The sequence below is a fragment of the Mauremys reevesii genome, linkage group 12, assembly GCF_016161935.1.
Source record: "Mauremys reevesii isolate NIE-2019 linkage group 12, ASM1616193v1, whole genome shotgun sequence".
Taxonomy (NCBI): Eukaryota; Metazoa; Chordata; order Testudines; family Geoemydidae; genus Mauremys; species Mauremys reevesii.
The window spans coordinates 4418317-4535159 of NC_052634.1; the positions used below are offsets into that span (position 1 = coordinate 4418317).

General features: G+C 45.4%; 1 protein-coding gene and 3 long non-coding RNA genes across 6 annotated transcripts; 1 reads left to right on the forward strand and 3 right to left on the reverse strand.

The window, feature by feature from the left end:
• Window positions 1-3558: 3558 nt before the first annotated feature.
• LOC120375769 lies at window positions 3559-7971 on the reverse strand. The gene is made up of 3 exons (XR_005586767.1): window positions 7906-7971; window positions 6319-6389; window positions 3559-4959 (listed from the first exon to the last, which is right to left on the reverse strand). It is a non-coding gene; the product is annotated as an uncharacterized LOC120375769 (long non-coding RNA).
• Window positions 7972-11132: 3161 nt separating this feature from the next.
• Window positions 11133-76957, forward strand: DRD2 (dopamine receptor D2). 2 transcript variants are annotated; one of them, XM_039496851.1, is made up of 8 exons: window positions 11133-11271; window positions 57258-57570; window positions 69873-69982; window positions 70421-70557; window positions 71989-72179; window positions 73799-73885; window positions 74814-75147; window positions 75927-76957. In XM_039496851.1, the coding sequence occupies exons 2-8, from the start codon at window positions 57289-57291 to the stop codon at window positions 76118-76120; spliced, it is 1335 nt and encodes a 444-aa protein (XP_039352785.1). In that variant the 5' UTR covers window positions 11133-11271; window positions 57258-57288; the 3' UTR covers window positions 76121-76957. The 2 variants fall into 2 exon arrangements, with proteins under 2 accessions (XP_039352785.1, XP_039352786.1); XM_039496852.1 differs by lacking the exon at window positions 11133-11271 and adding an exon at window positions 51799-51875.
• LOC120375858 lies at window positions 18082-42147 on the reverse strand. 2 transcript variants are annotated; one of them, XR_005586842.1, is made up of 5 exons: window positions 41882-42147; window positions 38054-38207; window positions 29738-29836; window positions 29507-29638; window positions 18082-18191 (listed from the first exon to the last, which is right to left on the reverse strand). It is a non-coding gene; the product is annotated as an uncharacterized LOC120375858 (long non-coding RNA). The 2 variants fall into 2 exon arrangements; XR_005586843.1 differs by lacking the exon at window positions 38054-38207.
• Window positions 76958-77878: 921 nt separating the features above from the next.
• On the reverse strand, window positions 77879-114000 carry LOC120375859. Its single transcript, XR_005586844.1, has 3 exons — window positions 113410-114000; window positions 112032-112133; window positions 77879-81084 (listed from the first exon to the last, which is right to left on the reverse strand). It is a non-coding gene; the product is annotated as an uncharacterized LOC120375859 (long non-coding RNA).
• Between the last annotated feature and the right edge of the window lie 2843 nt (window positions 114001-116843).

The following is a 116843-nucleotide window of genomic DNA, read 5'->3' on the forward strand; positions in this document are numbered from 1 at the left end:
TCATCAGAGGGGAAAATCCCTCAACAGTCATGCTGGACAGAGACGCTTTGCCTGGGCTACAGTAAAATGCAATTAAAGGTTAACAGGGACCAGGGAGCAATATTACTTTTGCCAGATTGTATGAGAAACTGGTTATAGTCCAACTAAATCAATGACTTCCTGAGCCCACGGCACATTCCATAATCCACAAAAAACTCCAACACACGTGTAGTTAAGCTCAGTGTCAGCTGCTCTTTGATTCTGCTGAAGTTCAGCGCATCAACTGCTGCAATATTTCAGTATAAGCATAACTCCCACACACCCCAGTTGTTGGCAGGCAGGATTGAACTGGCGGCCTTTGGAGCTTAGTGCATGAGCCTCTACCACATAGGCTAAAACCCAACTGCCTGTTAAGCATGCTCATTTTCTCTCCCTCTTTAAGTAGTCTTGGTGCCACTAGCTGGGCCAGAACACCACACCCAGGACGTGTGTGGGTTACATACTTTCCCGAGCTGAGGAAGCACATCCCAAGCTTCAGAGTCTTCCCAGCTGAAATCCCAGAGGAGTCCCCCCTTGTAACGCCAATGACCAGTCCATGGGATCGAACAGGGGACCTCTGGAGCTTAGTGCAGGAGCCTCTACTACATGAGCTAAAAGCCAAGTGGCGGCTAGCTAAGGCTGTAGAGCAGACTCCTTTTATCTCTTTCTCTCTCTAAGTGGTCTTGGTGCCACTAGATGGGACAGACACCACACCCAGGAGCTGTGTGGGTTACACAGGCAAAACATATCATCATTAGCTTTTGATCCCAGCCCTGCAGTGCCTAGCTCTAGGTTTGAATATCAAGGCATTTTTATTGCAGAATGGGGTTTTTTTGGAAGGGGGGAGGTTTCAATCCTGGAATTACTATGGGATTCACTTTCCCCCTTCCATTCCCCCTCCCTCGGCCCTTTCTAAGAGTCTACCAGCCTAGCTTCCCATGTACCAAGGGCTGGATTGGACGCTCATTAGTTGTGCACAAAGTACTCACACTAAGGTGTGACTTCACCAGAGTCAGGGCCTGAGTCTCATTGAACTCATGACTCTTGCCCTGGTCCAGCAGACCCTTGCCAGAGTGGTGTGAAGGGGCTTTAGCATATCTGAGAATCAGGCCGTCAGTGTTTTTCACGTTGTGTAACAAAATCAAAATTGGGCCCATTTTTTTTTAAAGAAAATTTCATTAAGAAGCAAAAGTATTTCAAGCAAATATCTTGCCCCTTCTGCCTGCACAAACAAAGGTGCAGGTGCTCTGAGTCTATTCTCTGCTGCATGGCACTTGGGGTGTACAAAGCCAACCTTTCGGATAGCCACAGATTTGCTCCATAATGGACTCTGGCCATTTTCTAGCAGGGGACACCTGGCCTACACAGGCCCATGTGACTCAGAAACACACTCATTTTCTAAGCAGTGAGTCTTTTTTAAACATATGCAACATTTCATGCTTTTAGCATTTACTTGATGCAAAACTAACCCTTTCATCAAAACTGCAAATGAAGCGAGCTGTGGGCTAGAAGAAAATTCTGTGAAATCATTTTGAAATGGCCTCTGTTCTAACTCTCCAAGGGTAGCCAGCTCCCCATCCAGGGGGACAGAAGGGGCATCATAAGAGAGCAATACAAGAGTCTTCCCAACATCTCTATCCTCTAGAGCTGGTTGGGAAAAGATTATTTTTTCCTACCAAAAAAAGAAAAATCACTGAAAACGATTCACTTTCTTTTTTAATCAAAAAATTTTGGTCATGCTTCAAAAATCCAGACCTCAAAATGTGGGGCTTTCGTTGACAAAAACTGAAAACAAACAAACAAAAAAAACTCCAACACTTTTCAGGTTTGCAGATTTGTGACAAAAACCCAGAAGTGTTTCTTTAAAAAGCTGTTTAGTGTGAATAATTCCATTTTGTCAAGACAGGCCAGTTGCCATTGAATCTTTAGCCAGGTTTTTTGAATAATAACCAGGGCCAGGAGAAGTAAGAAGTAATGTACAGTGCAGTATGTTAATGCTTTATTGTAACTTTGCCTTAATGAAACGTTTCAAAAAAAAATGTGTCAACTAAAAGTTTTGGACCCATCCTCTGCACTACCAGAGAGGCCTGAGCGTGTTGCCTCTGCAGCTCTCATGGCCCCTTTGGCCTGGGGCGTAAGAGACTCACTGGAGCGAGGTTCTCCTTTATTCAAGTCCGCCATAAGCCTGCGTCCTCCCTGGAAAGGCTCCTTGCCCCTTTCTGGGCTGAATCTGCACCTCCATATCATAGTATATTGGCGAGTAATGTCCCTTTCCCCGATGGTATGTCAGGCTGGGACTCATTTGCAGGAGAAGCTATAAGGGCAACTCTTGCTAACCCTGACTCAAGCCATAATGTGCTGAGAAAACTCAGTCTGTTCAAGGATTTGATGGATTTTGCTGTCTCTTTGATTTAAGAGTCAGTGTGTTCTCTTTTCTGGACCAATTCCTGGCCTCTTAGCCAGCACTGACCCACTGCAGAGCACACTATCTCACCCTGAAAAATGCCTTTTCTATTTTTCTTAACCTCGCTAGCTATCATCAAGTGTTTTGGAAGAGATCCATTTGCTGTAAAATTCTTCTCTCTGCTGCCCATGCCGCTCTGTGGCAGGGCTCTCAGCCCCAGCTTAATAAACTGCAGTCTCATTGTCTGCTTGTGGTAAGGTTTGTTTTTTCTACCCACTTGAGGACTTGTGTGCGGCAGGGGGATGTATCTAGCTGCAGCTGCTGGCATGCCTGTAGGCAGTGTGCATCTCCTCCCCTGCTCCTGTCTAATGTGTGATGAGCTAAGGAGGCTGCACCTTCACAGATGGGGTGAGATCTGCCCAGGGCTGTGAGGATCCCTGCATTTGTCACCACTCCTCTCCCAGTCAGGCATAATCGATATATGTATTTCAACCTCTCTTTCATTGACAAACTCGTATTGAAACTCTGTTTCCTACCTGGGAACCAGAGAACTAAAGCAAATGTCTCTTAAACAGCTATTTGCGACCATTTTTGTTTCTGTTTGAGTATGTTCTGGTAGCAGTCCCCAGCCAGAGGTCCCTGGGGCTTTGAGCGGATGGACTTTTGAAAAACTGAAGGCAGCTATGAGTAATAATGAATGATTATAAGAGTAACAATAGCAGTTGTGTAGTGCTTTTTCATGTTCAAACCCTTTACAGATATTATCTAATTCACTAGTCTTCAAAGAGCCCTGTGCATTAAGATAGGTGTGTTAGCATTGTTACCCTCATGTTACAGAATGGGAAACCATGGCAGAAAGATTAAAATCAGTCTTAGCCAAGTAGCTACTGACTCAGGGTGTTTCAAGTTTGAGATAATGGGGGCCTGCTACTCTAAGGTGCTGAATATCTGCACCTCCCATTTTTTAATCATTTGTCATCTCAAGATGGGCACCGAGAAACTTTTGGCATAAATGACTTGATTAAGGCCACCAGCTGAATCAGTGCCAGAGCTGGGATTAATGGTCAGGCGTCCTTGGCTCTCTGTACTGTGCTCAGACCTCTCTCTGAAGTGTGCTCATTCCTGAAAAGAAAATGTGGCACCAGTGTGTCCTGCCATTGAAAGTATCCTCCCTGCCATGGGGCCATATGCAATAGCAGTGACATTCCATCAAAGGACCTTGCTTGATAGCTCTGCAGGTAGCATAGTGCTCAGTCATGGATTTTGTATTCTTCACACTACCACCTTCTCTTGGTTGTTACGAATTCTGCATGTCCTGCAGACTGAAGCCCTCTGTTTATTGTTATGGTTTAACCCAACCCTCTTTGCAACTGAGGGGCGGGAACCACTGTCCTTCATTTAAGATAGTTGTAAGAAGCCATTAAGCTCCTATATGTAACCAGGTAGTTGAAACAATAGGCGCAACATCCAAAATACGAGCACTTGGCAAGGCTTGTGTAGAAGCTGATCCAAGGGGTTTCCCTGGGGACTGATACAGAAAACATAGGGGCTAGGACATTGGGACAGTTTGTCTGGGTGTCTCTGAGAAAAACAGCAGAAAGGTGAGAAAAGCTTAGCGAGAAGGCAGTGAGGAAGCACCAGACCTTCCCCAGAAGCACTGGGAGTGTGCCCCTGAGAAAAAACAGAGAGAGTGTGCTTTGGAGCAGAGTGCTGGCTGAAAGAGGCTTGCAGCCGTGGGCAAAGAAACCATATCCTGTTGTTTCATTGTGTTCAGGAAAACAGGATTTTGTACATTCTTTGTAAATAAATAGGGTTGCATCAGACTCCTGACTACATCAATTTCTCCTCCAAACAGAAACAACCCACAGGGCCCAGAACTTAGACTAACCACTCAGGTCAAAAAAGGAGCGGGGGGGTAACATTATTATCCTTGGAACAGCAGCACAACTTTCCCAAACCAACGTTCTTGCATGAAATAGGCTTCAAACCTGACCTGGATGGACTATGCGCTCGTTAATTGGGAAGTTCAGTCTCCATGGCGCATTCAGTCCTTGGCTCATGCTGAGTTTGCCAGCAAAGGCATCAATTATTGCCAACTGGGGTTAATTTAGGTGTGAGATTTGAAGACCTAAATAAATGACCCTCTATTAGTAGCACTTAAACTGGTTGCCGTAATGTCTCGTCCCGGTCTGTTTCTCTAATGAAAGGTCATTCTCTTTACCATCGTGGGACATGGTGCGTTGCTGCATTCTCCCCATTATGGGGTTCCATCTGGTTTGTTAAGCTAAGTAGGTCTGAGATTAAACTGCCCCAGAGCATCCTGGCTCTGCTGTTGACATGAACTCATCTGCATTTACAGACAAATCAGTGCAAATAGCAAAGGCTAAACATAGAAATTGGGGAAGCCCAGTGAACAGGGATCTTCCTGCCATCTTCAGTACATAAAACTGTTGTTCTCCTGCTTGGTCTCTTATTCCTCTGGGAACCTCTCTCCATAATCTGCAACATGGTTAGTCTTCTAGGCTTTATTTATTCATCTAGAAATAAATGGAACAAAACAGACATGACCCAAGTGCAAACACCACACAGAAATAATGCTAAGAATCTTTGCCCAATGCTTGTCTTTCCTAAGCATCAAGTGTGTGTGACTGAAGAAAATGTTTCCTGCCTCTCACAGTTTGCTGAACAGTTCCAATGGCCACACAGGACTGCAGCTGCTTAAGCACTAAAGGGAGTTCATTACCGGAGATGCAATGAGTGAGCTTTGTATTAGAGTGAGGGCAACATTATCAAAAGCATCTAAGTGACTTAGAAGCCTAAGGCCCGTTTTCAAAAGTGACTTAGATGCTCAGGAGAATTTTTCAGTTCTCAAAACCAGTTTGGGCAAAAAGTGTCCATTTTTGGTAAAAGTTTTCACTTTTCAAAAACAGAAACTTTCTACCTAAGCCCAAAGGTTTTTAATCAATGATTTATTCTGGTTTTTCAATTGAAAAAAAAAAAAAGGAAAATTTCAACCTAAATGGAAATTTTCCACAAGAAAGCCTTTTTTCATTCAAAAAATTCTTTTGACAAAAAATTATAGATCAGCTCAGCTTTGTAGGGAGCTTAGTTCAGCCAGAAGAACAGGACATTCCCTGGCAAAAGACTCATGTGTTTTCATAATGGGCTAGAACCTCAGCTGGTGTCAATGGAGCAAAACTGATTTATTCCGCCTCAGATTCTGGCCCAGTGTTTCTATATTTCTTTTCTCAGTACTGATGATAGCTGGTACTTCTCACCCCAAAGCCCTTGAAATACGTGGGTCCAATCAATCTATAAGTCCTTATTTAGACAGTGGAAGTTTTGTCTTCAGGACTGACCCCCTAATGCAGTATGTGAGACTCTCTTCAATACACTACCCCATGACCTGCTGCTTCCCTTAATCTGGTAGCTGCAAAAGTTTCCTCAGCCTTTGAGTGGTGCTGGCTATTTGTTTTTTACATAGCTGAGGGATGGAGCCCATTACACAGCAAGAATTAAAGCAGCTCGAGCTTTAGCTCCTTGGGTCTCTCTAGTCAAATATCAAATCAGTTCTCGATTGATCCTTGTAGCTGCTGCTCATGTCTCATGTGGTTGTGTTCTGAATTTCTGCTGGTTTATTCAATGTTTGTTTGGTTGTGTCACTCTTCTAACTAATGCCACACAGGGCAGGCTGGAGCCATGGAGTCCAAGTCAATACATTAAATAGGAATGTGTTTTCAGGCACTTCTGCTCATTGAAGATTTTAATTGTTTAAGCAGGTGGACGCTGCAGGTCTGACTGGACCTACGTTGACCAGATCAGATGGTAAGTAATATAGCTACACAACACCCTTGTGAGACGGTAGGTACTATTAGCCCGTGTTTTACAGAACTCACCCAGTGCCACATAGCAAGTCAGCGGGCAGAGCCTCCACTGCTGACAATGACAAAATCTCTCTGTCTTTCCTCTGAAACAGAAGTGAGATATTAGTAGGAGTCTGGTAATTATACCATTTCTACCAGAATATATGCAGGGCAATCAAGTTCACTGACTTCATGCAGGCTACCTGATGAATAATCCGCTTTCTTCCTGAGTTTATCCACCCTGAAACCAGATCTAGCTCCACACCAGAGGAAAGCATCTTACGTGATGAATTCTAATGTGCTATTGTATTTATTTTTAATAAAGGCTTCACAACTTCCAGCCAACCAGCCCTGCAATAATTACAGTGAATCAGAGCTGGGCATATGCTCCAAAAAAACCCGCACCCTTCCCCCAGAATCCATTCATATTTCTGAACGGATTTGCTTGACCTTTCTCTGTTCACATTCTATGATTAGTTTACTAGTGGGAGCTGGTGGAATGTTGCTTAGGAGGCTGTTCCTGGGTCAGGGTGAGGGGATGTAGTGGGGCAGCAGGGGGGTTGTTGAATCTGGACTGGGCCATGGGCTGCTGGGGTCTGGAGTAGAGAGAGAGGTGGCTGGGTTAAGTGGTGCTGGACTTTTGAGAGGTGGTGAAGGTGCTTCCATCAACTCTTCCCCACACTAGCACAGCACCCTTCCCTGGGGCAGCACCACTTCAAGAGCCTGCGGACCGGCTCCTCTTGCAAGATGCTGAGTGCCTCCTGTGAGCTGCCGAGGCCCCTACACTCCCCTCGTATCCCATGAGAGTTCTGTTCTATTCTGATACCATGCCCATCATCTTAGTATTTGAACACCTTCCAGCCGTACCTTAAGCAATGGGACTAGCACCAATTGCACCAGTCAGATGTTTATTGTGTCATCCATTCCCCAGGAAGAGGGAGAAGTGTGTGCAGTGGAGTATTTTGTTTGGGAATTTTATTTGTGCATGTGTGTGTGCACGCAAAATTAACCAACAGCATCGCTGCAGCACTGAGTACTTGCAGTGAAATGCTAATGAACAGTCTGTAGACAAAGTCAGTCAGACAAACCGTTCAATGAGTAATGGCAAACCACAAATGGATTGAAGAAAATTGGGGTTTTCTGGTGGACAAACCTCATAAAAGGGGCAAAATTCACTCAGTACTTATGTGGGGGGGGGCATTGTGGGGTAGGTACACCCTATCAGCCCTTTAGGGCAGTATGGCATTGCAGCCCCAGTCACTAAGACAGGCCTGGGCTCCAGGGAAGGAAGGTCTAGCCGTCAGAGTCTAAGTAGCAGTCCTTCTTCTCAGGGCAGTAAGGCCCAGTGGCCAGAGTCTATGTAGCAGCCCAATTCATCTCCTTGCCTGCCAGCAGTGTCTGTATCAGGGCAGATGGGGTAGGGGGCCTGCACTCACTCTTCTTCACTGGTCCTAACCCAAGGCCCTAGGGAACCACTACCATGCTGCTCAGTCACCCATTGCTACCGTCCCATTCTGGGTCACCTCATACCCCATCTTCAAATGCAGGACCTCCCTCAGCAATTGCTGCCTAGCCTCTGTTGGCCTTGATGGTTGGCAGGGGTTCAGTAGAGGCACCAACCTGGCTGGCATCAGCATCTGGTGTCTCCAGCAATCCCTCAGCAGCCCACATCTGCTCTCATTGGTGGTCAGCCCAGACTGAGCTGAGCTGCTCCCTCTTATACTGTGGTTCCAGCTGGAGCATGCCCAGCAGGGGTGAGGGGGTGTGGCTTCCTCAGCCCATAGCATGGGGTTAACCCCCTCTAGCCCAGTGTGGGTTAGGTACACCCATTACAGGGGGTTTACAAATAATTCACCCCCATCTGCGGGGTGTATACTGAAATGCCTCATAGCTAGCTCAAGACTAATGAATCTCACTATCAACTCTATAGTACAGCTCCCCAGCTGATATAAATTGGCTTACAGTTTACACCAGGTGAGGATCTATATATTGCTAGTTTGGAAAAGATAGCATGTAGTATCAGCACAGACAAGGGTACATGGAAGCCAACCCTAAGTCTTTCATGGGGTCAACCATTGTTTTAATTTATGCCTTTCCACTGGACAAAATAAAAGTTTTCTTTAATAAGAGTGAAAGACGTAATGACAGCAAACATAAATAAGACCATTAGAGGCAGCTAAAATATACCCCCATTGCCTTATTAAAGCCTATAAATCAACCTGCCTATATTGATTCACATGCAACGCCTTGGCACATAATAAATAATCAATGCTACCCTGGGAGTTTGTCCATACACTGTGCTCCCTCCAGTTGTGAATTACCAAGTGATTGTTTTTCTGGAACTGAGTGTGGTTGCTTTGCTCTGAAATGAGCAGATATACCGCAGATTTGTGAGATTGTTGTAAAGCAGAAGAGGCTACCAAAGGACAAAATATTTCTTGGCCTTATGAGAAGCATAAAGATTCAAATAAATAATCTTGTTCTAAGTGCTGTTCATCTGGGAATTAAATACCTTTATTTTGAGGGAGGGCAAAAGGGTGGTAAAACTTTGAATAAAAATATAATAAGGTTTGACCTTGTTCAAGCAGAAATCAGATTGCTTTAGACATACTGAAATGACAATATATAAAGCCTCCTTTAATGGGCATTGACTAGCAAAATTTTCCTAAGAAAAGGCAACTCATGTAAGTGTTTCTGAGTTTTATGCTGAAGGTGTGGAAGGCTCTGTTATAAATTTGGCTACCTCCGCATTGCATACAATGTATAATTATTTTAGTATAAAATGCACAAAGGGACAATATTTTAACCAAAGGCATAAAAACAAAAGAGTTCAGTTTAATGCAGTCTGTGCCTCAGGCAAGATCTAAATCCTCTCTTTGGCTGGCCACTTTACACAAAGCTGAATAAATACTTTTTAAAAGCCTCATCAAAGAGGTGGGCAATGTCTTCAAAAGCAAGACCCTTTAGTCTTTGAAAATGTAGTTAATGCATATATTAAAGTATTGGAACAAAAGGGTATCCGGGCAGCACTTTTATCCCCCGGTCTTTGCATTTTAACAGAGCATCAAGAGGAAAAGTCTTTGGCTCATTGGAAATAATTCCTCTTAATATTCATAGGATAAAAGGATCTATCTGTCTATCTCCATGAGTATTGTTCTTCCTCTTCATCCAAGAAATTAGCCAGTAATCAGGGCCTAACTAGTTTTTTTTTTCCTGTTAGTAGGAAAAATTGATGAGCGGAGTCAGGTATTTCTTTGGTGCAGACTAACATAGTGCTGTTTCTGTGATCACAGTAGAAACAAACGACAGGAGACTGTCCTTGTTTAGAGATGCGCCTGGGCCTTTTCAGGAAGCACTTTGCTCAAAAGGAGCTCTGCCCCGCGGTTCAACCCAGGGCCATGCTCACAGCTGCTTCCCGCCTTCTCCTTGCTGGCCTGTTCCTTTCACACAGAGACACACCTGGGGCTTGTCCCCACTGCAATGTGAGCTCATGGTGTAACTCCGGTTTTGTCCCTCACCTGGCTCCTCTCCATACACAAAAACCTGTGGCTCTAGTCCAGCGGTGCTTTAAGGTGGAGCTCGGGTGGAGGGCCTGGGAGAGGGGATGAGACTGAAGCTCACATGCTGCCCAAACTTGAGCCCCTAACCCAGGGGGGCTGCAGCAGCGGGAGTGACACTCGCTCCTCCAGGGCCCTGCTTAGCCGTGGCGGCTCTGCCTGGCAGTGGGGTCACGGTGGTGTGCTCACTATCACAGGCGTGCAAGAGACCTCACCAGGTCACCTAGGCCCGTCCCCTGCGCCCAAGGCAGGACTCAGGGCTGAGCCCAGCCATGGCATGCAAAGCCAAGCAGCTGCCACCCGCAACCAGTGGGCTCCTGCACTCCTGCCTTTCCCGGCCTCCTGGGGAGCCGGGAGGACTCTAGCTTGTGCCCAGGCCTTGCCATGCTGCCCTGGGCTCTCGCCAGGCCACGGGGGCACTGCCTGGCTCCCTTCCCTGGGCCGAGGGGCGCTCGGCATTGGCATTGGCCCGGCCACTGGGCAGCTGGCTCTGGGGGCGAGCTCCAGCCACAGGGGCGTGCGCCGCACGGCTCCAGCACGCTGCCTGGCGGCCGGGGGCTAGGGCGAGCCCCGAGCTCGGCTCCGCCTCCCGCCCCGGCTCGCCGCGGAGCTGTCCAGCGCTCAGTGCTGAATCCGCCGCCGGCTCAGCGCAACCCCGCCCCGCTGCCCGGCCAGGCCACCTCCGCCCCGGCCCCGGCCGAGGGCTTGGGAAGTTCAGCCCAGCCCAGCCGGGAGCCTCCGAGCCCGCGGACCCCGGGGCGCTGCCGCCGCTTTGGCCCCCGGGCTCGGAACGAGCCGCCCCCGGCAGCTCAGGCTGCCCCGGCTCCCGCAGTCGCGGCCCCGGCTGGAAGAGGGGCTGCCCCGGGGACCGCACGCAGAGGAAGCCCGGCGCGTGTGAGACCGAGCTCCAAGGGGGGAAACTTTGCTCCTAGCCGCGAAACCCAGGAAAAGTGCAAGAGAGACTATGTAGCAGGTCCTGGAGCCGGGGAGCAGGAGCTGACCCAAATCCCTGGCAGGCCTTTTAGCGTGTGTGCGTGCGGGGGAGAGACAAAGGACTGCTTTATTCCACAGCTGCTCCACGTCCCGGCTGTTGGAAATTACCCCCTCGCTTCAGCCTCTGCACAGCGCTTCACTGAGCCCTGGACAGCGACCGAGCTGCAGACAAATTCTTTGCTCCGAAGTCAGATTCCTCACACACCCCACAGCGTGAAGCTCTGGCAATTGCTACAGCACGGTTCCCACCGGCGATTCCTGGTTTGTTGGGGTTATACTCCGGTGCGTTCAGGGAAAGTGCCAATGACAATGGGAAAGTCTGGCGGAAAGCTCTGAAAAGGGTGGGAGAAGCCACGGCGAAGAGCGGTGCTGTTGTGGATATACAGGACAAGAAGTGTTGCCAGCTCTCTGCTCCAGTGAGTCGTATGGCTTGAAGGTAAGACTTCTTTTATTTCCTCCTCAAATAATATGGATGGTACAGAGGCCATGGGGAGGAGATGGACAGAGGGAGCTAAGGTGTGGATTGGGTTTTTATTTTATTTCTCCAAATTTCAAAACTGCAGTGAAAATGCTCTTCTACAATTTTAATCAACCCCCATCCCCCACAAAAACCTAATTTTTCATGATTCCCCCCACCCCCATTTCAACCAACTCTATAGATAAACCACAGTAAGATGCATTTATTGTTGCCAAAGGAACACACTATTCTCATTAGAAGTGTAATGCTTAATATCTCTCTCACACACATACACAGGAAACAAACCAACAGGGCAAACTCCCAATTAAAACGTTTAGACAGAGGAGAACACACCTAGGGTTCACTCCGTTCCCCTGGATGCACTCAAATCAAGGAATCCAGCGTATTGCTGCTGTCATATCCCAAGGATAAAAATTAAGGTCTTTAAGGAAAAATGTTTTTCCCCCCCCTATGCCACTTAGTATTTTACCTCAAGTCAGAGCTACATCATCCCTTATTTATTTCTCAGCACAATAAATGAGGCAGATCTTTATGATGCATAATCTTTTTTAATGATGGACGGGAATTTGTCATCTTCACCTTTTTCTGAATGAGGTTGGAAGACACAGCTTTAGGGCTATTTCCTTTAAACATTGCCAGTAGTTGTTGTGGACTTGTGGGGAATGAACAAATCTTCACTGTTACATTGATACTTATGTCTCTGCCACTCAGCTATGGGCTTCATCTGACTCCCACTGAAGTCAATGGGAATCTTGACAGTTGGACTGGGCCCTATCAGCCACATTCCTGACAGACCATTTTTGTCCAAGTTGCTGTGTGTAAATGGCTTATACATAGGTGACCCTTGTACACTAAAATTAAATCTCAGTCAGGGTAGTCAAGATGTAAGATAGGGAGCAAAAGTACAAACAGTATGTTAGGACATGGATCATGCTCTGCTGTCCATGCAAATAAAGTTTTAAGTCATTTACAAATAACCAGCTAAGAAATGATACTATCCCTTGCCCACACAGGTTACATGTGAAGTTCACTGCAGAAGACGTTGAATATATTTTTAGCATCTACACATTTGATGCAAGTGTGATTCCTTAATCACACAATGATCTTAACAATGCACAGGCTTATACTAGGAATTTTGATTCTTTCCAAAGTAAATCTTTATGGGTTGCTCCTAGCAATTCAAACTGAGTTGGCTACCTATTGGAGCTACCGCTCTTTCCCTAAAAGAGGAAAGTGCTATAAGCAGTTTGAGTAGCATTAACCAAATCTGATTAGTTTATTTCTGGGGTGTATTCTTTTTCCATTCTGTCTGCTTCATTTCCATGTCTTTAGAAATTCTATCATTGAATCTCCATTCTTCACCTTGCCTGCATCCTAAGAAAAAACTGTTCACCTTAAAGCAAACTTTTCTTAAATTACTCCTGTGTTCATTTGTGAACTAAGTGAATCTCCCTCACATGCACTGTGCATATAGTGAAAGGCATATATGAGCTACAGAGAGTTTTTAATTCTCCAATCAATTACACTGGTGAAAATCAGGCAGAATAACTCTGTTAAAGTCAGTGGAATTACACTGGTCTACGTTTTGGCAGAATCCATCTCATCTGAGTCAATATCTCTTTATATGATCCATATAGATCTCCCTTTCTACTCATAGCTGGGTTAAACCATCTAAGGTTCCTGTGTGATGTATCACAAGATTCCATGACATGTCACACTAAATGCCATATATATATATATATATATATAGCCATGATACCCACTTGCATGATATGCCTGAAGATGGTCTGAAATGTCAGACCATCTTTATGCCCACATGCACTGTGTGTATATGCACAACACGGCTTCAGCATGACATGCCACACTGTTCTATGAAGTATCTCAAAATAATCTGTGTGACCCCTTTACCACCATACGGATTACTACAATATCTTAGCTATTGTTCCATAATGAGGATAACATGTTACCACTTAAACAAAGAACACAGGGGCTTTATACCCAGCAGCTTTTGTGTGTTCAGCTGTTGTTTTAAGACCGTGTATGCTGTTAGAGTTTTTTACACCACTGCTATCTTCTAAAAAGCAGATGATTCTTCTTCAGGCTTCAGCCAGATTCACACGCACCACCACAAAATCAGAGTGAGTCTGGGTTAATATTCAGTACCATTTGTAGGGGGGAGGGTGTCAAGATATACACTGAAGCCAACAGCTCACATTTTATTCATATTAACCTTTAACGCTTATCGTGTAAGTGACACTAAAGGCAGGATTGTGGGACATGGCCTAGATGCCTGTACAGGAGAGCAGTCAGAGGGTATAAGGATCTTTGGCCCCCTTATACACTTACATGGGATACCCAGGTCCAGGCACATATGAATTTGCCAGGTTCCTCTTCTGCTTACTGTCCCCTGGGTGGGACAAGTGGGCAGAGGATGGGTGGAGCCTTGACTCCTGCCTTTTGGTCACTGGCCGGTGTAGCCAAGTCCACACAGAGGAAGATCGTAATCTTCTGCTCCTATAGACCAGTGGTGAACAACTCGTGCCTGGCTGGGACCAAGGAAAATGCAGGAGAGGAGCTGAGGCTGAGAGGGTTGCCACAGTCAATGCCTCCCAGGGCTGCTCCTACAGTAATGCAACTTTGTGCAGGGCTTTGCCAAAAGCCACAATCTAACCCTAAGCAATTCTAGAATTGCTCTCCTTTTATGAGCAGAGGCAGCAAGATTTCCAAGTCTTCTTTCCAAGGTGTTTCTTGGAATCAGTGATTTGTCAACACAAGTGGCTTCTGGAGGTCCAAAAGTCTTGAAACTTCTCTCCTTTACACCAGTGTGAATCAGGAGTGAGCCCATTGAAGTGAATGGAGTTACAGCAGCATAGAATTGGGCCCAGTATCTCCAGTAACTCATTAGAGCAAAGATGAACTTCCACATAGACCCAGCGATCTCACAGAGGCACCGTCACTTACCTCCTCTTCAGTCTTTATACATTAGGAAGGAAGCAGGTAGAATAATTAAACAAAGCCTTTCCATCTTTGCTGTAACATCACACAACCCTAATTCATTTGGCAGTTGGCTTCAGTGGTCATTGTCACGGAGAGTTAGCACAAGAATCATGACTGGAACTCTACCAAATTCACAGCCATGAAAAATGCACCATGGACTGTGAAATCTGGTCTCCCCCCCCGATGAAATCTGGTCTTTTGTGTGCTTTTACCTGTCGTGGAAAAATAACCACATGTTGTGTTTGGATCAGAATCGCCCGAGGCCCCTTTATTTTCGAGCATGCCCATGGGGTACCAGTGAACTGGCAGTCCCCCCAAATACAGATTTTGTAGTAACTTATATAGCAAAAAACCACAATTAGTAATACATAGTTCCTGGTTAACATTGCCATAATTGGAATACATCTTCCATAAAAGGGAAAACAGCACAGCCAGCTTTCCTGTTATTTGTTGTTGCCCTTTGCGGCTGCAAGCTTCCCCTAAAACTAACAGTGGGCACTTATGAATCATAAGCTTTGTGATTATAGATAGTTCTGCTTTTGTACTTTTCCTTCACCCTGCCTTCAAAAATCCCCTCTCTCCAAAAAAAACCCTTCTTCCAGGTAACTTGACTAATGTTCAGGTCTGAACCAAAGTTCAGGGCCGAGTCAATCAAAGTTTAGGCCCTAACAATTTTTCCACTACATACCCTACACTATACAGACTTCACAGGGGAGACCAGTACCAGAGAGTGGCGGCTGCTGAGTGAGGGCCCAGCTGTAAGGGTGGCAATACCATCCTATCCCATCCTTACCTCTGAGCCTCTGCTGGCGGTGGCTCTGCCTTCAGAGCTGGGCTCCCGGCCAGCAGCCGCCACTCTCCAGCTGCCCAGCTCTAAAGACAGAGCCACCGCCAGCAGCAGCGCAGAAATAAGTACCCCCCGACATACACAATAACCCTACGACTCCCCCACGCTCAACTCCTTTATACCAAAATCATGAAATTTACTATTTTAAAAATCCTATAACTGTGAAATTGACCAAAATGGACCGTTAATTTGGTAGGGTCCAAATTATGACTATTGAGCAATTACAAGCTAAATATGCCCTCCCTACTACTCCCCCATTCCAACGGAGTCAGTTTAGTCATTAGTGGTCTCATTCTCCACTGCCCTGCACCTTGTCCAGCCATTTGCACCTGAACCAAGTGTAGCCTCTTTTAAATTTAATTGCCAGTTCTATGTTAAACCACAGTGGGGATTCAGCTCCTGCTATTACAGTTTCAAGCTCAACAGGGTGAAAAACCACCTCCAGTGCTTTTCTCAAATTGAGAGGCTCTGGGACCACTCAAAGACCAAAGACAGTGACCACAATCACAGGTATAAACTCTAGTCTGTACTAACAGGTTTTATTAAGGAAATACACCTCTACCCTGATATAACACGACCCGCTATAACACAAATTCGGATATAACGCAGTAAAGCAGCGCTCCAACGGGGTGGGGCTATGCGCTCCGGCAGATCAAAGCAAGTTCAATATAACACGGTAAGATTTTTTGGCTCCCGAGGACAGTGTTATATCGGGGCAGAGGTGTAATTAAAATGGCAATCACCCATTGGTGTGAAATGCTACCAGATCAGCGTTTTACATTCAGTTTGCATAGGTGTAAATGATGAAATAAGGTGTAGCGCAACAGAAAATCAAACCCTCCATTTTCTCTAATAAAGCAGACATAATAGGGAGGTGTAGCATGTTCTCTCCTCTTTAACTTTCACCTTCCTATGAAAGAAGCTAAGGGACTCACCTCCCTACTCAATTTTAAATATGAAACCTCAAACCTGCCTTTAAAGAGTTTGTAATATTCTGATTTCAGAGGCAGCTTGGAGTGTCGTATCTTTCAATCCCTTTCCATTTAAGAAGGAACCAACACCTTACTCTCAGACGCAGTTATTGTCTTGGATGCCTCAATTTTGATTCTTGAACATTTTAGACATGTGTGGTGGTCATACTGTTGGGGACTTTAACCCCGACAGCGAAATTCGTTGTCTGTTCACAAAGAGACAGTCAACACCAGCAAGGTCCGATCAAAAGCCTTTTATTGATAAGTGCAGTGAGAACCAGGCCCTTTTTACAGCTTAGCATTAGCCTATATAGACAGTTTTATTACGTCATACATCACTCACTTGAGCAAAACCCACCCCCCTTTGTTTAACAACTTAAAACTAGACACTTTTAATATACACACATGCCTAGACTTTATGTCTACAACTTTAGATTATTAATTATCTCTTAACAAACACCCAAAAGTTAGAAATACAGGGGAGTTTTTAAACAAACCTATAACTCAACCAAAAGTTAGAATCTGAACCGTGGGATGCTAGAGTTCCTTATCAGCTCTTCAAACACTGTCCTTAGCACAGCTAATGGTATGCCAGCCATGCAATCCCTGGTTTATCTCAGGCTTGTCTCACGTTTTCCAGGGCTCTGTTAAACAATGCTGCTTTTTCAATACTTTTCCACTCTGGGATTATCCAAAACCTTTGCTAGCCTGATTTCAGTCAGGTTAGCATAACTGTTTTATCTGCTATATTTTCATTCAGGCCTAACAATACCATGAAACCTCATGCTATTGGAAGGAAAATCTTTAATCCTATTGGACAGCTAACAGTCTATTTCAGATAACAACCCAGATGGTCCTTTGGGTGGAGGACCTAGATACACCCAGATATGGATTGATTTATGTCTAAGCTTCCTCAGTCTCTACCACTGGCATCCAAAAGTGTTAATAGGAAACTCTTTACTGTTGCCAACTTGAAATAGTTGGTTCCACAACACAGAGAACATTCAGTTATGGAAAAAGATAAAAAAATACCCAGAAGAGAGACTAGAATATTATGAAGCTACATAGGAGCCTATTTACAAGCTTTGCAGAAAGAGAGACTAACACATGGAAGCCTGATCTCCTTGCTTCCTGGTACAGCATAGCTAACAAAGCACGTTCTTGCTTTATCCTGCACATGCTAATGCTAAATCTACCCTTCTCTCTCACCCATCTCTTCACCTGAGCTACCTTGTTATTTTCAACTTAGTGGATGAACATTGCTTACTTGGGCCCTGATATAGCAAAGCATTTAAGCATGCACATAACATCAAATGCAGGAGTAGTTCTCTGGGCACTAGCCTATAGGTAGATGTGGAATGTGCATTGACCTTGTATTCACCCCTCTGAACAGGGGTGAATTTCAGTCCTTGTGCATTGATTTCTTATTAACAGTGTTGCAAATTCTGCAAGTGATATCTGATTCTCACTTTTTGTGCAACAGACATTTAAACAAATTTAAGAAGACAGGGAGGGGATGCAGTAGATTGGACTCTAAACAAATTCAAGACAGAGTTTGGAGAATTAGGGTCTGCACTGGAGAGATTTGACTGGGGTCTGATTCTCCCCTGCACTGAAACTTACTTGGAAAAGCTTTTAGCATCCACAGTTGTTCTGGCTAATTCTTCAGTAACACACAAATGAGCTTGATTAATTTGACTCTCCAGCATGTCGCTAACTAGATTCTAAAGGGGAAGGCAACTGTTTAAGTCTTATCAAAGGCGTCACTCCTTACGCTGTTACAAAACCAACCAATATTCTATCTAAAATGGTTGCTAATAAGTATTAACTCCTCTTTCAATTGTTCCACATAAGTCATGTTTTCTCTTGCTGTCCCTCATGTGCATATTTTTAGCTTCATTATTTCTTTGAAGATGTGCCTGAGTGATCTGTTACTTATCTGCTTGTACATACCTCCCAATTATCTTTGTGGGTATTTTTCTCTCCATCCCCCTGGAATGGGTTTATTTCTGGTTTACTCTTCTCCGATGCTTTCCATGTGGGTATGTGGGTGGCAGCATGTTCTTTATCAAAGCAGAGAGACATGATTAGTCCATTCAGAAAATGTAAATGCAGCTGTGTGTGTTATGCAGCATTTGGACAAAAAAAAAAATAGATGTAAGCGGCAACAACGCCCGTCAATAATAAGACACAATGTTAAGCCCGATAGGTAGTCCAGAGTAATCATGAATTGAGTCACATTTTAAGGTCCCAGTGGCTTTAAATGAACATGCTGAATCTGTGTAAAACTGTTTCATGACAGCTTATCAAGATGCAGTCCAAAAGTAGCAGAATAAGTGAAATGCATTGTGAGTGTCCGTGCTTTGTAACCAATATTAATTTTGATTCATAGCTCCTTATCTGTTGTGTATGGCTTCATTTATCCCGAATCTCAGTCTCACAATGGTAAATACTGCCGCTTTACAGATTAAAAAAATATTTCCAACATTTGAAAATTGAAAGATGTGTATTTTATTTTACTGCATATTTCAAGAGACTAAATGCTAATACCATGGATGTGTAATTAAAATAAATTATACAGAGAGGTTGAAGTGCATCCGTCAGGTTTACAAAATGGAATTCATAACTAACAACTAAGTAGTGTGAATGTGTTCACATTCCCTTGAATGCTAGAACCGAGATCTAGAATCACTCAAGTCACATTTACTGACTCATATATTACACCAACTAAATTACCATTGTGCATTGATTATTCACCCCAAAAATACTTGGGATTCCTTATGAGAATCAGAATTTATCAATTTAAGATTCTATTCATCTTGGGAACTTATCTGGCCTTTATTACTGCAGTATCTGAGCACCTCAAGCCTTTAAGGTACTTATCATGGTGAAGTACTGTTATTCCTATTGTAAAGATAGGACACTGAGGCACAGAGAGGATAAGGAACTTACCCAAGGAGACACACAAAACCTGTAGTGGAGCAGGGAACTGAAACTAGGTGTCCCATGTCCTAGATTAGTGCCTGACCACTTTCTTTTCTGACATTCTCAGACCTGGATCCCTCATTCCCTATTCAGGGGCCCAAATAAAAGTGACCCAATTTTGAGGAGTAATGAGTTCTCACAAATCTCACTGCTATTAGTGGGAGCTACAGATGTCCTACGCCATTCTGAAATGGGCCACTTTTATTTGGGTGCCTAAATGTGGAGTTAGGACCCTAATTTTAGACATCCATGCTTGAAAACGTTGGCCTATGTAAAATTACTCAAATTATGGTTACATTTAAAGAAATAGTGGTAAGGGCACCATTCCTGTCCCCCATTTAAAACCAGCCGCATGCTGTTAAACAGCAAAAGTCACTTCTTTCCTACGACACAAGCATCCAGCTGAATCATTTGTATTCTACCTGGGGTTAAGGGAGCTTGCAAAATGTGTTTGCAACTCTACAGAAATACTTCTTCAGCTCACAATGACACCAGATGAACGTGTAAGTGCCTTATTTACAGTTTCTGAATTACTTACTGATAGGAATAATTAAAGCTTTTTAATTAGAGAAATCAAAAAGTCAACACCAAAATCCCCACGTTAGGGAAGAGTTCTGCAGACTATGAACCATTAGTAGTATTAAAATTATTATTTTGTTCTATATTTGTAAAGCACCTAGCACCATGGGGTCCTGGTCCAAGACTGAGGTGCCTAGGCCCTATTGCAATGCAAATAATTTATTAAAGGAGCAGTATTTATTTACTGTTGCACAGAGGTAGCACCAGTCAACTATTAAGTACCCATTATCCTAGCTGCTGTGAAAACTTGGAGTAAAAACACTGTCCATGATCCAAATGCTCACAAAATAGTTATAAAGTAGTATTTTAAATTATCTGTTGTGGTAATGCTAGCATGGGGATCGGTGTAACCGGCAAAGATAAAGTTATTTAATGGAAATATTCCCATTGGCTTCACTGAATGTTGGATTAAGCCCTTAGAGATGTGGGGCCAGATCCTCAGCAAGTGTAAATCAGTGTAGTTGCACTGGCTTCAATAAAGACAGGCCCATTTAAACAAGATGAGGATCTGGCCCACGCGTTGTAGGTTTCATTCACATCAGGTATTTTCCCAGCTCTGGCTGGCTCCTAAATGAACTTTTCTTCACTTCACTGTCATGTTCTTTATAATATTGCTTCGTAGTCTATCCTTTATATTTCTCCAATTTCACAAATTGTTTTAAGTTGCTGAGTGTAAAGCAGCCCCCTGAGAGTCGCAATGATTGTTCATTTGGCATGTCTGTTTCCAGCAGAATATGTGCCAATTAAGAGGATTTGACTGTCCTTGTCAAAGACGGAAACATCCCTATGGGGCACATCTGGGATGTGAGATGTTAGAGGAGTCTCTGTTGTTATTTCCAAAGGCAGTTTTGAAACTCTTGATCATAATGTTGTTCATGAAGTGTTGTAACTACTCAGGCTGTTTGAAATTTTCTGTCAAAACATTTTTTCCCATGGAAAACTGGCTTTTAGCTAAATGAAAAATTTCAAGGAAAGTTTCTGCTTCCCTCAAAAAAAAAAGTCATATTTCATTAGAAAACAAACCCCCACAGTCCCTACCCCCAGAAAATTTCAGCCAAACTTTTTGCTCTTTGGCAGTTTTGAGGTGACATTTTTCAGTTTTCATCCCTGGAATAACTAGTTTTCTGGTTTCCAACCGGTTACTAAAAAGTCAAAATTTTTCTGCTGAAGATTTTTGGCTTCTATAAACATTTTCTGCAGGAAAAAGCAAAACATTTTTTAGAATACAACACTTTCCGTTTCCACTTGCAAGAGATATCAGTTGTGGAAAACGCAGCCCATGCCACATGGATGAGTAATCATGAGGGGTGAAAGAGCATTTGCACATGTCGGGCTTTCATTTATCTGTGAATTCCTTATTCTTTGTATCCAGGAGATATTGTTTACATATCTGCAGGCAGCTCTTCCCACTGTCAATTAAGAATCTACACATACAGATGCTAAGAAGAATGTTATTCTCCAGTTGCTTCATTGATTCAAACAAAACTATTGAATGTTACCCACAGCACAATCAATGGACATTGCCAAGCTCCAATCCTGTCCTTGTTACCTTCATTCAATGTAAGAGTGGTAGCTTTAGTAGCTTTTAGGATATCCATCTCTGCAACGGACGTGTCATTGGACAGATGTCCCAAGCTTCATCAGAACAAATATATATATGGAAAGCGCCTGGGGCCAAAACAAATATAGGGGAGTATAACTGATGTGCTCACACAAATCAGTCTGGAGCCTGTGAACCATGGCAGCTGAACAGGATACATGGGAAACTGTGCAACTGTTTGGTTAATCGCATATAAAGACTTTAACCTTTAGGTCAACTAGTTCCAAGTTGCTCCCATCTTGTGTCAGTTTGGTGCTACATATGATATTGTATGGAGACTCACTCCAGTTACTAGTGGGATAAGTATCCACAACTGACCCCATTACTGGAAGTCTCAGCAAAGACACCAAGGGCTGAATAGCCCAGTGGAGTCCATGGAGCTAGGCGGATTTACACCAAACCAGGAATCTGGCTCATTGTCTAAACTTTTGTCAAAAACTTTTTTGCCCTCCTATTGTAACTCTTTGTTTTAACATTTTCCAGACCAAGGAAGCATTGCACTCAAGACAGGAAACCCACCACTAATTTTACAGCGTTAAATTGCTTTACGTAAAGTTAGATCATGAGACAGTTCCTGTGGCTATTAACAGATGCATTTCACTGCAAAAAAACCCAACACACAAATCCTAGGAACTGCCTCATTATGTTTATTTGTCAGGACTGTGAACTCCAACGGGAAAATGCAGGGAGCCAGGAATGTAGTAAGGTGTGTGAAGAGAAACACGTGCTTACCACACTGCTTTAATCTACTCTCTCATCAACTCTCTGAAGGACCATAAAGGTCTCCTGCTTGGAGCTTAGCAGTTCACCAATGTCCCCCCGTGCTTAGGTTTGGGCTTCTATGCTGGAGTCACCCTCAGCAAATAACAAAACGGGCCACGTTTATTCCTCGTTTCTGAGGATGATGAATAAAACAGCCAATGAAGATAGCATGGTCAGGGCATCAGTGGTTCATTTCTGCCTTATTTCCCCAATTACTCATACCCAGCATTCAATAATTAAAAACATTACTGGGTCTTTATGGCATTTAAATCTGAAAGATTATACGCTCCCAAACATAATGGGATGGAAACAGTCATGAATATATAGAGCTCTGTTAATGAGTTTTTGGAATAAAATGGATATGAAATATGTATTATTCCCTTAACTAGAGCCAGTCCCAACTATTAGTTATAAATAATATTCATTATGGTAGCCCCTACTGGAGATCAGGGCCCCATTGTAACACACAGTATGAGACAGTCTGTGCCTTTAAGAGCTTACACTCTAAATAGACCTGACAGACAAAGGAAACAAAGAGGGACAAATTGACTTGTCCCTAGGTCACAGTCAGGATTCGCCCTCCTCGCTCCTGGCTCTCAGTCTACGCCTCTATCTGCTAGGTCATGCTATTGTCTGAGCCCTACTGAGCCGCTCTCTCACCGACAGTGGGTTTACACCAATGTAACTGTACTGAGGCAACTGGAGTAACTTCTGATTTCCACTGCTGGAAGTGGATGGAGAAACAGGGTCTGATGCAATGCCCACGGAAGTCAGTGGAATCTCCGAGCTCTGGCTCAGACCTGATTAATGTAGCCTTTTTGGTGGTTATCAAATCATCCCTGAACTGATCCTATATTTGTAAAACCATTTTGATGATTATGTGATGAAGGTGTTTGATTAATAGTTTTCAGCCTAGGGTTTGTTTACAACTGTTTGCTTCAGACACTCAGCATTCGCTATCCATCTTGTGACGGGTCCTGTGGCACTGTTTCTGCTCCTGAGAGGATGAGTGGAAGTTTTAGAAAAGGAGAACAAATACGGACTAGTGAGCTGTCATGACAAATATTTTGTGCTAGAAATGGTACAGCTTTCAGGATATGTGGACATTTTCAAAAATGCCAGGCAAGGATCTAAATACACACAAATAATATGACCTCAAGTGAACCAAACCAGGTGAGTTTAAAAGTGATCATAAATCATTATTTGTGAAATACTCAACTCACTACCAGTGCTAACTGCAGAGACAGCACAGTTCATGGAGACTTGAATGGGACGACAGGACACCTGAGTCCTGTTCATCACTTTAATGTTGATCTGCTGTTTTGTCCATTTAGACCAGCGGTGCCCAGCCTAATTACACAGGAGGGCCACATAAACCCAACCACACCCTTGTGTGGGCCAAACAGATTCTGTTTCATATGTATTTAGAAATAAACACTATGTACAGTATTGTCTATTTAAAAACAAATAAAGAAAACAGTGCATAAAACGTGCATCAGAATTATAGAAAATGGAGAAAACCAGTAAACGCAACTAAACTAAAATGACGTAGACATGATGACAAAGCACTAATGACTCAGCCATTAGTCTATTGTGTTGAAGCAGGCCGCAGGCCCTATGAAATACTCTGGCGGGCTGTGTATGACCTGTGGGCCCTAAGTTGGGCACCTCTGATTTAGACTGTAAGCTCTTGGGAGCAGGGACTGTCTTTTACGCTTTTACATAGCACCTGGCACAATGAGGTCCCAGGCTAGGAGCCACTGCAATAACTAATTGACAGACATTTCTTACTTCTTTGCATTTGGATTCCAGAAAAATCTGCATAGAGCTTTTTTTTTTTTTTTTAAACTTTAAAACAAAACCTTAGCAGTCCAACAGGGACAGTGTTTATTCACATGGGGTGAAATTCACTTCTGTGGAGAGGATCAGCACAAGGCCTCAGCAGCATTTAAATCTGACTTAAGCCAATTGTTTTTTGCCCCTCTACACAGGGTCAATTTCATCCCAGTGCAGTTAGCTGGGTCTATCGCTACAGTAGCAAGACCCATGACCCAGCCATTACTTCTAAGGGCTCTTCAGCGCTGCGGCAGAACTCCTGCGCTTTGAAGCTGATCTGCTTTGCAAGGCATTGACAAGCCGAACTTTATTTGAACACATATGGCTGGAATAACCTTTCCCATGTCTCAGGGCTTGGTCAGTATTGCTAGCATTAAGTGATTTGCAGTAAGATGAGAAGCAACAGATATTTCAAGGGAACAGGGAGCTAACAGCACTGCTGGGGTGTCTGCCATGGTTCTCAAAACGGGGAGTTCCTACCAGCCTGTAGTTTGTGCAGGGCACCAAGTAGCCCCCAATCACCCCAGCCAGTGCCTGGATTCCCACAGGCCTAAATTCTGTCCATATTTGAGGTCACCCTGCTCTCTCCATGTAGGCAGAAGCATTTCTTGGTAATTATCCTTTTCCAGGAGAACTTGCCCAAACACCCATCTCCTCTGGTTGTTGCTTAATCCCACGAAGCAGAAAGCAAAGCAAATCAAGAGGAAAGAAGCAATTAGTGTGACCGAGATCTCAGATAGTTTGGGATAGGAAAAGAAGCAGATGGCCAAATGGCCAGCAACCAGCTTTGCTGGGACTAGCAGTTAAGGAAGAACAAAAAGGCAAGAGGAGAGGCTGTGGAGTTTGTGTTCCGACCTTAAGAAGTTCAGAAGACAAGAAATGCAAGTATCCGAGAGTGTCACAGCACAGAGAGCTGGGGCCTGAGTGTATTGGACACGTGCCATTAAATACAAGATGCTTCCATGGAGATCTTGTGAGGGGATGCAGAGCCCAGGGCTCGCAGTTTATAGCTGTAGTAATGGCAACAGATTATGGTGCGAGGATGGTTGCCCATCACATGCTCCTGTCACACTGGAAATTTCTCTCCAGTGTGATACAGCCACTGGATCTCAGCACCCCGATGTGAGCCGCAAATGACAGGGCTACAACAGGCCTCGCTGCAAGCCGCTCCTCCTCTCAACGTTTTTCTCTCCGACCAGCAGGAGTTTCTGTTTTCAAAGCTCAGCTCAAAGAAGAGCAGAACCCAAAGGCAAACTGAATCCAAACCTTCTCACGTGCTCAGAAAACCCTATTTGGTTCACTTCTCTCCCGACCCAGGTTCCCAGGTTAGGTGAAAGCAAATACATCCACTAGTCTAGGTTACAAAGCATAACTAGAAATCCCTTACTACTTCCCTCCGCCCCCGTTGCTATTCCACTCTTTCTACAGAGCAGGTCTAGGGCCCCCTTGCTGCGGGATCCAGCAGCCGCAGGGAAATGGACCAATCAGGAGTCTTTCTGAGCTGCAGCATCTGCTCTGCAAAAGTCCTGGACATTGACTCTTATTTGAAAAATCCACCTGGATAGAGGCCCAAAAAAGGCAATGTCCAAGGAGCTAGTCCCCGTCAGCATAGCTCATCCACCTCCCCAGAAGGTGGTAGCTATATTGGTGGGAGAAGCTCTCCCATTGACCTAGCACTGTCTACACAGGGGGCCAGGTTGGTATAACTACGTCGTTCAGGGGTGTGGATTTTTCACACCTCTGAGCAATATAACGATACCGATCTAGGTCTGTAGTGTAGACCTGGCCTTAGTCTGTGATTTAGAAAACATGGCCTTCAGCAACTGATAGCTAATTGTCAACAGCTGGATTTCACCTGTCCTGATTGCAAATGATTGGTGTACGTCTACTGTCTGGGGCAAACAGCGGGCAGTCATCTCTGCTGGTGTGAATGGGTGCAGCTCCCTTCACGTCAATGGATTTCTGCACATTTACACCTGCAGAGAATGTGTTCCACTGTTTTCTGACCTATCGCCCACTAGCAGGGAGGAGGAAGGCATCATTTCCATAAGAGTTGACCCTTCGCCTTCCAGCCTGGCAGGCTGTGTTCCAGCCACAATGTTTGCACTGGCTCTTTATCCATGCTAGAGATGTGCCAGACCTGCAAATGAGAACCACTATTTCCTTTTCTGGCACATACTGGTACCTCTGGTGCAAGCATCAGCTACATGCTGAAATAAGTCCCAAAAGGTCAGAACCTGAGCCAACTTCACCTTAATCATCCATAAAGGATAACTCGTTATTTACATTTATCCCCATAGTAACTGGGATGTCCGAGGGATCTGTGAGCAATAAGTAGCCAATCAGATTACCTGTTTCCACGTATAGGTCCCCCGAATTAAAACAAAACCCAGGAGTCAAGAAATCTAGAAAACTAATAGAAACAAGGCAGAGCAAAGCTGTCTCTAAAGAGGATGTTTCCTAAAGTTCTTCATAAAGTGTCCTATCATCTTTAAGGGAAAAATTAGCTGATGGCCCAAAATAGAGAACGATCATGTCAGATTCTTCTCCAAATCTCCAGTGTCTGGAAAGGCTCTGGAAATCTCACAAGAGCAGGCTTCCTAGTAAGAGCTCCAGGAGAAAAATACACCAAGAACATCCAGTATTTCAGCTTCTAGTACCAACTGGAAGTTGGAAGTGCCAGGATGCAAGGAAAAGGAGAAATACCCCATGGAAGGGCAGTGTATTGTCTGTGGTTTGATTCTGAGCTTTAGACAATGGTTTGAGTCACTGTGTCTGAACAGATGCACTTACAGAGACTGATTGTTGGTCTGTCTCAAGGCTTTTGTCTGGCTGATGGAATGGTTTTTATATACTGCAGGGCCTGTTCCATGGAGAGCCAGAGAGTGGTGCAGGCACCAGGCATCAGTCTGCATGCACATTGCTTCAAGGGGAGCTGCAGTTGCTGCACTGTACAAATAGTTCTCTTCATCAAAAGCCAGTTTAAGTTTTCCAAGTATGGAGTCCTTTACTCAGCACACAGTAGATGGAACAATGCTCACTGGGCGTTTTGCTTGTATTAAGGATTGGACCTATAGCATGTAGTACAAGACAGCTCCATTTCAGGTCTCCGCTCTGCTTAGGTAAAACAGAGTAAAGAACAATATTATGGTGGCTTTTTAGCCTCAGCATTACTCCCATTTGAGTTCCAGGGTTTGTGACAGACCTTTAGGGATAAATCCTGTTCTCATTTTCAGACAGGTCCAATTTCCATCATTCCCCACCCCAGCATCACTGAGAACAGGATTTTGCCCTTAGTGATTAGTGCAAATGGGATTTTTGGAACTACAGAAAATATGTTGCCTCTGTTAACTTCCAGCCCAGATTAAAAAGTGCTGCCCATGTGATCTCGTGCAGATGAGGGAGGGTCACTGTGATGCATCTGGTTACAAAAAGCCTTTGCTCCAAAAGGACAGGTAGTTTTCAGATTCACAAGAGTCTACTTTCCCCATGGAAGTATCAGCCTGAAGCAGTTTGCTCTGTGCTGCCCAGGGGCCTTAGGCAATAGACTGGAATCCTGGAAACAGACTCTGTTGTTAGGTTACGGTCTGCCCAGGTACTGTAATTGGACTTCTGGATCCTAATGAGCTAGACTGAGAGTTGATGCAGTCATCTGGGAGATGGAAGCACTGAATGGGACAGCCACAAGATAGCACAGACACTGCAGAGCTCTCCCTACATCTTAGCTTGGGAGGAGGGGAGGTGTCTTTGCAACCACTTGGAAAAACCCATAGAAAATCAGCAGTTTATAGCAGGGCTCTTCTGCTGTATTTATTTGTGCTACCCTAGCAAGCAGCAGGCGATGGGGAGTGGTTGCGCTGGAGATAAGTTACCACCATGTCACCAACAAAGGGTAGTGGCCCCAGATGGGGAATGAGCAGCGGGAGCTGATGGATTCTAAGGCACAAGAGTCCAAATTTTACACACCCAGTATATGGAATAGGGAGTGCAAGGCTGGCATTTCCAAAGAGCCTAAAACAATGAGGTGCCCAGGTCACCCTGGCAGTCAGTGAGAGTTGGGTGCCTCACTACCTGGGTCTTCTTGGAAAGTCCCATTCTAAAACACTGGCTGGATTAGCCCCCAGATGCTTTTCCTCCCCTGCTATCAACTGGATGTGCCTCCATAAACAGTGGCCCCCAGAACACAGCTGTGAAGTAAGCCCGGGGACTAGTCAGCAGACTGCTACTGACCCAGGAATATTGTGGGTGCGGGGGCCCAAGGGAGGCCAGGGCGGAGGGTAGGAAGCTCTCCGCCTTCTCGATTCACTTTCTTAACGAGGGTTTTGTTGCAGCCTTGATGAGTCACACCGGGGCCAGGCTCTGTGGAATTGTGTGATCTAACATGGCACGTCCTGTCACATTGCATCTCGCAGTAACTCAGCTCTGGGATGCCTCACTGCTTCACAGGCTGCCTCCCTGCTGTAGATTCAGATGGGGAAGATCTCTCCCAGGGTGCAGAATGGAAGGGAGTGCGAGTTAATGGCACCGTACTTTCGCACTGCATTGCATGTGCATTTTCATTCCCCAGCCTCTGCAGTTTGGACGTCACCAGGAAATGGATCCCTGTTGAATTTACACCAGGCTCGGATTGCTAATGCAACACTAAATAATATGGGTCCCAATGGCGAGAGTGATGATATGCCATGTAACATTGCACCCTGCTAATGGCTACTCTCTGTGCCCTGGCCTTCTCCAGCCAGTTGCACTGCAAGCAGTAGGCTATTGAATGCCTGACTGAGATCTAAATAGATATATATTTCTGCTTCCCATGCTAAGGGCCAGATCAAAACACCATTGACTTCAGTGGGAGGAAAGGCAGGCCTGGTATCAGTAATTCTACTGGAGAAGGCCTTCTCTTGTATCTCAGCAGGATGAGAGGGATGCACTGCGGAATGGGTTAGGCTGGTTCCCTCCATGAGATGAATCAAGTGAACAGAGAGGAAGAATATCCCAGTGGTTAGAGCACTAGCCTAGACTCCGGCGGGTAGTATAGACGTACCCTTAGACAGACAGTGCACACTCCAAGCAGGGCCACACCCCGTCCCAGAAGTAATGTCAAGACATTGGTGCACTAGGATAACCAAACAGCTTTGAGGGAAAATTGGGTTTCTGACCAAACTAAATGTTTCTGAAAGAGCGTCCTCCTTCTGCAGAAAATGTCAGTTTTTCCATCCAAAACCTGAACCCCCCCACCCCAAAAAAACCCAAAATGCTTTCATCTTTTGGTTGAAAGCTTCCAAAAGGTCAGTTAAGAAAACGCTGCCAGAGTTCCTCATGAGAACTGCAGTTCAGCTGCCTTTGTCTCTGCTATCATCCACTCCACATCTCCCATGATGCACTATGGCCAGGGATTCCATGACAGGGGCTCAGCAAGAGTTCGAGTTAAGCACCTCTTCTAGAATAAGGATACGTTCCTGAACTGGGGCCCATGGCAGGTCAGATAATTGCTGGTCATTTTAATGGAGAGCTACAAATCAGTAATGCAGGACTGTAGAGGCCGAGAACTGCGTAGGACAAATGAGCCAGATCGTAGCTGGTGAAAAACGACATGTCTATTTACATAACAGGTTTACTCACTCAGTGCTGCCTCTGCATGGACGGATTGATTAGATGACCTCTTGAAGTCCCTTCCAGCCCTACATTTCTATGGTTAGACGAGTAGAACAGGATGAGGGCATTGCAAGTCAGGGTGAAGATGCAGTGGCGGAGCTAAGTGGGAACAATGGTTATCAAAGGACATTAGAAATCAGGGTTGAAGAGCACTGGCAGATCTGCAAGAGGTGAGGGGGGAATCGCACAGCACCTTACCTACTCTATCAGCATTTTTACTCACTCATCTTGAGAGACAAAGCACTGTGTCATGTTATGTTTCCTTTTAGTTTCAAATGCAAGGAGCTAGCAGCCAGCCTAAAAAGCAGACACATAAATCCCAGGTTGATTGACACTCCATACATCAGGCCAGAAAGGATTTATTAAAAGAGGCTTCCCAGCAAACATTAGTCATGTGGGGTTCTGGGCAAAAACCTTCCAAAACATTTTCACACGTACTCACACAAATAAACAACATTAACTTGCTTCACATCCCCCTTGAATTGGCTGCTTTGGCAGATAGTTTTAGAAAATGAGTTTACTGGCAGGAATGTTCACAGAATGATCAGATTTTAAATGAACAACAGATGTTACAAGTGAGAGGCAAATATCTGAACTTATAAATCGGAAGATTCATTTTTTTTATTACGGCAGAACCTAGCGGAGCCAGTCACGGTCAGGACATACTGTGCTGTCTGCTGGACAAACCTAGATGGAAGCTTGAGTCTAAAAGATATACTTATCCAATCAGAGAATAGAAGCAATACTATGTATCCAATCAAAATTAAGCAATATGGCTCAAAATGTTGGGTATCAAATATTTAGAATGAACAATCTACAGACAAGATTTGATAGAAAAAGAAAATGTGGGGGAAGGGGAATTAAAGAAAATCTTTAATTTTTCCCCTCTCACCCCCAGGTGTTTTGATGACATAATTCTTTAAAATTTCAACCAGCTTCACAGTCAGTGAAAAGAGAGGGGGGTTGGGGGGTGGAGGGGGTGGCAAGAATGTCACATTTGAATTAAAAAAAATTCAACAAGACGAGTACATATAAAAAAATTGCAGAAATTATTCAGTGGATAAACTCAAATTAATAAATTCCAGAACTCTTTAAATAGCTCAAGGAGCAGTCAAACCAAACAGGAGGTTAAATTCATTTAATAAATGAATGGCTTAGCTCTGGTCCTGTGGAATCCAGTGCATGGGCAATGTACAATAGTGTTAAGAAACAACTGGATCTTTGGACAACATTGGACATAAGCCCATTGGAACTGCCAGACTGGATCAGAACCAAGGTTCATCTAGACCAGTATCCCATCTTGGACAGTGGCCAGCACCAGATGTTTCAGAGGAAGCTGTAGTAGCTGTGGGATAATCTGCACACCACCCCGCATTAGGCCTCATCCTGGTCTCTAAAGATTAGAGATTGTTTTAAACCCTGAAGCATGAAGTTTAATGTCTGAAGCTGTATCCCCTTGTGGGCCTTCCAGGTGCACTGCTGCAATCCTGGATCTCCCTGCGGGGAAGAAGTCTCTGTCTCTGTCTCACTGGCTAATTGCCCCTTCCGTCCCATCCTCTTCGAAGGAGTGAGATGGTTGGGGGGCCTTAGACACAACGTGTTCTAAAACAGGAAGCAAGCCCAGTGAACTGGGCTGCCCACCGGCCTTCCCCTGGGGTGTCCATGCCCTTTTCTTCCAGCTCAATTCACAAACATCCCTCACTCCCTGGTGTCTAACTGCTCCTCCCCAGTGGCTGCTTTGGTCAGCAGGCCAGTCTCTCCTTAACTCCGCAAGCAAAGCTCCTTTCTGGCAGAGCCAGTTCTCCATTCTTCCCAAAGTGAACCAGGCTGACTCCTTTTATTCCCCCTCCAGGCTTAACATTGGCTGCAGGTATAGGGGGGTGGGGCTAACTGGGCTCATCGATTCTCCTTAACCCCTTCACTGCTGGCATTGCAGCTCAAGCTCTCCAGCCTAGGGAGGGGAAGGGTCAGGTGGACTTGATCCCAAGCTGCACCATCCACATTGCTAGCCTGAGCCCTGCTAGCACAAGCCTGTCTGCCCAGGCCAGGAGGCACAAGTCTGTCCACAATGTAGCCACACCCCTAAAGCCAGCTGGATTTGGGATAGCTGCAGCTAAAGAAGGTTCTTAATCCCCCCTGTGTAATGCTGAAAGAGTGAAGCACCCCTATCCCCACATATTCTTGCAGAGAAAATGAATAGGTGTCTCTCCTCCAGCTGTCAGGCAGGAGCCAAATCTCTGTCTCTTTCTGAAAGGCAGGTGGGTAGAGAGAGTGACATGCTGTTCATTTGAAAGGGAAAATTGCTGGTGGAAGCTATATTGATTAACACCCAAAATTGCGGATTTCATGGATCACCCAGGTGTGGGCTCATAGAAAAGTCACCCCTCTCTGAAGGGGAAAGAGTGACTCACACAGCCGCAGCTGCTGTTCCGAGTCTGCAAGGACTTTCCGTGCACTTCTCAGGTTTCCTCAATGGAAGAGGGTTTTAAAATACATGTTTAGGTGATTTCTGGGTTGGGAGAAGATGTCAGCTTGGAAGTCCTGGAAATTACATGGGGGCAGGGGGAGAATGGTTGTCTTAGATTCTAAGGCCAGAAGGGACTGTTGTGAGCATCTAGTCCAGGGGTAGGCAACCTATGGCACACGTGTGCCAAAGGCGGCATGAGAGCTGCTTTTCAGTGGCACTCACACTGCCCGGGTCCTGGCCACCGGACTGGGGGGTTCTGCATTTTAATGTAATTTTAAATGAAGCTTCTTAAACATTTTTTAAAAATGTATTTACTTTATAATATATAACTAAACTATTGTTACATGTAGACTTATAGAAAGAGACCTTCTAAAAACATTACAATGTATTCCTGGAATGCGAAACCTTAAATTAGAGTGAATAAATGAAGACTTGGCACAGCACTTCTGAAAGGTTGCCGACCCCTGATCTAGTCTGACCTCCTGTACAACACAGGCCAGAGACCTGCCCCAAACTAATTCCTGTTTGAACTAGAGTGGATCTTTTAGAAAAAAATCCAGTCTTGATTTTTAAATTGCCAGTGATGGAGAATCTACCATAACCCCTGGTAAATTGTTCCAATAATTATCCTCACTGTTAAAAATGTACACCTTATTTCCAGACTAACTTCATCTCAATTCAACTTCCAGCCATTGGGTCTTATCTCCCAATTCTGCATGAGTTCTTGAGATTTGAAAATTTTCCCTTTCCCGAAATGGAATGAAAAGTGAAAATCTCAATATTTGGAGGGTGTGGGGAGGAAAAAATCAGGTCAATCAAAGTGTTTTGTTTCAATTATTTGAAAATATTTCATTTTATTGTTGATCTATTTATTTTGATACCTTTAGTGTAAACTAACTAACATTTTGAAACAAAAGTTGTTTCAAGAAGAAAAACAAATTATTTTGTTTAGAAAACATCAAAAACGGATGTTTCAACAACTTCAAAACTTTCAAATAAACATCTGTATTGAGGGTTTTCTTGAACTGTCTTTATGTCAAACAGTTTTGGTTTTGACAAATGGACATTTTCTGACAAAAGAGTCAGATTTCCACCAGCTACCAGAAACCAAAGCACACGGAGCAGGCTCAGCAGCATGGACAGCAGATCCGTAATAAAAAAAGAGCTTCTTATTTGCTGACAATCTAGTCACAAATTGCAATAGCACGAGGTTCTAGTGGTAAAGGCCAAATTTCTACATTTATAGGAAACTGCCACTGAATATCTACTTTCCTTTGTTTCTTCTACAAAGCCTGGTACCTCCCATATAAGGGCTGGGCTGTTCAAAGGCCTACAGGTGTTAGATACCAAATCCCACTGAATTTGACTGGCCACTTTGAAGTCCCAACCTAAATGAATGGCCTAGTCCAGTGCTTGTACTGGTTTTCAATAGCCTGACATCACTGATGAAAGCACAGCAGCACCCTGTGTTCTTAACCCGGTAATGCTATAGTCGTGCTGTGAGTTTTTCCTCCATGTACTTTATCCCATTGTTCCCAGTGGAGGTGGGCACCTGATTTGGGAAGAGAGACCCTACTGATTCCCCCACCCCCCAAAAAAGAAAAACCTACCACTTATTTCCCTCCCCCACAAAAAATGTAACTAAAACTCAAGTGAGAATCTAGGGCCTGGTTAGGAGAAAGGAATCATTGATACCCCTATTCTACAGATATGGAACTGAGGAATCAAGTAACTTGCCCAAGGCTGGGGTTAGTATGTAGGTGTGGGGTGGTGTTGGTGACCTGTGATATGCGAGGTCACACTAGACAAGTGGTTCTCAACCAGGGATACCCAGAGATCTTCCAGGGGGGTGCATCAACTCATCTAGATATTTGCCTTGTTTTACATCAGGCTACAGAAAACACACTAGCAAAGTCAGTACAAACTGAAATTTCATACAGACAATGGCTTGCTTATACTGCTCTGTGTATACGCTGAAATGTAAGTACAATAGCTTATGTTCTAATTTTTACCATACAATTATAAAATAAATTATATGGTAAAAATAAGAACATAAGCAATTTGTCAGTAACAGCGTGCTGGGACACTTTTGTATTTTTATGTCTGATTTTGTAGGCAAGTAGTTTCAAAATGAGGTGTAACTTGGGGGTGTGCAAGACAAATCAGACTCCTGAAAGGGGTCCAGTATCCTGGAAAAGTTGAGAGCCGCTGCTCTGATGATCTGGTGTTTCCCTATAGCCTTGAACTCTGATTCTCTGACTCACCGGGAATTTGTGGCAGAGCCAGGAATTAAACACAGATCCTTCCATCCTCTCCCGCAAGGAGATTCCAGAGAAGAGATTAGCATTGTTCTGTTTCTACTCACACTCTGGTTTTCTGTGCCCTAACCTCTCCCTAATCTGCCATCGGGAAGATATGATTCATGTTACCAAATTAACACAGCGAGCGCTGAACAGTGCAATTATCAAGAAATAAACTGCTGTGAGCAGAAAATATTGTGGCACCGGCAAGAAGAATCATTAAAGGCAGTGACACAAAGGCCCATGAGGCGGGGAGCGGGGGGAATGTTCCACACCGGAACCACGGTGCTAACAGCAGTTCTGAGCACTTACAGGTGTAAGTGCTTGTTGCTTTACAGAACATACCTGGGGAACATGCAGACACTTTCTAGCAAGAATATTCAGTTAGACTCAAGGCACAGCCCAGATGGCGTGCAGCAATATTACTGACCCAGGGGCCAGAGATCTGGACGTTAAAATGTCTTGTTCTTGCGCCTGTGACTGACAAAGGGCCCAAATACTGTGGTGATGGGAACAATATGATAGATTAGATAGCTGCAGGCAGTATACCAAGCAAAGACATGAATAATAAATAGATGTAAGTCGTTAAAAGGGCCTGAGAAAGCAACTTCCTTTAGAGAGGCAGTCAGTGCTTAGAGCTGTTGAAAGTTTACATGCTCCCTGCACTTAAACAAAACAGCTCCTGGATTTTGTGCTCTTTGCTCCCACAGCTACCCTGTGCTTGGTTAGCCACTGGTTTATTTAAGGTCACTATGGAACTGGGGCTAAGCCTGGCTAGTGTTTTACCTGCCAATGCTGAAATATCAAATGCGGAGCCAGATGGGGTGGAATCTCTGCATCTGCGACAGCAGCACTGGTGCGTTAACATGTATCCCAGACTCAGAGGGCCATCCCCTCAGCTGGTGCATTGAAGGAACCTGCCCCCCCAAGCCCTTGTTCTTACAGTTGGTGGCACCCCTGATATCCTCATGGGGGCACCGTACCCGATCCTGACTCAAGGCTGGGTCCTTCCTCCCCTTGATTCCTTCTCCGGTTGACCTCGATTGCTCTCCCTTATCAATGCATTCTCACTCTAGGAAAATAGATGAGAGGAGAGAATCTGGTGGCTTCCCTCCTCTCAGGCTAATGCTGCGCTTCAGGAATTCACAGCATGAATTATTCAAGCAATAAACATGTCTGTCTGTCTGTCTTCTTGGCCCTGCTAGGCACCTGTGGGTTCGGAGGTCAGAGCCCATATGCTGCCCCAGAGTCTCTTCTCCCTTTATATCACGTTTCTTACAATGCTGCTGGAGGAGGAGAAATGAGGGACCTTCCTCTCCAAATGCCCCCAAAATAGTCTCTCTCTCCCAGCTAATGCACGAGTCTGCATTTTCAGAGGTGACCGGCAGCATGATTCAGGGCGGTATTGCGGTGTGTAAGTATTGCTTAGGAATTTACTTCTGCAAGGCAGAAATGCCTTCAAGGTAAATCTATCTTTAAATAGCTTCCCCTAAGAGTCCTGGGAGGCTTGCTGTCATTAACAATGTGGGTGCATCTGGGTGTCAGCAATCCGAGGAAACGTGCCAGCTGGCTAATGCTGCACGGGAGAAGTATCTTAGGAAAGGGAGGCAGGGCTGTTCTGAGAATGCAACTGCAGCCTCTGCTATGGCTTATGTTTGGGTAGGACTCCGTGGAGCCGAGTCACTGAGACAGCCTGCCAACTGAATGTTCCCAGCAAACAGATGTGTCAGAGGCTGGACCCACGGCTGAGTAAGCTGTGAATAATCAACCAGAATCATCACAATGAACTCCGAGAGCAGGCCTGAGTCAGTAACATCTGTATCTAGCATTAGCCGCCTTGCATCCCACGCAGCTGCTGTCTTACTCTATGGGGAAAGGTGGGATTCCAGCAGGTGTACCTCACTCATGTGCTGCCTGTTGGCAAAATGGCAACCAGCCGTGAGAGTTTTGTGGAACTGCCCAATGATTTATGTGAATGTCTTTGGGTTTGGTCCACTCCAATGCACATCCCTCTGCCCACCCCTCAGTCTGCTCCGAGTTCCACCTAGGGACTTAGCCAGTGATTTTCTTTAAAATTTGCAACAGGAGGAAAAGCCTGAGAGTGGGCAGTCTTAAACGTTTGTCATTTTGCCTTTCAAAATGGGAACGAAAAGAGGATAAGCATCCACAAAACCAGGGCCTTGGGGACAGGAACAGCAATGCCTCCTACTAGACTAAAGACAAGTCACAGAGCAGATCCAAGACCGTATTCGGATAAGAGTAAGATACAGATGTGCATTCTTACTAGAGCCTTTGGCTGGATTTCATGCTACCTGTTGCCCAATGAGATAACAGGGGTCAGCCCTCTGTGTGGCTGGGAAAACTCCAGGTATCTGCTTAATGAATGCATCATGACTCAGACTTTCGCTAGCACCTTGCCCGGAAGATGAAATGTTTCGCTGTGAACAATATACATTTAACAGTGAGACAGCAGGCTTGTTTGCCACAAATTTAATTAGAGTTGTAATACTGGCATTGCAAACAGATCCAGTTTTTTTTAACTGGGAAGAGGGATTTGGTTATTAAGAAAAGAAGAATGCAGATGGCTTATCAGTTAGCTGGAATGTTTGTAGGCTAGCAAAGGCAGGCCCAGCAGAGATTTTCAGAGATGCTGAAGGTGGGGCATTGAATGCTTTCTACTCAACATTAGGAATATACAGAAACCACAGACAGAGGGGTTCCACCGCATTTACTAACATATACAAGTCCTCCCACATGGGTGCATTCACTGCTGCACTGGCAGAGGTCTGGTGGCTACAGCAAGTGAAAACAAGGCGGCCCTCTCCAGGGGTTCCAAACTATTTAAAGGGATACCAACCAACTCCCACACATTACAGTTCTGAGTTGTCTTCTGCATTAAAAAAACAACCCTGCCAAATCTTCAGCCATCCTCAGATGCAGCACTACTAGAGACTGTTCTGTGCTCATACATTCAGCACAGACGTGGTGCTCTGTATCTGCCACTACCAGTTTGGAAGGATGCAAGCAATACCATGGTCTGCTCTGCTAAATGTTCATGCAGCAAATGGCTGGGCAACTTACACATTCCAGTGCTAAACCGCTAAGCTTGTGCCTTTCCCAGTAATCAAATGTGCTGCTTAAACATTTACAAGGAGCTTAGGGGGAGCTGCTGAGTACAGCAGGATTGTAGGAACTGGCCTCTCTACTTGTTTGGTGTTTAATCAAGAAAGTACAAGGGGGGATTCAGATGTAACCGCCAGTTTCTGATAAACATTGAGAGCTGCATAAAGCCCCACTGCCGTGCCTCTTGCTATAGACCTTGGTGTGCAATGCTCGTTCTTCTAACAAGCAAGCTGAACTGGAGAGGGAGTGTGTGTGTGTGATGGTGAATCTCTTTATACCTCTGCAACCACCAACTATGTGTAACCCCCACACCTCCTGGGTGTGGTGTCTGTCCCAACTAGTGGCACCAAGACCACTTAGAGAGAGAGAGGTTAAAATGAGTCTGCTCTACAGCCTTAGCTAACAGGCAGTTGGCTTTTAGCTCATCTGGTAGAGGCTCATATACTAAGCTCCAGAGGTCCCTGCTTCAATCCTGCCAGCCAACGACCGGGGTCTGTCAGCGTTACACATGCAGTCACTCTGAACTAGGTCACTCATACCTTTATTGCTGCTGCTTCAGTCTACACAACTGAGCACAACCGTAGAGACCAGTGCATGCTCAAGAAGCCTCATTCACAACATTACCTGACTTCAGGTGTCACGCTCATGCGAATACTCTCTGCTGAAGCCCCGCTATCCTGAAGATGTGCCTTATCCACTCTGATTTCCAGTAGCATGGACATAACATTGCTGAGTTATGTAAAGTGCTTTCGAAGCAATATTCCAACGTTGGCTGGCCCTGTTGAGTATAGCAAAGGTGTGGGAACTGGGTCAGCAGAAGTCTGTGGCAGTTGCCCCAATGTACAGCATGAGGCTGATGATTTGTAGGATGGTAGCACAGATCAGGGGTGGCCAACCTGTGGCTCCGGAGCCGCATGCGGCTCTTCAGAAGTTAATATGCGGCTCCTTGTATAGGCACCGACTCCGGGGCTGGAGCTACAGGTGCCAACTTTCCAATGCTCACTGTTCAACCCCTGCCTCTGCCACAGGCCCTGCCTCCACTTCACCCCTTCCCCTTCCCTGAGCTTGCCACGCCCTCACTCTTCTCCTTGACCCCTAGAGCCTCCTGCATGCTGCATGAGGCACAGGGAGGGAGGGGAGGTGCTGATCCTCGGGGCGGCTGGCAAGCGGGGTGGGGCAGCTGATGGGGGCTGCTGACATAATCCTATGGCTCTTTGGCCATGTACATTGGCAAGTTCTGGCTCCTTCTCAGGCACAGGTTGGTCAGCCCCGACCTAGAGGCCTCAATTAACACTGAGGATATTGCCCAGGCTTTGAAAAATGAAAAATCTGAAAGCTTTCTGCTTTTCAGACACCAAGAAAGCAACAAAATTCCGAAAATGGGAGAGGGGTGGCAAGTCTGTTTTAAGATGAAAATGTGAGGTTTTCAGTTTTCTGATTCAGGGAGGTGGGGGGAATAAAAAATTTCAAAGTAAATAGACACTTTCTACCAAAAAAATGTTACACAAACAGTTTTCCATGAAAAATGTTTTAACAGAAAGTTCTTGGCCACCCCCAATCCTGGGTCTTAGTCTAGCAGTTAAAGCAATGGACTTTTTTTTTTTTTTTTTTTTTTTTGAGGCCTCTGATGTTGGCAATACCATTCAAACCCAGGCACAAAGTTAATGATGAGCTGCCAGGCACAGAGTGTCTGAGCTGTAATTGGATGGTTGTTCCCCCACCCCGTAACATTTCCTGTAGCAAAGTGCTCTGGCTAGCCAATTGCACTTAGTTTGTTCTGCAGTTACTGTCATTTCACCTGCTTTCATAAAGGAAATGCAGGCACTCAGAAAACCTTTCGGTGCATTTGTCAAAGTGCTTCTTTGTCCTGTTGAAACATTATTTATCAGCAATAAAAATGTTCCTCATAGCAATTTTTGTCCGTGATTCAAAACAGACACGTCATCACTCCTGTGCTTAACATTATGCTGTCCGAATCCCCTGATTAGAGAGACGAGGCAATATCTTTTATTGGACCCACTTCTGTTGATGAGAGAGACAAGCTTTTGAGCCACACAGAGCTCTTCTTCTGGTCTGGGGAAAGAATTCCTCCAATGTCAATTCAGGTCTAGTGTCTACAGAAATATAGACTCAAACTATGTTAAGGACGTTATTAAGTTTACAAATCAAGCACTCAGGAGTTAGGAAATACCAGTATTAAGGTTGCCCATGCAACCTTACATTATCCCTCGTGTGTGCATTATGATACAAGTCTTTAGTTACATGATCACCTACTATTTTTTCCACAAGACCCTTGCCTCATCCAGTGCACAGGACTGACAGTGCTCAGTTAATGAGCAGCTATTCAATATTTTGTTGTTTTAATGCATGTAAAGCCTCCAGGCTCCAGGGTGATGGACATCACTCTACACTGCTAAATAAATAGATCCCCAACTATGATGCTCCAGGGAATACTGAAATAAAGAGCTTTTTTTTTTAATTGCTGTAAAACCACAATTTTTGCAAAGGGCACAGAGGCGCTTACAGAAGTCACAGTGAAAAGCAAGAGAAAACCTTTCAGCCCATTTATCAAAGTGTCCTCAATTCCCACCTGCAGGCAGGTGAGATGAGAATAAATTGATAGTTTAGAAACAAGTTTGGTTCCTCTCATTCCTCAGCTGTATTGTGAGGGTTCTTGTAGGTAAAACAGGTGGTGACTCTGTTGTCTGGTTAGCCAAACCCTTCCTTGTCTCTGGCCATTTTATGAACTGTTGTGCTTTACCGTGAAGCAGTGTGATTTTCTGTGCGACAGTGAGGAGTGTTTTCTCTTTGCAAAGTAATAAGGATGCAAATCTCCCTCCCTTCTTGGGAGTCAAGAGCACGTTCTTATCATTCCTTTCTGAAATTAAAATAAAGGTCAAGTTCAAGGTAACATGGCCATCACACCATGGGAGGCAGCGTGCAATCAAGCGCTGATCTCTCTTTCCCACCTTCCATAACAGGCCAGGAAGGAAAATGAAAATAAACTGTCACATGGGTAACTTTTCATAAGATCTACTCTCTTTCAAAGCAAAAAGGCATAAGACAGACACAAATTACACCCTATAGTATATTCGCTAATTAGAATCTTTTAGCACTGTAGGAAGTCCCGGGGCTAGAACCAGCAGTTCGTTGCACTGCAATCCCCTTTTGACAACACAAATTACTACATGACCCTGGGAAGAAGGACTGAAGCCCAAGCACAACTGCCTTGGGGGGAGGCCGAACCCAAAGCTCAAGGACTGCAGCCCTGGGCGGGCAGTGGGGAGTAATCTGAGCCTTGCCACCCAGGGCTGAAACCAAAGCCTGAGCACCACCGCCCAGGGCTGGAGCCCTCAGGCTTCGGTTTCAGCCCTGGGCAGCAGGGCCCCGACTTTGGCTTCAGTCCCAGCAACTCTATCGCCAGCCCTGGTGATCCCAGTAAAAGAGGATCACAACGCACAGCTTGAGAACCACTGGGCTACACTATGTCTCACTAGATACACGCCCAAGCAAAGGAGATATGGAGAGCAGAGCCCTTGTACAATAGACTTCAACCTTGGGTCCAGGCCTGTAGTAGGAAGCAGGCACTGTCCACTCTGTCCCCTGGAAATGGCAAGGGCAGGCAGGGAATGGGTGGAACTTTGGCTCCACCCTCCACATTCACACCAGCCAAAGTGACTGGGCCCAGGCAGGTGACATGCCCGTACCAGCAGTAAATTGTTACTTCCCGTTGAGCTAGCAGGCAGGGAATTGTGCCTCTGAGTTACGCCTCCCCAGGGCTGCTCTTAGTGCATTCTGCTGCATCAGGATTGCTCAGGGTTGTGCCCAAAATGATCAACTAGCCCTTAATGTCAATGGCTACATTTTATTTGCAAATGGGGGTGTAGCCTTCCTGAACCTGTTCCAAAACCCATTAAAGTCAAGGGAAGGCCTGCAGTGAGAGGACGCATGCAAGCAGCACGTCATTGCCAGTGAACTGTTCTACAGATTTACGGAATTTTGTTAAGGGCTTTTTTTTTTTTAAATGCATTTCACACAAGTTTCTGCCTTCTCTTAAGGTAGTTTTGCGTTATCAAAGGGCAACAGGAGAATAGAAAAAAGTGATATTGCTGCATTTAGCACTGATTTTTCTCTTCACACTGAGTCACTTAAGCTAACATTTAATTAATTTGTGACACTTTGACAGTTTTCAAGAAGACATTTGTAGAGCTATCAAGCTGCATTGATAGGACTGTCAGACAAGCACCTTTTGAATTATCAGCTATTAAGGACCCATATGCAACAAATTTACAAGGTTTATCACACAAATTGTTCTCTGAATGAGCAAAGCACACAAAGAGCTCAGAGAAACACAAAATACCCCATTGTTCACAGGGGAGCTTGATATTTACAAATGTTTTGCTATTTTGATCACTTACTTTGTTTAATAAATCAGGTTTGGCTTTGTCTTACCTTAAGGGAAGCGAAGAGGCCTTGTTGCAGCACTGCCTACCCAGGCTGGCTTCAGTCTAGCCACTGTCTCAGATTCCCCTGATTGAGATGGGGTCTCTCAACCTTCCCAGTTTGGATTCAATACCAGGGCCAAGCCTCCATAAAGGCGCACGAAAACAGCTTCTCTGCCCACCTCGGCTTTTCCCCGTGCCACTCTCAGCGCTGAGTACTAAGATATAGGGACCAGACCAGCTCCAGCCTTCCCTTCCCTTCAATCTCCTACTATAGCAACTCATCTCCCTCCCGCAGCCCTTCTGTCTCAGCCCTATATAGAAAACACCTGACCACCCCGCCCCAGCAGGGCTGTCTAGCTCCAGGCTACCTGGCCCTTAAAGGAGCAGGCCACCTTGTTATAGGTCTGTTCTATAGGGATTTGCCAATATACCCAAGATTTTCAAAAGTGATTCGTGATTTGGGGTGTCCAACTTGGAACCCCATAGGAAGTGGTGAGCATTGAAAATCAGGCACCAGTAAGACGTCTCAAGTTGGGCACCCAAAAATCAAGGCACCCAAAATAATCACTTTTGAAAAACCTCACCTTTAATTAATGAGATTATCTTGTACCCGACCAATTTCTGGGGGGGCGGGGGGTGGCTTAACATTCAGGTGTAGATCTGCAGCTTTAAACCCAACATATCTCTTGTCAAACACCCAAAAGTCACCTGAGCATCTGAAAGTGCTGGACATGAATGGATTCAGCCATGCAGTACCACTGAGAGAGAGATCAACACTGTTACCCCCATTGTATAAATAGGGAAAGTGAGACACACGACGTCAATGAGTCAGTCTCAGAGCTGGGAGCAGACCCCCAGAGTTCTAGCTCCTGGCCCCTTTGCTGTACCTACTAGACAATACTCCCTCTCCTGTACTTTGCAATGTTTGAAGTAGCCCATATGCCTTGCTGACACCAGGCCAAGGCCAGCCAGGATGTAGCTAGCTCCACATGACCTCAGAGACCAACTTCACTACAATGCACAAGGGCAGAACGGTATCATAAGAACAGCTGTACTGGGTCAGACCAAAGGTCCATCCAGCCCAGTATCCTGTCTACTGACAGTGGCCAATGCCAGGTGGTGCCCCAGAGGGAGTGAACCTAACAGGCAATGATCGAGTGATCTCTCTCCTGCCATCCATCTCCATCCTCTGACGAACAGAGGCCAGGGACACCATTCCTTACCCATCCTGGCTAATAGCCATTTATGGACTTAGCCACCATGAATTTATCCAGTCCCCTTTTAAACATTGTTATAGTCCTAGCCTTCACAACCTCCTCAGGTAAGGAGTTCCACAAGTTGACTGTGCGCTGCGTGAAGAACTACTTCCTTTTATTTGTTTTAAGCCTGCTGCCCATTAATTTCACATATCATAATGTGTCTGGTTAGCACAAAGCCACGTGTTCAGCAAGTGCCCTGCTCCCAGATCGCAGCCTGGGAGGGGGAGCCCTCTTCATCCCTCACTCGGTCATTAAAGTCCTAGCCAGCAGGCAGGCTTCACAACACATCACGCAGCATCTACGCAAACTACAGAGTCAAATGCCCTTGGGTTGTGCCCAATGCCACATGACTGCCCTTGGAAGACGCGAGGGTAGCTCCTTTCCACTCACAGAGGAAATAGGTTTAACTTGGACACTGATGGGAAACAAGGCCATCCCTCCTGGGGCTGACTCTAGCACTGACCTGCCTCCACTGCAAGCCACAAACACATCCTTATAACCAGAATATTCTGCTTGCTGCTTCTGTAGAGCATCTGGCATTATCACTTCTGATAAGCTCAGGGCAGCTATTATTGCTTGCATTAAAATTCAATACAGCATTCCTTTGTTATTCTTCTCTGTGGTTTGCTGAAGGAGGAGTTCAGGCATGCCCCCTGCTGGCTGTGAGGGCATGGAAAGCTACCAGTATTGCAAGCACTTTAGGTACAGTACAGCCAGTGCAGGCTGTGGTGACCGAGACAGCATTGGTGCAAAACCAATAACACTTCATCCTGGGTAAAAATCGTGAGAATTCTTCATTTTATCAGGATTTCCAGAGTGAAATGTCGCATTTGCTGCTTGAGCAAATCCTCCCATTTTAGCCCAGATCAAATCAGCAAACACCCAGGAAATCATCAGGAACATCTCACTGTCTCTTTCACTCACACACACACCACCACCACCACCTGTGTTGCACACAGCTCTGCTTTCTGATCATCAATGCTTCCATGCCAGAGGGAAACAATGCTGTGGCCTTTAGATGTTGTAGGAAGGAAAGAACAGGCTGAACGTTTTTGCCTTATTAAAAAAATTACCTGCCTTAGTAGAAGCTAGAGGTAGTGAGGGTGGCAAGAGCTGGAAGGTTTGCAGCACAGCTGTTTGCAGATGTTTAATTATTGCACAACAGTTGGCAACTGGTTGCTGAGGAAACCATTTTAGCTATTCTATTGCAACTGTCACAACATTTTATTTCCTTCTAGGGTTGTTTGCAGAGTTTTAACAACTCCTTAGTGCCTCTGCTGTCACTGCAGACACATAAGTATGTCTTGCTATAGATTAAACCTAATCAGCCTATATCCATAGTGCTGTAAAAGGAGACTGCTAGTCAGGGCCGGCTCCAGACCCCAGCGCGCCAAGCAGGCGTGTGGGGCGGCATTGTCGGGGCAGGGCGGCATTTGGCTCCGGCGGACCTTCCGCAGTCATGCCTGCGGGAGGTCCACCAGAGCCCCGGGACAAGTGGACCTGCCGCAGGCATGACTGCGGAGGGTCCACTCTTCCCGCGGCTCCGCTTGAGCTCCCGCAGGCATGACTGCGGCGGGTGCGCTGGTCCCGCGGCTCGGACGGAGCTCCTGCAGGCATGACTGCGGATGCTCCACCGGAGCCGCGGAACTAGCGCACCCGCCGCAGACACTTCTGCCCCGGCCGGGGAAAGGCGGCGAGCGCGCCGCCCTGCTTGGGGCGCTGTAATTTCTAGAGCCGCCCCTGCTGCTAGTGCACTGAGGAGTAAAAACTTGGCTGGTGTAAATCAGTCGATTACAACTTCAGAGAATGATTTAAACAACAAGGAGTCCGGTGTTAAAGACTAACATTTATTTGGGCATAAGCTTTCGTGGGTAAAAAACCCACTTCTTCAAATGCATGGAGTGAAAATTACAGATGCAGGCATTAGATACTGACACATGAAGAAAAGGGAGTTACCTCGCAAGTGGAGAGCCAGTGTTGACAGGGCCAATTCGATCAGGGTGGATGTGGTCCACTCCCAATAACTGATGAGGAGGTGTCAGTCAGGTACCCCCAGATATGCTGATTTACACCATCTGAGCAGCTGGCCCCAAGATTACTAATGTTGCAAATCTGTCACTCTTCACGGTGACATTGTCCTCCGACCCTGCTTGTCTGGTATCCGTCTGGGCCAATTTTTCATAATTCTAGATTGTGAGTTGTGAGTTCTTCAGGGCAGGGATTATATTTAGTTGACTCTTTTGTACAGTGCCGAGCACACTGGAGCTCTGATCACTGACTGGGGGCTTAGGAACTACTGCAGTGTGTATCATAGTAATAATACATTGAAAAAAGAACAGGAGTACTTGTGACACCTTAGAGACTAACAAATGTATTTGAGCATAAGCTATCGTGGGCTACAGCATCTGATGAAGTGGGCTGTAGCCCACGAAAGCTTATGCTCAAATAAATGTGTTAGTCTCTAAGATGCCACAAGTACTCCTGTTCTTTTTGCAGATACAGACTAACACGGCTGCTACTCTGAAATAAATTGAAAGGAACCCGGGGGAGGAGACGCAACTGGGATGAGTTGAGGAAAAGCAGCAGGCCAGAGGGAGAGCCCCAGGTTGGAAAGAAATGCCCTGGACGGTTTCATGTTTGCAATGATGAACTGGAGAAGTTCAAGCATGTCTGTTAAATGAAGGGAATACGTGAACTAAACAAGAACACAGAGAAGAGTTACCTGTCATCCTAAGGAGAAGAAAGAGAAAGGGGAAGTCCACAACAACAAACTAGATTCAAAGGCGGCCAGAGGCTGGCTGGTCACTGGAGGGCTGGCAAATCAGAGGGGCAGAAGCATTTGCAGCTTTCTAGGAAAGACGCCAGGGCAGAAATCAGTAAGAATGGCTTCTTTACATTCCCCAGAGCTCTGGGGCTTGGGACGCTCAGTTAAGAGCAGCAGAGCATCACTGTGCTCATATAAAAATGGCTGCTTTGCTCTGCAGCAATCACTCAAAGGGGATAAGGAAACAAACGGCAGCTGCATTAGCTTCTCACTTGTGTGTACTCTGCAATCCCAGTGGGACGGGACCTTGGGGTGTAAATATATCCAGCTGGCGCCAGACTTCGCAGGTTCTCTCTGTGCCAGGCCTGGCCCTGCGACGGGAGATCTTCAATCAGCAAAGCTACATCTTTCAGCCTACAGAGAATAGCCCGACACTCACAAAAATCACTCTCTCCTGCGTGCCAAGGGACAGCATACAAACCTACTCCCCAAACACAGGCTTCTGCTCTCAGAGGGTCTGTCTACACTGCAATCAGACACCCGCGGCTGGCCCATGCCAGCTGACTCAGGCTCGCAGGGCTTGGACTGGGGGGCTGTTTAACTGCAGTATAGATGTCTGGGCTTAGGACGCTGCAAGGTGGAAGGTTCCCAGAGCTTGGGCTGCAATTGGAGCCAGAACATCTCCATCACAAATCAACAGCCCCGCAGCCCGAGCCCTGCGAGCCCAGGCCAGCTGGCATGAGCTAGCTGTGGGTGTTTGATTGCGGTGCAGACATACCCAAAGTGTTACCCCAGATGGGACTCCCCAAGGCAGCCTCTTGGTATCAGGCCTTGTGTGATGGGTTGTGTCTTTTAGCAAGATTATTAAACCTCACATATATGTATGTGTAACCCACACACCTCCTGGGCGTGGTGTCTGTCCCATCTAGTGGCACCGAGACCACTTACAGAGAGATTAATGAGTCTGCTCTATGGCCTTAGCTAAGAGTCGGTTGGCTTTTAGCTCATGTGGTAGAGGCCCATGCACTAAGCGCCAAAGGTCTTGTTCTTGTCAACTGTCGTTATTAGCACAAGCCATTTCAGGGTTATTTTATTATTAATTATTATTGTTGTTTATTTACTTATTTTCCTACTGAAAAATTAAATCCAAAGCCCCAAGCAGCAGATGAAGCACAAAAACAAAGCAGGCCCCAGGCACGTCTGCTCTGAACCGTGTATGGAGAGTTCAGTGATATGGAATGTTAATGGTGATGCAAGCCTGAATCAGCTGTAATACAGTGACTAGTCTCTGAAGCAGACTTCCATGCTGGAATGCAGATTCTGAAGCAGCTTCTTTGCTTCAATTAACCCTTTTTACACCAGGCATTTAGGATTACACCTAGCTGAACAATTATCCATCAATTTCAGTGTTTGCTAAAACATACATTGCCATAAAATCAAAGTTAATTCAGGGATAGTGTTATTACTCTGCAGTATTCATTACCAGTTTGCCCTACATACACCAATCCTGATTTTCTTTAAATGCATTTGTCATTCCCGAATAGTTGCTGAAGAGTACAGACAGATAATTTTCCGACTATGGGTTATTCCAGAATAACTATTCTGCTTTAAATTCACATCCTGCCTTATTCCAGAATATCTTTCATGCAAAGCCAAGCCCTCAGGAAAATCCACAGGACATCAGTCTGGGGCCAGAAATTGAACCTAGACCTCCTGACACCTAAGGCAGTCATTTAATCAGCCTCCCTCTTGAAGGCTGGGTCTTATTGACAGTTATCCAAACATCTTTAAGGTGGAAATTAGTCTGTGAAGGGAATCTCATGAGATTCCCAAGATTTGCAAGCTATGATCAGATTTTATATGGGTTATGCTTAAAATATTTGTGTCCTCCATCGTGGTGCTAACATTAGGAAGTGCAGAGTTTCATGAAAATTAAGAAGTCACATGCTAAACTTTTTAGACCTCAAGAAAGGTTTTGGTGAGATTACCTGGAATTTTGGGCAACAGCAGTACAGGCTGGTTCTTCTTTTATCCAAACTAGTTTGCTTGCTGCTCTTTGAAAGTCCCCATATCTTCTCCAACCTAGATCCATCACCATATGCAGCATGAGTTCCAGACCCCTCCAGGAAACTTCTAGGTTGCTCTGATTCCACACTTGTTTCTGAAAGGTAAAACTGGAGAACTCCATTTGCAAGAGAGATGTATCTATAAAAGAGCTCTCACTGTTTTCTAGGCTCTCTGCTCGCTCGCACTACTAAGAGAAAAAAACAAAGCAGTCTCCCAGGTTTTGGTTTTGATATTTTCATTTAAATGATACATGTATTTTTCACTCTTAACCAGTAGGCATTCAGGTTCCCAGTCACCAGGAAAAACAACCCATTCTTTTAGAACAAACTGCACTAGAAAGGGAGACTTCTAAGTTACTGGGGTGTTATGCATTAAGTGATATCTAATTTAGTTTCCTCAATTCTCAGTCTGAGGCCCTGAGTCATTTCTATCAGACACATTGACAGGCACTGCATAAATTAACATTATTTGTGTCAAAATACACTGATTGGGTAATTCAAAGGGTTGAGATTTAGTTATTCTCCCCCACCCTTTCTTTTTCCATTTTCCTGTAGCTTCATTGCCTTTCTAGGCAATGAGGAGCAACAAATTTGGTGGCACCCTTCAGGATTGGTTCCACCTGTCCTGATTCTCCAGGTCTGTCCCTTGTCCTACAAGGCTGTCTTACAAGCTGCATCAGAGCCCTAAATGTAATTCAGGCCAGGGAGGAATTATAACATGACACCATCCCTTTGCAACATGTTTCCGCGACACAACGTGGCCGTGTTGTCGTGGAACTGCCTCAGGATCTCACCAGCTGGATGGGATGTTTGCTATGAGTAAAAACAATACCCACGCATTGAGAATGTCAGCTTTCTGAGTCCAATACAGAACCCAGCGCAATGGGCCCTTGATTCTGACTGGGGCCTCTGGACACGACCATAATGCAAAAGATTATTACTACTATAATAAACCTGAGGTTTAGAGCGGGCAGGAGACAGAAATGGGGCTTAGATACAGTTGGAACGTGAGCAGGACCCCGGAGAGCATTATAATATGGGAGGTCACTTGGAAGAAGGGTTTGGAGCATACACAGAAACCATCGCTGAAGACAGGGGAGGGGATGAAAAGAAGAGACAAAAGAGAGGCCCTGAGATGGAAAGGGAGGAGGGGTGGTGGGAAGAGATGGAAGCTGGGGTAGAAGATTTATTTAAATCATGCATTACAGTCCAGGAATGTATCCTAAGAGTACCTCAACAAAGGGACTATAACCCTGAGCTGTGGGTCCAGAGACTTGAGCTTCACCGTCCTGTCTCCTGGAGCCCCCAGTGGAGTTACAGAGGCATCGTACAAGATACACGCGAGAAGGGGGATTTTTCTGTACATGTTAAGATAGCTTCAAAAAGTTCAGCATCCAACGACAGGCAAAATGAGAGGTCTCAGCCTTCACATTCACCGGCATGAAGAAGGGGCAAATACTTTTCTGAGCTACCTTCTGTCAGCTTTGTCATTTCTTGCTTCATGCTGGTGTCACCCACTGGTACAGCTCTCAGCCAGAGAGTCTGCTTCTTTAGCTCAAGCTGTAGAGACTCCTGCTTTGAGCACAGGAAGTCCTCCATTCAATCGCTGGTGTCAGCCAAGATGGCAGCTGTCAGACCCGCTTTACATCATCTTACTTGTGCTCAACAATTGTGAAGGATGCAGATTTTACAAACCAGTCAATTGAAGTGTTTTCCAGTCTGGCCAAGGCTACTAGTCCTAAATGCCCTCGCCCTGTTGGTACTGGGGATGCGGGTGATGTGTTGAAAAATCTCCCTCCTCCCAAGTCAATAACTTTTGCAAAGGCCCTGACAGAAGGTGGTCTCACATCTTTTGGAAATCAGACATTTATGGGAGGTTTATGCAGGACATCCATGGATACTACAGGCCGTCCAACCAGCGTACCTCCACTTGATAGACATTGCAGGTAGAAGAACAACAAATTTGTCAGGTATTGAGCTCCTCCATGTTTGGAAGCACATCTCTAGCCCTACCCGCTTACCTTTTGAAATGCAAATTCAGTGTTTACACAGGAAATACGTAAAGGAGCTGAAAGGAAAATAAAATGTTTGAGACAGAAGTAGCCTGGCGAGGCATATTTGCCTTTTGATTGGTTGGTTTAGGCTTTAATTAGACAAACTGATTCCGTCATATGCCACTTAGGTCAAGAGAAGACGGCATCGGAAAAGATCCTCAACTGGTGTAAACCAGTGTAGCTCACAGGCTTCAATGAAACTGTGCCGAGTTACTCCAGCTCAGGATCTGGCCGATTTTCTGTAGCACTAGACTGGAGTTCCGCTGCTACTCTTAAGAAGAGAAAGAATCTTTGTACATTTGACTAGTTCTAACTCTGGCACAATTATTCCATTTGTAAAGCAGAATTTACGGTCTTTGAGTTATTTACAAAATCACTGGATGCCACCACATCCTCCCAGTCCAGCAATCCTTGCTCTGCTAGATGAAAACCACATATAGGTAGCTCCGCTGGGCTTTCTATGGGGTTAGGACCAGTATTTCTCAGGTGTGATTTGGAAGCTGCGCCTCTCCATTCATTGGATGAATGATAAAGCACATCTTTGCTGAATACCTCATTTCTCTACATCTGTCTCTGAAGGTCCAGGAGTGAATGAAACTAGAGCAGAAGTCTGGCTGTCCTCGTCTGATAGCAATGTTGCTCTTGATGGATAGAGATGAGAAACAACACTAAAGACCTTGGCCACGAAAATCAATTTATGCAGGGAATCTTTCTCAAGTTTCTAGCTCCTGTGTCACACATTGCTGAAGGCAAGAGTTTAGCAGGTTTTGAAAGGGGATTGGTGATTTCTATGGACAGCAAGAACACCCAGAGCTGTAAAAATAAAGATTGTTTTGGTGAGACTATGAACTCTCCTGTTACAAAGCATGAGCCAACCTCTAGCTAAACGGGGTCAGGAGGAAACTTTCGCTGGGGACTGGTTATCCCATCACTTCAGGGCTCCTTATATCTTCCTCTGAAGCAGCTGGTGCCGGTCACTGTCAGAGGCAAGACATTGGGCTAGATGGACCCTGGCCTGAATCAATGTGGTTCCTCCTGTTGTGGGATCAAAACAGCAATGTTTTGGAGCAATGTGTCCTCCACAATGCCTGCTCTCAAGGACTTCATGTCAAAACAGGGCTGGGGAGCCCATTTGGGTATAATAGGAAATGACCCTCCACTTTCCCCAAAGCTTGAACCCAGACTCAAACCTTGGGAAAGTTCTGCTAAGTTCATGTTTGTTTCTTTTCTTTCTTTTCGTTAAGTGCCACAGGAGAGTTTATTCTGGCAGAATGTTCTGGCCAGAAGGAACCACTGAGTTCTGAGACTAGCAAACTTTCAATCCTGATTTCTAGGCCAAACAGGACAAGCTCCATTCCAATAGACTGTGGAAAAGCATCCAGAACTTGGGATCCTTATCTGAACTCCTTTGCCCATTAAGATTCTCTGCTTGTCACTCAGAAGGAAGTATTTTAACTTTCTGTGTGTATCTGCATAGACATAGGACAATGAATGTGCTGGTGATAAAACTCCATTCAGAAAAAAAGATGCATTGGATCAAGTAATTACAGTGTAACCTTTTATCTGCTGGTTCCCCAGTGGTACCTGGTGTCCTGCTATCCATTTAAACTCAATGGTAATCAATAAAATGTTAGCTTAGCTACATTCAGCAGAAAATCAGGTGCACTTTACTTGGAATTCAGCAGCAAGTGGGTTCTGCTTATGTTATGTGACAGAATTGGGAACAGGACTCAGATCTCTTGAGTTCCAATCCAGCATCTTGACCACAAGTCCATCTTCTACCTGGCCATATAGGACCATTCAGCAGCACATCACATGCTTTCCACGTGGAAGCCTGGCACATCAAGCAGAAGAGCAGGTACATTTTGCCTATACATATCTGGTACTGTCAGCGTCACCACTAGGAAGTTCTTGGAGTATGCAGTACTAGCCGAGCAGCTAATGACTGTATTCAGTATGTGTTAAGCTCATGCTATTCCCTCCTTTTTAACTGGCACTCTGAGAATAGAGTCATTCCTTACTACCCTTGGAGTTCTGGCCTAAGAATGCGGTAGCTGAAATTTCATGATCATACTTAAGAATGATGTGCACTGCCTTGCTTTAGCTGCAGCTTGATGCCCTGGTTCTTTCCACTTTGTGGCCTGTTTACAGTTTAACAAACATCTGGGGACAAAGTGGAATAGTCAGCCTGGCAAACAAAGCACTGGGTAACCAAGCAGGACAGAGGAATATCTCACAGTGTATATTCCATACACCGGGCAATGCACATTCTAGGTCTCATAAATCATCTTCAAGACAAAGGTTGTAATGAGAGATTGCTGATACTATGTAAGATGAGTCACACAACAAGATTACGTCGGAATGGACTAATTAGTTACAGAGTGTCCAGTCATGCCCATCCTATCCTTCACCCCCCAAACCCAGAATTTTCCAAAAAGACATTCATATTTGTACGTTAATTTTCATACTTCTCTGTGTTTTGTACTTTGCCCCGCAAAGGCAGATATTGAAATACAACAAGAAAGGCTCTTCTCATGGTATTTCCAAATTGATTTTTATTCTCTAGAGGTTCAGATAAGTTCAGAAAAGCATCTGAACCAAACCTCTACATCAATAATGACAACTAGTGGTGATCAAACCATTTGGTAGAATTAAAATTCATTAAGAATTCAGCCCCTTTTTTTGTTCACAAATTGTGTGTGTGTAGTGATGAGGGTGATTTAAAAATGTACCGTGATTGGTAAGTATTGACTAAATATTTTCTTGGAATAATTCTGTCTACCGCAACAATAGAGAAAGTATATGAGCCTAAGGAGAAAGGCTGACTGATTTTTTTCAAGGATATTGTTTACAAACTTTTCATTCCCACCATCACAGTTTCAGGCTTAACCACACCTTTCACACACACACACACACACACACACACACACCTTGCAGTCTTCCTCCAGGGCCTATAAAAGTGTACACTAATTACCAACCAGCCTTCACAAAGCAAATATATAAAAACAATGGAAGTTCCCATATACATGCTAAAAGCTTACCAGAGGTCACCCCAACTCCATCCTAGGGCTCTGGTAGGTGTCAGTCTTTCAAACCCCACAACTGGGTTTGCCCACTTGGTTACAAGTCCATGTCACCTTTTTAGATCAGGAACAAGAACCCCAACTGGACAGCTCAGGTCTTTGATCTCCAGGCTCCAGGAACCAGTCAAAGGCCTTCTGCTCAGGGTGTAGCATCAAAAGGGTAGGTTTTTGCATAACCCAAAGTGAGGAATTTGCATTAACCATACCTCAGGGATTCCCCTACTTGACATTTATTGTAAAAAGTCTTTCACATCCCAATATAGATTTTTGACCGCCTTACACTTCCCAGGACTCACTTCTGTCACACCCACTGTTTGCTATTTGTTACTCAGATGATGTGGTTGCTGACTTAGGTCACATGGTAATGTTTCTGCTCTCTGATTGAATGACTGAAATATTCCATTCAGAGATTCGTTAATAAAAATTAATGCTCTCTCCAGTACATGCATTTGGCCTGATAATCATTCACGCTAAAATTCTTGCTGTTTTCAGGATACACAAACTTCTTCACAGGCACCCAACAGTGGTCTGAATACTCATGAATACTCGTCGTAACACGTAGCTGTGCGTGCTGCTTTGCCATTATATGATTGCTTATATTTACTCCACTGCTGTCATTCATTTTGTACTGTAAAAACTGTCCTAAAACTTTTGTTTTCTTAAAGAAAAAAAAAACACCACAACAACTGACTTTGCCAACTGTTAAAAGAAAAGGAATGACTGGCAAATGTTGGGTTTAAGAACAGGCATGATTGCCTTTATTAGGGACACATTTTAATAACCATTGCCTGGCTCACCTATGCTTTACTCCTGGCTTTTTCAGAGCAGCACACTCATGGATCAGGCCCAGTATTTCAAGTTCACAAGCATGAGAAGGTTAATAGTAATGAAACTTGTGCAGAATTTTCTTTGCAACACCCCAAACTTGCTGGGCACCTCTAACCCCTCCTGTACTATAAATAATAAACAACAATAAAACAGCTCAAAACCCCCCTTATACTGGAAAGCTCTTGGCTCTTCCCTGGACAGTCTGAACAATCCCTAGCCTGGACAATATTGCCAAGATGAGAACATCACTTTCAACTGATGATTCAGCAGCACAATCATCGTATGAAGCCCCTCATTTTTAGTGGGAAGTGGGATGCGAGGGGATGTGTCTGGAGCAATCAGTTGCTGTGCAACCCAGGGCCATGCTGCCCTTTGTAAGGTGCCTTGTTCCCATAAAACCCTTTTAGCAGATTTCTGCACTCCACAAAGTGCTCACAAGGGCTCCAGCTGAAAGAAAATGCCACTGGCAGCGGGATGTTAATTTGAAAACACCAGCATCATAGGTGCAGTTGGGAACCCAGCAGCCAGGGGCTTCACTAAAAGCCCTGGCCTCAGAGCTAATCGAGGATCCTTTTGATCCCTTTGTGAGTGATATTTGGTGGATTATAGAGTCTCCTCTGGAAATAAGGAGCTTGTCAAAGACCAGCTGATACTTGTGCTTTTATCTGTGGTGTGAGGATCTTCTGCTTAACCCTAAGATTGACCTACTTGCTTATCTCCTCTTGTTGGTTCTGAAATGTTGCAGTCTGAGAGGGGGCCAGCCACTGCAGAAAACTCTCAGGATCTCAAAGAGCTTTGGCTGCTAGATCCAGGGAGCAATGGTAGAGAGCTCAGCATCCCTGAAAATCAGGGCCAAGTGGTAAAGGAAGCTCCATACAATGCGGGTTCTTTCTGTCATTTGTGTGTGTGTGTGTAAGATTCCCCCATCAACATTATCAGGCAGTTATGAATGTGTGGGAATATATGGAACTGTCCCTAACAGGGAAGGATTACTATGAGGCCTGGCTTTGGGGAGGGCAGGTCACGGGCAAGCGGTATTTTACACCATAAGAGTTGGACTCTGGGTCACATGGAAGTTAAGGTAAGTCAAGATTTTAGACTAACGCCAGCTCTGGAGCATGCCTTCTTTGATAAGTCTGGTGTCAAGGGGCAGGGTTGCAAAGTTGATGAGAGTGCAGCATAGGTAACTGCTCAAGCCTGGGAGGTTAGGTCAAAAAGGCATCGCGACAGATAATCTTATCTTCCAGACTGTACGATGATGACTATGAGATTCCAGTAGGCGGTCCCCATACTCCAGGAATACACATGGCCTAACTGGTCCTGGTGCATAGATGGGAAGACAAGTTCTGGAGCACTTGCTGTAGGACACTGCATATGGTGGAATACGTAATTAAAGAGACCAATGAACTCCTCTTGTATTGGCAATTCCAAGCTCCCCAGATCTCAATGATAGACATTTTCTCGTCACACATTTCACACTAGATTCCACACTTAACAACAACGAACTGGCAAACAGAAGTACGACCCGACATTTTAGGACATAAATGTGACTGAGACTCCCATATCTAGGTGAAACTTCAGGGGAAATTTAGGGATGAAGAGCGGAGTAATAAAACTAGAATTTCAGCACACTGGGGATTTTACACCTACTTTTATATATTTTTTAAAAAGTATCATAGGGCATTAATAACCACAAGTCCAGCCATGCTACCGTTGAAGTCAGTTGGAGTTCTGCCATTGACTTTAGCAGGGCGGGATCACGTAGATACTATGTTGACAGGCACTACATAGGATCCTATGTCAGAGAGACAGATAGGATTCAGCCCCCACACATGGACAGGAGTGAACATTAACTCAACACTGAACCAGGTCTTTCCAATAACAAATCAGGTACCATCCCCCATAGCACCAATATGTCTTTCTGAAAGGTTTATCCTTGAAGGACTAGGACTATAATAGCGTTTAAAAGAGAACTGGATACATTCATGGAGGTTAAGTCCATTAATGGCTATTAGCCACGATGGACAAGGAATGGTGTCCCTAGCCTCTGTTTGTCAGAGGGTGGAGATGGATGGCAGGAGAGAGATCACTTGATCGTAACCTGTTAGGTTCATTCCCTCTGGGGCACCTGGCATTGGCCACTGTCAGAAGACAGGACACTGGGCTAGATGGACCTTTGGTCTGACCCAGTACGGCCATTCTTATGTTCTTAAGGTCTCCCGTTGAAACAGCGACCCATCCTGATCAGCTCAGGAGAACTGATGGGAGCACACAGTGCTTTGCCTGCAGTCTAGCTAAAATAACAAAGCACCCAGGTCCAACCCAGAAGTCTCACGGCAAAGCAAGGTAAACAACTCCCAGCTTAGATTCCACTGCATGCTGGAACAGCAGCTGTTTGTATCAAGAGAGAGCAGAGAATGTCAGGGCCTGGGATTTTGTTGCAATTATGGTTGTTGCCATCAGGTCAGCCGGAGCAGGACACCTTTTGAAGGAAGGAGACAGGGACTGGGGAAGTGATGTCCTATTTATATTTTCTCTGTTATCTTGATCATTTTAACAAGCAGCAAGAAACCAATGTGAAGCGAAGGAAATCTCATTAAAAAGCATGAAAGGAAAAAAGACTCAGGAAAGATAATAGGAGCTTAATGCATTCGCTACACTAGGAGTTGCTCTGATTGCATGCTGGGCTGGTGCTTTGACTGGGTTTGATGCCTCCTCCCTGTTCCAGTGCCAGCTGCTAGTCAGCTTTTCAAATGTCAGTCTTGTAACTGGATATTTTTTGTCTGATTTCCTTGCAGCCTTGAGTCCATCTGAATGAACGTTCACGGACCCTTAAATGCAGTTGTCATGGTTCATTTGGATCCCTTTTCAATACAATGATGTAGCAATACATTTGGGGAGCATGGAAAGGAGTGCATGGAGGCTGTCAGGGTCAGCACTGCAAAGGGATGATGGACAGCTCACTGCTTTAGATAGGAGAAGTGGGTCTAGGCATTGGATCAAGTTGGTCTGGCAATAAGAGAGCAGATGCCTAGGGACTCAGCACTTCTGGCTCCCATGGGAAGTTAATGTGAGCGGTGGGGCTCAGAACCATGCAAATAAGATAGCACGCCTCTGAATCTGGGTACGCAACAACTCAGACATAGCCAAGAGCTTCCTGAGTCCTACTCCAATGCCTTGACCCTAAGACCAGTAAGTGTCATAGCCTCTGCAAGGTTTACTTGCGTATATGATAGAAACATGGAGCCGACCTCCATGAGCTTGTGTGTGCATGATGGATTCGTTACACTCTAGTCTTTGAGTATCATGTGGCTTCTTCTTTGTGGCAGAGTGGAGCTGGAACCTGGCATTTTTACCTTCATGGATCCCCTGAACGTGTCCTGGTACAATGATGACATTGGCAACAGGAACTGGAGCAAGCCTCTCAATGGGTCCGATGAAGACCAGAAGCCTCACTACAACTACTACGCCATGCTTCTCACACTTCTCATCTTCGTCATTGTCTTCGGCAACGTGTTGGTGTGCATGGCCGTGTCCAGGGAAAAAGCCCTTCAGACCACCACTAACTACCTGATCGTGAGCCTGGCTGTGGCAGATCTCTTGGTGGCGACTCTGGTGATGCCCTGGGTAGTCTACCTAGAGGTAAGTGGCATTGCTTTGTAGCATATCCTCTGCAAGCCAAATATATCTGGTGCCTATATCCAGAGAGTGGAAGATTAGTGGCTTGGGAATCAGCTATTTAAAATGTGGCTCTACTCAGAATAATAACTTCCTCTCAGTAATTTCAAGAAACAAATGTGCTCATTTTTCTAATTGCCAGCCCTGTGAATGCAACCAAGAATCTGAAAGTCCGGCCGGCTCCTTCCCATCTCACACATCATCATCACCACAAACAAAGGTTCTGGAGGCCAAATTAGGTCCTCTGTGATCAGGGGCGGCTCTAGAAATCCGGCTGCCCCAAGCAGCGTGGAGCGCTGCGCCGCCCTTCCCCGGTCCCACGGCGGGTCCCCTCTTCCCGTGGCTCCGGTTGAGCTCCCGCCGGCATGCCTGCGGCAGGTCCACCGGAGCCCGGGACAAGCGGACCTGCCGCAGTCATTTCTGCGGGAGCTCAACCGGAGCCGCGGGAAGACGGGACCCGCCGCAGTCATGCCTGCGGCAGGTCCGCTCGTCCCGCGCTCCGGTGGACCTGCCGCAGGCATGCCGGCGGGAGCTCCACCGGAGCCAAATGCCGCCCCCCCGGGAAACGGCCGCCCCAAGCGCCTGCTTGGCGCGCTGGTGCCTAGAGCCGCCCCTGTCTGTGATACCCGGGCTGCTCCACTGTCTTCAGAATATGTTCTCTGTGACATGTGTAGTCCCATTGTCTTCGTTGGGTTTGCTCAGGTGTGTCTGGTGCTTAGTACACTAATCTACTGAGTATGCACAAGAAAGAAGAGAATCCAGATAATTTTCCCATAGATGTACTAGTTCTGCAAGGCTAACAGGAATTTAAAAGTCAGACAACATTAATTTAGCCTGCAACTAACGCTGACAGACCCCGGTTGTTGGCGGGAGAGACTGAACCTGGGATCTCTGGAGCTTAGTGCATGAGCCTTTACAGCATGAGCTAAAAGCCAAGCGGCTGTTAGCTAAGGCTGTAGAGCTGACTCATTTTCTCTCTCTTGCTAAGTAGTCTCGGTGCCACTAGATGGGACAGAAAAACACGTTTATTACTGTGCTGCCTATTGCAAATGAAACAAATGCTAACAGAAAAAAAGAAAAAGAAAAGCAGAGGAATGGAGGCCTGGCTTGACATGAGTAACTGGACATAGGTGAGGCCTCAGTTCTTGGGAGACAGGATTAGGGAGGTAAAAGATCAGCAGACTAGAACCAGAATGTCTGTACTAGCTAAGATAAGGGAAACACTCAGGGAACAATTTACAATGGACAAGATAACAATGGGTAAGATAAACCTGGACTGTAAGATGAGGCAAAGAGTAAATCAGGCATGGCCAGTGCATGCTAGATTGGTTCATACAAAGTGACCAAGCCAATCCCCAAACCTGTGATGCCATGTATAGTAAATGCACTGTAACATGTCAATGTATATAAAGGAAGAGGTTTGCGGTATGACTTTGGACATGTGGTATGCACTATACCCACCCTCTACACTTGAGTCTAATCAGTTCAGTGTAGGTTTGCTGTATGCCAAATAAAGGAACCTGAGTCATGACACTGCAGGCATTCTGAATTCTTGGGGAACCAAGTGGAAGAGGTCTGAGGAAAACCCCAAGAAAGACTAACCTTGAGTTGACATGGATTTTCCAAGATACACAGCCATGTGCAATGCATGCCCAAGCACAAGAATGGGCCCCTAACACTTCACTGGAGTTGTGTAAATAAACTATATAGACTATCGACCAAACACATAGGACCACGGCATATTTCTTAAAAACCACAGCAGTAGGGAAAATGTGCAACTGTATGTGCAAAATGTAAATGCAGAGCTACTGTGTCATAATATATAAGAGAAATAGAATCACAAGTGAGCTACTTGTCACATTACAATAGTTAGAATGTCACTTTGGTATAAAGGAATTTTGTGCCTCTGCACATAGAGCTGTATTTGAGTGGCACCGTGTTTTGTGAAAGCGGAATATTCCAAATCTGCCAAGCATTTAGCTGACATCAAATGATCCTTGAAATCGTAAATAGCTAGAAAGAGCGAAGTGCAATGTGTGGGAAAGGATAATAGAAAGTACAAGGCCCTTGTTCTTCAAATCTTTAGAAAAACTTGTGTGCACGCGCGTGAGAGACAGAGAGAGAAAATGTTACTTTCTTTGGAGACTGCTAGACTCAGGGAATAGCATACTAAGCAATTAACTTCTTGTGCAGAGAACCATCTCAAGTTTTATGTACCACGTAAGGGCTTATGTGGTATTTAAGTTGTACTTGGGCCTTGTACTAGCCTTCTACACAGGGACGAGTTGCATCCATAATGCCTAAAGAACTGGATAAAGTTCTACTCAGGTTGCCAAAAAGTCGTTACACATCTTACTATCTGATGACTGTCTGACCTATGTGAAATGAGCTTTGAGGAGTCTCGATCCAATTCCTGGTGGATAGGTGTCCACATCACCTTCAAAATAATTACTAATTGGCCTCTGCTTGGTGGCTATCAGGAGAAGCCAAGGATTGAATAAACTATGGAGACTGAACATCTATCTATCTATCTCTGACCATCTAGAGACGATCCCTTCAATTAAGGTTGAAACACACTGGGTGAGAGGAAAGGCAGGATACCTTACTCTGCTGCTGTAGTCTCTAAATAAGTAGTAGACATTAAGGGGTGTCCATGTGGAACCATTTACCGGTGCTAAAATCATCTAACAAGAAAAATAAATACATGACATTTCCTTCAATATTCTTTCGTTTAGATGGGCCTGTAATTGAAGATAAACTGGAGGTTTTTTCTACACGTGCAAAATTACAAAGTGAAAATTAAATTGCAGTCAAAACAAGCAAGAAGTCAGGGCTGCAATCCAGCAAAGCAATTAAGCATGTGCTTAACTTTAAGCCCATGACTAGTCTAACTGAAGTCATTGGAATTATTCACATGTTTAAAGTTAAGTACTCTGCTGGATCCAGGCTCAAGGGTGCTACAGAAGTTTAGTTATTTACTTTACAGAGGTGACACAGAAATAATAATTACTGCCAAGAGTGCTGAATACACTCAGACTGCAAATGAAAAGTCCTTTGCTGAGACCTCTGTCTGATCTATGTTTCACAGCAGGGTTCTTGATTTTAATTTACTCACTGCCGAGTTATTGGCCTTTAATCTACTCTACAACCCTGAAGTCGACTGGAAGCATTTACCTAGAGCATCCCCGCTAGGTATCAGTGGAGTCTAGAAGGGAATAGGAGTTTGCTTTATAAGACAATTGGTTGCCACCTCACTAAGAGCAGACTGGGGTTGCCCAGGTATTTGAATACTTAGGGTTAGATTGATTAAGGGGGGGTGCATAAACTGCCCCAGAGGAACAGCGCTAGAAGCATTGTACTTCACAGGCACCCCCCACACACCCTGAGTCACAAACCCTCCCTGTGCTTTCTCCTTGCTTTGAGAAGGAGTACCCATTTGCTGCATGCCGACACCATCCCCACACAGTGCCCGCTAGCTCCTCTGCATGCAGACCGGAGACATGGGGAGCTGCACAGCGTTGGATGCAGGGTTCTTACTTCCCTTTACTCTCCTCCATGAGTAGGTAGCCCAAGGTACAATCTAGCTCAATCTTTATAGAGTGCTTTGAGCTCCTCAGCTGAGAGATTCTGTACAAATTCCACTTGTCACTGAATGCTATATTAAAGCCATACAATTTCAGATAACATTCATTATTATTACCCAGCTCATCCACTTTTTGCAACTCTTTTAATGAAGATTGCACATATCTTCAATAGTTGTTGGCAGTTTTGCTGTAGCCCTCTTGGTCCCAGGATATGAAAAGGACAAGGCAGGGGAGGCAATATTTTTTATTGGACCAACTTCTGTTGGTGGAAGGTACAAGCTTCTGAAGAAGAGATCTGTGTAGCTTGAAAGCTTGTACCTTCCACCAACAGAAGTTAGTCCAATAAAAGATATTACTGCCCCTGCCTTGTCTCATACACATTCAAGGAAGTGGGGATGATAATGGATTCACAATCAGAATTTGTTAATTACTGTCCAAATGCACCAAAACACTTACGCACTTGCTTAATTTTGAGCATCTAAACAGTCTCAGTTATTTCAAGGGTTTGATCCTGAAAAGTGCTGAGTGCTCTAGTCCCAGTCCTACAAACCATTTAGCCATGTGCTTAACCTTAAGTGAGTGGGTAGTCCCTCTGAAGTCAATGGGAACACGAGTGTGCTTAAAATTAAGCACGCACTTAAGTGCTTTGCTGGATCAGACACTCAGCAGCTTCCAGGATTAAGCCTCCAGAGAACTGTTCCCATTCCTCAAGTTCCACATGTGTTCTCTTGAATCAGGGCCCGCAAGATTTGTTTGTAAGAGTAATTGATTGTTAAAGCGATTGATTTACATGGTGGAATTAGCGAGGAATCACTTGTTTTTCCCTAACTATATCAGATGCCCCATACATGTCCAGCAATACCTTGTCACACCTAGTACCTAATATTAAGCACAAATGTGTGGGGAGTTTAATATCCATGTTAGCATAGGGGTAGCCCATTGCCCCTTCATAACTGTTTGACAACACTCGTCACATTTATGCACTGCAGCTGGTGTTAATTGTGCCTCCAGGTTAGGCTGTGTGGATTCTGGATAACTGCAGAAATCAGTTTTAACACATCTCAAGAGGGGAGGAGGGAAGAAGAAGAGACAGGATATTTGACTGCATATCAGGAAAACTGAAAAACCCAAATCAGCAGGACGTAGAATCCATAATGAAGATTAATTCACACTTTACGTCATGCAGCTTAAACTGCTCCCCGGAAGGTAGACATCATGTCGCCGTGGGGATCTTTCTTCTGCAATTAGTAGAGAGAAAAATCTAATCATAGTCATGGAAGTTAGTGCTGGAACAGACCTACGCAGTCACCCAGCTCATCTCCCCCGGCAGTGTCTGTATCTTTCCCTACAGAACATCTATTAGTGATTGGTCGTCAACCACTACAAGGCTGGAGGCAAATGGAAGGGATTCCATTTCGGCTACGTGTACATTACAAGCTAGTGGTGTGATTCCGAGCTTCTGTACACGTGCCACACTCACATTAGCTCTCATCTGAGCTAGCAGGCAGTGACGGCAAGAGCTAGCCGTCCCAAGTACAAACCCGCCCACATCCTGTGGGTACTTACTCGGGGACTCCTAGCCCATGGTTCCATTGCCACTGCCCAAGCGGTCACAGCGACATGACTATTGTTAGCATGCTAGCTCAGATGAGCACTAGCGCAAGTATCACGGCCATAGCTTGTAGTGTAGACATAGCCTTAGTCATCAATTCAGTTATAAGCAAACTGGAGTTGTTACCATAGCACGTGGAACTAACTACAGCACCTGCCTTGTCCTGGGTAGGCAGAACAGCAACCTGGACAGAATTCCTTTCTCTTCCCTTAAATATAAGGTTCATGGAATGCCAAGTGATGGGAGCCCTGGTGAGGAACGTACCAAGAAGATTTAGCACTGACTTAGCATTGCATCTTCCTAATGATCCAAATTAAAGGGACTCACTTACTGGTAGAGGGACCTATTTATTCTTCCTCTTCTTCTTCCTACCAACTCAGTGTGCTATTGATTTGCCAGTGGGATTTCTTGCTATTGGACAGAGCCAGTGCTGCCGACGAAGTTGATTAAACTCAGATGATCTCAGGAGGCATTCTCTGCAACACAAATGAGACTTTGGGGCTACCGACTGATTCTAATAGCTTTGGTCTGGCCCTCGTATTTCCCACTGGATAGGCATTAACCCTCCCAATGGATTTCAACCCAGCGCCTGCAGAGTCCTGAGTTAACACAGCATAACCTCTCCTATTTAACTAGCAGCTCAGCTCGGCTCCAAGGCAGTGAACAAACAAGAAAGAGGAGGACATGTTCCGTAAGGGGGTGGTTTTCCCTTTTAGGTTCTATTGTAAAACAAGTCCTAAGAGCTTTGAAACTTTCTGGAGAGGGCATTCCATGCCTCAGTGGCATGTTTTCTGGCCAGTGTGGGAGCTGCACTGACGGACTCAAAATAGAGTAGTGTAGCAATAGTGTAGACATAGCCTAAATGGACACTCATGCAAGGTTTCAGCCAGCCTCCAGCAGAGTTCAGGAAGGGATACTCCCATCCAAAATGTATTCTGGGAGGGTTTTTTTTATCTCCTTCCTCTGAAGCATCAAGGGTGGCATAGGCTGGTGTTGGGACATCAGATGAGGAAGGCCAAGATTCTGAGGTGGCACTGAGCATTCTCTCTCTCAGAGGCTTGACTGGCTGGTTCTTGCTCACATGCTCAGGGTCTAAATGATCACCATAGGTGGGGCCGGGAAGGAATTTCCCCTCCCCTCTCCCCAGTGAGATTGGCAGTGACCTTGGGTGGGTTTCACCTCCCTCTGCAGCATGTGGGTGCAGGTCACATGCCATAATTATCTGGGTATATCTCACTTCATCACCAGCATCATAGTGCTCCTCAGTCCCTCCTGTTTTCTTCCTGTAGCACAGAACAGTCTAGTCTCCTCTGGGCTGCGATATTTTGGTCTAATTTCATTTGTAGGGTTTAGTCTATGGGCTCAGGGTGGTGCTGGTGGCCTATGATATACAGGAGGTCAGATCTGATGATCGGGTGGTACCTTCTGGCCTTAAATTCTATGAGGAAACAGAGGGGGATGCAGATTAGGTTGAAAAAACGAAGGTGATCGTCAGAGGAGGTGAAAAGCTCTGCTTGTTTTCGCACAGGTTGCTGGGGTTGAGCAGGGTTTCCCCCAGAACTAGCACAGTCTCTGTGAATGCCCAGTGCCTTGAACTTCAATTCTGCTGGCCCCGAGTCAAGGAATGGGGAAGCTGCCCAGGAAGGGGTTTGCCAGAACACTTTCATTCCTTTGTCTTATGAATTAAAGGTGGCCTCAACGTTCAGATCCTGAGTCACACTTTTCAGTTTGGAGATGATAATCTGGGGACCGAGGTATTGGGTTCAGACCTGTCTATGCTATCAGTATTTGAATAGCTCAGCAGAGTGACTTCCACCCCCATCTGACTGGTGTTCCAATCTGCAGCAGGTACAGAGTTCCCATCTGCTTTGTGTGATGCGAAAGGCAAGCCTGAAAAAATCGGCTTTAGGGGTTACTGCCAGGTGGTCCTTATGCAATGTGGGTGTGTTATGCTCCCCTTGGTGTGAATGGAAACTTCAGCAGTTTGCACTCTCTTTGCACAGGAGTGACTGACACTCCAAAGTGCACGGCAGCAGTGAATCGGACTCAAATTCTTTCCTACATTCAGATATTCTACAGTTTGTTCTGATATTCTGACCATATTTAGTCAGTCCAAAGATGCATTTTCCACTTGCCTTACTGGGTATCATGTTATCTGCAGGTGGATATGCAGGGCTCTTTGGTGACTTCTTCCTGAAGCTCAAAGTCCTTTCCCCAAAAGCCAGAAATGCTGAGAAACAGACGTGGATTCTGAGAAATGCAGCCCTTGGTAGGGGAGGTGGGGGTGGAAAGAGGTTGCTGGCAGCTTTGCTGAATTTGGATAGTTTTCAAAAACGTGCTAATTCCTAATTCTCCCCAGCCGATAGAATCAGTGCTGATGTCTCTGGACAGATCTAGGGTTTGCATTCTAATAGGTCAGGTTGCTGCAGGGAGTTTCAGTGCATGGGCATCTGGAAACTTGATCTTGAGTTGTTATTCTTATGGCAACAAAGGATAGGTGAAAAGATATGGGTGGAAGGATAGTTCCCTACCCCAAAGAGGTGTTGTGCAGATAAAATCTACTGAAAACGGGGAGGCCCTCAAATACTACAGTGATTAAGGCCACATGAAAACCTAGAATGATAACAAGAGTTGTACAAAAAAAATTCTCAGCCTTGGCAAAAAAGGGAGGAAAATGGCGTTTTTATGTATGTGAAGGAAGAAAATGCTTTTCATTGCACTGGAGTTATCCACAGAGACCAGGGCTCAAGTGGAAACATGTTTGTTTCTCATGAGGCTGCTGCTCAGTACTCTGCTTTGTGTGGTGGAAGTTGGGAGCATGCAGCCCAGAGAGTCTTGCTCATCTAAACATAGGAGATAAAACTCAGACTCGAGGTTAACTGGATGGTGAAAATTTGTTCTGAACTGTGTAGTGAATTGAAGCACATTAAGACGACTAACCTACCTGTTCATCAAGAAGATAAAAAAGTGTATGGGAGCCATAATATCATTTCCTGCTATGTGGTGACATGCTAAGAAGAAGAGAGACAGTCTCAGATTCATGCATTCAATTAGAGCCGATTGTAAGATTTTCACTGAAACTTTTTTTTGTGGGGGATGGAAAATGCTATTTTTGTCTAAACTGAAATGCTTTTAAAAAGTGTTCATTTTGATGAAATCTCATTTAGAAAACAAAACCAACTTGTTTCAATGATGTCCAAACATCCCATTTTGACATTTTTGGAAAAGAATGTTTTATTTTATTTCTTTTTAAAAATGACTTTTTGAAATGAAATGCACCGTGTTTTATATTTTAAAAATTATTTAAAAGTTTTAAAAGATAGAAATTGGAATGAAACTATATTATTTTATCAAAATGAAATATTGCAATTTATCTGAAACTATTTAAGGATTTTTTTTGTGGGAAATTTTTTAAAAAAATTATTTTTGTTCATTTTGGAATGGAAAAATTTTGAAGTTGCTGAAATTCATACAAAATGGAAAATCCTGGAGCTCAGGCTGTGGGGCTCAGAGAAAGGATCTGAGACCCAAGAATCCAGAGCAAAAAAGAATTACCGTGGTCACCAGAGCAGATGGGACCATCTCTGTCCTGTCCTGCAACACTTGACATTCAATACAAGCAATAGTTCACTTTCTGCAGAGCTTTCAGATCCTATGGAGGATTCAGCTGCAGTGTGCCCTGTATTTCATTACAGATCAGTTTAATAATAACTGTGTCTGTTGGGAAAATTTCAAGATTGTATTTTCCTCCCAATCCCTATTTGTATTGATCCCCCACAATGAGACAGTCTCTCTCAGTGCCGTACATCATGTTTTCTTAGACCTGACAAGAAAACTTGAAAGAACAAGACCTTGCATCTATTAAGCTCCAGAGTGTCCACACACACACACACACACACACACACACACACACACAATGAACAAATAAAGATTTGAGAAGTGAGTTGCTGTTGGCATGAATTTCAGCACTGAGCGACTGAATTTGTTTCACTTGGCGTTCATTTGCAACTGGTTATTTAAGAGGGAAAAAGATAAAATGGATGGGGGGAGAGGCTAGACAAGAGAAGCCATAATTAACCTGTGAATGTAACAGCACAGAGCAGAACAAACTCACTGAGGGTCAAGAAGCCACATTATTAATTATCACCCTAGTTAATTAACGTTTGTACGACACTGAAATGTAAAGCATTAACATGACTACTGGCAGGCTGTGATTGTGGTTAATGCCCCTGGGATTAGCTTGTGCTGTTCTAAACCAGGGCCACAACAATCCACTTTAAATGGAAGCTCATTCTGTGAGATCCCATCATTTCTGGCTTGGCTTATGAGTTTCTCACCCGTCTTTTTCGATTGGAAGAAACAAGCAGAGCTGACATAAGATGGGGTATAAATCCTTTTCCTTCTATGAGCTCATGGGTACATGGCTCCTGCTAAGAAACTCTGTTTCATAAACCTAGAAAGTAGACTGAAATCGGGCCTGTGTGTATGACTGTAGCTGTGATTCGTTGTTGACACAATGGCCTCCCTGCATCCCTCTAGCCATGTGACTCACCCTGATGCATTGGGATCTTCCAATGCTTTTCCTGTATGCCACAGTGACTGAATGTCTCTGATATCTGAACGGGGACACGTGCATTCACCACAGATGCTGGGAATCCCCAGAGGCGCTTGTGTCCAACAGATAAAAGGGGCTGATGGCTTACGGTTTAAAGCTGCCAAAGAAGTAGAACCCACTATTATTTTTTAAACCACTGCAGCTAGAACAGGGATCTCAGCTGCGATCATAAACCCATCCCAACTCAGAGAGTCTGGGGAGACATTAGGCAGATTCCTGGAGCTCCTGCTGTGGGGCTCAGAGAAAGGATCTGAGACCCAAGAATCCAGAGCAAAAAAGAATTACCATGGTCACCAGAGCAGATGGGACCATCTCTGCAGTAGGTGTGGCTGTCAACAATCTGAGGCTAAGATTTTCAGTAACAACAAGAGGATCCAGATGCCTAATGCTCATTAAAAATAATGCAATATCTCAGCCTTGGTTAGGGGATGTACCAGCATGTGGGATGGAGGGTAACTGGATCCAAGATGCAAGAGCAGAGATTCCTCTCCATACAATCTTCATTCAGTGAAAATAACCATCTAAGGCCAGATCCTCAGCTGCTGCCCAATAGGACCATTGCAGCCAGAGTAACTTCAAACAGCCTTAAAGTGGCCCAGGATGTGGCGAACAGAGAGATGACCCAGAATGACATTCCTGGCTCCAGCTGCACAAAGTATAAGCTCAGGGTAACTGAAAATCTGACTGCAGGTGATTATTTTCACGGGGTAAGATCAAAGACTCTTTGGAGAGGACTCTCCCCTCTTTGCGGCCCTCTAGCACTCTCCAAAAAGTTACAATCTTTCAACTTTCGTCCTGACTTGGGACAAGAACAAATGTTGAAATGCTGGAAGCTACATTTTTCAATCAGCTCTAATAGAAGCATATATCCCAGCCACACCAAACTTTTGAAATTCTCCCATCCATGCCCAGCCGCACACTTCACTGTGTTGGAGGACAAACACTGCATTAATCTCACAGCATCCTCAGTGAACTCAAATTCGTTTAGTTTTTTTGCAAGCAGCTGATTGCAGCTCTGGGTTCTACCCGGCTGGCAAATCTTTGCCTTCAGGCAAATTCTAATCAAGCCAACTTATTTATATGACTGTGCCCTTTAAATGATATTTTTTTAAAAATGCGTTCATCTATCATTCAGCCTTTAATGCAGCCTCTCTCTCTCCTTCCTTCACTTCATATTGCCTACGGTTATGGGTTAGAAAGCAGTCTGAAGAATAGATATCTTATTCATTCCAGTTCCAAATGCAGTAAGACATTTATTTATATTAGAGGGAATACGCTTTTCTATTTGCACGTTGGATACAATAGTTCCACTACTCACCATTAAACTTAATTGCAAAATTTAGTTTAGTAACAAGAGAAAAGATGAGAACAGAGCTGCTAGTGACTGGAAATATTATAATTAGGCCTCTATCTTTGTTATGTAACATAATGTGTGTCAAAGATCTTTTGTTATGAATTTAATCCATCTTCATTCATAAGAATGTGTAATGTGTGAATTATTTCTTCTATTTTTATATATGCAGAAACAATAGGCTTCTCTTGTGCTATTTCCATTACTGCACTTTGTTGAGCATAAAAAAAAATCTTTAAAAATATTCACATTTTGCTAGCTTAATTTATTAATTATTATGCATTAGTTATGATACAATGTTGTTGTAACATTTTAAGGCCCTAATTAAGTCATTCCATAAGAGTGGCCATAGTGGGTCAGACCAAAGGTCCATCTAGCCCAGTATCCTGTCTCTGACCGTGGCCAGTGCCAGGTGCTTCAGAGGGAATGACCAGAATAGGCAATCATCAAGTGATCCATCCCCTGTCATCCACTCCCAGCTTCTGGCAAACAGAGGCTAGGGACACTCAGAGCATGGCGTTATGCCCCAACCATCTTGGCTGATAGCCATTGGTGGACCTATCCTCCATGAACTTATCTAGTTTTTTTTTTTAAATCCTGTTATAGTTTTAGCCTTCACGGCATAACTGAGTCAACTCATTGGCCATCAATGGAAGTAGCATTTTCTTTGGCCCTAGGTTTGTATCTGTCATGTGGGTTGCCTAATGGGAACGTATAGCAATAGAATAGAATTAAGAAAGGTAAAATCAGGCTCAATCGCAGGGGAAATTACAAAGGATGAGATCCTACTGGCTCACAGCTCAGTCTCCTAGTCAAACACCATCACTTGGGACTTTTCAAGCTAGACAGGACAAAGCACTAGAAGATATAAATAGCAAAAAATCCTGCACTGGCTCAGCAGGGTATTGACAGGATGTGACCTGAATACCTCTCTAACTTCTATGGCCCAAATTCTGCTCTCATTTAAACCAGCACAACTCCAGAGTAACTTCACTGAAGCCAGCAAAATTACTCTCTACACTAAGAGCAGAATTGGCCCTTAGACACTCTCATCCTGGCTGCTTGAAAGAATGCCTTTTTCCAATTTTCCCTCTCTTCTCCAAGGTGGTCGGTGAGTGGAGATTTAGCCGAATCCACTGTGACATCTTTGTCACCCTGGACGTTATGATGTGTACTGCCAGCATCCTCAACCTCTGTGCCATCAGCATTGACAGGTGAGATCTCTCTGAGGGAAGGAGGAAGGTCCTGTCCCACTTGTGGCTGGTAGGAAGGTGAATTGCAAAAAAATCACTTAGGTTATGTGCGTCTGCTCAAGTTTCAAAATGATGGAGCAGACACCAGTGAGGCAGCAATTATCTGGAGAAGGTGCAGTAGGCTACAGCATCGCTGTCTTCTCTTCAGAGGAGGGGCATTGAAAACCACATCAAATGGGCTCCACCCTAAAACCTTCCAAAGCAAGGGGCTGCAGAGACAAGAGAGTGGGTTCCTTCCAGCTTAGACATCTCAGTTCCTGGAGATCTTCTATAGCTGAACCTGTCCCTGTTGTCTCTCTGGAGCAATTTTCCAGATTTACGAACTGTACATTCTCAGATGGTCTCTCAGCACTGGCAGTGAAATAACATGTGAGGTCTTTGTCTCCATGCTGCATGCAGGTACACCGCGGTAGCAATGCCAATGCTTTATAACACACGCTACAGCTCCAGGCGCAGAGTCACTGTCATGATCTCCGTGGTCTGGGTCCTGTCCTTTGCCATCTCCTGCCCACTTCTGTTTGGTCTCAACAACACAGGTGAGCATAATGTCGCCTGCGGCTGGCTATTGTGTGAGTTTCATGCTCTCTTCTGCCTCACTGGGTCCCAGAGAACCTTGTGTTATGGGGAAGGAATTAACATGGCTGAATAATGAATACTAGGAGTTAAGATTTAGGTGCATACACACCTCTGCCAATCAAACAGCCCTGAATCTGTTGCAACTCTTGCTCTCCCAGGTCTGTATCCCCTGATCAATCAGGGTTGATGTTTGTCCTCAGGCTTCTGTAGAAGAAATGCGCATAGCACTAGCCAGCATCAACACTCAAAAAGAAGAGAGATCCCCTTATGTCTTAAAATCTACCACAGTGATAGGCACCTTACAAATAACCAGACAGCTCCATTGGCACAGCAGCATAAGATACATTCCTATTCAACAACCTTTATTGTAGGGAAACTGGATGATCTATGGCAGGGGTCGGCAACCTTTTAGAAGTGCTGTGCCAAATCTTCCTTTATTCACTCTAATTTAAGGTTTCGCGTGCCAGTAATACATTTTAACCTTTTTAGAAGGTCTATTTCTATAAGTCTATAATATATAACTAAACTATTGTTATATGTAAAGTAAATAAGGTTTTTAAAAATGTTTAAGAAGCTTCGTTTAAAATTAAATTAAAATGCAGAGCCATCCGGACCGGTGGCCAGGACCCAGGCAGTGTGAGTGCTACTGAAAATCAGCGTGCGTGCCGTCTTCGGCATGCGTGCCATAGGTTGCCTACCCCGATCTATGGTATGGGAATGATGGAACCTTTCACGTACAGGTCACTGCTCTGAGTTTGGCTCAGGTTGGTAGCAAATGATCACTCGTCAGTTCTAGACTCACCTCTTGGTGATCCACTTAAAGGGAGCTGGTCTCAGCCCCGTTCCTGTAGGACAGGTGTCCACTGCAGAACCCCTCCCCCTCCAGTAATAGCTATTGGGCAGTCTTAAAAGAGAGTCCAAGGACTGAGAGATCTACAGAGACTGCACTCCCCTCTCAAATCCTACAGCTGAAGATGAGGCTCCTTGGTGGGGTGCAATCTGGGAAGTTTGCACCGCTGCAATCGTGTGGCTAGCTAGAGAATTTCAGCCTCCAGCTCTCAATCCAGCACCTTATACCTGCACTAACTGTGTGAGAAATAAATCTATTTTCCCTTGGATTAGGGCTTGGCCTGTGATTTTCAAAGGAGCCTAGGGGGCTGAGACACCCAGCTCCCATGGACTTGCAGGCGGAGTTGGGTATATGACTCATTGTGACAATCCCTCTCTTGGTTTGGAAATTATTTCTGGAGAAAGATGGGAGAGTAGCTGTTCCCATGTTCTTGTGGCTCCAGTGGTGAGAGGGTGAGAGAGAGAGAGAGAGAGAGAGAGAAATGCTGGTTCTAGCTCCTAACAGTTGGGACGATGCTCCTGCAATCTCTTGTGTCTTCCAGACAAGAATGAGTGTATCATTGCCAATCCTGCCTTTGTTGTGTATTCCTCTATCGTCTCCTTCTACGTTCCCTTCATTGTCACCCTGCTGGTATACGTACAGATTTACGTAGTGCTCCGGAAACGCAGGAAGCGCGTCAACACCAAGCGCAACACCCACGGCCTGGACTCTGACACGCAGGCACCGCTGAAGGTAACCAGACCCCATCCCCCTCTTCCAATCGCCATCTTCTTTCCTTCCTGCTCACATTCTTTTCCTGACGCTTCCCCCATTCCCTCCCCAATGACACTGTTTGGTCTGAATGAAACCGTGGACTGTGAGGATGGATATTGTGTCTTATGCCTTTTGGGAGTCCTGGATGGTCACAGGGGTACCCCAGGACATTGGTGGAAGCTTCCCAGATCTTTCCTGACCTTCAAGGATGTTTCATCAGCAAGTCTGTGGTCGGATCTGCTTGACCCAAGCAACCCATGTTTGCTTCAGCTCTGCAGAGTCTGAGTTGGGTTTAAGTTATCCAGCAAGGGCTTGAAGCTAGGATACTCTTATTCTTTCACTCCGAGTAGGTCCCTCTGCTCCATGACCATGTGGTGGACACAATCTTTCACCATCCTGTTGGAATTTATTCCTTCAAACTGTAGCCCAGAGAGCTAGCTGAAAGAGATTTTATTTAGCACAACGCAAGAAACCTAGAGGCCAGAATCCTGTAACAGAAAATTAAATATCTCTAAGATAGCTCTGTGGACTACAACAACAAGGGTTGGGTCTTTCAAAGCAGCCCAGAGAATTTAGTCTTAAAATTAACAGAAGATACAAGATAAGGTTAGAAGCAGGTTAGATGAGCACCTGTCAGGGATGGTCTAGATAATATTTAATCCTGCAGTGGACTGGACTAGATGACCTCTTGAGGTCCCTTCCAGTCCTATGATCCTATTATTAAAACCCCTATGCAGTTTTCAAAACTTGAATCAAGGACTTGAGCAACCTCCCACTTCTTTCTTTCCCGGCCACCTTTTACATGTAGGGCAAAGCTGGTTGACTTTTTCCTTTCTCTCCAAATGTGGCTGTGATGATAGCTGGTGTCGCCCACGTTACGGTACTGAGCAATAGATTGTTGTGCAGATGACTTGCCGCTATGGTAGTATCCACAGGGAGGGCTATTGCCATCTTGCAGGGATGCCCACTGGCTAGCAACTTCAACATGGCTCCTGGACAAGGAAACCTTTGGGATGTGCTCTGCCACCACGGTGATGGCAGCCCCAGACAGACACATGTAAGAACACAGCTCTTGATACTTCACACGCAGTGCACGTGTGTCTGTCCTGCACAGCGCGTCTGGCATGACACACCTACGACTGACGATGGTGCCTTGAGGCACACATGTTAGCAGAGTCCAGCAAAGTGTGTGTGGGCTGTGAGGACACTTGTCACAAATTCCCATTTTAGTAGGAAGTGAGAAACGATTAATATGGACTTGTACTGGAGAGGCGCCATCTCCAAACTGTCTCTCAGCATTTCCCTCAAAAGCCAGGTTCTAGTCAAGCAGAACAATATGGAGACAGAGAGGTGAGGCTGGACTGAGGAGCTACAAAGGTCCTTAAAGTGTCTTTCTCATGGTGAGAAAAGAGCTGAGAGTCCCTGGGAACCACCATCATTCACTCCTCGGAGTAATTTTCCAGACTCCTTACCTTCGTAATCACAGCTATTTGTTTCTGCTCAGTGCCCTGTATTTAAATTGCCACATCCCTCTTGTCAGCTCCCCTCGTAATTCCCATCTGCTTGTGTAACCTGTGTGCTGATGTTTGCCCTCTTAGGACAAATGCACTCATCCAGAAGATGTGAAGCTCTGCACTATCATTGTCAAGTCCAACGGGAGTTTCCCAGTTCATAAGCGGAAAGTGGTAAGTGTTACAGAGGACTGTCAACTCTCCAGCACAAGCACTTTCTCCCTTTGCCTTTGCATGGTGCAGAATGAATTTAGGTTGGGTTTTTTCCCCTAGCCTAAGAAAGAGAAGTTCTGTGTTAACAAAGGGAATTCCTATGCAGCATCAAAACTTAAAGGGCACTCTTCCCTTTCCCCAAAGGAAGCCAGCTATTTGAACTGCAGTATCACCAATTCCAGAGTTAAAATATTAGAACTCAGTTCCTTCACCTCCCCCAAACACCATGAGATTGTTAACAATATCATGATTTTTAAGGCAATCATCAATTTGGGGTTCGTTTTATTTTCCTTCTTGGTGTTTTTTATATTTTGAGACATGAATTCCTTTTGGTTTGTTATGAAAACCTGAATAAAATAATTGAAAATGGACATTTCCCAGGAATATTTCTGTTTGGGGTGGGGGGGGAAGCCATCTTCCATTTAAACGTCCTTCTGATAGAAAATCTTCAGCGGGCTCTAGATCTGAGGCTGGTAGGTTCTCCCCTTTGATAAGCCCTATAAGATAGCGGAACGACTCAGAAGAACCAAATAAGCATTGTCAGAGTCAGAAAGGCCAGTTTCTTCCAGAATAATGTTCACAGAAAAATGATACAAATAAGGGAATATAAGAAAAGAAATGAGCCAACAGAAACACTCCCCCAGTTTAGAGCTTCCATCTTGTCCTATCACCCCAACCTTCCCAAAGGCATTCTCCTCTCTCTGCCTCCCACGCAGCCAATGTATAGACCTTCCCCTGACCATCTCTTCAAAGGAGGAGATGAAGAGATTAACCTCAGTTCAACTCCCCAAGTAGTACCCCTGCTCCCTTCACAGAAGACAGTATCACTCCTTTGCCCCAATTACATATTTATCTATCTTTATGTTGTGGGGGGTTGATCCTTGTCCAGGAGGCAGTGAATCACATGGAGGAGATGGAGATGGTGTCCAGTACCAGCCCCACTGAAAAAACCAAACACAAACCAGCCCTGCTGAGTAACCACCAATTGGTTATGCCAGCCACTTCCAACCAGTGCATCAATTCCACCCTGGATTTGCCCTTGGACAGCCCCACGAAAGCGGAGAAGAATGGGCATGCCAAAAACAACCCAAAGACGGCCAAGGTCTTTGAGATCCAGTCCATGCCCAACGGCAAGACACGGACTTCCCTCAAGACCCTGAGCAGGAGGAAACTCTCGCAGCAGAAGGAAAAGAAAGCCACCCAGATGCTAGCCATTGTGCTTGGTAAGAGCTCAATTTGGCCTCCTTTGTGGCCCATTGGCTTCCCAGGACTGGTCTTTTAATGGGAATGTCCAGTGAGGACTATTTTGTTTGTCACATAGGCAGAGAGAAGTGCATTTGCTGGTGGAACATGTGGGGAAACACAAGGAGCATAATGGGCAATGCATGGAGGGAAGAAGGAAGTGTCAAATAAGGACAAAGATGCAAGGTGAAAGGGGGGGTGAGAATACTTTAAAGTGGTCTCAGGAGACAGAGTATTGTGTACTGAAGGAGAGGGCCTTATTGCAGGAAACACCCATGCAACCAGGCAGCATGCCACCAGTAGGAAGGCCAGCCAAGGTTCTCCCTCTCAGAGCAGCATAGGAGGACAACCGCATCTAACTCAGGGTGTTGCCCAACTCTGGGGAATAATAGATGCTGATTGGCAATGGCTGCAAGGGGCTCATATGATTTATAATGCATCCCAATTATATTCCAAATGGCAGGGAAGTCAGAAACAGGATTGAGAACTCTGAGGGCCAGATTCTCTGCTGGCGTAACTGCTTTGAAGTCAATCAACTTACAACAGCTGAGAAAACATAGTGCTTAGATACTTAAGGGCCATGGCTTTAAAAATACGATAGCAAGACACAAGACCTACACCCCTGCAGGAAGCAACTTTCTTTTACCACCATAAGGGGCTTAATTGTTGGTTCTCAGAGAGTATTGAGCACCTGCACAAATCTTCTAGGGTTAAAATGACAATCAGTGCAATCAAACTCAATTCTTTCCTTATTTCCCAGGTGTTTTCATCATATGCTGGCTCCCCTTTTTCATCACCCACATCCTGAACATGCATTGCAACTGCAACATTCCACCGGCGATGTACAGTGCCTTCACATGGCTCGGGTATGTCAACAGCGCCGTCAACCCAATTATTTACACCACCTTCAACATTGAGTTCCGCAAGGCCTTCATGAAGATCCTCCATTGCTAAATAAAGCCGCAGAGCAAGATGATGCCATGCACACACCACATACACACACACAGGCGAGTAGGGAGTCATGAGGAAGCCTAGTGTTCTTATATAGGGCCATAGGCCCATGGTGTTAAGACAGTGCCATGCCTACACACCCTTATAGCTGGGACGTAATGGGTGGCTTCAAGAGGGATGCTCTCTCTTATTCTTAAGGTGACGTGGACTCCGAGATCAACCCAAAGGGCAGTTTTAAGAGGTACTCTCACACTGTGTTTGAAGGTACAGAAGCAAAAACTAAGACACACTCATTTGATACCTGCCTGTGGCCAACTGACCTCCAGTGCATTAATTGTGGACATGAGCAGAGCCAGCGGTGGACAGTGATTGGTCACTGTGCTGGCTGCTCACATGTTAATGTCATTGATACAATTCTCACCAAAGACACCGACATCTTTTCTGCTTCGCAATAGGAGCCAGAAAGCCAGAGCTCACAGGAACTCCATGCAATGGCTTTGCCATCACCTCCAGCTGACCAGTCCAGTATCAAACGGCTGAAGCCTTCAGATAAAGACTTAGAGAAGTGCCAACTGGGCTAAGATGGTTCTGCCATCATACAAGATCTGATATCTACAGACATATGGATCCAGGGGAAGTGGGTGCAGGAGGAGAATGGAAACCTGTATCACATATGGTGTCATAACACAAATGTAAATATGAATAAATAGGATGAATTGAACAGAAGCCCAAGCCAAAAAAAACATAAATAAAGAGAAAAAAATAAATAAATGACACCTTGTCTTGCATGGTACGTGCGTGCTATGATTCAAAGGGTACCCATCGTCACCATTCAAAGCCATGTCCACCTGCCAGGATTTTCATCTCCAAGTTACAAGTTATTGTACAAAGTTAGCTGCAGTGTGATGATGTCATTCATACAGTGGCACAAGGACAAGGTGAAAGAGAAGGCCCCTGGAGCCATGTCCAGCCCTGGTATAACTCCAGTGAAGTCATCAGAGTTAGACCTCCAGGCTGAATTTGGCCCCTGTAGCATGGGTTTAACCAAACAGGGAGGGAAGCTACTTTTCATTGGCCATCCTGGCTTCCCCCTTCCCTTAGGACTCTGCATTGAGGCAGAGTTGTGTATTAGGTTCTAAGTCTCAGCCATCACTCTAAAGAACAATAACTTCACTATAAGTAAGATCTTAAGCTACTGACTCACACTGATGAGCAGTAGTTGCTTTCATGAACAATCCCATTGTCTTCAGAGGAACTACTCCTGAGAGTAACCATTCACTACCGTGAGTGAAGGGCCTTTGCAATCTGACCTTGGTGGGTTTAGGAGGGAAACTGAAAGGTTCTGAAAGAGTCTCTAGCTACACATGCTCCCAGGCTCAGTGTGGACCCTGGTCTGGAAAATGAGAGATTTCCCCCCCTCTTTGTTTCCAGCACCTCCCCAACCCCCTTGTCTCTGTGCTTCATGGTTTAACCACTTGAGAAGCCATCACCAACACCCTCTCACCAAGCTGACCCGGGGACTGCCAAATCCACCACACTCTCATTATTGTACCCAGCTATCCATATATTTTGTAATATCTCTGTAAATAATATCCAGTAACATGAATAAAATTCCATGGAAATGGGTCTGGCTGGAGTTTAATTCAGGATCAGGATAGTCTGGATTATTGCAATAGTCCACACACACAGACAGACCCCTCCACACCCCAAATTAAAATCATCTGTCAATTTTAAAGCTATTAAATGCCCTGTAGACAGAGATACAGGCTGGAACCTCACACAGCTTCTGACTTCAGCAGAGGTGGAGGGGGAGCCTCCTGCAGGTGTGGAGAACAAATTGAATGCTGTTTCTGGTTTTATATAAAGAAAGAGAAAAGACTATCAAATCCACCATCTCAGGTGTAATTCCATCAGCTTCAATATGATTAATTTGTCCCGGGCCTCTTAACTACAGTTCAACACACCACTTTCTTATTTGACTCATTCATTCTTTATGTATGGGTAATTCTCAAATTTTGCAGGTCAAGACCATTTCTTGTTGTAGGCCCTTTGCCATGAATTCCCCTTGGTTCTAGATCTATTTCCTCATGTTACCAATACACACATTTTCCTGTGCAAGCAGAGTTACAATATATGTGCTTCCTGTATTGTTAAATAAAGCAGGGGGTTGAGGGAGCATGATCCCAGCGTGGAAACCACTGCTATAGATGGTTACAGCATAGATTTCAAAGCTTATTTGAACATGATCTTTTGAGGTCTGTCAGCAGCTATAGATTTTAATGAAAAGGTGATCCCTCCGGCCATCCAAAGCTATTCTCAGCCCAGAGCAGCACACAGGAAGAGGAAAAGAACCCATGTCCCTAGCAGAGATGGGTCTTGAAGATGGAATCAGACTAGGGGGCACAGATGGAGCACTGGTTTATCCTGGCAACACTTTATTTACTTCCCACCAATCAGGTGTTACTTGATGCTGCCCGAGCAAAATGTTGCAACCAAATAGGTCATGGCTAATTGCTCCTCAGTGCTAGTGTGACAACACACAGCAATTAGGAGAAATTTTATACCGTTACATTAACAGGATTATGTGCAAGAGAAAAAAAAAAGTGGTGCTTACAAAAGCACAGGAAGCCATGAAATCCTTTTCTGATCAGGAAATTGGAAACACTATCTCAAGAGATCTCAGGAGCAGGGTGCAGATATAGAAGGAAATTCTGTTCTTTTCTCCCCCAATCCTTCCATTTTTAACCAACTGAGTTAACCCAGTGGTGGGAATCAATGCAGCCTGATCTTAATGAAAAGACTGAAACAATTAAAAAAAAAAATCAATGCATTTTGTGTAAAAAAAGCCTATCATTCGATTTTCCAACAATATTCCAACAAAGCAGGCAAGTGCCAAGCAAGCAAATAAAATATTGGCCATGGAGACCAACACAGCAGAAAGAAATGTGTGAAAAGCTCCTTCATAACATAAAAATATACCACCTTTGCTGATGATCTCCCTGGGTGACATTCACCTCTGTGCAGAGGGACAGGGCAAGGCCTATGCCTCATGTAAATCTTGAAAGGAAGTGGGACTTTGGTGTCAAAGCCTTATTCCACACAGCAGTCAATTTCACCCCATGTGAGATGTATCGCAAGGTGGACCTGAACCAGAGGCCTAGATTCACTCTGACAAACTGGATTCCAAATCCAGATTCAAACTTTGTGGCTCAAGCTACCTGGAATATTAATATTAAAGGAGAGAAGCCCTCGCGCCTGCGTGAAGCAAAGGAGCTGTTGTAACAGGCCCTTCTCTGATCTTTGTACCTGTACATCTCCAAGGTGACAAGCTCCTGCACCCTTTCCTCCTGAAATAGGTCAGCAACAGGCCAGCTCTCCATTCACTCCAGTGACCCTTCACGCCACTCTCTTCTAAAACCCTCAATTCTAAACTGCCCGGCAAGACTACCTGCAACCCTGATGCCTGACAACTAAGACAAGTTGTTGCTGTGTCATGGCTAAGCTGGTGCTCCGTGATTGGTTGAGGCTGGTGCTTGCATTCCAACTGCTTTGGGACAGTTGCTCTGCCACTAAGCACCACCATTGATTTTCACACAAAATCCCCATATGTTGTGGGGAGGGGAGGGGGAATTATAGCACTTTACAAATATGACAATCTTCACAACCATCAGACTTATTCTTTCCATTTTACGGAGGATAAATTCAAAAACGGGGTGGAGAACATCTTTTGTTTTGTGTTCGTACAGCATCCTGCACCAGAGGGTCTTAGTCCATGACTAAGGCCCCTAGATGGTACAGCAACACAAATAAATAAGAAGAAAAGTGAAGTAGTTTTTCCAAACCTATGGACAGAGTCAGCGTCAGCAGCGGGATTAGAATTCGGGACTTCCTGGTCCCTATTGCTGGCCTCAGCCTTGTAGACAAGATGCCCATGTCCTTTAAATCATGTCTAAAATATTTTGCTTTCCTGGGACCTGTGGAAATGTGTATGTGTGCTGGTGGTGGTGAAGGCAATGAGATTTGTTTCACATCACTCAAACAAGAAGATTTGATTTCTTCCTTACTGAGAGGCAGGGATTGTTGAAGGTGAGTTCAAGCCAGGAGAAACTGTAATGGTCCTTGTTATGGTCATATTTATGGTTCCTTATTAATGAGCAAAAGCTCAAGTCTGTTTAATGAGAATCCTTGGTCCTGCCTTTCTCCCTCTTTGTTAACAGTTCACTGAAGGTCAGTGTGGTTGTTTGCAATAGTTGAACATGTTATTATCTAGAAGCAGGTGTATCCTGCCCGGTATTCTGTAGTCTCTCCACTGGTTTCCATTGCAATTATGATATTATCATTCTATTCCTCCTGATTAAAGAGCAAACTAATTACAATAGGTCCAACTGGATGATTTAATCACATAGAAGTTTCTTCAGTGATTTAAAAAAAAAAATCTCTGATGAAATTATCCTGAGAAACTGTCTCTCTTCCTAAAGGTTCAGGAATATACATTTGTTATGACAGGTACATAGACATTAGTCACTTTATAATTCCATATGACTGGTAAAGGTAAATTTGCACATTGACTGGTACACGAGCTACATGTGATGACATATTTGTGTTGTTCTTTTAACCAGAAGATGCAGCACTTCCTGTTATTTATTGATTAGTACCAGCAGCACCACTCATTATATTGTGGTAGTGCCTAGGGACCCAAATCATGCATCAGGGACCCATCGAACATGTAACAAAAATACGATCCCTGCCCCTAAAGTGTTACTGTCTAGTTCTAGTACTTCTCAGACTCACTCTCCTTCTCAGCCTACTCATCTTTTGTGTTTTTTCCCCTCCTCCATCTCACTGTGTCCAGAATTCTGTCTCTCTCCACTTCTACACTGAGTCCAGGTGCCTTGATACCATGGTGATGAGGGAGGATGGATAGATGCGCTCAAGTTTCTCCAGGCCCCTTCTCCTTTACAAAAAACCTGCAGGGGACAAGCTCAGATTAAATCAAAGAGGACTAGCCTTAACAGAAAGGCAGCCAACATTTGTCTAAGTTCTCCCTGAAACACAGCACCTGCTCTTCACAATGGACTTTTTATGTCTCTTTGTTGATTCTGTAAATTAAAGTGCTCAAGATAATAATCCACAGCCATTGGCTTAGTCACGACAACCTTTGCATGCATAAGCTGCGTAGAAAGTTGAAAAAAAATTAAAATCCTAACTTATAAAACAGAGTCAACCTGTTCCCAAAGGCTTATTGCCTTCAGCTAGGTTTGATGATGACAAACAATTTAGTGGCACCTACAAACTAATAATTTCTCTTTGTCTGGAGAAAATAAATCTGAGCTGTCAGGGTACTCTGGCATTACAAACAATTTGCATGCTAAATACAATATTTTTAGCACAGGAATTTTTTAGCTTTTAACATGCCCCAAAGACTTAATTATGGACTTCACTCTGCTAAATGCACCTGAAGTAAAAATTCACACTAGTGGGAGTCGTTCTGCTGTCCATCTCCATCACTTGCTTGCTTTATATAAAACTCAGCTCAAGGCAACACATTTAGCTGGCACAGCTTATGGTTTACTTAACACTGATATGAAATATTGCTTAGAACTGAGCTGTAGTAACCTGAGTCATAAGGGCATAATTCACCACCTACGTTCCCTCTGCTCCTGATGCTGATGGGACAATACATAGTGTAACCTTCATCATGCCGCCCTCCTCCTCCTCAAGAGCGTCTTCCTTTGCCACCTCTTCATCTATTATAATTATCATCATTCTAGAGCATCAGAGGTGCACCTGGTACTTTGCCCACACCTTTGTAGGGCTGAAATTTGCAAAGCTGCCTAATGAACTGGGATGCCCAAATCCCATTAAAATGAAGAGGAATTGAGTGCCTAATTCCCCTAGGCAACTTTGAAAATCCCATGATGGAAGACAAAGTCCTTGCACTGAAGATTATTAATTACATCTATTATTATATCACCCGAGAATCTCAGTCGAGACAAAGCAAGTACTTGTCCCCGCGCCGAGCTCAAATGCATGTCATTTAGCACTAGGAGGTGCAAGGTGAAGGTAAAACTCTCTGAAGGATACCAGAGGTAGGAACTATAAGGAAGTCATGTATCCCGGTGGATAGGGCACCAGACTAGGCATCAACGCCTGGGTTTTATTCTTGGTTCTGCCAGTGATCTTGGGCAAGTCGTTTCATCTCCCCGTGCCTCAGTTTCCCCGCATGAGATGCAGATAATGATCCCCCTTTGCAAAGCTCCTTGAGATCAGCAGATGAAAAGTGCTATTTAAGGGTTAAATCCTACTGCATGGACCACTGCAAAGGACCTCTGTTTTGGAAATAGGGATCTCTGTTGTGATTGGCTGGAGAGTGGTGTCACTGACTACACAGAAATTTCAGCAGGGGATGCTGGGAAGGGGAACTCTCAGAAACCTTCCCCTTCCATTCACCAAAGCAGCTGTCACTCACACTTCCCAATGGAGGAAAACAACTGTAAACGTTCAGCAAAAAAGGGAGTTGATTCAATAAAGTTAAATCAAAGTTGTTGCCATATCTGCTTTTGTGTGTATGTGTTTACTGCTGCTTCATTGTTGTCTCTCAATCATTTCTCGATTCACCACCCACCTCACTGAAGTTACTTTAGGATCATTGGAAAATGTAGTGAAATACAAAGGGACAGTGAGGTTTCTCATCAATCAGGTTTCCTCCAGTCTCCTCCCATGGGCCTTCCCACAATTATCACATCCCTTCAAAGATGCAGAAGCTGCTGCGAAACTGCCCAGAGCACCCAAATAACAAGGGAATTGGAGGACTCTGACTGGAAACAAGGAAGATCAAGGCCAGAATGAGTTGAAGAGTTGCTACAGATGAACTGGAGACAGGTTATTACTGCAGCACAAAAGCAAGTAGTGGCATGGTCCAGTTCTCCTTCAGACAGGATTGCCCTTGTCTGGAGTGGGACATTCTTCCCAAGAGCTAGTCTGACATTCAGCAAAGTTGCTGGATCATCTCCTGGAACACAGAAATCCAGGAAGCACTGTTATCTCAGCCAATGAATGTTGCACAGCCCAAGAGGGCTTTGGGATCACTGGTTAGACTGGAAACCCCAGCGGTGCATCATGGGAAATATTGGAAAGCTTCCTCGCTTGAGACAATTCTCCACATACATCAGTTCTGCACGTTCTGTACTTCTCTCTCCCCAGGTTTGTTTGTGTCACTAGGGGCATTTGCATGGAGCCAGAACCTTTGTTTCAACCAGCTCCCTCGAGGGCTTAAGGTATGTCTATATGTGCAGTGCTGGAGCCTGTAGAACGAGGATGCTCTGTGCCAATGGGAGAGAGATCTCCCATCCGCATAAAAAAACCCATACACAGTGATGGTGTCACCTCCCTACTTCTATCAATATTCCTCTGCTTATGTTTAAAACTCAGCCAAGCCCTCGCTCACAGTTCTATGCTCAGGATGATGTATTTATGCTCCACTTACAGCACATCTGTTCTTCACAGCTGTCTGTTACAATGTTCAATAGCTACGCAAAACTCAACGAAAGAGGGCAAGTTTAGATGGCATGAAGGTAAAATCACAACTTCTGCCATCACATGCAAGGCAGCTTCCAAGGATTTTTTTTTTTTTGGTAGGTACAAAAAAGAAAATTCTAATCCCTGTTGCCAGGAAAGGAAACTATCAGCCTCCAAGAGTTAATGAACTAAAATTTTGGTTTGGTTTAATTAAAACTATTCAACCACTCAGGCCTTGTGATCTGTCCCTAGGAGAGAACCACATTCACTCATTATTTCCCTACAATACAATGATTAATCCCTGGTCTGAATGTGATGGTTTGACATCGTTAATGCTATTTACCTCCCAATTTGAAAAGTCAAAAGAGCTCCAACATCTGGAACTAAACCTGCCTGGAATCACATGTGAGAGCAAGGTGCCCCCTAGTGACAGCTAAGAAACCATTGGAATTGGTAGAGCTGAGATGCTGATGTTAAAGTCCTAGCAAGAATTGCCAGCTATACTCAGCCGCATCTGAGACCTGAGTAGCAATTTCTAATCCATCCAAACAGATGGAGCAGGAAATATTAACAAGTGGCACCACAGATTTACCAGATTTACTGCCAGATTTACGCTGTTCGCTCCCTTCAGTGGCTTTTAGTGCAAAAAGACATTTGTTTTCCAGCTCAGTCACCCATTGAGCTAACGTAAAGGTATTTTATGTAGCAGTAATGCAAGAAACCTACAGGCCTTCAGAATGTAAGACAGTTAGCTTACGTAGTTAGCCTCAGGCTTTGAGGCCTATGAGCCTTAGCGTAAGTGAGTAACAGTAACTCTGAGTTGTTGGGGAACTGAGAATATTAAGTTTAGGAGATTTTTATATAAAATGGTATCAGGTAACCGCAGGAATATGAACTAATACCAGCTTTTGGATACTTAGGATAGGAATATCTTCAAGAGTACAACCACAAACTTGCTTTGGCAACAAATTGATGTATATGATAATAAGTTGAGGTCACTAATATACTAACCTATCAGATAAGAACACCCCAATATCATAGAGTGAGAAAGTTAGTTATGGACAAAGGAGGCTGGGCATCCATATGAATATCCATTCACCAGGCCCCATAATTGGCCAACCACCGTGTAGGCCTCAAGATCTTGACCCTCAGACTGGTTGAGCATGCCAGAGGCAGGGTAGGCCCCTCCTGAAGCACTGCCTGTCTCCCACCACTAGGTCTCCATGAGAAGGCTGTGAGTTTATGTAAGGGATGGAGCTGGACACAGTCTTAATTCTTCACTACAGCTATATTCCCATTTTGGTTGGAACATTTTACTAATGATGCTAATAAAAGTATTTAAAGCTTTGTTTTGCCCTCAGTGTGAATGCTGTCTCTGTGCTCACCGGGGTTCCCAACCAGATACTGAACTTACTTCTGTTGTGCCTGATTCTGGGACTAGAACCCTCTAAACCTCAGAATTTTAAATCAGCCACTAATTGGAAATTCTTAATGATCAGTCATCAATAACCACTCAACAAAGCAGGCAGCAGTGCTAAAGAATTTACAGATAAGAAGCAGGGATGGTTGGTCTGTTTTGAACTAAATGATTATTATGGTGGCACCCAGAGGCCCCAACTGAGATCAGGTCCCATTGTTCCAGGTGCTGTACATACAAACAATTAGAGACAGTCCCTGCCTTGAAGAGTTTACAATCGAAATCAGTGGTTCCCAACCTATTTACCATTGTGGGCTACACATGCAGCTGCGTGTGTGTTATGGCCGCCACATCCACACAATAGATATAGACTACCTGTATGGCCCTGAAGATGTCACATGAGCTACAGCTGTTTTCTGATTGGGCCACAAGCAGTCCATGGGCTGAGACCCACTGGCCTAAATAGACAGGACAGCCAAAGGGTGGGACAAAGGAAGCATTATTAACCCAATTCTCCAGATGCGACACTTAGACAAAATGAGATGAAGGGGCTATAGATAAGAATATTCTCCACCAAGATGGAGCAGGAGTGGGGAGGGAAAGATGGAATGAATAAATATCATTAATGAAAACATTAACAGGCCAGGAACTGAACCCTGGGTGACTTCTGCAGAAGCAAAGCAACACTTCGCAAACAGGGAGAATGTCACCATTTTATATACTCCTCCTGCCATGCTGGGCCCAGACCGAAAGCACAGAAGTGTGCCTACCCATGCTTGTCATTGCTTCACTACAGAGTGTGATCAGCTGTGTCCTAGGCTTTGATTAGGTTGTTAAGATTATGAATGTCACCTAAGTCGCAGCGGTAGGGCTTACGGCAGAGCTGTAAAATGGAAACAGGGCTAGGAGCCGAGAGATTTCAAAACTGCTGTATGTTAGTAGTAACCGCTGCTATTTTTAATGAAGCAGATACAAATATCTCAATGCACCTCGAAAAGAGCTGACAGCATGCTAAGGAAGTGTCAGTAGGGTGACCAGATGTCCCGATTTTATAGGAACAGTCCCAATATTTGGGGCTTTGTCTTATATAGGTGCCTATTCCCCCCCTCCCCTCACTGTCTGGATTTTTCACACTTGCTGTCGGGTCACCCTAAGTGTGAACAGTTCATGTGGCAGCAGAATGCTTTCAAAAATAAAAATCATTGGCAGTCCAACAGCCAGCAGATTTATTGAGAACAGATCCACCAGGAAAGGTGATAAAGGGCCCTTTCTCGGCAGGGCATGAAACTCTGCAGTTTCCTTGTGTGACCTAATGCTCAGTGTGTGCTGTGTCCCCCTCGGTGCTCAGTCTACGGGGGCTGCACAGCTGTGGCAGTCCCTGCCTACAGCAGTTTGGCTGCAGAGACTTTCATCTATAGAGTACCCTTGTTCAACCCCTGATCAGTCAGCCAAGATAGCTGCCATTCTACTTATTTCAGAGGAAGAGTTACCTGGTTTTAGGGTAATAACCTAGGTCCATGGTTTCACAGCCCCCATACCATCACCAGGGATTCCCTCCACCTCAGCCATCCCCTGCCAACGTCTCAGGGTTTCCCTCCATTTCAGGACTCAGGGCCCAACAAAACGTCCTCTCTTGGGCCCAGACAAAGACCCGCTTGGAGAGGATGAGTTTCCGTTAGGCCACGTGTCCTGAGCCAGAGTAGGCCCAGAAGAGGCAGAGAGAGTCCTGCTCTGAGTCATGGGCTATTAGGGTGACCAGACGTCCCGATAAAATCGAGACTGTCCCAATTTTGAGGAGTTTGTCCCGCGTCACGAGCAGAGTACGGTTGGGACGCCATTTGTTTCCTGGTCTTCGGCGGCAATTTGGCAGAGAGTCCTTCAGTCGCAGATGGTCTTCGGTGGTATTTCAGCAGCGGGTGCTTCTGTCTTTGGCGGCAAGGTTTATTACCCACCGCTGACATACCGCCAAAGACCATCCGCGACTGAAGGGCTCTTCGCTGAATTGCCACTGAACTCCCGGACAGGTGAGTGTAAAAAAACCAACAAAAAACACACCCCCTGTGGCAGTCTCGATATTTGCCCCTTAACATCTGGTCACTCTATGGGCTATTCCTCATCCTGGCGCCAGGGGATAAGAGAACTGCATGTATCTGAAGCTTGAGAGAAACTACTCTCCCCCTCTAGCCCAGCCCAAGCACAAACAGGTCCCAAGATTGCAGGGTAAGCTCTCCTGTTCTCATTCAATCTCCCCCAGCAAAGCAACTTCCATGGTGCCTTCCTCCCTCCCCGCTCATAACTGCTCCTTAACAAGCTGGAACTGATTGTGCTTCCATGCGACAGCATTTAACCCCTTCTTTGCCTACCCCACCACGGGAAGGTGGAGAGAAAGATTCAGACCCATGCCACCTTTGCACCTCCTGAATTCTAGATCCAGCCTTCTGTGTAAGTGAGAGGTGCCCTGACAGGCGTTCTACCTTACGACAGCTTCCCACAGCTGCCTCTGAGCCACGCTGCTGTCCAGAATAGCCAGAATACAAAATGCCGTGGCCAAACCTCTCTGCCCCCAGCATGCCCTATGCCAGGGGTATCAGGGAAGCGGAGATAAGGCTGCCTAGGTTATCATTACATTACCCTGAGAACCCCCAGCAGAGGAGGATCAGCCACTTCCCAGACCCTTTATGCCATAACGTACAGTGCGGAACTGGGACTGTAGCACTGGATGGAATTCAGAAATAGTCCAGGCCCAAATCCTTGCCGCCTTTGTGCCAGCCTGCCCATCGTTTACCTGCAGCCACTGTTCTATGCGAGATGCTGCAGGATTTCCCTTGGCTCGTAATCAGAACCAACTGCGGCATCCCCGCAATGGAAGCGTGGGGACTCAAAGTTGACTTTTTAATAGTGTCCACTCTATGTGCAAAACTCAATGAAAGACAAGCACCCTCAGAAAGTTACCTGATAAATCACACTGGTTTGGCATAGGCCATCATGTAAAATATTTACCACTTTTTAGTTATTTGCAGACCTAACTTTAAGGCCCATAAACCCCCCTTGTTGGGAGAAAATCAATTCATACTCTGACACTGTGTGAATAAAATAAACACTTTGTCTTAACAATGGCTGATGCACGTTTAATAATGGAACTATAAAGCTGTACTGACTTCCACTTACAAGGCTCCACATTAAGTGAGAAACCCCAGAAGTAAAATTTTACAGAGCAACTAATCTTGTCCTCACATGTACAAACACAAAAGAGGAGACAACAACCAAGGAAAACCACACCGACAATAACTGCGCAATTCTCATTAGCGTGTCAAACCACATCCTGACAAATTTGCCAGGCTCCAGAGAAAAGCACAAGAGTTGCAAGGTTATATATGGGATAGGGACTGTGAATATGGAGAAACTGACAAACATAGCTATTCCAGAATAACTGTTCTGCTATAGCTATTCTGGAATAACTCCCTGATCTGGACACACTGTTCTGAAATAAAAGTGACTTTATTTTGGAATAATTACTTTGCTTTGCAAGACAAGCTTGCAAACAAGATGGAAGGACTCAGCTCTAAGGCCCAGGAGCATGAGGAAGTGGAAATTACGTCACCTTACACTAGGGCACGGGGAAGCAGGGAGTGTTGATATTTGCTGGGCTGAACTGAAATGGGTGAACTTTGGAGATCAAGCTTGCGTCTTAAACTGGGAGCCACTGAATAGACCAGTGGTTCTCAAATTTTTGTATTGGTGACACTTTTGACACAGCAATCCTGTGAGTGTGACACTCCCTTATAAATTAAAAACACTTTTTATATTTAACACTATTATAAATGCTGGAGGCAAAGTGGGGTTTTGGGTGGAGGCTGACAGCTCACGACCCCCCATGTAAAAACATTCTGACCCCCTGCGGGGTCCTGACTCCCAGTTTGAGAACCCCTGGAATAGAAGGATGTTGCTGTGGTTGGTGAACTGTGCTCACAATCAGTCAAAAGTGCTGACGAAGACACAGTCTAGGATGTTTTGATCAGAAAGAAGCACTGCTGAATCTATGAAGAAGGGTAAGAAACCCAAATCAGTGAATACAGTGGGTAGGCAGAACAAAAGCAAAAGTGTTTGGAATTGTATTTCTGACTTGGTATCATTGAAGACTCACTGTGCACTCTGTCCTGGCGTCAATATTGACACAAAGTACAGAGCAACAGAGAAGCAGGCCTTGTGGTGTTTATAAGCATTTGTGTCTACATGAGAAAGTTGCATTAATTTAACCTGAAGTGAATGATTTAAGTTCAGTTTAAGCCAGCAAATCATCCTCTGTAGATCTTCTTTTATTTTTTTTTAAAAGTTTTTTTTTTTTTAGCTGGAATCATCCACATGTGTCAGTTATGGGGTGACTTTCTTTCAAATAAGTTAGTTCAGTAGTTCAAGTTGACATGGACATATATATATATAAATAATGTGTGTGTGTAGTGTGTGTTATTTTTCCCTTCCCGAACAGAAAACAGCAGTATGACATTTACATTTATTATACCTATTCCACACTAAAGATAAAGATATGTCTACTTTTGCTGTTGTTGTCAGTGTCAGTCAAGAAAAAAAAATGCCAGACAACCGACAAACAGCCAGTGTAGACAGCAGAGCACTGCTATGGACACTCTCACAGCAGCATAGCTACCACCGCTTGTTGGAGGTGGTTTAATTAGGAGCTCATCTCTCTGCTGCTGCTGGCTGGCAGGCACAGGCACAGACAGCACAGTGGCTCAGCTGTGGTGGTACTGGCTGCTGTGCAGCAGCCTGGTACAGCACACAGCCACAACACAGTTTTCACACTTGTGATTATCTTTGTGAGCTGAGGAGAAAAGCCTAACTGATTTCTTCATTCCCCTTCTTTGTCTTCTTCCTTTTTCTCCCCTTCTTTTCCTCTTGCTGCTGGCTGCTGGCACTGCATCACTGGACTAGACTAGTGAGTGTGATCAGCATACAATCCATCACTCATCCATTCCCAAGGAACTACACTACACCTGTCACTACACTGTGCACTTTGCTTTATTTTTTTCACTGCATTTTTTAGACAAGTCCATGTTGATTTTTATGATTTTGCCTGCCTATGAGGACTGAAAAAATCTTTGTCAAGAATTGTTTTTTTTTTTTTTTTTTTCTTTTCTGTGAGTTATTTTTCCTCTGTTAATAAGGAGCATCAGAGGGAGAGATCTTCTTCCCTGATTCCCTCCATGTCCATGTTCCATCCATGTGTCATCCACTGCACACCAGCTACAGCCAATTTATGGGACTACTTTGGTGGATGATTGGGTTTTGCTGTGGTGGTGGCACAGTTGTGTACAGACAGCATGAGTGTCAGAAGCAGGGACAAACAGTCACCACACAGCAACTTCCTTCACCTCCCTCCCTCCCCCCCCCCCTCTTCCAGGTCCCCTCTCAGTGACATTGGCTGAGGTGTCATTTTCAGATTGTAGTGAAATGGTAGTTTAGGTTTCCTAGAAAAATGAGAATAATTTAAAATTAAATCAAATAAAAATTCTTTAAAAAAAAAAAATTCAATTTTTCTAAATTTTCCTTTTTTCTCCTTTCTTCTCTTCTGAAAAAATTTTTGTTTGATGAAAATTTTGGCTATATTTTGGTCATGGTGGTATGAACCTAAAATGATTTGTTGAATTGGAAATACTGAAAATTGAAATTGGTTGTGGCAAATAAAATCACGGATGAATTGAAAAAGATGGGAATGATATGGTCACAAAAATAAAAAATGGTGGGAAAAAAAAAAAATCAAAATGAAAATTCAATTCCCTCTTTGAAATTTCTTCAAAAATTTTTCTGTTGGAATTTAATTTTGGTTTATGGAATTTTGAAATTTGAAGGTTTCAGAAATGAAGAAGAAAATGTCTGAATGAATGGTGTCTGTGGATGTGTTGTGGAAGTATGTATGGGAAGGAAAATGTCTGTGGGGATTGGAGGGATTTATCTAAAGAAATATATCTACATCTATCTACTCCATATATCTAATAACCTCCAACATCTTAACATCCAGATAACCTACCCATATTCCATTGAACCCAATACATATTAGATATACATATATACATGGATATGTGGTAAATCTGCACATATTTAAACAGGGCAGTGCATACAGACAACAAGAAATGGAACACTACAAGCCAGAAACAGTAAGCCTTCCACCTCAACCCCAGTAAATTAGGAGTAACTTAATGAAGCCAATGGAGCTACACCATTGTGTGAAAAGAATCAGGACTACTGTTTAAAATTCTTTCACGTTAGGCGAGTTCCTTCATTTCATCTCCTCTTTCGTCTTAGCTGAACCTCCTGCTCTTATTGTCCGTGACAAAAGACCACAAAAGAAAATGAACAGCTGCAAAACTTTGGGATGGAATGGACTATGTAAAACACAGCCTTGTGCCTGCACTGCCGGATGCATCTCATTACTGTCTCTCACCATTATGTTTAATTATGTCCTTGTCTGGCATTTGGCTCTTTTGTCACTCTAGCTGGTGGACAATTATCTCTTCCTGACACCAAAGACACTTTGCATAGTTGTGCAAATTATGTCCTGCCACGAGAACGGAAAGAAAGGGTTCTGGCACAACCTCACTCTGTTCTGGGGGTGGGGGGGCGTTGGGTTGGGGGTGGGGTGGAGAAGGGACAGAAAGACAGACAAACTGACTGACCAACCAAGGGACAGACTGACCCTGGGGTTAAGGCACTGGGCTGGAACTCAGACTCTAGGTTCAATTCAGGGCCCTTCCACAGACTACCTACATGACCTTGAGAAAGTCATAATATTTCAATGCCTCAGTTCCCAGTCTGTAAAATGGGGGCAATAATTCTGTCTTGTTTATTTAGACTTCAAGCTATTTGGGACGGTTTTGGTATGAGTTTATACTGCACCACGCACACAATAAGACTGAGAACTCAAGTGAGGCAACTAGGTGTTACCATAATTCAAATGATAACAGTGGTAAGGAAAAGGGGAGGTGGAAGGATTGGGAGAGAGAAGGCTGGTGCAATAGGGAAAAAAAGGTGAGTGCAGAATTTACATCTGGGCCTGGGCAGCCACCTGCATAGACCCAGAATATGGAGGACACAAAAGTGACTTAGAAATGAATCTACCCGGATGCCATTCCTGCCCAAAGCTCAGTGTAATCAAGAATCAGGCCCAGCTCCCATGTTATAGGTGGGAAAGGCATTGTGGCTGTACTGCTGTAATCTTCTCCAGCCACAGCCATGGGGAAGCTAATAAATGGCACTCAGTTGCTATGGCCCATGGACTCTAACCGGAACTGGAAGAATGAATTATTGTCATTTCCTCAAGAGGTGTTGCCGGCCCTGAGAGTCAACACTCCCCGAACGTGCATCGACCCAGACGACAGACACAGGCTGAGAACTGCAGACCCTAGTGTTCCCTCTAATGAATCTCCCCAAGTCAGAGCCACTCTGTCACCCTCAGGGGCTCAGAGGCAAGTCGCCGACAGCAGAGCGTAAGCAGCACCAATGAAGCTGCCGTTGGAGCTGCAGTGACTACATTAACCTTGGGCAGAGTCAGCCCAGGTCTCGTCACTGCTGCGGTGGGTCTGTCTAGTTCAAACGTTCGGTCTTTAAAGGGATTTGGAGATTCATCCAAAGCAGTTTGAAGGGACCTGTAGAGCTCCCCCTCTGGCCCCGGGGGTCACCGGGTCTTTGGGGTGGAAGGAGCAGGATTGATTAATTATTATTATTATTATTATCAGTGAAGGAATGGGTGATATTGGCTGCCCTGGGGGCTGAGGCTGTGCACGTACTTGCCCAGCAAGGACAGCTGATGGGCCAGTCCAAGTGTAAACCAGGTGCTACTGCAAACCTAGCTTTGGGGAATCCACTGTGGTATACAGCAGCCGTGAGCCCCTTCTCCCGCCACTGACATGGACTCACCCTGGTGCAGAGCCACCAAAGGGAGGGTGCTGAGTGTGACCTAGTGGATACAGCACCAGAGTATCGCTCAGGTAGCTCTAACGTCTATTTCTGGTTCTGCCAGGTGACCTTGGGCAAGTCACTCCACCACTCTGTGCCTCAGTTTCTCCTTCTGTGCAATGGGGATAACAATACTGACCTCCTTTGTAAAGTGCTTTGAGATCCACTGAGGAATGGACTCTATAAGGGAGGGAGCCCAGCACATTCCTGCATCCCAACTATTCCCCAGACTGCAGCAAAGCTCAGAGGGGTGACACAAGCCAGGGCAGCACAGCCCTCTGTCTCTGCAGTGGGGCAGGGACAAATTTAGCCCGACATAGCTCCCCATGGCAAATAGGCAGTGTTCATCTATCGCATTAAACTGGCGCTTGCTCCTAACTGGGCTACGGTGGGCATCAGAGGCTTTCCCGGCGTAGGACTGCGGTGTATCATTTACCCAGAGCTGTGCTGGTAAGAGTCAAGAATGGAAAGTGCTTCCTGGTCCCTCTGCAATTCTTGCTGCAACCCCCAGTGCTGTGAGTCACACACAACTACTGTGTCTTTCTGCACTGCCCGAGTGCCTTTGTCATTCTCTGCCCTGCCAAGATCGGAAACTGGCCGAGATGAAGAAATACATCAAGGAACAGTAAAAGCAAGAGAGTCTCCTGCAGCCTTTGTGGCTCAGGCCCTTTGCTGACAACAATGCCGGCTGCAGCCAGAGACACTCGCATTCACGTTACTGGGAGTGGAGAAGAGAGAGTCTCAGAAACCTGTTCAAACCACAGCCTCAGCCCCAGCTTTAGGCCGCAATTTCTATGGAACACAGAGATGAATGGGAACAGGCCCCTCCCTCGCTCAGCTGCCCAGGGACACGTTAGCTTGGGCAATGATGGTTTGTCCATTTTGGTTTGGAATCTCCCCTCCCTACAAAATGTCCAAGTTTGCATAAGTTTTGCTTTAAAATGCTCCCCTTTTAGCTCATGCTAAGTGGTGGGGAAAGAGCCCTCCTGGGCTAAAGGCAGCTTCCATATTTGCAACTGAAAACATCGACTCAGAGAAATGTAGGACTGCAAGGGACCTTGACGGGTCAGCTAGTCCAGTCCCCTGCACGGAGGCAGAACTCACTCACCCAGTGGACAGAAAGCTGAGCCAGTCCCCACAAGAACAGGGCTCACTTCTTCTTCTGTACTGTAATAATAATAAGTCATCTGAGAAAGCCTGTACAACCGGGGTTTTCAGCTTGTTTCTCTGACTAAAGGAGTATGTTCAGAGGTGCATATGGGTAACCATCTGAACCTGTGAACTAGACCCCAAACCTCTGACCCTCCTGAGATTCCCCCATGGAATCAGGCCCAAAGGAACCCAGTAACTACGAGGCTGACCCAGGGGAACATCCGGCATGAGATCTGGGCACATGACAAAAGGGGATTGCACTAAAATGAAAGGCTTTCGGCTTGTGAGTGTTCACAAGCAATAACTGGCCGTGTCTCTCTCTTCTGTGTGCGTGTGATACACTGAAGGGGAGAGCAAACAGACCAAAAAAAGCCATTTTCACACTCATTAAAAAAGTCAATTTTTACTCATTTTTAGGGTTTTTTCCACCTGGATTTTGATTAATTTTTAATGCAGTGTATTTTGGCCCTGATTCAGGAAGATGCTGAAGTACTTGCCTGCCTTTCAGCAAAGTCTGCTGCAAAGGAAGGCAGGATCAGAGACTCTATGAAGTCCGCTAGGAACTTTGCTATTGCTAGTCAGCTTCCATGCAGAGATGAGAAGCAGGATAAAACCCCGAGGCACACAACACAGGTAAGCAAATGAGCCGTCACTTCAATGGGACTACTCATGCTTAGTTAGGTACATGTTAAATGGCTTTCTGAATATGCCCCATTCAAAGCTGAAAACAGCAAATGTGGTTGTTTGTTTACGGGAGAAATCGAGACACATGATCTATGCAAGAAAGGATTTTTTTCTGCTCCAATCAGTAGTTCAGTTTATGAGTCCAAAGAATATCAATACAATCTATGTTGTAATAAAAGAAACATGCCTCGTCTTTACCCAGAGAAAAGGTCTGGTTTTGGCTTCCACTGGAAAACACAGAAGCTACAATTAAAGGTAGCCTCCACATGGAGAGAAATTCAGTCAGTATCAGTGATGTTTCTCCGTTTGGTAAAGACATGGCATTGAGCCACAGAGATTTGCTACAGGGAACAAAGGCTCATTTTATCCTTCATTGCAGCTAATTACTCTACCTCTTTATTACTGACCATGGTCTGCTCTTCCTCTTCATAATTGCCCCGTGGGGAGATGGACTCCCTAATGCAATATGGTTTTGTTAGCAAGGTTTTTATTAATTCAGAAAGTCAATTATCACACTATCGCAAAGATGAAGAGCTAAGTCGTGTTCTTGTGGGGGCTGGCTCAGCTTTATGTCCATTGGATGAGTTTGATCTTTTGTATTTTTGATTCTGTGTTTTTGAAACAATTTTTTGAGTGAAGAAGTGAAGCAATTACTCATTAAGCACATGGCAGTTCATTATAGCTGCACGTTAATTACGTGAGTCACAAATTGCCTCTGTAACTAAATAGCTCTCACACAACCTAGTGCATCACCCTCACGCACCTGCAAGCAATGGAGCAAAGAAACCCAGGATATTTACCCCCGACTTCACTTCTGCCCTCTGTAATAAGTGACATTGCACTGCATGGAATTGGACTCATCAATCCTTCTTCACTGATTATCTATAGAAAACTAATCTAGACCACAGTCCTGCAAACATACACATGCTTTATTTTAAGTGCCTACTTACTGATAGGATCAAGGCTGTATAGTTCACGCTCACTAGTCCTTACTCAGGTCTGGTCTACTGTCTACACTACAGAGATAGGTCGACGCAAGACAGCTTACAGCAACCTAACTATGGAAGCATCTACACTTCAATTTCACTCCTGCCAACATAACAGCCCCGCTACATCGGCTTCATTCCTCCACCTCCATAGAGTCATGGTTGAAGTAGTTAGTTCGACGCAGTGTCAACCTACTTATGCGTTACTTGTGTCGACTGTTACTGCCTTTCAGGAGTCATCCCACAATGCCCCGCACTGACAGTACAATCGATACAAGTGCTCCTAGGTGGGACACACACTGCCGACACAAAGAGCAAAGCATAGACATGCACAAGAGATGTAATTACTGCAGCGGCTGTTTGCCAACATAAATTAGGTCAACTTAATTTTGTAGTGTAGACATGGCCTTAGGCAAATGGTGCTGTAAGACTAACACACTGGAGTAAGGGGGCAGGATTGGATCCATATAAAAGCAGAGTAGGTTATTAAACCCACCAAGCCTTTCATGAATGTTGCACTTGCAAGTTTGCTGATGTACAAATCTAGCCCTGCTTCTGACCCAGCCAGAACACAGATACAGAGTGCAACTGTAAACTACGATATGATTGTTATGGCGTCATTAGCATTGGGGGAGTGCAATATTGGAATGAGGAGAGATTGCAAAAGCAGGAGATGGCTCTTAGTGATCTGTAGACTGGGTAACAATGAGTAACAGCCACAAGCATAAAGGGATTGAGAAGGGAGGAAATTCTATTGCCTGCTACTTCAGAGACTCAGAGCCCTTGACTAGACAACAGAGGAAACCTGACCTCAGCCCAGACTGTGTAGCTCAGTTAAATCCAATACAACAGGCTTGCGTCTACACTTGCATTCACACACGGGCATCTGCAGGTTGTCCAATGGCTCGGCATCTTCATGGGTCTCCCTGACTCTGTCTCACAATGTAACACCTCTAGCTATTCCAGGCCCGAGGTGTGGTTCTCCCATATACAAGTAACTTGCATTGAAGTCGTCTCCCGCAACGGAATAGCTCAAGAGCAGAATGGCAAATCCAACAGCCTAATGCATTGCCCGGCACCCCTCCCCTTCAGGTTGTCCTTCCCCCCCACTCCAGCATCTCTACCCATCCTTTAATCCTTCATCATTAAGAGCATGGTCTGGCTCTCCTCTTGTTTCCATCTCCTCTGTGTAACAGGCACTTTCAGGCCGAAAGAGGTTTAATATAGAACCATGAAAGAGGCAATTTTCTCGCCTTGCTTTGCACTCTCCATTTCCCTCCCTGCTGCTTTTTGCACTTCCCTCGCAGCGCTGTCAGCACACCCTCTTGGCAGCTCCGCTGGTGGGGAGCTGCTTCCCACCCGGAGATGCTTTGGTGCTGGAGCTCTTTTGTAGGTTCTGGACTGGTGCAGTCCTATTAGGGTTGGGTCTTGAAACCCTCTTGGGGAGCTTGGCTGTTAGCAGCTTTGCTAACCTTTCCCATGAATGCACGGATCACTTTCCTTTTTGGACCAGCACCCCTGCAGTTTTAGGTTACTTCACCTGTGGTTTTGGGGAGTCCTTTATCTCAATAATGGGCTAAATCCTGACCCATGGATGTCAACTGGGAGTTTGAGTAAGAACCAAATAAAAACTGGGAAAGGACTAAAACTCCAGGATTTGCTCCCAAAATAGTAATACTTCGCACATACCTAGCACTGTATATTTTCCAGCCACTAGGCAAACATTCACAACTTCATCTTCATACCTTGCCACAGTGAAGTAGTCAGCACCACTATGCCCATTGAACAGATGGAGGAAACTGAGACACAGAAGCAGATTGCAGCTAGTGAAAACTGGTGTAGGAGCTGGCCCACAGAATGGAACAGCAGCTTGTGCAAGATTTCACAATGAGCCAATGGCAAAGCTGAGACTGGAACCTAGGTGTCTTGGCTTTCAGGCCTTTGTTTTAACGAATAAACCAGTTTGTTTTGTTTTTGTAATATACAAAGAAGTGATATGACGCAGTCAGAACAATAGCCGGTGGCAAAGGCAGATCCTACAGGGATTTCTAAAACTATGGCACAATCTGGCCGTTAACAAGTGAGGGGTTTGGAACAGAACCAAGCCTCACTGGTCAGTGAGTGATGGAGAATTTCAGAGCTTTCATAGCAGGGATTGGCAGAAGCTATGCAACTGACAGATTTTTCAGTTCAACAACAATTTCTAAAAATCAGGCAGGGGGAATTGTTATGAGTGGATCCCAAAAATCAACATTTAAAAAAATTTCTGGTGAATCAAAAAGTTGAAAAAAATTCATTTCCGGTTGAACAAAAGGTTTCATTCGACCTGAAACTAAATGTTTCATTTGAAATAAAAATGTTGCGTTTCAATTTTGAGTCTTTTAAAACGTTTATGAATTTTAAAAATAAAATGGACAGACTTTTCAAAACAAAAAGTTTATTTCAAAACAAAAACACTGAAACAGTTTGTTTCAAAAATGTTGAAACAAAATATTTAGATTTTTCTGAAGTTTTGTTTTTTGAATTGAAAAAAAATCAAATTCAAAATGAATTTACAAAACATTTGGGTCTTGCTGAATCTGCATTTTTCACCCCAAAAAAGTTAAGGCCAAAAAATGTCCCTCAGCTCCAGTTGGTAGCTGTGAAATCTGCTGTACCCAACGGTGCTTTTGACTGGCAAGAAAAATTCATCATTATCCCTTCACCCACTACTCTCAGCAGCTCTCAGGAATCTCTTTAAATGCCCCCCCTCTCTCAGTTGCATCTTGAGCATTAAGTGGCATCTGCAGCCAGCCCAGCTCTGTGATTAGGGGAGAGTGGCAGAGACTCTAAAGCCAGATGTGCTGCTGCTGAAGCTAGCGCAGGGAGATAAAAGTTATTTCCAAATAAATCCTCTAGTCTTGTAGCAGGGTTAGGTTTTTGTTTGTTTTCTTCTAAGGAAAATCAGCCTCCCTGATTCAAATGCAAGCAGCAAAGGGAAGGCTGGATCCTTCACCTTATTTCTACAAACAGCACAGGTTTCCTAAATCTGTGCAGAGCATAAAAATCCTGTGTTTGAGTTGTTTTAATCCTCTTGTTTTTACCACGCTGGGCACGCCATAAACCCACAGCATCTGCACTTTGGGAGATAAAATTAATCCTCAATAACGAGAGAGGAGGGGAGAGTGAGAACTGTTGTGTTGCTGAACCTTAGGCTGCAAGCTGCGCTGGGATTTCGCTTAGGAGCTGAGTTCCAGGCAGATTTGACAGGTATAAGACGCAATCATGCAAACAGGAGTTAAAGGCTAGTCGTTGTGCGGGTGCAGCTATACGTGTGAGTGCAGAGGCAGAGCCTCTGGGATGTCCAGACTAGGATAAAAGGTGTGTTTGTGGAACACAGAGAATATCAGGGATGGAAGGGACCTCAAGAGATCATCTAATCCAACCCCCTGCTCAAAGCAGGACAAATCCCGAGACAGGTTTGTTGGTTTGTTTAAAAACTCCAGTTCCCTAAATGGCCCCCACAAGATTGAGCTCACAACCCTGGGTTCAGCAGGCTAATGCTCAAATCACTGAGCTATATGAGCAGAGCAATGAACTGAGCTGAGCTGGTTGCTCAAGTGGAAGCCTAAAATGGAGCTAGGGATTAATTCCACAGCTGATTGTCAAAGTACACCCAGGGCCGCCCAGAGGATTCAGGGGGCCTGGGGCAAAGCGGGGGAGCTGCGGCACTTGTACTCACCCGGCGGCGGTCCGGGTCTGCGGCGGTGGGGGGCCCTTCAGTCGCTCCGCGTCTTCGGCAGCACTGAAGGGCCCCCCACCGCCGAAGATGCAGAGCGACTGAAGGGCCCCCCGCTGTCGAAATGCCACCAAAGACCTGGACCGTCGCTGAGCCAGGGCTTGCGGGGCCCCTGTAGGGTCCGGGGGCAAATTGCCCCACTTTTCCCCTCCTCTGGGAGGCCTTGAGCACACCTTGCCCTGTCTGCACTAGGGCTTTAACCCTTAAACAGTGTTAGCTACCAAACCCCTCTCACGCTAGTCTAGACAAGCTCTAAAAAGCCGGTACCTGGGAGAGGGGATCCATTGATGGAGCTCAAGAGTCCCAGAGAAACCCACTCTGAATTATGAGCCCAACTCCTCGTCACTTTGCACGGCCTGCAGTCATTTACACTAGTACAAACTACAGCAGGTGCCAAGCCTTATCATTCTCTTTCAATAACCTTTTGCCCCCATTTGGTACTGGGGTAAACAAGTGCACCAGAGACAAGAGCAGTGATGAGCTGCGTCCTCGCTTTTCCTGCTGCAGCCCATGTTGAAAGATGACATTCCATCCCCTCGCTGATATGCTGAACATTTCCCATTGCTAACTCACACAGGGCTTGGGTGAAGCTTTGGGTTTTTTGATCACTGCCTGTGCTGTGCCCCTGCTGGTCTGCTGAATTCCCCAGCCCTGTCCAAAAGCTCCATCGCTGTCAGTGAATGACAGCATGGGAGATGTGAGGAGGGGAGGAGAGCTGCAACCCTGAGGGAGTTAATTAGCAATGTCACACTGAAGGTTTGAGGCTGAGTTTCACATGCCTGATCGGGATCAAATCCATGTTCATAGAAACAAGGAAACTAAATAAAGATAGGGGCACCGTGGTTTCCATGACTTTTTAGATATTCACCCACTGTAATGCACTGGCTGAGCTGCATCTAGCAAACCAGCCAGTAGAGGATAACAGCCTACTGCTGCTACCAGCTAATGGGGTTAGTCCTCTAGCGCAAGTGGGAGAGGTCTATGAGAGAGATCCTAGGTTTGAATCTTGCTGGTGGTCCATGCAAGGGAGTCTCAGGCTATGTCAACACTGCAGCCTATGTCAGCAAACCTTATGTCACTTAGGAGTGTGAATATTCCACCTCCCTGAGCGATACAAGTGACACCAGCATAAGCGCTCATGTGCACAGCGCTATACTGGCCAGAGAGCTTCTTCCACCGGCACAGCTTCTGCCGTTCACGGAGGTGTTTTTTTAACGCTAACAGAAGAACTCTCCTCCATCGGCAGAGAGCATCTTCCCCCGATGCACTGCAGTGGCGCAGCTCTATCGGTACAGCTGCGCCCCTGCAGCATTGGACACATGGGCATGGCTCAGCCTTAGCTGCTCTGTTCTCCATCACCTGAGTGGACTCATCCAGGAAAACCACTAAACAAACTCTGGGCTCCGAGCGCTGCACAAACTGCTAATCAGATCCCCAGATGCACCTCGGTGCCCGGGGAGCCTTTCTTCCAATATTCATCTGTCATTAATTTAATAGTATGGATTTGACTTGGAGCTGCCTTGCAATTTGTTTCCTACTACACCACTCAGCATTTTAAGCTTCTCATGAATATTTTACATTGGAGGTAAAAGATGAAAAAGAACAAGAAGTGTTGAGGCCTGTTGGCAATATCTAGCCCTTAACTTTGAAAAGTGCAAGGAAGGGGATTGAAATTGAGCCTATTTTGCTACCAAGGCTTTGTTCTTATCTGGCTGCCCCTTAAGTTGCAATAGTAAAACTTCAAAACAGGACTGTGTTCTTAAGAGAACGCAGTTGCTTCCTTCTGTCACAGTGAAAATGAAGCTGTAATATAATATACTCCTGGGAGAACTCGGTGCCACTGTGCATGCACAGAATTCATGTCCCCCACAGATTTCTTTGCTTCCCCGCAGAAAAATGACTTTCTGATGGGGAAGCAAAGGGAAGCTGCAAGAGCGGTCATGTGCCACTCCCTAACAGCATGGGTGCATTGTTTTGGGCACCCAAAGCAGCCAGCAGAAAGGTAAATCACTGAGGAGGGGGCAAGGCTGGGGGCAAGGCAGGCCTGGTCCTGGCACTGTGTCAGGGTCGGGTGCAGCTTTACCACCAAGTCCATATCCTGGGCGGGGGTGGGAGGGGCGTGAAGGGTGATCTCCCATCTCCATGCAGCCAATGGCCTATGCTCCCCCCTGCCATGCTGGAGCCTCCACATTTATCTATTGACAAATAAAATTTGCAGAATTTTAAAATATCGTGTGCAGAATTTTTAAAATGTTGGCACAGAATTCTCTCAGGAGTAAATATACAAAGCAGTGAGCAACCCCACCCCACCCCAGATTGCAATTCTGGGGCTGGCTGAGTGATCTATACCCGAGAGATCTGGTGGTTGCTTTCAGATAAAAACTCAGAAGTTCAGCTGCGTCTCTGACCCTATCCTGACTGTAAGTTGCTGCTGATGGAAGAATAAAATGATATTGAGCTAGCTGAGAAGAAAATAGAAGGAAACAGCAAATGTCCTTTGATTCGACATTTCCTTCCATTTAATTCAATGGCAAACTAGCTCATATTTGCACTCCGGGATATAACTGGCTTAGGTTCATTATACAATACCAGGAAGAATTGCTGTTGGAAACAGTATGCGAGTTCATAGGACAGAGAGAGACGGGGCACTAAAAGCTGTGGCAAATGCCGAGCTGCCCGGATATGGTGCAGGCAAGGGCTGTGCAGTCTGACTTCGGCACAGGCAAGGTTCCCCCTCAGGGCTTTAGCTACACTCCACTATCTGACCTGCAGCCCCCTCCCACCCAGCCAGCGCAGTCTCTCTCTCTCTCTCTCACACACCCACCCCCAATCCCCCATCTGCAGCCCCCTTTCCCCTGCTATTCCAATCCTGGGCACTCTCTCTCTCTCTCTCACACACACAATTCCAATCCTGGGCACTCTCTCTCTCTCTCACACACACACACACACACCCAATCCCCCATCTGCAGCCCCCTTTCCCCTGGTATTCCAATCCTGGGCACTCTCTCTCTCTTACACACACACACGCGCGCATGCAGAGCTCAGCCAACAATCCTCTCCCTCAGCCTGCAGGCCAGGCCCCCTGCTGTTCCAGTCCCTGGCTCCCCACACGCACAGCTGGGCCAGTGCAGCTCCGTCAGCTCTGACCCATAGCGCTTCCTCTTCTTCTAGTCCCAGGGCTCCATCCTAGCAGAGCTGTCCAGTTGTGCTGACTGTGATTTGGGGATGTAGCTGCTATTATTACTGTTATTATCCCCAACCAGGATTGGGACCCCACTGTGCTGGGTGCTGTACAAAGCTATGGAGCCTGCTTACGATCTAAGGCTCCAACCCTTCAAACATTCCTGCATGCATTTAGCGGTAATCCCCGCTGAAATCAATGGGGGAGAAAGGAGATGTGAAAACGTAAGCACATGCATGTGCAGAATGCTGAGCTAAGAGGCCAGCAGGCACTGAGCTGAGACCAACAAACATTGCAAGTGTAAGTCCTCAGATCCGCGTCTTAGGCTGGTGCGTGAACTCAGTAGGCTGCACAGTTTTCTATCTTCACCCTCTAACTCTGCTAGCTCCGTACACCAATCCCACTGCTGCATCCAGCACGGGTGGCTTCTCTGCAAATGCTTATTTCCTCTGAATTTGAAATGCCGCTCGGCAGCACATGGTGTGTCATGTTACATTTCCATTCCCCGAATGAACACTCCAGCCCTGAAATTGCTGCGAGAATACCTCCTTTTAGTTACCGTCCCTACCAGCCCAATCAAATAAGCCACCTGTTCTCCCCTTAAATCCTCACACTGAAAAGCTCAGGATTAATTACATCAGGCACTGAATGGTCTGTGAAAGGAGCACACGGCATGTGTTACGCTGACCACAGATACAGGACAAATCCTACAACTATTTCCTGATAAGAAAAGAAAAGAAAAGGAAAATCCAGAACCCAACATTGCCTCTTGCATTAGAATAAAAAACCCTGCTGCTGTCATTTCAGGCCTGTCAAAGGCATCTCAAATCTCTGTCCCTAAGGGGATGGGCAAGAAAAAAAGTATTTTCAACTCAAAGAAGTCTTTCCTCCAGCTCTATCTGTTCTGATAGGTTTTCTGCAAACACAGGGTGATTTTATTTTAATTTTTGTTTTAAATTTAATTTCTTTAATCCCTATGATTGCAAGCAGCAAATCACAAGGCAACTGCCACGTAGCGTGATTGCCTTGTGGCGGCGTTCCCACCCCTGACAGAAGGCCACTCATAGAAGTAAACATCAGAAACACATCCAGGAGAAAGGAGATGAAAAAGGTTTCGATCTCTCTGAAGATGTAGATCTGAAAAGAAATCGCCGTAGAAAACTTCAAGCAAAATGTACAAGAACTGTAGTATCACATACAGGGTTGAAAGCTGCTTTATCCCAAGCTGGCTGGGTTGATGTACTGTGTATATTCACTCTCTCTCACACACATCTTTGAAGACTGACTCATTTGATTAAATGTGTCCCGAGGATCAGGAGATGGCAGGGATGGAAAACACCAAAGTTGAGACAGTTTGGATCAGCCGGAAGCCTGGTTTGAGTCACTAGAGCATGGGTTAAAGTCTGAAAAAAAACTAGAGTCCAAGTCTCTGTTCCAAAAGTGATTTAGGCACCTAGGAGCTTAAGTCTCACTGAAAGTCCCTTTGAAAATGGGACTTAGGACTGGAACCGTTGGGGGTGATGAAGAACAGAAACAAGGTGCGTTGGCAGAGCTTGTGTGGGATCCTAGGGCCAGAATAGCCGGAGATCGAGGGGGAGATACATTGGTGGTGTTATACAATAGACCAACACTGATAAGAACATAAGAACGGCCACACTGGGTCAGACCAAAGGTCCATCCAGCCCAGTATCCTGTCTACTGACAGTGGCCAATGCCAGGTGCCCCAGAGGGAGTGAACCTAACAGGTAACAATCAAGTGATCTCTCTTCTGCCATCCATCTCCACCCTCTGCCAAACAGAGGCCAGGGACACCATTCCCTACCCATCCTGGCTAATAGCCATTAATGGACTTAACCTCCATGAATGTATCCAGTTCTCTTTTAACCCCTCTTATAGCCCTAGCCTTCACAACCTCCTCAGGCAAGGAGTGCCACAGGCAGACTGTGCGCTGGGTGAAGAAGAACTTCCTTTTATTTGTTTTAAACCTGCTGCCCGTTAATTAAACCTGGTGCCCATGTAGGAGAGGGTTGAGAATCAAGCTGAACTGGCACTGGTGGATGGGGGAGCCAGGACTGAAAGAGCAGAGGGTGCATTGCAGGGCAATATTGAATTGTTTTGAGTAGAGTCACCAGGCTGGTGCAGACCAGATCCAAGGTGCACTGACGAGTGGGCATCCCAGGACTGGAATAGCAGGGGTTAAGCGGGTGAAATTCCAGCACCCCTTTTCACAGAGAATATTTTGTACTCAGGTCCCTGTGCTTCCCCCCCTCAATACCCTCATCACGCTCCCATGGGTGTGCACCCCACTGTTTGAAAACCAGTGCTGTCGTGATAAAGAAAAGACAGCTCCTGCCAATGCTTCTTATCAGAGAGCTGCTGGCTCAGGAGGAAAAGGATGGGAAATGTCAAAGGTGGACCCTATTGAGCTTGAATGAACTCAACTCTCAAGGACAAGCCCCCATCCTTGTTCCATTCAGCTTGCTAATGAAGCAGCAAACCAAAGAGATGAGATGTGGTGCTAAAGGACAGGATGGGTGGGTGCTTACCTGACAGTCACTCCCTGCAGATATCAGTATCTGGAGAAATTTCTCCCTTCCATTACCGCCTCCCACCATGGTCTCAGCCCTCCTCCTGCCAGGCTCTGCAGTGAAGTTAGCACTGGCTGTACAGCAGTGGGAATTGTCATCATGTCGTGCCATACATCCAGTGTGAGCAGTGACTGTGCTGAGGGATGTAGGGGAGTCAGCCCTGCTTGATGGATGGGCCTGAGCTGCAAAGTTTGGGAGCAATCAAATCCAAGAGGTTTGGTTCCATTGATCACAGGCCAACTGCAGGGCTTGGCTCTGGATTCAAACTTCTCCAGAGTTAAAGTGAGTTCAGACCTAAGGGGTTTTGCCTGCGCCCACCTTTAGATTAAACGCACACAACTCGGAAAAGAAAAGATGATTGTGTGGTTAAAGCATTGGACTGGGACTTAGATGATCCAGATTCAATTCTCCACTCTGCCACAGACTGCCTGCATGACCTTAGTCAAGTCACTTCAGCTCTCTGGGTCTCTGATCCCTAGCCATACACAGGGAATAATGCTATGCTGGAAATGGTTAATGGCTGCCATCTAGTGAGTCTTTGGCCCAAAAACAATCACAGTTCTGGTTAAAGCCAATGGGTGTGCTAAGCACCCTTCTTCTGGGCTAAATGGAAGGAGCGATTAGTCCCCTTTCAGTAGTGAGAGAGCTGGAAACAACAGAAGCTACCACCGGAGGCAATGTGCTGCCTGGCCAAAAAAGATTCCTCTGAGATTAACAGGAGTTTTCCTGATTGCAAAAGCAGGGGCTAAGAGTATGTATGTGTGTTTAGAGCAGAAAGCCAGAAAAGCAGTGGTGACCATGACACTGGATGGACACAGAGAGTCTTGGACACAGAACTCACCGAAGAGGCAGGCCTGGAGGTTTCTGGACAAAGAAACTGCCTGCTGTTATTAATTTCTACTGTGTTCAGGCAAACAGGATTTTGTATGTAAACACCAAATAAATACCTGGCTCACGTAGTCAATTTCTTCTCCTAACGCAAACAACTCTGAAAGGAACCAAATATTGGCTAAGCACTCAGGCCAGAGACACAACAGTAATAGCCCTTCCTTTCGCTGACCCTTTCTCTCCCTTTCTCCCACCCTTTGTCTCTCGGCTATTTAGACCGTAAGCTCATCAGGGTCTGGACTGTCTCTCTCACTATGCTGGTGTACAGAGCCTAGCACAATGGGACCCCCATTTGTTGGGTCACTGAGATTCTACTGTACTACAAATAAAAATAAAAAACACGGTAAGAAATATTCTGAAGGTCAGTGGAGGGTAAACACTTTCCTACTGAAGTGAGATCTGCTGGGAAGTTTTCCACAGAATGTACAGAGAGGCTTTCTTACCAAACAGTTCTTATCCTTTTAACACCATTTCTGAACCAGCTGCATGTGCCTGCGAACCAGGAGCAAAGTGACAAATGGCCGAGTTGCAGCAGAACTATAAATTGTGCCTTTCCTGCTGATGGCCCTAAGTTTGGGAAAAGAGTCCTTTGTATGAGAAATAGCCAGATTTGGGGGAAGAGAGAATGAGACTATAAATACAAGAAACGTAGAGAGGAAGAAATAACGCTGACTTTTCAAACCCCACTCCAATTCCATTTATAGGAGAATTATATTCATATTCAAATCGACCCAGATTTACGCCTTCTGTGATGCCAGCAAATGTGAGTCAAATGTACCTACAATTTTATACGACAAACATCCCTATTCAAACCAGTTCCTTGCTGCAGCTTTCTCATGGTGCCTTGTCCATGCTGGGGCAGATCACAGAGGCACAGAATTACCCCTGCCCAGGACTGCCCTGGCCACACCTCCTGCTGTTTTTGAAAACCTTCCTCCCTCTGCTAGCCCAGAATAGCCCGTGGCAGGCATCGCTGTCACAGGAGTATTCCCAGTGCGAAAGGTTTAGGACTATCCTAAAGTCCCTGTGCAAAAAGGCCACAGGGCAATGAATAGAGCCAATTGGCAAACGGAATTTCTAGCCTCTGGGAAATCCAATATTTGCTTTAATCCCAACTCAGGAAAAAGTGTCAAAATATTGAAAATTTTCTCAATGTTAAACTTTTGGATCTGGAAATGCTGAAACAAAAACATTTCAGTGTTTTTGATGGAATTGAGAAGTCATCACAAAATGAAACATTTTCTTTCAAAATGTCGCTCCTGGAAAATGTCATTGAAGTTGACGTTTTCCGAGGGACAATTTTGTTTTTTGATAAAACATTTCCCAGCAAACTAACTTTTCACTGGAAAAAGGTTCAGCCAGCTCCAGAAATGATGACTCTAGTCATCAGTCTCTCTCTTGGCTAGGTCGTAAATTCTTCAAATGAAGAACAGTCTGTTTAGTCTTGGCCACCACTGAGCACGTCGTTGGCATTTAACAAATCAATATTAACTACAGCCTTCAGTTTGTGAGAATGCGACATGGAGGTTAGACTATTTCTTAGTCCTGACACTAGATTTATTCTGGATAGTTTTTATTTTGGATCATGAAATATTTGTTGTATGCAGCATTGCTGTAGTTAACAGGTAAATGCGTCGGAGCTTGGAGCAAAGCCTCCGTCATACAGAAGAGCGGATGTGCTAATAGTAATTACTGCTCTGGATCACACGGTTCCAAAAGCCACCTCAGAGGGCTGTACTTGCTATGGATATTTTGACAGCTGAAGATAATGTCAGCACCCGTTGCTTCAGTAACAAGGGAGTTCAAAATACCTTAGTGGGTTTGGAAAACAGTCTGGAAATACAGTTGAGAGCTACAGCGAGCATCTACCATCTGAATGGCAGCAGGCAGCAGGTAATCAGATGGCCACAAAGGGCGGAGGGGGGAGATAGCTGTAGGGAACCTAGTGTCCTTAAAAATAGCCAGATTCTCCTGCACACATCACTTTGGATCCCCTTTCCACAGGGTCTTGGCTACTTCCATCTGGCTCTCTCAGATGGAAAAATGAGGTGTCACGCTCCCAGTCAGCAGCGAGAATTGTAAGCAGGCAGCTGGGACCATTCTGCCCCAATCACAACAGTAGGGTAAGACCAGAGGCTTCAGTGCACAGTATGGTCTCAGTGAGCACATAATTGTATGAACGTGCTGGACCCTAACGCCGGGCAGCCGGCACCAATAAAATGGCAGGGCAGGGCACTGAACACACAGGTTGGCTTTTTTAAAAAAAAGGAAAACAAAGCAAAGATTTTCCATGCTGGGATTTTGTTGTCTAACAAAACGGACACAGCCAGAAAGCAACAAAGGCCAGAGAGGTTGCCCGAGGCACCCCAGTGCAGGAGAGATTAATCAGGCCAGGGGAACTGAAACAGCATGTGATTCAGGGCACAACCTTGTGCAGGCATCGACACCGAGGCAGAGTGGGAGTTAAATGTTACCAAATCAGACTGATAGTGATTGACAGGTGTCAATCACTTTACATGGTGCAGGTGGCAGAGAATCAGGCACTAGCTTCAATTTGTTTTGAGTAGAGCTGAGTGGGAAATGACTTTCCGGACCATGAAAGTTTTCAATATTAAAAAAAAAAAAGCTCTACTGCATCAGAGTGAAAACCAAAACCTTCCAAAATGTGTTAGGAAATACCAGAGAGAGGAGAAAGCAAACCACCCCGGAAGAGCTCAGTGCTTAGGACAAGCTCACTTGGGATGAGAGACTCCAGGTTCAGGTGTCTCTGAATCAGGTCAAGCAAAGGTGAATGCACTAACCACTGGGGCTACTGTCTCTCCGAGTCTCTCCTTCTCCCCAAAAAACAACGAGGAGTCCGGTGGCACCTTAAAGACTAACAGATTTATTTGGGCATAAGCTTTCGTGAGTAAAAAGCCACTCCGTGCATCTGAAGAAGTGGGGTTTTTTACCCATGCAAGCTTATGCCCAAATGAATCTGTTAGTCTTTAAGGTGCCACCAGACTCCTTGTTGTTTTTGTGGATACAGACTAACACGGCTACCCCCTGATACTTGTCTCCTTCTCCTTGGCTTTGACCAGAAATTCTGTTTTGGTCCTGAGCAGCCTCGCACTTGAAACTGACGTGTGAAAAAAATTCAATTATAAAGCACTAGCATTTTCCAACAAAAGACATTTTGTTGAAAAGTTCCCACCCAACTCTAGTTTTGAGTTCTGCAAGCACAAAACCACGGCGGGCCTGATTTTCAGTTAAGCCTCTTTACCCAACCCCCAAAACTGAGCCAATCTGAACGCAGCTACTTTGCCACCTGAGAAGTTTCACCCCTCTCCCACCCCTCCCCCCAAGAGATTTTATTTGTGAAAGTTTTGAGCAATTGGAAAACAGAAAGTTCTAAATAGAAATTGATTCAGAACTATCCCAATAGCTCACTCTGGCCAGGACTGCTGCAAGAGGCACAGGTGGTCTGAGATACCAATCTTCATTCATTAAATCAAGAGCTGCAGAGTAAATAAGCCTGGTGGAATTCTCTGACATGAAATGCCCATCACAGAATGAAGCTGTCAGACAGTTACTCAATTCTGAATGCAGTTTAAAGGCCCTGAAAGGCAGAAAGAGTCTTTGTTTTTATTACTTTCTTGATTCCTTTGAATAAATTATTTTGTTGCTGTTGTGCTGAACATGATAGATTTGTATAGAAACCAGGTATAATATTCATGCTGGTGGAAAATACACAGTATTTTATTGTCAGATTACATTCTATTTCATCAGCTCTGTAGCAGTACAAAGGAGGAAATGAACCACCTATTTGATCCCATCCAATCTCTTTCTCTTCTTGTTTCTTTGCCAACTATTCTAGCATTCCCTGCTCACTGCTGGCTCTTAGTGAGCTGGCATTTTAAAAAAAATGTTTCACACTTTCACATGGTAAGAAGCTGTTTAAATCAATACAAATCTCACACTGGCCTTTCTTTGCAGAGTTGCTGGGCCATTTCTATTATATATTGGTGGGGGAAGTGTGTGTGTTTCTGGCGGGGTGGAAATAAGTATAGAAAGGTTTTTAAAGATTTCCAACGACACTGAAAATAAAGAATTACTGCCTGGAATATCTATGTATCCTGGGAGCTTGAGCCGCATTCCTGGGCCTTGGTGTGTAATAAAAGCCAAAAACGTGGCCTGGATGAGCCTCCCTCATTCAAGTGACACCAAGTCTGTCGTCACCCTTCTAGAATTCAGCTCACACCCTGGGGAAATGGCCAGGTACAATTCCCCCACGAGCACTGGCGAAAGCCAATACAAAACCTGGACAATGGAATGAGCCCCTTGTCTGGTGCTGCGCAATCTAACAGAGCACAAGGGAAAGCAGCAGTCTTCATAAGCAGTTCCCCCTGGGGCGAGCTGTTCTTTGTGGGGCTTTGTTAAAGCATGTCTCTGAAAATACAACCCCTCTGGCAGACTTCAGTCTCCCCTCAGCTCATCAGAAGTGAACAGCACAGCCATGCAGCTCCTTGCCATGTTCCCTTCTCTTTCACAGAAGCACCAGGTCTCTTGGAAGATTTGGCATTGTGATTATTTATATGAGTCGTGGCACATAGGGGCCCAGTGGAGTGAAATCAGGGCATTGCTGGACTGAGCACTGTGCAAACGCATAGCAAGAGACAGTCCCTGCCCCAAAGAGCTTGCAGTCTAAATACACCAGACAGAGGGTGGGAGGGGAAACAGAGGCACAGAGATGGCAAATGACTTGTCCAAGATTATACACCGGATCGGGATAGATATGAGACTCGAACCCAGTTCTCCTAGGCCAGTCAGTGCCTGGCCTAAGTGGAGCACACCATCGCTCTGTGACATACCAGGGCTGCCCCTTCCCTGTCACTGCTCCCTCCGCACTCACACAGGGGACTGGCCCTGACCCTCCCCAAGCGGGCCCAGCTGTTGGACTTGCTTAAGACAGGTTTGGCAGTGGCTGAGGCGGTGTGAGGCACTGTGCCACTCAGCAGGGCAGGCTGCCCCAAGGGTGCTGGGAGAGGACAGAGCAATTCCTCTGATGTTCCATCCCCTCCTGTCTTTTCACCCACCAAGCTGATTTCAAAGGACAAAAGTGCCAGCCACTGGACGAGCCTCCAGCAGCTGACTGGCTTATGTAGCAGGCTTCCTGATGCACAGGTCTCCTGGTTTATCCTGAGCTTTCAGCACTGATCTGGGTATAGGGTGTCAGCGCAGCTGAGTCCTGTGTAATCCGGGATCAACAACTTCAATTAAAATGAAAGAGCACTTCAAAGAGCCCCAAAAGCCACCATCGCCCCTTCTCCCTATGCAGCGCCTTATCCAGCTTGCATTAAATAGCAAATAACCCATAGGAAAGGCATGTGCCCTTGATCTCCCAGAAACAAGAGCCCGCTAATCACCAGGAATTAAATTGGTTTTCATGTAAATTACATTGCCTCCTTTGACAGGTTTAGCTTAAATTCCATATCCAAAAGCATCAAGTGCCATGTGCTCAGCACAGCTGGACAGGCGGAGAGAGATGCTTCCCTTTCTGTGCTACACCAGGTAGCAGTCAGACTTCTATTCCTGTATTCTCCCTTGAGGGGGCTGCAGGGGCAACAGACATGGAAACGAGCTGAGTTTGAAATTAAAGCCTCTCTAGGGAGGCTTTACTAATTACGCTACCTGATGTTAGCGAGGGAGATGAGGCAACCCAGAGAATTCCCTTTCGTATGGGGGCGGGGGGGAGTTCCCCACATCTGAACCTACCGCCTGGAGGGTTGCTTCTGGCTCCATTCTAAACACAGAACAGGGGGCTTTCTTGAGACAACAGCTGTTCATCGGCACTTACGAAGCCCCCTAGCAGGGAGTCTGCAGAAAAAAAGCCAAGGACAGAATGGACTAGGAGACTCCCCTCCGAATGCTAGAACTGGAGGACTATGAGGGGAAGCTTGTGCATGGTTAGGGTCTGTGCCATAGACAGTAGGCCCTCCCATGAGTAATGAGTCCAGGCCAGGTCATGTCTTCACTGCACAGTTAACCCAGATGATTGGCAGCCGAGTGTGAGCACCCAGGTTAGCCTAGCCTGGATATAAGCATCCCACATCAACGCCCTGCCCACGTTATTGTGTTCACACTGTTTCTGCAGGCACCTGTGTGTACCTGGGGGCATGTCACGTGGTCCTCTGTGCCCCAGGATTCTTCCCGGTCGATTGTGTCAATTGCAGGAGAACCGGTCAGTTCCTTCAGGGGAAGTCATGGGACGGCATTGGAGGACTATCCGCATTACAGGAATTTTGCCTGTGTCCTCAGTGCAAAGTGGGTGAGTTCCAGCCCACGTTAAAGCAGAGCCAGGGTTCTAACCCACATTCCCGGCTGGCTCAGTTAGCCTGGGGTGAAAGCACCTCCACAGGCCTCCAGAGGTTTCCCTGGGCAGATGGAAGGAGCTAAATCCTGGGAAAGAGTTCAGGTTAACTGTGCAGTGCAGACATACACTCAGACAGCTGGTGGGCTCCACACCAGCCTGAGGAACACTAATGAGCCACAGCCAATCAATTCATAGCCCTTGCCTCAGGGCTCGGTTTATTTAACCATGAGTGACAACATAAGGCAATTGTCCCATCCCCAATGTGGGGTGCAGGCTCCCTGGCCTCTGGCTGCTTAGTGAGCAGGGCCTCCATTCAGCTGAGGGATGCTCAGAGCCCCCCGCGCAGTCCTCCACTGTGCTGCATGCCACCTTCTAGCCCTCTCCTGCTGCCAGGCAGCCCAGTGAGCTGGGCCTTCATCTGCATCCCCTGGCTGGGACTCATCAGACCGAGTCACCTAACACCATCCAGCTGGGTCTGGTGACTCCCAGCATCTGCCTAACCAAGCTCCTCCCCAGGACCCGCTGCCCTATTACAGAGACCCCGCATGACGACACCGGACACCACACACATCAGCCAGGCAACTAGAGCCTGGAAGCACCACAGGGTCTGTCTGTGCCCAGCAGCCTCAGCGGAGAACCCAGGATATTGCCCTTAGGCACTGAGGCTCAGGGCCTTTCAAACCGGCACCTTGAGCCAATAGAAAGATTATCCAATGCAACACACAACCCACCGGGTGTTGTACACAACAGTAATGGCCCTATGTCCTGGGCCATACTCACATGCAACATTGCAGGGACCCTTCCCAGTCGAGGGCCCCCTTTTGTCGGCCCACCTGTTTCTGCAGCAGTCGTCTTCTGGGCGACTCAGCCCTCCGGCCAGGTCACACTGAAAGGTCAGTCCCCTTCCAGGGTAACAAACATCCAATTAAAGCGCAAACAAAATGTCTAAGCAAATCATGCTGCTGCCCCTCTCCGGGCTGGTCTTCAGTCCAGTTCCTGGGCTCAGCTCTTCCCCCTTCTGGGCGACTACCAAGTCCTTGCAGCTCTGTTAGAAAGAGCTGACTCTCCGGCTGCCTTCTCTCAAGTCCTCTCATAGCCTGTGGTTTACTGAAGTTCTGGGCACATCACCCCTCCTGCAGCAGGCTTGTGGGGCTCTTCTTTATGCCTTTTAACCACACATTTCTTCTCACTGTCTTCTACTCTGCAGCAGACTCCTTTCCCACTGCATCCCCTCCCAGCAGCTTCTCCCTGGGTCAGGGCTTCCTCCAGAAACCTAAACTGCTCCCTGTGGTTCCACACTCCAGACTGATCCTTCTCATTAGGAGGCCCAGGTGCTCACCATACTAACACCTGCTCCCATCACTCCCCTCGTCAGGCTGGGAGGCAGTTGCTATGGCACAGGCAGGGCTGGCCCCATTTGCCCTTAAAGGGGCCACTCCCCCTGTGACACCCAGCTGAGGGCTACAGCTGCAGCAGAAAGGAATCTTCTCCCTCATGTGTAGTATCCATTTTTCCAGTGGTGGTAAAGATCAAAAACCCTAGATGAGACTATTGCAGAAAGCTGTCTCCTTCTGCCTGGCCTCCAGAGCGGTCAATAAGGCCTGCAAGCCGTATGATCAGAGCCAGAGAGCAGAGGAGCAGCTTCTTCCTCTAGAGGATCTGCAAAAGAAAAATCAAAACCTGGTAGCAGGGGATTTCTGCCCAGGGGGCTTTCCATGTTCTTCTGGATTCACATGCAGGACAGGACGGCTGCAGCCTTGAACCAGCACTTGCTGACTTCAGGACTCAGCAGCAATCCGCCTGCTTCAGTCTCTAGTGCCTGTTCAGGACAGCATGCTCCACGGGAGCTAATGGGAGTAATTTGGACCCTAACAGAAAACTGCCCCTACTTTGCTCAGCACAGTGGCTGCTGGGAGACGTCCACAGAGGAGGTTCCTGCCTCCTGGACTACATTAAGCCTGAAGTGCCTAATTAGAATTCAGACACAATCTGCCAGTTTGCAAGATTTGGGCCTTGTCAATTCTGAACCCGAGCTCCATCTGGAACCCAAATTCCATTTTAATCCTAATCCAGATCTAAAGGTGAATGTCTTCTCCTCAAACCCCTTCTGTTGGTTACCTACTGCTGTGAAAGGCCACTAATATACTACTAGGACCAAGTTCCAAAGTTCCTGCTTAAATTCTGCCTTGCAAAAAAGAATCCAACTAAACCACCTTGTGATCATCTATTGATTCCCAGGCTGCAAATAGAGCCATAGTTTTCTAATTGATTTAATTCTTTTTACTGTGAGTTTACTCTGCCATGGGACTATCTGTCTGTATAAAGGAAATTATCTGGAAAACAATCGCACCGATCAAAGTCCCAAGGGAGAGGAGATGGGATTGGAGGCTCCAGGGCTGCAGTAAGGATGCTGCTGCTGATTTTTCATTTGTGTTGAGGTAACAGCTAGGAGCACCAGGCATGAAGTCGGACCCCTTTGTGTTAGGCTCTATACGAACACAGATCTAAAAGACAGTCCATGCCCCAAAGAACTTACAATCTAAGTATGAGGTGGATACAGGCGGACAGGCAGAAACACAAGGGAACAATGGGACAGTACTGGTCATCAGTATCCAGAAGGAAATAATGTCACAAAGGCAACAGCAGCAGGTATCAGGTTAAGCAAAAGTTGGTCATTGAAGACCTACAACCTAAAGGCCAAACTACGAATCTTCAACTCAAATGTTATTTCCATTTTAACGTACAGCTGTGAAAGCATCCACCAGGTACAGACAGGTGTCGAAATGCTTTCAGAAGCAAAGGCCTTATGCAGCTTTCACCAAATCTGTAGTCACGCTGAGAAGAACTCACTAGTTTCACCGTGAACTCTGCAAACCCTGTTCTCCCAAGCTTTGTGCAAACAGTGCTCAAAGCAAAACCTGGAGTTAAGCAGCCTGCAATACTTGAGAGGATCACCCAGAGCAGTAAGGGGTTGTGTCACTGCCTGCCTGAAACCCTGGCTGCTTCTGGGCTGTGAAGCTCTGACATCAGCACCCTGCTCACAGCAAAATGGCCTTGCCCTGGCTTCCACCAGCCTGGTTACTCCTTGCAGGGTGACACCAGCAGTCCTTGCAGTGCCGAGTCTCCCCCAAACCATCTCCCCTGCAGTGCCCAATTCCTCTCAATGGACCATCACAGAAGTTATCACCTTCACTGCCTCCCAAGAGGTTTCAGTGGGGGTGAGGGTTTTATCCTTCACTTGGTAGCACAGCACAGAAACACCCAAGGTTATAAGGCAGATGGTGACACAACCCCTTACTGATCTGGGTGAAGCCCCAAAGTGTCACATGGCCCCACCAGACAGGACTACTAGAACTCATGCAAAGTGAAATTAGAAGCATTACTACAGATCTGGCTGTACCAAGCTCACATGGAGACTAAAGTATTGGCAAACCACTGTGGGAGGTTATCCAGGGTGGAAGCTTTTGGGGGGCTATTAGAGATCCGCTGTGAAGCAATTTCAAAGCAGGACAGATTCCAGTCTAGTTTCTGTGATGCCCCTATGGGGGCAGCCTTTAGCAGCACAAAGAGAGAACCGGGAGAGAGGATAAACTCATACAAAGGAACAAAGCAGCTCAAACAAAGAAACACTGAAGAGAATGGCTAGGAGGAGAAATCCTTTTCTGGGATTTCATCTGCTGTTTTGGTCTGTTGAGGACAAGTGACTGTAGGTCTGCAGAAGTTAAGAACTAACCATTCGGCAATCAGTAGAAGAGTCTGTAATGTTTCCATTGTAGCGCACTTCAAATGCAACCCTTCGAGAGCTAATATCATTATTCTGTGGATTTTATGGCTGGTTTTAATTTTTAATAAGTTTCCTGTAGGTCAGATGGAGTTAATGATACTGCAAATGACAGAAGAATTCATCTTTTTCTTTCAGGTTCCACTGTGTCCCAGCCATGCTGCACTATATGTGTTAGAGGACTCTGACCTATTCTAGCAGTTAGGTTTTCATGTAACATTATCTTCTAGGCCTGAGATAATTAGGCTGTAAGATGTCAGCACGTCAACTGCTTCTGTGCAGGCTGAGGGTGGCTACCATTTGTCTGTGGCGACAGTTCCAATTAGGAAATTCAGTTCCCCAAACGAATACAAGCAGAGTATCGACTGCCGCCTACATTCATATTGAACTTTCTCGCAGACTGTACGAGAGAGCTGCCGGCTGGCCTGGAGCT

What these genes read in the sequence shown, in the direction of transcription:
- DRD2 (XM_039496851.1), top strand. Translation starts at nt 57,289, where the DNA reads ATGGATCCCCTGAACGTGTCCTGGTACAATGATGACATTGGCAACAGG. An exon ending in CCTGGGTAGTCTACCTAGAG is followed by an intron (nt 57,571 to 69,872) that starts GTAAGTGGCATT and finishes CTCTTCTCCAAG; the next exon opens with GTGGTCGGTGAGTGGAGATT. An exon ending in GATGCTAGCCATTGTGCTTG is followed by an intron (nt 75,148 to 75,926) that starts GTAAGAGCTCAA and finishes CTTATTTCCCAG; the next exon opens with GTGTTTTCATCATATGCTGG.